Raw genomic sequence first — 144,179 nt, 5'->3', positions numbered from 1 at the left:
AAGCTTGACAGGGCCACTGTCAGCTATTTTGAACTAAAAACTATGTATACCGGTTGATAAGAAAACAATACAGGAGAAAGGTCGATAGTCTTCCTGTCAACAATTTTGGGGCAAGCGAGAAACAATGACATCTTCATTGTCAGCAATATCTAAACAGGTGGAAAAGTTGACCTCTCGGTTGTCAGCGAAAACTATGAACAAAAAACCAGTAACGCTGACATCTGCATTATCAACGTTTTTTCCAGCAGAACTGAAGGAAACCATGATGAACGAAGGAGAAATTTTGATAGAGTTTGCAGAGGGACCTGTTTCACCAGCAAGGAGGTTGAGCTACAGTTTAGGGACCTATTCTACTTTCAAGGGAGGCAATTGACTAGATATTTCATTTTTCCTAAACATTAGCATATTTTCCTATAGTTATTCTAGGAAAGACAAAATATTTAAGTTTATATTTTGCATACATGAACTTGAAAGATATTTAAAATATCTCAGTTTTTGTAATTATGTGGTGACTATTATTATGCAAGTTGTTATGTAAGCCTTATATAAACAATTTATGAATAATGAAACAATATTGGAATATTATTAGAAAAACAATTGTAGTCTAAATATATTTTAGCAATCTTGAATTTATTCACAGTGTTTAATGAGGAGTTAGCAGGAAATTCATGTGTTACTTCTCCCCATCAATATTTTTCTGTTATATAATTATTTTCTTAAATGTCTGAGAATTTTAGTTTATGAGATTGGATTTCATTGATGCCCCTCTCTTTAAATTATCAGTCATTAATATTTGTTATTTTAGTCATTTATAAACTATGTTTTCTTCCAGTGCTCCTTTCTTTTAAATCTCCCAAACATTCAAACGACTTGTGACTTTCATGCTTTGTACAACTCACTCATTAGATCTGTGATCCCATTTGTTTAATAGCCAAAATCCATTCCTAATGGTAGGTTTTGAAGATCACCCAACCAAATTATCCCTAAACCTAAATTTGGCCACCTGAACTCAATTGCACAAAACCTTCTGCTATAGTGAGCATAAGGTAGTTGAGTTTTATGGAGAGATCCCTCTACGGGTTGAAGGGAAAACTTCAACCTAAAAGAGGTTTTGAGGTTACCTTAGTGTTTTTCCTTGCAGCCAGGGTTTTCCCTGAGTGATAACATCATCTATCTAGCTCACACTTGCATATCAATCAATGTTCTATTTGTACCAAATTTGTGATAAGGGAACTAATGCTATTATGTTTTGTAGTAAAGGAAAAAGAGGGTTTGGAGTGGCCTAGGAGCTGCCCTTGATCATGGAGTCATAGCTAGGGGTCAACATCCTTCTAAACTAAGTCCAAATTGCAACAAAGGTCAAAACTGGTGAAGAAACATGCTGTTATAGGTGTGCTACATGAGGCTACTACAAGTGCCCTGTATTGCTACAGGAAGGCTTCCTAGAAGGTTTAGGAGGTGGAAATGATGGATCCAGGGTATGGAAAGGTGGATGAAGGTTGAGGTAAATGAATGAAGGGTGACCAAAGCCCCTAGCCAATCTCGAAGCCTTTTGAAGGCCTATTTTTCACTAAGAAAGGTGCTCACAGTGGTCTAGGAAAATGATCTCATGAACAAAACTTTTAGGATAGAATTTGGGATTCATAAGAGAAGCTGAGGAAGTCCAAGATGGAGGTGGTGAAGGTGCCCTTGCTTGTAGATCTAAACAGCTCTGCAAACATCGCATGCATGTACCCATTTATCATTGACAAAATGAAACAACTGGAAAAGACGAGTTGAATTTAAATGTTTTCTAATCTATGCCAAAACTCTGATCTAATCAATAAATCAACTCGTAAGCTACATCATGCACATGCAAACAATGTAACCAACATCAATCTTCTTCCAAGAAATCATAAACAAAATATTTTTTGGATTGTGGTTGTAAATCCTTCTATTCATGCTCCCATGAGAGAGATGAGGTAGAGGTTGCAATCACAAATTTTTGATGGATTATTCTCTAATGAAATCCAAGAAACTCATAAGCATTTGAACTAAAAAGAGATAGAAATACACAAGAGGGACCTAAGCCACCAGGGTTGGGCTCAAACGCAAGAGCCTCAACCCTCTGGGACTAACTCAGTAATGAACCAATAAGCAACTTCTGATTATCATTACAACAATGTCTAATACATCACATAACAGTAAAAAATAACTGTGCTAAGTACTTGAGCTCAATAGCTACCTAGATGAAAACAAAACTCAAATCCTAATGAGCTCTTTTACATGTTTATTTATACAAGAGGGTAGCTACTAGAAGTTCCCTAGAAAATAGGAATATTTGTCTCCCACAACTCGAAAATGGTGGATCTTGTTCCTCATTAATTGCACTTGCTTGGCTTCTAATGACCTCGTCTTGCTTGGTTGCCAATGACCTCATCTTGCTTGGATGCCAATGACCTCGAGTTGATGAGAGAGTGTTGTGATCTTGGGCTGATTGAAGGAGTTAAAGAGGTGGAAAACCCCCTAGAATCTCTCCCTGTTGTCTACTCCAAGCCCCTACATAGAAATCATCTAAAAAATGCTCCATTTCCTGCAATTAAACCATATTAGGCCACATGACATAGCAAACATCTTTTACCCTTCTTACTAAGCATAATATAACAAGAATTGTAAATAAATGTGAGAAAGTCATAGTTCTAAAGCTGGAGGATGGCATCATGACCCTTATAATATACATATTAATAAGCCTCATCATCACCCCCTACTGAAATTGTTGCTCATCCTATGAACAACTCAGTCATCTATGTGCATATCTTTCATGGCCTTGGTGGTATCCCTGACACCCCAAGGTTACTTAGATGGTTTGTTTTCTTGGGGATATAAACCTGCATTCTTTTCTATTTCTATCCCCTCATTCTTCTCTTCTACTTCATCTCTTCCTTCATGTAAGCCTAACAACAAAGGTGGACTGAGCCTGATTCCTATCCACTTAACTTTTAATATTTGCTTGATCCTCTTGTACAGGGGTGTCCTCTCCAAGGAATTCTTTAGCCTTTCAGGAGAGTGATATTCCCTGATCTAGAGGATGTGGGGTAAGTCATGCCATCTCCTCTTGCAGGTTTGCAGGATTTATGTTCCCAACAACTTAAATGTGTCTTCAAAATGTAAGATGGCTTGTTCCTGGTTGGCAAGGTATTTAGGTGCTAAGTCAACATCATTGGAGATAATTCTATGATTTCTAATGACAACCATTGGGCTCACTAGCTCTGCCCTGATATATAATGGTTCCTTTTCCTCCATTGCCATGACTCTCTTCACTTCCTTAGCTCTTGCCTCCTCATGAGTCATCCAGGATGCTAAGGCCATCAGTTGTGTATCCCCCAATCTTGCATTGGGATCCCAAAAATTCATATAAGTCAGAGTGAGGTTGTGTATGTAAAACTCAACCAATTTTTCTTTGTCCTCCATGCTAGCTTGGTTGCAAAATTCAATGAACTGTTTGTAATCCTGAAAGGGTGTAGATCCATGTTGTGCTAAGGTTTTGATTTGGAATTGCAGCCATTGTTACTTGAGAAAGAGTGCATATGACTTGTATGGTTATCTGCACTATAATGCCTCCATGGAGAGATTTTCCATAGTGGCAAGTTGGGTTTCTTTCTCCCGCAACTTCTCTTTGAACCATATATTTTCTACTTGTAGCTGCTCATTCATTGTGGACTCCCTCATTCTCAAATCAATTAATTATTTTCTCATTTCATTGACCTTTTCTTCCATGAGGCCCACATCCTCTAACTTCTTAGACTTAGCAATTTGCATCCACCTGTGGGTTCTTCCTCCTTTTATTTCTAGCTCATAGAAAAGTGGAACTACAATTTTTTGGGGAATAATCTTGCATCCTTCAATTGTGATGGGGACCTTTGCGGGAATTTCCGGCCTCCCTTTCTTGATCCGGGTGCTTTTCCTAGTCTTAAAATATAGGGGGTTTGCCTTTGTCTCTTCTTTTAGGTTTGCATGGGGTGCTTAAGGTAGCTAAAGTTGCAGCTACCTCCTATTCAGTGGTTCTTGGAGACAAACTTATTTGCTTTGGGGGTATCTCTGTTTCTATGAGCTTAATAGTCTTTATATGACTTGATTTTTCCTGTTTCTCCCTCCTGTTTCATCTTGTTCTCCTCCTACCTCTGCCTCTGGTTCTTCTTCCTCCTCTATTTTCATCTCTGCTTCTTCTACTATCCTTTTTGCTTCTGTTTCTCTTTCCTTTTCTTTTGACCTTGTTTCTTCTTCCTCTTCTATCCTTTCCCCTTCTTATTTTCCTTTGTTTTTCCCTCGCTTCCCCCATCACTAGAGGTTTGGGTCTCACTTGGTGTGAGGATCTATGTCTCAATGAAGGTTTCTATATCCATGTCTATGAATTTGAACCAAGGGACAGGGATTCTCAAATTGCTTAAGGCACCCACCACTATCAGTTTAATGAGGCCATGGTGGCCTAGGTGTTGGTGTTTTCCCTCTCACTTTTTGACTCACGTTCCCGATGGACTGCAGGAGGAAGTGTGGCACACTAAGTCTTTGAGCAAGATGCAATTCTGTCTAAAACCTGAGTTCACGAAGTAATCTAAAGTGGTAAGCATATACCACATTCATTCTTCCCTCACAAGATATGTATTTTAGAATATCATAGGCCACCTCATCCCAAGGATAAGGTAGGATTTCCATCCTAACTCCATTCTTGTCCTGAACACGCTTTTCATTGGCAGTGAAGAAGTTCTTTATAGTAGTGACACTAGTGGCTTTGTCTTGTCTACTCCACTTGATTCCTAGAGGTAGGGTTGTTACTCTGCTAGTTATTTCGGGGCTGAGAGAGATAGCCAACCCCCTCACCATAGTGGTGGCAGTGGCCTCTTTTTTTGAATTCGGATCCATGGAAAATTCAAAGGACGAGTCAACCTCATACCCTTTCAATAGCTAGAAGAATCCTAGCCACTGGTGTCTTCTAAAAATGTATACCATATGAGGGTGTAGGTGGATTCTCTTGGTATCTGAGGGCTCCTTTTTTTAAACTCTCCCCCACATCTCTTCTCTTTTCTCTCAATTAAGTGGGGGAGAGATACTTCTTCTATAGATTTAGTGTGTAATTTAGTGGCAGCAGTGAGTTAAAAAACATAGAGCTAGAGCTTTCCCATAAGCACCTGTAGGAGACAGGACAACAAGACTTATTCCTTGTTAATGACAATTGCCGACATTCCCATTACTCTACTACTCGAAAATACCTTTTAATTCACAATTAGACTACCATTTCCTGTAGATTTTGAAGTGAAAATTTCATGCAATCTGATGGATGGATGAAGGAGATGGTGGAAATTACTTTTTGTCAAGTATTCTAGGATGAAGGTGGTAATTCAGAGATCAATTTGAACCTCTGTGGCTTTCCTCCACCTTCTCAACCTTCCTGTAGCAGTCTCTCGGCGCTCCCGTAGCAGTTGCAGGCTTGCCTATAGAAATTGCAAAATGAGGTTCGAAATTCCTCGATGGCACCCCGAGCTTATCCTCTTCGTAACTAATTTTTAAATGAGCGATTATGCAAAAGAACTCGAGTCCATTTTTTTCAAATATTTGTTTTTCTACTAGCCTAGATAAAGTGCATACGATCACTCTTTGATTCTTTTCTTGCACACCATAGTTTAACCTTTGGAGGTTTCCCTTATGCTATAGGTTTTCTTTAGGCTAATAAGCACCGTTTATATTTGGATACATTGAGATAATTCAAAAGCCATTATAGAGATCAGTTTTCTTGGAGACAAACTTATTTCTTGGAGCATAATTCTGAGCACCTGATCACTCCTCCCCACTGGAATCCTTTTGGACCCCAAAAGGATCACTTTCAGTTATTGAATAGATGAGGGTACTGTTCCCTCACCTTAACCTCTTCAATCCATTTGGCCTTTGATGGATGTGTACCTTTGAGACCCACCTGAAGATAATCAATATTTCCTCTTTTAGTTGTCCCTGTCCTTCTGTCAAGTATAGTGTCTTGCTGAAGCATATCAAAGTATTATGGAGAAAAGTCTTCAATAGATGGAATTTGAACATTCTCTTCTTGATCTTCAATCAAAGGAGGTTCATACAATCTCAATTTTTCAACATTAAAAATGGAATATATTTGGATATATGAAGGAAAATCAAGCTTGAAAGCATTATTACCAATCTTTTCCAGAATTTTAAATGGACCATAACGAATTGGTTTCAGCTTTTTACCTTCACCTTGAAGCCTTTCCTTGCTAATGTATAGCCAAACTTCATCAACTGCTTGAAACTAATGATCCACACGATTCTTATCATGCCTTGCCTTATACTTGCCTTGACTCTTTTCTAGTTGTTCTTGAACTGTTTGATGGGTCAACTGAATTTTCTCAATGAAATTCTTTGCCCTATCTATGTCACTATGTCCATCTACAACTACATCTTTCTCAAAGATGAAATCCAAAGGCGTTTTAGGCAAATAACCAAGACATGCCTCAAAAGGCGAAGTTAGAGTAGAAGAGTGTTTTGCTCAGTTGTAAGCATGCTGAATATAATGCAATTGTTCATCCCACAACTTAGGATGTTTGCTGCAATATCCTCTTATAAAATGAATTATTTTCCTATTTACCACTTCAGTTTGACCATCTGTTTGCAGATGGAAGGCTATACTTTTCTTCAACTTGGTGTCCATCAAGTTCCATAAAATTGACCAAAAATTCCCAACAAATCGAGAATCATGATCACTTACAATAGAAGTAGGCAATCCAAAATGAACCCATACATTTTGAAAGAAAAGTTGAGCTATTTGTTCAACCGTAATTTGCTTTTTACAAGGAATTAATATGCACATCTTGCTGAACCTATCCACAATTACATACAAATAATCATGACCTTTCCTTAACAAAGGAAGACATCCTACAAAATCCATAGAAACACTTTCCCATGGCCTTGAAGGCACTGGAAGTGGTGTGTACAATCCTAGTTTCCTATTACTCGGCTTACTGACCGCACACAATGAACAACCTCTTGTAAAACGTGACACACTTTCAAGCATACGAGGCCAATAAAAATACCTCTAAAGATTTTCCATTGTTTTACTTACACCGAAATGTCCAACAATAAGATAAGTGTGTGCTTCCCTTGTGACATTTACTCTCTCTCCCTGTGGAACACAAAGTTTTCCCAAATGATACAACAGATTATCATGTACATGGTAGTCTAATTCCACAACTTGGTGGCCTTGACTCAAGTTTAAATATACCTCTTGAAATTCATCATCTTGTGCGTATTTTTCAGCATAGCTTTAAGGCAAAACATAATTATTCTTGAGTAAAATGGCTACATTTACAATCAATCTAGAAAGCATATCAACAACTTTGTTATATATACCTTTCTTGTACCTGATTACCAAGTGGAATTGCGGTAAAAATCCCATCCAATGAAAGTGCCTTGACTGCTGCAATTTGGTTTGAGATTGTAGATATTACAGAGGCTGATGATCGGAGTGAATAATGGTTTCTTTTCCCATCAAATAATGCTTCCATTTCTTCACACTTTGTACCAATGTGTAAAGCTCTTTATCATACGTAGGATATTTTATAAGAACACCATTAAAAATCTCATAATGAAATGAAATGGGCTTACCATGCTGTAAAAGAACTGCACCCATGGTGTAGTCACTTGCATCTGTATGTATTTCAAAGGGTTATTTCAAATCTGGCAATGCCAAAACTGGGGCTAAACTGATCTTTTGTTTCAAAGCATCAAATGCTTTTTGTTGTTTGCCTCCCCACTGGAAGATAAATTTCACGCTGGTCAACGCATGTAGTGGAGCTGCTATGGAGGAGAAATTGGAAATGAACTTCCTCCAGTACTGTGCTGCTCCTAAAAAACTCCTCACTTCTGTAACTGATTTGGGTATTGGCCGATTCACAATGACTGAAACTTTAGAGGGATCAATCTTCAACTCACCTCCTCCAACTATGCGGCCCAAATACACTAAGAAAATTTTCCCAAATTCACATTAAACATCTTCAGAAATAATTGTTCTTTCCTCAAGACATCCAACACTTTTCTAACATGATTGACATTCTCTTCTCGTGATTTGTTGAATATCAAAATATCATCTAAATAGACAATTACAAACTCATCTAGAAATGACCTTAAAACATCATTCATAACTCTCATGAATGTAGCTGGAGCATTACAAAGACCGAAAGGCATAACCAACCACTCAAACAATCCATGTTTGGTTTTAAAAGCAATCTTCCACATGTCGTCCTCATCTATTCTAACTTGATGATATCCACTTCTCAAGTCTAATTTAGTAAAATACTTTACATTTTTCAATTGATCTAGCAAATCATCTATTTTGGGCAGTGGGTATCGATTCTTTATTGTGATCTTATTTAAAGCTGGATAATCTACACACATGTGCCAGGTTCCATATTTCTTGGATACCAATACAATTGGTGAACCACATGGCGAAGTAGAAGGACAATTTACTCCTTTATCTAACAATTCCTAGACTTGTTCCTTAATTTCTAAGCTTTCCAGAATTAACATTCGATACATACCAATGTTTGGGAGTGGACAATCCTATTGTAGCTGAATTTCATGTTGAATTCCCCTTTGGTTCTTGAAACATGTCCCCATATTGATTGAACACATCAACCAATTCATCTTTCAACTTCACATCACAGCCTGCAAAGGATTCTTGCTCCATGTCATTCTTCTGCTTGATCATGAGGAGCACAAGACTCTTGCTGGAATTAACTAGTCGTTTCATTTCACCTGCACTTGCCAAAGACAGACTAAGCTTTCTGCGATGAGCTCTCACAATCTACTCCTCTGTCTTTGAACAAATGATATTTATTCTCAAATATATGGAAAACAACCTTCCTGTCATATAAATATGGACTTCCCAACACAATTCATGAGATATCCAATGGCACAACATCTAATTCAACTTCATCAATGAAATTGGCGGTGATTGCAAACCTGAAAACACATTTCTGTGTGACCTGCAAATTAACATCCATGGTTATCCAACCCAATGGATATGGTTTATGATGAGTCACGGTTTCCAGATTCAATTTCTTGACTAAATCCACAGAGATTAAGTTGGTCTGAGATCCACTGTCAAACAACATATCGATTTTGGTATGCTTGGAAATAACTCGGATATGGAACAACTTGATTCAATTTTCCTCATTTGAAATGTTGTGGGTATTATTTGTTGTGTTGGTACTTGCTACGACTGCCTCTTTGCTGACCTCTTTGCTTTATTTTGCCACGACTTTTCCTTTGGTGACTGTGGCTGTGATTTTTGTTTCATCCCCTGAGTCTGAACCCAAGTCTTGTTGTGCAACAACATTGGTCTTCTGTTTCCCTTTATTGTTGAATTTCTTCAGTCGTAATTCTGGATGAAGCTTCCAACAATGTGCTTCATCATGTCCTTCCTTGGAACAATTCTTGCACACGGGTCTCTCCCCTTCTTTCTTAACATAAGCATTTTTCTTCTGCTTTCCTTTAAACTTCTTCCCCTTTTCAACACTCTGAAATGGCTTCTTCTTACCTTCTTCCTGTATATTTTTCCCTCTTGCTTCGAGGTGTGTAGCTTGAACACAAACCTCATCAAGATTCGTGGGACTGAACATAAGAATGGTATGTCAAAGATAGCTATGCAACCCTCCTATGTATTGCAACAAGGTTTCTTGTGACTGTAAGTCTACTCCTAGCATAAGAGCTCTTTTCTTAAACTCTTGAGTATACTATTGCATAATTGGACCTTTCAACTGTCTGAAATTTTTACAATTCATATAATGGATTTTTGCATATGAGCTAAATTGTAGAACCGTCTTTTATAGCAACAATGAAATCAGACCAAGTAATAGAGTTCTTACCATGTTTCTTGATCTCGTCTTGAGTCCTTGCTTCCCACCATACAAGTGTTGCACCCTCCATTCTCAATGAAGCCAACTGAAGTTTGATATCATCCTCTTGAAGGTTTTGAATTCTACAATACACCTCCAACTGATGAATCTAATTATCCAGCTTCTCTGCATTAACTTCTCCATTGTACATAGGCAACTCGAATTTAACATCAAGCTTCAGAAAAGGTGATTTACCAACCCCTTTTGAAGAATGATGATGAGTATGAGTAACGGTGGTATTGGTGGAAGAGTTTGAAGATGATTTTGAAGAAGAAGATGAAGAAGATGGTGGAGATGGTGGAGGTTTTCCTCCATTCCCATTATTTCCTTTTCCTTTATCTTCTTTTCCATTACCTTCTCCTGAAGAGCCTTCTCCATTGGGAGGCTTGGAACTTTCTCCTTGTAGTCTGCTATTCCTCTCTTCATAGAGGACCTTAACCATCTCTATCATATCAAAGAAAGCCTTTCTGAAGGTCTTCTCATCTTCTGTCATGATAGGTTCTCCTTCATGAGACATGGTCTCTGAAGACTCAACTACAACTTGAGGCTGTACTAGTGTTGGAATCTCAACTGCAACTTGAGGCTGAACTGGTGTAGAAGACTTTGGCAACCTTTCTCTTCTCCCCTTTGACCCAATTTCAGGGCTTTCAACCAACTTTCCTTCACCGCTTTTGAGCTTTAACCTTGTGAGAAGACATAAACTTGCAAACAATTAAATCCTTCTTTCACAAAGAAAATATAGTAAGAAAAACCAGTGCTTTTATACCAACTTGATCTGAATTGGAGTAGATTAGTAATGTTGTGCTAATTCCCCATTCAAAAATAAACCCAAGATGCTTATCATTTGCTTTTCAAGTGCTTAAGGATTCAATTTTTTTTTGCAATTAACAGATTCCCATGAAAGTTTCTTATGTAAATGTTATAAACAATTTAACATAAAAACATATGTTGAACAACAACAATATAACAACAAAGAACATCAAAATATAACACACAACAAGCACATGATAAAGGAGTTCACCCCTCCTGGGCTATGTCTCCTTGGTCCAGCTTCCAATGGCTTGGGCCTCTCTATTATGATCAAATTACATCAAAATTATGTTCACAATGCTCAGATGCTTCTAAAACCTGTCTCAATGAGTTCAGAATACTCAAAACTACGAAAACTGACTATTTTTGCATCAAATTTGGATAAGAACTGAAGGAGTTATGACTTCTCCCAGTTCTCCCACCATTCTTTCCACAAAACTCTCCAAAATTGGCAGAAAAATACAAATTAGCCCCAAAATCCGCTACCCGGGCAATAATTTCGCCACACCGTGAGCCATATCCTATTAGCCTTATCACAGACCGCAATCGGCGGGTTTCGGCGGATGGAATGTCTTGTTTACCCGACGAAATGCTACGATTTCGATATTGCGAACCCGCTGGAGTTTTAAACTATGACGTATAATGCTATTGCGTCCAGGGTCTTTCGCATTCGAGACTTAACTTGCATCGGGGCCTATTCCTGTTACTTATGCGATATGCGATCGCATCGCTAACCTTGTCGGGGCCAATTTGTAGCACCAAAACACTTACTGCTGCGATATGTGATTTGCTAGGGCCAATGGAGGTTTACCACTTGGCACCTCCTTATTTGCTGAAGACTTGCCACATCATCCCAATCATGCCATGTAGGCAAGTCAAATTTGAACATTGACTTACTCTAACTTCTTCATACGAACTCGGATTTGAGTGTCGTTTGCACCATTGGATTCAAAATGACGAGGTCTTCAATTTGAAGCCAAGTTTGACAAGATTCAAACACTTTGATTTTTGAGCATAATTCTGAGCACCTGATCATTTATGGTACTAATGTTGCATCTTTTAAATTTATTGTGTTCAGAAGAGGATGGGACATATTCAGGGGGAGCATCTCATATGGCTCCAATATTTTAGTGATTCATTGTTGGCATTATGGTCCCTTGCTTGCAGAAAGGGAAAATACACTACTTGGATGAAATTGCTATATCTGACATTAGTTCAATGGAGGAATCTGTAGCTAATGCCTATATGTTGTTTTGGATTGTGTATAAGAGGGCGTTGATCTATGATGAACTCATGAGCTGCTGATCGTGCCTCATTGCGAAATCCCATATTGCTATTGTTGTATGGATCAATTTTCTTAATCTCTTCCTTGATGCTTCATTTATTTTTGGTTAACTGTTTCATTGATATGGAGGATATACATATTGTCGTCACTAGACCTGTGAGATGCTGCAAAAGGTCTTCATTGAGATTACATTGATATGTTAATAAGAGCTCCACATATGTCACTACTAGGATTCTTTTGTATGGTTTAGGTGCTAAAAGCAACTGTGTGCTATCATATACCATGTATTGTACTTCTATTGTTGTTATTACATAGAGCACAAGTCATTATTCATGGATGCCACATATTTGTCATATCTCATAGAGGAGGGTACAAGTGTGTGCTTTTGAATAGCCATGTAGCATCATTATCTCATATTTTTGGTGCATTGGTCATGAAGAAGCCCATAATGTATTATAAGCATTGTCAAATTATACTATGTATAAGATATTGGGGGTCAAAGTCATGTCTTGTCTTGTATATCATTGGGTAACCAGTTGACATGCTTATTATAACCATGTATTTTCTCCATGAAGCCTTGTACTTGTATTGCATATCATTAGGAGGTTTTTTGCAGAAGAAAAGTTTGGTAGTCCCAACATATGCCTAGGGGGAGCATGGTCTGTATAAGTAGCATATCGTGCAATCAATTTCTTTGTTTTACTTGCAAGAGAAAAATCAGAAGATCAATGAGAAATATGTTCATGAGCACTTCTCTCATCCTAGTATTTCCCTTTTCCCTTAATGTCAAAGGGGGAGAGAAGAACTTGGAGTTTGATTTGCAGGAGGTTGACATCAAGTCCAAAGGGGGACATTGTTGGCATTATGGCTTGATGTGTTGGCCTTGATGTCAATCTGCATTTGTCAACCTGGATCGTGGTGATTGAAATTATGGATTGAACAAATTCATGATGCTTTGATGTTCTGTGTTGTAGTAGTGATGAAGAGGTTGTTGAGGCTTGTACAAATATAGGATAAGTGTTGGAGAAGGCTTGAAGACGAGTGGGAGAGATCTAGGCAAGACAAGTTGAATTCTCCAAGTGGTACAAGATTGTGCTACCAAAATTCCATCAATAATTCACCAATGTTGGAAATGGTCCAATTTTTTTGAGACAATTAATAACTTGGTCCATAGATGAATGCATTGGCCATAAATCATTTTTAGTCTTAGTTGTTTACAAAGCATGCATGTGTTGATCGAATGGAAAATTAAACATGGTCAAAGCACTCTTTTAATCAATGGTCATAGTCAGAATGCATGTGTTGAGTTGATCACAAATACATGGAGGATGTAAAAGAATTGATTATCAGTTGTATATGGGTATGGTCCATGGAGTAGGCATTATAATTATAAATTATCTTATCATTAATCCATCAAAAGTTGATTTGGAAAATCAATCAAATTTTACAACTGATTTGCCCATGGAATTTGTGTGCGCAAGGTTGATTTAATGAGAAATTGAAACAATCAACAATCCAAAAAATGAACACCATAGATTTTCTTATGGTAATGATAAGGCACAAAGTCTATAAAAAGGGGATTGATCTTGATCATTTGTGTGTGTAATTTTTCAACAGTTAAGTTGTGTTCTGGGACAGGTATTTGTGCCAACTCACAATAAGATTTGAGTAATTTGAAGGGATAGAAATATAATGGTTTCATAAGAATCTCTTACATATATATGGGTTGAATAAAATATGTTAGAGCTCACCATACATCAGTAATGGAATCTGATTCTATTGTCACCAGGATGCAAGCATGCACATGTGTTATTGCAATTCATTATTCTTTGAAGAAATCACACTAAGTTGAAGGTCTAAATGAGTCTATTTTTTAGTATTGATTTACCTTGGTATTTTCAAATATCAATACTTTATTTGTCTACTAGCCTTGATTCAAGTGTGTATAATCACTCTTTGATTCTTCTCTTGCGCATCATAGTTTAACCTTTGCAGGTTTCTCTTATGGTGGAGGTTTTCTTTAGGCTCATTAGCATTGTTTATATTTGGATGCATTGAGATGAATTCAAAAGCCATTGTAGAGATCAATTCTTGGAAGTTTTGTCCTTCAAAAGTTATGATACACAAAGACTAGGACATGGACAATGGTTTACCATTGACTCAGAGATTAAGCTTGCAAGGAAAAGTTCTATATTTTATTGCAGTGATGTATCATTAATATATTGTAGATCTATCTTCTTGTTCTTGTGATAGATTTATTGGCATTGAACAATGCTTGTGGCAAAGATTTTTTATGTGACACAACTGCTTGCTATATCTGCAAAAATATTTAATGTCCACATTAGTAATTTTATGATATGTGATGAGTGTCTTAAGAGGACTTTAATAAAGACTAATAATTCGATGTGCTACATCGACAAGAGTTTGAATGATAGTTTCAAAGGATTGAATGATCTATTGACTTGTTGAGTACGTAGAGCACATGCCATTGTTTTTTTTGCAAAGATGCACAAATATTGTATGCTTCTTACAAGATTGAAACTAGAATGCATTAATGTTGTGGAGACATAGATCCCTAGATCTAATGTGTGCATTGGTGTCTTAAGGGGAGATTGTTGGAATTGAAAATTTTAATGACCAATAATTGAATTTTCTACACAGGGTTTTGATTATATGGTTGAATAATTGATATGGGCCTCCATTAGAAGAGGTTGAGTACACAGGGTAGAGCCTCACATACAACATTGCTTGGTCCATACTTGGATAGAGTATGTGTGATGCAGAGTTCAATGAACATAAGCTTATTTAACAGAGGTTTTTTTTTTCTTGATTTACTTTCATGTTTTAATGATCTTGTATCAAAAGGATTGAAGTGACAGAGGTTTGGAATTTCTTACATGTCAATGCAGTCTTAGATCAACATTTTGGTTAGAGGTGTTGTATGACAATGTTTAGTTATAGTTGCTTGCTACAATGATCAGTGTATTACTCATAAAGGGCATAGATCCATATGTTGAATATTTTGGATAGAAGATCATATGACCTTACTGCACAACGCCTGCATCATGCTTCTATTTTTTATTTGATGCTAAAACACATAATTTTGTTGTCTTCTTACAGTGAATAGAGTCTTGATTCAAGGGAACTTCATGACATTATTGACATTTTATGATAGCAAGTGCCTATGATGAAGATGAAAAAATTGGAAGTTTTACAAGATATCTTTGGTTGATTGATTCCTCATTAGTTGTTGGTTGTCATAAATGTATACATGTTATGTAAAGGACTATTGTAGGCATGATGAGTTGTGTACTTGTTTATTATGAGCTAATGTCTGTCTTTGTGCTGATGCATACAAATGTGTGGCAATGGGGTTTGACATCATTCTAGAAGGCATTGTATGGTCATATGTTGTTGATATATTATTGGAGGCAAATTATTTTGCAATGAGTTGATTTAGTTGGAGTATGAGCAATTTTGAGGTTGAGAACTGCCAAGGCTTGCTAGTGGATGCATATATTGAACATAAGAAGAGATTTTAAGATGCAATGTGAGTCATGCCATTAGGGTTTGGAATTGGCTAAGTAAGAGAGTGTTACTAATAGTTTAGCATGAGCTAGGGTTTTATTTTCTTAAAGGATGAGATTGGTTATTGAAGAGAGGTAATTTGGTCTTGTATTTAGGTTATTGAAAGTATTAATGAGCTAGGGTTTGACATTATTGAGAGTTGTTGGTTGTTGATTGTCAAGGATGTCTTGATCAGTATGTTATACATTGGGAATTTTGTTATCATTAAATATCATTGGTTAATGTTGATGGTTAAACTAACCCAATGAGGCTTGATTGGCTATGAGGGTTTGATCATGGTTTGCTATGGGATACAAAAGTTATTGAGATTGATAATGTATTGTTCCATCAACCAATTTTTATTGACATCTTGTTATTTATTTATTGAGCAGAGATTTATTGTAGAATAGTTTTGGTATTTGTTGAGCAAATTGATGTATGTGGGTCCAGTTTGAAAATTGGATGAAACATGGCCTACAAAATTTGTGGTTGAGTCAGGTGGATCTAGTGTGAAACATTTTGAAACATGGCCTAACTAGATCAATGTTGTCAAAAGTGATTCCAGTCTGAAAGATTGTGAAATGTGGATCACAAGAGGTTAGAGGGAGTGGTTGCTTCCTTCTAGTAGTAGCTAGAAAATCTAGTGAAGGTCAGAGCCTTGAGTAGGTAGGATCTTGCATGCTGGAAAAAGCCAGCACTAGTGAAATATGTAAAGACTTTTCTTTAATAATAATTGGAGACAAAGCAAACAACAAAAGCGGTGGTTTTTCCCAGTTGTGTTTTCCACCTAAAAATCAGGTGTCTCTATGTGTTGATGTGATGATGTGTTCTTATGGTTTACATTCTCTTATGTTTAATGTTGCTCATGATTTACTGTATATGCCTAAATCTACAACATACTATACTGCTAATAAAATGATGGTTTAGATAGATTTTAAAATAAAAGGAATAACAAAGTAAAATTTGATCTGGCATGAAATATGCTTCCAAGTCCCTCTTGTAGTCCTCTATGAGCCCTGGTGACCCTATAAAAAATAGACCATCCACATATAACACGAGAATGATAGGCTCACCTCCTACCATCAAATAGTATAGGTTTGAGTCCGCCTCACTCTTCATGAAGCTCATCTGCTACAAGTAATGGTCAATTTGACCATACCATGGTTTTGGAGCTTGCTTGAGTCCGTATAGTGCTCTCTTAAACCTGCATACATGGGCATCCCTCTCATGTGTCTCAAACCCCTATGGTTGTTCGATGCACAGCTCTTCTTCTATTACTTCATCAAAAAAAGTTGTCTTGACATCCATTTGATGAATCTTCCATCCCATTTGTGCTGCTAGATAGATCACGACCCTGATGGAAGTGTCTTTGGCCACTCAAATGAAATTATCCTCATATTATATGCCCTCCTTATGAGAAAAACCCTTGGCCATGAACCTAGCCTTGTACTTCTCCACACTGCCATTTGAAGCATGTTTGATCTTATAGATCCAACATGAACTAACCACTGCCCTATCCAATGGTATAGGTACAACCTCCCACACATCATTTAGTATGATGTAGTTTTACTACTCCACCATTGCATTCTACCATACCTAATGCTATGCAACCTCCTTATAACTAGAAGGCAAACTATCAATGAGCTCACTCATCAATGCCTTATACCCTAAATACCTTTTTGGTGGTATCCTATCCCTGGTGCTTGATCTAGGATCTCCCGCAATCTCTTGCACATCTCTCAACGTCTAAAGCACATCTTCATTCCTTATTCCATTGGTTGTGGGTGGAGATTCATGCTCCTCTACCTATTGGTGTTGCTCCAACTGTTGTGAACTGTCCTCTACATCTATACCTATGCCTATACTAGTAATTGTACTTGTACTAGTGCCCTAAGCCTAAGATCCCTATTCATCCCTTGGACCTTTTGTTGCCTAATTTTGATCATTTTTTGAAAACTCGTGAGATATCCTAAAGGCTTTCTCCTCCTGGAAATTCACATCCAATCTCGCGATAATCTTCTTACTACTTGGAATGTAGATCTTGTATGCCTTGGACATTTCGTTGTAGCCAAATGAATATCCCTTATATGTAGTCGAATCCAACTTGGTGCGCTTATCATCTGGAATGTGACATAAGATACACTGCCAAAAATCCTAAAGTGTCCTACTTCTGGCCTCTTTCTTGTAAATGCTTCCTTGGGTGTCATCTTCCCTAATGCCTTATGAGGCACCCTATTCTGAATGTATACTATTGTACTACATTCCTATGTCTAGATAAATCTAGGCATGTATTGGCTATATAACATTTTCATCACTGCTCCAACTATCGTCCTATTCTTCCTTTCTGCAACCCCATTCTACTGTGAGTTGTATGGAGTTGTCCACTCTTCCTTCACACAAAATTCCTTGAAGGATTTCTCAATGCACTTGCCTTCATTATCTGTATGAAGATCCTTTATGTTCCTCTGGGTCAAGTTCTCCACAAGAACCTTAAACTCTAGGAAGTGACTAAATACTTCGTCCCTTGTTTTCAAGAAGTATATCAAGGTCTTCCTGGAGTAGTCATCAATGAAGGTCATGAAATACTCATAACCCTCAAGATATTTTGTAGAAATTTTTTTACATATATCATAATGTATCATGTGTAATACACACTAGGCTCTACTATCACTCCTTCGAAATGTTGCTTCCACAAACTTCCCAAGCATGCACCCCCTGCACACATCATCATGTTTTGTGCTTATTTTTGGAACTCCTGTCATGGTCTCCCTAAGAAATTTGAGTGCTCCATTTTTGATATGTCCCATCCTCTTATGCCATCATTCTCTCATGTCTCTTCTACTACTGCTACTCACTAGTGCCTTTGGAGCATCCAACTATAACATGTATAAGTTGTTTCTTCTCACCCCAATTTGTTTCACTGAAATCTAATCCTAGTGCTTTACGTACACCTTTAACCCTTGAAAGTAGACATCATCTCCCTTATCTTGAAGAGATAAAATTGAAATCGGGTTCATTCCTAAACCGAGCACATGCAACACATTTTTAATATGAGTACTCTTGCCTGACTCCCTCTGAAAGGTAATTGCCCCCCTCCCAACTGGAGCGCACTTGGACTTATTTCCCATCTAAATATGGAATCCTATCTCTTCATCTTGGTAACTAAATAAATATTATCTAACCTCCATCATGTGACATGATGCTCCACAATCAATATACCAGACACATGTGGATGTAGAGCTAGAGAGGAAAGTTATGAGAGTGAACTCATCCTCTAGTCTCAAAGATAGCTCGTCAATATTCGTTGAAGTTTTTGTTTGCTGCTTCACTTTGCTCTTATCACCCTTCTTCCTGTTTAGACATTGATTGACATATTGTCCTCACTAACCACATCCAAATTACTTGATTTTATTGAAGTCCTTTTTCTTCTTCTCTCCCTTGAACCCTTTGCTAGAGCCCTTCTTGGATTTTCCCTTTCCTACTAGGGCTATGTTCTCATTGTCCTCATGTTTCTAGGTTTTACTGCTACTTCTGCCATTGAAAAGACTCACTTTAAGCTCCTCCTGAGTGAAATATCTCCACAATTGATCCCAACTCGGTAGTGTACCTTTCCAATTTATTGCCCGAATGAATACATCCCATTGCTTTGAGAACCAATTCAAGGTCATTCTCACGAGTTCCTCATCAATTAAATTGATCTCTGATAGTTGCCAACTCATCCTTGACAAGTCAAACTCTGGTGAGGTAACTAACAACACTTTTTCCAGGTATTTCTCATCTTCTCTTTGAGAATCAACTTCTTGTTAACGATAACATCCTGAAACTATTTTAGAATGGCATCCCACATCTTATTTGTTGTATCCAAACCCGAAACATGTGGAACTATATGATCTTTAACCCCATCTAGGATTATTCTCCTTGCCTTGGCATCTTCCTTTTTGTATGCTATGAGCTGTGCTAGATCTGTTGGTATGGCTATAACATTAGTCGCATATGCTTTGAGACCATTCTCCTTCAACAACAAAGAAATGCTAGCTTTCCAGACACCAAATTTAGAAGCTCCATCCAATCTATCCTGATCTCTTAATCCAACTAAAGCCATTTCTGAAAACCCTCAAGAATATATATATATATATATATATAATATAAAAATAAAATAAAATAAAATAAAATAAAAAAATAAAATAAAAATAAATAAAAATAAATAAATAAATAAATAAAATAAAAAAATAAAAAAATAGAAATATGAAGAAGTCAAATTGGGTTTTATACACCCTTTATTTCTCTTCCTATGTCCTGCATTGAGCCTCTTATGCCCTCAAATTTGCGCTTCATTGAATTGGTCTAATACTATGTGAAAATTATATTGCAGTTAGTGGTGTTTTTTCTTTTATCTTTTGAGATTATTTTTCTTTTGTAAATTACTTACACCAAATATTGCATAATAAAAACTACAATTTCAACAAAAATTAAACACAGGAACTGAGAAAATAACAAGCACATAAAAACTGGACACTGATATTTTTGGATAAAACAATCCCTGGAAAAACCCCAGTGTGGAGAAAACCAATTCTGTAGATGACGGTTTATTTTATTCTTCAACAATTTGAGAATCTACATAAACTGCTTGCCTAACATTGCCAAAGCTATGCCAATTTTCTCTTCACTTCAAATGACCAAATTACACTGTAAAATCAAAGATCTTCCTCTACAAATCAAATTGGACTCTACTGGGAAACTCACACTCCCTCTGCAAACTCACATTGCCCACTAGAAATTTGCACTTGTCCTCCCATAAATTCGCACCACCCCCAGGAAATATATCTCATGAGTTTTTTTTCCTCCAACATCTCAAATAGCCCATTTGCACTGCCCCCAAAAAAATGATCTACAAAATGGAAATCGAAACTATCCCTGGAAACTCACACAGGTAAAATGACAACTCACACTGGAAAATTTGGCCTCCCTTTGTCTCTCGTAAAATTGGAAGCATTGTGAAGAAATTACTCCGACAAATCTCACCTCAATTTCTCCTGCTAAAACCCTTGTTGTTGGTGTCTCCCATGCTATCATTGCACATCACTTCAACTTGAATAGTTCAAATGATCTCCAAAGGCCCCATCAATCTCCTCTTATAATCCCTTGTTGACGAATCAATGGCCACACTCTAACTCCAATTGATAGCTAAGATCATATTGACTTCCTCAAATAACTTTTGTAGAAGTCACTAGAGCAAAATCCACTAGTCTCTATTAATCCCAATATTTCCTTAAGTTAAACTTAGGAAAATAATTAAAACTGGTTCATCAAATCTAATTATGACTTTTCCCTTAGAAACTTTTTTTGGGTATTGGAGATAATTAATCCACCTATGTTCCTAGCCTCATAGACACCATTTTAGATTAGAACACTTGTCAAAGCTATGAAAACTACATCCACCAAGGACCAACCCCCCCCAAACACCAAAGACGCTATAACAGAAACTTAGACACCCTTTGCAATGACAAACAAACTGCTTATGGAACAACTACCAAATTGTAAAGTAACTTGCACCAATTTAAGAATATCTCCAAAATAACTTGGAAAGGCCTAACATAACTCAAATACTAAATTGACATGATGTTTATCTTAGAAGACTAGAGCATATAAACATGAAAAACATAAAAATGGGATAAAGGCTAGAGCACATCACCATTAAAAACACTATGTTTTATGGAAAGATGAATTTAGAAAAAAGAAGGAGATCCCAAACCTCCAAAAGGCTGATGTGTTGGGAGTAGAATTATTGCCTTACATTGGTTGATATGGATATTCTAGCATTTGCTTGATCATGCTTCAAATAATGTTTCCTAGTGGCAAAAATCAAGAAAAAAGTAATAAACAAAACACAAACAACCACCTTTACTTATGCTTGACATAGACTGGTTCCACTTGCACAGGTTTAGGCCATTATCAGATTTGAAGTGCCCCCATTCTACGGGGAGTACAAACCGAGTGCCACAAAGAAATCACTAGAAACAATCACTTCTAAAACTAAATTCATGCTCACTTACTACATTTGTTGCTACATGCTTGAAACCCAAAGAGAAGTTGCTGAAGAGAACCTTGACTGTAAATCCTTGATCTTAACCCACTTCTCCCATTAATATAGGGTCTCCTAAGTCATTTCCTTATTCCAATCTAGATCATCCTAGCACAAATCTATTGTAAGCCATCCTAGAGCCATAAAGATAACATGAGAGGGAGAATACGTTGATTGTCCTTCCACTCGAAATAATGAGGCTTCCACACTAACCATTAATCATGTTGCATATATGTCGTTGTTTAGAAGATGATTTGACATGACTAAAGGTTCAAATTTGCACTCACCTTCATGGTGATCCATTTATTGTTGATCATCATACCTATGACATTGACGACCAAGGTATTAATTAATATCATATCCAAGAAGACCAGGAAAGGAACCTTTGCATGAAGCCCATGTTGAAAAGTGTGCAACAAGAAATGCTTGTTGAGAGTGCAACAAGATGATGGAGCTTAGTGAAAAGAGTCGCCTTCACTAAGTGGGCCCGCAGGCTATTTTTGGCGCAAGTCTATTTTTAGACTATGTCTATTTTTAGACATATGGATCATGTCTATGGATTGCAGGTTGCTGTTTATGGATGATTGGTCAAGTTGGGAAAAATAGATGGATTTCTATTTTTGATGGAAGTGTGAGTGATCACAGTGTGAGTGATCAAAGTCTATTTTTAGACTGGCTGTCAAAAATAGAAAAGTCAAATATTATTGTCTCATAATAATATTTGGACTATAAACTTGATCTTATTCTCTTGGAGCACTTCAGGATGAGCTACGGATGTGGTACATGCAGATCCCAGAGGGAAATACGTGGTTACCTATGGGATGACTAATATTTGCATGCAGGACTTCAGTTAGAACTCAAGTGAGTTGAGTTTAGTGGCCTCGAGGTGCAGTTGATGGAGTTGTGTTCAGTTTAGCTTTGTTAAACTGGTTGTATTTAGTCTAACTGATCAATAGACTAGAGATGAGTTGGGTGAATTAGTTATTAATTAATTCACAAGTTATTAACTCATAATACAACTATAGAATACATCAGTTAACTCAGTTGCATGTCAGTGCATGTTCAGTTCAGCAGGGACAGGTGTTAGAGGATCAGATTGCTATCAGTTGTGTCTATAGTTGTGCACCAGATCTTGCACAATCAAGGGATTGAGTATGCCAATGAGTTTGCTCATGTATTTGCCCAGTATTGTAGCCTTTTCTCACTCCCAACAAAGTGTGAGTGATTATTTTGAGGTGAAATACGAGTTTGGGAAGCCATTCTCATCAATTCTTGAGCAGGTATTGAGCTGTGGAGGCAGGCAAGCAGCGGGGGAGATTTGGAGATCAGATCTTAGTTGTATTGTGTGTAACAGGTGGAGCTGGTATTGGATTGCTTGTGATAAGCATTGTACTTTGTAATGTTACATGATTCAATCAATATAATATACAGATAGTTGGGGTTTTTAGCGAGATGCTTTCCCCGGGATACATACTGTGTTAATGAGTTTGATTGATGCTTCTATGTGCGCCTGTGAATGTTTCTGCTTCTGTAAATTGATGATCAACGTAGAGGAGGTTATGTATTATGCATGTTCCGCTTATAAGTGTATAATCAGGATAATCTCTGTGAATATGTGTCATATTATTCAAAATTTCTACATGGTATCAGAGCTAGATAATTGTAGAAAAAGTTTCTACATGGTATCGGAGCTGCTTGATTTGTAGAAGAGATTTTTACAGGATATCAAGCGAGGATTGATCATCGGATCTATTATTGAGAAAGTGTTTACATTTTATTTCTTCAGGCAGAGTCTGTAATCGGGCCAGGTAGCCTCTGGATTCATCCTTCTTTTGGAAGGTGAGATATCCGGTGAATGCCCATACAGTCGATCTCTGTACAAGAAATATTATGTTCTCACGAATTCTAGAACGGAAGCAGTTGAGTTTTTGTGCTGGTGGAATTCGAATTTAATTCCAAAGCAAGAGATAAACTCAGAAACATTCAGTGTGAGAATGGAGATAGTATGCCCCAGTATCTCACGAAGTTCACCCAATGTCGGGATGAGCTGGGAAGTGTGGGGGTGACTGTCAGATGAGGATGGTGAGTCTAGCACTCCTTGACCTTCCTAAGAGTAGGCATTCCTATCAGGACTCTGTCAATGGTCGGGAGAAATTGCTAGGATGGGAAATACTGTGGTCAGATCTTGTGCAAGAGGAGATTAGACGGAGCACCAGAGACGGTTCTTCATCCATGCAGGATGAGGAGAACTGTGCCTTAGCAAGTAAGGCAAAGAAGGGGAAGGGGAAGGTTTCTCTTTCCGAATCCAGTTCTTCCAGTGGTGGGAAGAAGGTTGACAAATCGAAAGTGCGATACTTTCGTTGTCATGAGATTGGTTTACGAGTCAGGAACCTGTATGCTCTTGAGGTTCAAGATGCATGCAAATCCTTGAGCAGCGAGGCAATTGATGGAGACTTGGTGGTTGAGAGGGACCGTATATTACCTCTCAACATGCAGAGCCAGAAGAAGTCTCAGACGATTGTGGAGGAGCCACGATTGGTGCAGCAGCTTTAGGAGATTGTGGAGGAGCCACAACAGGGGAAGCTGAGAGGAGATCGAGTAGAGACATCTACTCATCCAGAGACCTCCAGTAGGGGGAAAATTCAAGCCAGGTGGGCTGAGGGATCGCATGCAGCCATACCTCCAGGTAGGAGGTGGGGTGATGTGGATTGATCATCCCAAGGAGGAGGGGTAAGATCCTTGAGGTTACCCAACCTCTTGGATGAGACCTTGCTACGGGAGCCCTAGATGTGTAGTAGCAGGAACTGACTGATTGGGTAGAGACATATGCGGATGGAGCGGCAGAGAGAGCGACAGTGCAGGGAATCCCAGGAAAGCGCATAGCTAGCAGGCTGTAGCAATGCGAGAGGCACAAGTGTTTTGCACAGTGCTAGGTGGCATAGAGAGGTGTGCAATGGTGCGAGATGCATGGAGATGTTGCCGTAGCGCAGATGTCAGAGAGGGAGCACTTGTCAGCAGCAGGTAGAGCTTCAGCATTAGAGGGTGTTTCTATCCCAACAGGGAGGTCAGTTGGGAGGTGCAGTGCGGATGCAATGCTGGGAGATAGAACCAGCAACAGCACGGATGCAGTCAGAGATCAAAGTGACAGAGGCTAGAGCAGTCAGATACTGAAGAGCACAGAGATGAAGAGTTTCAGTCGACAGAGGCAATAGCAGTCAGAGACTTTGATGACAGAGCAAGTGGACCGGCCAGATGTGTTGCATGGAGAACATTCCAGAGTTACAGGATCGGGTTTGAGAGGAAGCCTTTCTTGTTGAGAGGGAGTGTTGAAAAGTGTGCAACAAGAAATGCTTGTTGAGAGTGCAACAAGATGATGGAGCTTAGTGAAAAGAGTTGCCTTCACTAAGTGGGCCTGTAGGCTATTTTTGGCGCAAGTCTATTTTTAGACATATGGATCATGTCTATGGATTGCAGGTTGCTGTTTATGGATGATTGGTCAAGTTGGGAAAAATAGATGGATTTCTATTTTTGATGGAAGTGTGAGTGATCACAGTGTGAGTGATCAAAGTCTATTTTTAGACTGGCTGTCAAAAATAGAAAAGTCAAATATTATTGTCTCATAATAATATTTGGACTATAAACTTGATCTTATTCTCTTGGAGCACTTTAGGATGAGCTACGGATGTGGTACATGCAGATCCCAGAGGGAAATACGTGGTTACCTATGGGATGACTAATCTTTGCATGCAGGACTTCAGTTAGAACTCAAGTGAGTTGAGTTTAGTGGACTGGAGGTGCAGTTGATGGAGTTGTGTTCAGTTTAGCTTTGTTAAACTGGTTGTATTTAGTCTAACTGATCAATAGACTAGAGATGAGTTGGGTGAATTAGTTATTAATTAATTCACAAGTTATTAACTCATAATACAACTATAGAATACATCAGTTAACTCAGTTGCATGTCAGTGCATGTTCAGTTCAGCAGGGACAGGTGTTAGAGGATCAGATTGCTATCAGTTGTGACTATAGTTGTGCACCAGATCTTGCACAATCAAGGGATTGAGTATGCCAATGAGTTTTCTCATGTATTTGCCTAGTATTGTAGCCTTTGCTCACGCCCAACAAAGTGTGAGTGATTATTTTGAGGTGAAATACGAGTTTGGGAAGCCATTCTCATCAATGCTTGAGCAGGTATTGAGCTGTGGAGGCAGGCAAGCAGCGGGGGAGATCAGATCTTAGTTGTATTGTGTGTAACAGGTGGAGCTGGTACTGGATTGCTTGTGATAAGCATTGTACTTTGTAATGTTTCATGATTCAATCAATATAATATACAGATAGTTGGGGTTTTTAGCGAGATGCTTTCCCCGGGATACATACTGTGTTAAAGAGTTTGATTGATGCTTCTATGTGCGCCTGTGAATGTTTCTGCTTTTGTAAATTGATGATCAATGTAGAGGAGGTTATGTATTATGCATGTTCCGCTTATAAGTGTATAATCAGGATAATCTCTGTGAATATGTGTCATATTATTCAAAATTTATACAGCCCATTCCTAATAATATCCACATTTCCTAATTGGTGATTTAACGAATGGGACCTTAAGATACTTTGATTTTCGGATTTCACAAAAAATATAAGGAGGGTGGCATAAGGAGACATTCCCACTTATAGTCAATTAACTTGTTTTCATTTGCATCACTTTCTTCACTACTGCATCAACTTCTTGATTATTGACCCCGAAAACATGATAAAATTTTATGGAGATAAATAAAGGAATGATACCTTTGATATTTTTGATTATGTTCTTCAACCTTCTTTCATGAGGGAATCAACTATTATATGATAAATAATAAGCTTTCAATCTCCAATCGCAGTTAGTGAAGAGACATGTCGGTTTGTTGCTAGTATTAAGCCTTGAAGCATTGCATAAGCTTCCACCTGATTGTTTGAAATAGATCCCATACCCTAAGCATAAGACAATTCTACATTTTCTTTGAGACAAAAGATAAACCCCGTCTCGCTCTTGCCACCCTTGTTTTTTGAGTTAGAAATAAAAATAGAAAAGATTGTAATTTTACTATATGACAAAATATTAATAACAAAGATTTACTTTGGATTAAATGTATGCTTATTATTTTGTAATAAGAAAAGTAATGAAGACTTATTTATACACATAATTTATTAATGAAATTAGAAAAATGATTTTTTTTATTTGTTGACAAAAGAGATTGGAGTATATTCATAATTGATTGCACTATGCTTTACAATCCAATATAGAGGAGATGTTGTTGAATAACATTACATGAGAACAAAAATAAAAATAACTATATATATATATATATATATGTTCATGGCAACAAAAAGATAAACTAACTAACTAACTATACACACACACATGACAACATCTAAAAAAATAAGCGAGCCTAATCCACCATAAACCCAAATCAAATTATTTATGGTCTAATTTTTTTATCATTTAATATAAAAAATTAATACATGGCATGGAATTGAATGATAAAAAAAATTACATCTTAATAAATTTAATCTCTCTCAATACTTAATTTAAATTTAAAATGAATCTAGCCTAATCTATTTAGAATTTTCATACACACACACACACTTTATTCTTATTCTTATTATTATATATAACATTGTTGTTATTATTAAAACAAAGTGATTATTATTATTATTATTAAAGCAAAGTGAAATTTACCAATCAACCCCAACTAACCCCTTTTCAACTCCCTTATATCCCAAATTTACTCGATTCTCACTTCTATCAAGGACCAGACCTGCTTGAAACACCAAATATGTTATAACAGAATCCCAAACACCCTTTGTAACAACAAACAAACTACCCATGGGACAAGTACCAAAGTGTAACATATATTGCACCAATTTCAAAACATCTCCAAAATAACTTGGAAAGGACCAACTCCAATTTTGATACTAAATCGACATGATGCTTCTCCCTATAAGACCAGAGCATGTAAGCATGAAAAGCATAAACACAAGATAAAGACTAGAGCATATCACCATCAAAAACACTGTGTGTTATGGAAAGTTAAAATTCAAAAAAAAGAAAGAGATCCCAAACCTTCAAAAGGCCAATGTGATGGGAGTGGAAGTATTGCTTTACATTGGTTGAGATAAATATTTCATCTTTTGCTAGAACATGCTTGTCCAAAGAATGTTTCCCAACAACACAATTCAAGAAAAAAGGAATAAACAAAACACGAACAAGCACCCTTAATTATCCCTAGTTCCACCTGCACACACTTATATTGTTATTAGATTTGATGTGACTCCATTCTACGGGGGAGTATGAACCAAGTGCCACCAAGAATGTGCTAGAGACAATCACTTCCAAAACTAAATTTACTCTCCCTTACCACATTTTTTGCTACACACTTGAAACGTGAAGATAAGTTAATAAATAAAACCTTGACTGTAACTCCATGCTCTTAACCCACTTCTTCCCTTGATGCAGGGTATCCCAAGTCATTTCCTTATTCCAATCCACATCAACCTAGTACAAATCTATCGCAAGTCATCCTGGAGCCGCAAAAGAGAACATGGCAGGGGGGGGGGATATGGTGATTGTCCTTCCCCTCACCACAATCAGGCTTCCACATCAACCATGAATCATGTTACATATTTGTCCTTGCTCAGAAGAGGATTTTCCATGACCAAAGGTTCAAATTTTCACTCACCTTCATGATGATCCATTTACTATTGATCATCATATAACTAACATTGACGACCAAGGATTAGGTTAATATCATATCCAAGAAGACCAGGAAGGGCACATTATGCATGAATCTCGTTCCTAATAATAACCATGTTTCTAATTTGGTGATTTGACAAATGGGTCCTTAAGGGTCTTTAATTTTTGGATTTCATAGCAAAAGATAAGGAAGGTGGTACAAGGAGACATTCCCATTTACACTCAATTTACTTATTTTCATTTGCATCCCTTTATTTTCTGTTGCATCAAATTGACCATGAGAATATGATAGAATTTTATGGAGATAAATAAGGGGCCGATACCTTGATCTTTTTTTATTACATTCTTCAACTTGCGTTCATGAGGGAGGGGATCAACTATTATATGATGAATAATAAACTTTGAATCTCCAATCACAATTAGTGAAGAAATATGTCAATTTGTTGCTAGGATTATGCCTTGAAGCATTGCATAAGCTTCCACTTGATTGTTTGAAATAGATCCCATGCCCCAAGCAGAAGAAAATTCTACATTTCCCCCGAGGCAAAAGATAACTCTCACCCCACTTCTACCACCCTTGTTTTTTATTTAGAACTAAAAATAGAAAAGATTGTGATTTTAGTATATGACAAAATAATAATAACAAAAAATTACTTGTTATTAAATGTCCGTGGATTAGTTTGTAATAAGAAAAGGCAGTACTCTAACTTATAGAGAAATAACCTTTTTCACTCGAATAAAATGTGATTTTTTGTTGTTTAAAATACATTTTTGAATGCATAAATGGATTTAGCACCCTAAAAAACCCCTATGGCACTCGAATTCAAGTTTAATCTTTGCACGATTTTGGTTTAAACTAATTAGAAAATGTCCTTAAAAAACCATTTAGTCTATTAATTAGATTAGGTGATAAGGAAAGTAATGAAAACTTATGTATGCACATGATTTATTAATGAAATTAGAAAAAATATTATTTTTTATTCACTGATAACTAACAAAATAGATTAAACTATATTCATAATTGATTGCATTATGTTTTACAACAAGATATAGAGAAGATGTTGTCACATGCTATTACGTGACAAAAAAAAAACTAAGTATATATATGTTCATGACAAAAAAAAAGACTAACAAAATAAATAAATAAATAAATTAAGGTGTAATTATTTTTATTATTATTTAATATAAAAAATTAATAAATAACTTAGAATTGAATGATAAAAAAAGTTACACCTTAATAAATTTAATATCTCTCAATATTTGAATTAAATTTAAGAGCAATCTACACTAATTGTAATCTATGTAGAATTTTCAAGTTTATATATATATATATATATACACCAACCATTCAATCAATGCATTATTATTAAAACAAAATCAATATTTTTTTTTGTGAGCTAAAGTAGGACCTTTCTTTTTCTATTTATATCATAACCAGGTTGAAATAAGTACAAACATTTGGTAGCCTCAACCCACCCAGAGGAGAAACCAGGTCTGTTGGCCACCTTAAGTCTTTATAAGCCGACCAGTAGCAAAAAAGAATAAGTCTGCATATCCATGCTAGATAAACTTCGCTACCAAAATTACTAATCTGGTTTCCTATCGTCATTAAAAACTATAAACAGAAAGAGGAGAGATTGTTCTCAAAGAACTAACAAAGAAATCCATTGGAACAACTAGAAGGATTAATCTACCATGATTTGAGGTGGAGTGCCTTCGTCTCTTGTCGCTGGAACAAGCTTCTTCAGCTGTTGTTGGATTTCCTCCAACTTACTGTCCTGCATGAGCATAGTGATTTGGAGATTTTTCATTTATCGCCTTAAATTGGGTATGCCCTGAGCCATATCTGCCATTTCCACTGCAACTTGCTCCATTGCCTTTGCTAATAATCGCTTCAACACCCAAGATACATGTAGAGCCTACTTGTATAAGGACATGCGTCCCCTGGTATTGTCCGGGTCAGGGATAAGGTTACCCTAGTCTTCCATCTTTGGTTCTGTGTCTTCCTGCATTGCATTTGCTTCTAATTCTTGAATAAGCCTGCGGATATCTATGTCGGTTCCCTCGTTGTAAGCTTTCTCTGCCTCCTGCACCATATGTCTCATGGTTTTCCGGCCTCGTCTCTGACATACTGGAGAGGGGGGTCTTAATTCCTGTTTGTCGGATTGTCGAGTTCTTCCTCTGCCCCTACGCCCTCTTCCGCGACCTGGGCGAGCTGGTTTATTCTTGGCTGCTGACTGACTCCCCTGCCCAACAGCGAAAGATGCGTTCACTGTGAGTTCCTCGCTTCCAGGCTCCTTGGCTTTCTTTTCCAAATTCGTGTCCTCCCCTTGCTGCTCTTTTTCAGAAATTTTGACCTTCCCCGACCCTCCTTTCTTGGAATGAAATTAGTAAATGTTCTCGGGGGTCTTTTCTTCCTCCCAAACCATCTGTTTTTCCGTCTCCAACTGGCCCTGATCAATCTCTAACCTTGATCCTTGCATGCCTTTGTCCTGACCTGTCCGACTCCCTACCTTGCTAGATTCTACCCTCGCCTTTCTCATTCTCCCACCCTCTGTCTTCTGATTGGTAGTAACAGGGAAGAATTCCATGTCCCTTTCCCTTCGTTTACCTTTTGCAATGGCTAACCCTCTTCCCTTTTCCTTAATATTGTTGAAGATTGTAAAACAAGCAAGGAATGGTTTTATGAATACATACCCCTTTCTATGACGAGTTGCAGAGAATACCGGACGACCTCGAGCTCCCTTCGTCTCCTTCCTTTGCAGCCTGCTAACTTCGGTTCTGCCCTTTCCTGCCCTTATTGATCTTCTTCCACCTACCTGACGTCCCATCGCTTGTTCGCCACCGTTCCTTCCTCCTTCTTCCTTCACTTCTCTGTCGCCTTCGCTCCTCGGGATTTTACCTTGTCTGCAGGCCATCCCAACGTCTTGTGGAATTATTGTGTTGAGTGGTGTCCTGTATTGCCACCTTCCTTCCTTCATCATATTTTCACACGTCGCCACCTTGTCCACCCCGATCGGGAGAAAACAAAATCAATATTTACTAAACATATATAATTAACATTATTACTATTATTAAAACAAGAGAATATTATGATAATTATTATTTAAAGCAAAGTGAATATTTCCAATGGTTACAAAACATAATTTTATGTCCACTTTACACATCTACTCCTCCCCACCTTCTTTTTTGAGGGCACATTCATAGAAGTATACACATGCAAATGCTTAACACTTCGTGCATATGTAAATGGATGTGTTAGTAAATGATGTAGCTTTTTAAAGTCAGATATTTTATTTATAAATTAATAGTTAAGATAGTTATTATTCATTATTATTTAAGAATAATTATTATTGTTATTTAAAAAAATTATGTTATTTAAAATAATTTGTTAATATTAATTTATAAGAAATATTGAAATATTTTTAGATTTTGAATTATTTATTTATTCGTTATATTTAAATAACACAATTAAAAAAAATAAATTAAATTTTTAGTCATCTAAATATCAAAACTAAATTAACTAATTAAAATCATTAAGTGCAGTAAATTACACATAAAATCATGAAATTAAATTAATTTCCCAAAGTAACTAATTCTATAAATATTATAAAACTTGATTAAATAACCCTATTGAATTAGGATTCCATATCAACATTTTACAGTACTTTTCATGAGTAAGATATATTCATGTAAGCATTTCACTTAGGGATAGGTTCACCATCTTTATTTTTGCTAGTGATAAATTTTGGTATATCTTGCTTGTGGGTTTTTATATATATTTTTAGTGTTAGTGTTATAGCGTGATGGATTAGATATCATTTTTAGCTTGGTCTATAATTTATGGGTCTTTAAATATACTCTTAATGTTATAATATAATAATTTATGGGTCTTTAAATATACTTTTAGTGTTATAATATTTTTAGTTTAAGTTATATTTTTCAAAAATAAACCAATAATATAATTAGCTTGAGCTATATTTTTAAAAAATAAATAAATAAAAAATGGCGTAGAAGCTCACCGTACTTTCAATGCGTAAATGGATGGCGTATGTAAATAAAAAATGGCGTATGTAAATAATGCAATTTTTAGTTTACATGAAGCATTTCATTCATCCTTTAATACTTTTTTCAATGCAGAAAGACAAGTAACAATCCATTCTGGATCATGTTGGATAGAGCAGGGGATAAGCCAACGAGATGTGAGCCAGGAATGACTTCGGAATTATTATCTCTCTTGCATGCGGATGTGGGTGTGGCGAACATAAACACGAAGGGGGCTGTCAAACAGGTATTGACGTACACTGCTTACGCCATTATGTTACACAGTAACATTATCATTCAATACATTCAACATAATTTGTCTGCCTGCGAATTGCTGCATTCTCATTTTGTATTTGTCCAATTCAATCCCATTTATTGTCCGTCATGACAACACCTGTTACTCAGATTTTGTTAAAATATGATATCAAAGTATGGCATCAGTACATTTGAAGACATGGGATTCTGAATTGAAGCACCCATATATATGAGGTAATGGTAGGGGGTGGTTAGTGGAGGCAAATGTGACTGGCCAAGTCGCAAGGGGTCGTAAATTTCCATTTTTAGCTCTAGCACCACCGTGTTGACGTCGGTTTGTGGTAATGTTCATAGCCTTTCTGGTTGTAGGCTCCATTGCAGGTTGTCTTAGAGCTGCAAAATCAGGCTTGTGGCTTTGCAAAGTTTTGGTTTGCTTGCGGATGCAAATGTTCAAAGAATGGGTGGCTGAACAGAGGGTAGACGCAGAAGGTTAAGAAACTGCAAGAAGTTGAAGAGTCAGTCCCATTGTCTGTTCAGACGCCAAGAATAGTTATGTAACTCTATATGTAAATGTATAAATATCCGTTCTATACATAGTGTAAGAGAAGAGGGGTGTGATTGTACAGTTGATCTTCTGGTTAAACTAAAGCTAAGAAAATAGCAAAATTTTGGAAGGTTATCCTATCTAAAGAAGTGATTTCCTTGCCGGAGACCTTGAAAGTCTTCTGGTTAAGGATCCATATCCATGTGTAAGAGATTTTAAGTTTCAGGTTCTATGAATTGTTCTGTTTTGTTGTGGTTTAATTCTCTGCTATAATTTAAAAGAAGTGGTACTGGAATGCAATGTATAATTCTTAAAATGGTAATAAAGCCAAAGGTTTGAATTATTTGGAGGATGGAGCAAACTTTGCCGTCTTGAAGATAGCAGTAGAAAACTTTGTCATAGTTGGTGGTGGAAAGATTGGAACAGTTGTTGCAAGATTCCCAGAGGTTGGTAGAACCAGTTGATGGTACAGGACTCCACCTATGTAAACAGAGGATGAGGATGTTGTTGTTGGAAAGAACCTATTCATGAGTGTAGGAGGGGAAGTAACTAAGCTCCTCAAGGGCCAGGATGAAATTATTAAGTGAGAAAGTAAAGATGGTAAGGCTCTTGCATGCATGATTCTAAATGTAGTGATGATTTGTTTTTTCATGTAAGTGATGCCACAATTAAAGAAATGTGCCATCAATTGATAAGCATATACGAATCACAAGATGTTGATTCAAGAATTTATCTGAAAAGGAAAATTTATGAGACAAAGAAGTGAGTTGAAGAGTATGGAATCTTACATTAACCAGTTTACCAGTTTGCAGCATCCCTTTGTGAAAATTCCAGAACCGGAATCCCTACTGCAGCCACTGATGATATTACTCCTATTTGTTACATTCCTTTAAACAAATTAGTTGCAGTTTCCTACGGCAAATATCGTAATACATACACTGCAACCTTCACTTAATTAAATCTATCCGGAAACAAGAGACTGGGCAAGAAAGGAAATACAACACAAATGACACCGTTGTTTTTGGACAAATGTCCCTGGAAAAACCCGATGCGGGAAAACTCGTGCAGCAGCTTTGAGGGTTTTATATTTTTAAGCAGTAGTTTCTGAATACAACTCTGGATGCCCTCCCGACAATCCAGTTACAGAGAAATACAAATGGCAGAGAAGAATTGTGAGATTACCTCACTCTACTTGGTAAATCCCGGCTGTTCCAGCAGTGAAATCAACTGTTCCCGGCTACAACTATGCTGCCCCTGCGTAGTAACTGCGTGGGCCTGCGTGGAGCTCTTTGAGGCTTTGCATCAGCTCCACTCGGAAACGTCTTGCCTTTTGGAGCAGTTTCCAGCCCTCCCGGCTCAAAAATGTCAGCTCCTCTGCAAAACTCGGACTTCTGCATGGGTAATTGAGCTACCTTTGCGTGAGCCCTTCTGGCTTAGCATCAAGCTCTGCGTGGGCCCTTCTGCCTCAGTGTCAACCCCTCTGGTGTCTCTCTCTCTCTGCTGCGTATCTTGGGTTCTGGAGAAGATACTCCAACCCAACTATCCGTGCCCTTCAACTGCAAAAAATCTACTCGATCAGAATTTCCTCCTGAGAACTTCTCACTTCAGAAATTCGATCTCTTGATCTCTTGGTGTGTTTTCCAAATGACCCTCAAGCTCCCTTAAATAATCTTCTCGTTGACATTCAACGGCCCAAATTAAAAGCTAATCAATGGCTAAGATCATTTTAGCTTGATCCTCATCTTCTTTTAGAAGTTACACCCACAATTAGATTAATACCCATTTAATATTTTTAATTTCTAAAGTTTAGACTTAGGGTCCCATTAAAAAATATTAATTATTTTAATAAAATTGTTTCTGAGTGGAATTTCCCAAAATGCTTTCTGGGTTCTTTGGAATACATGTGCCCAAGCCTCCCTACAAAATTTGAGGCCTAGAGCACATCCGATGCTACCCCAAATCAACACTCCCTCTTAGCGAGGAATGTGCTCTAGCAATATACGCTCTACACACTGTTTTGACTCTGAAGCATCGTCCTCTACGTTGCTAATGTCTAACATGGTGTCCACCAACTACTGTGCTGCTGCTGCAATTGTACTGCTGCTGACACGGCCACTGTCAACTCTGCATTCGTACTACAACTTCTCAAGTGCTGCATCTGTGCTGCTGCTAGCACTGCCACTTCCAACTGCCACTGCACTGCAAACTGTTGCTGCTACTCTATCAACAATGGAAAAACATCCAAAATTATTGAACTAACTGTGTTCAGTATTTAACCATGTGAATGCTGAAGCCTGACTGCTGCTAGTCTCTACGCTGACCCTCTGAATCTACTACGCTGCTGCTGATCTCTGCTCTGCGTTGTTCAGTCTCTAGCGCTCCTAGCCACTGCAACTGTCTCCCTAACACTCCTCGGCACCATCTGACACTAGTCCATCCTGCTACCACAAAATTGGGCTCCCGTAGCAAGGTTTTGATCCAAGAGGTGGGCTCCTCTAGGATCCTGCCCATCTGTAGCTCCTTCGAACTACAACTATAAATCTCCCCACCTCCCTCCTGGAGATGTGGCTCCCATCTCTGCCAAACGAAAATGTCAAATAGCCTCCTCTCTCCTCTGTGCAACACTAGAGTGGCCTACGCACTCCTTGTTGAAGCTTGAAGATCTGCCCCTCTTCGCTGCTGCTCAACTAGTGAGAATTCAGACTCCTTGGTTGGAAGTCCTCTAAGGAAGAACTCTCTCTACCATGTTTCTCTTCTCTCTTTTGATGATTTTCTACCGAACAAACTGCCTGTAGAAAAAATCTGCGTCCCACCAACTCTCCTCACGTTGAGGCTTCAACGCTACTCCCTCTGCCCCGACAAAAAATTCAAACAGGGAATTCTTCTCTCCGTCGACTCACTCGGAGAGAGACCGCCTCAAAATTTCAGCCCTCTGGCTAAGAACTACGCAAACCCTCTGGGGTTTCGAACTGTTACCTCCTGCAGCGTTTCGATCTCCCTCTTTTGCCCAATGCTGGGTTCTCTGGCACTGCTCTTCTTGCTTCACCTGAAGCTCTGATGCCATGTGAAAATTCCAGAACCAGAATCCCTACTGCAGAAATTGATGATATTACTCCTATTTGTTAAATTCCTTTAAACAAATTACTTGCAGTTTCCTATGGCAAATATCGTAATACATACACTACAACCTTCACTTAATTAAATATATGTAGAAACAAGAGATTGAGCAAGAAAGAAAATACAACACAAATGACACCATTGTTTTCGGACAAATGTCCTTGGGAAAACCCAATGCGGGAAAACTGGTGCAACAACTCCGAGGGTTTTATATTATTAAGCATAGTTTCTGAACACAACTCTAGATGCCCTCTCGACAATCCAGTTACAGAGAAATACAACTAGCAGAGAAGAATTGTGAGATTACCTCACTCTACCCGGCAAATCCCGACTGTTCCGACAGCTAAATCAACTGTCCCCAACTACAACTATGCTACCCCTGCGCAGTAACTCGTGGGCCTGCGTGGAGCTCTCTAAGGCTCTGCGTCATCTCAACTGAGAAATGTCTTGCCTTCTGGAGCAGTTTCCAGTCCTCTCGGCTCAAAAATGTCAGCTCCTCTGCAAAACTTAGACTTTGCGTGGGTGATTGAGCTTCCTTTGCGTGAGCCCTTTTGGCTCAACGTCAAGCTCTGCGTGGGCCCTTCTGGCTCAGCGTCAACCCCTATGGTGTCTCTCTGCCTCTCTCTGCTGCGTATCCTGGGCTCTGGAGAAGATACTCCAACCCAACTATCCCTGCCCCTCAATTGCAAGAAATCTACTCGATCAGACTTTCCTCCTGAGAACTTCTCACTTCAAAAAATTGATCTCTTGATCTCTTGGTGTGTTTTCCAAATGACCCTCAAGCTCCCTTAAATAATCTTCTCATTGACATTCAACGAACCAGATTAAAAGCTAATCAATGGCTAAGATAATTTTAGCTTGATCCTCATCTTCTACTAGAAGTTACACCCATAATTAGATTAATACCCATTTAATATTTTTAATTTCCTAAGTTAAGACTTAGGGTCCCATTAAAAAATATTAATTATTTTAATAAAATTGTTTCTGGGTGGAATTTCCAAAAATGCTTTCTGGGTTATTTGGAATACATGTGCCCAAGTTTCCCTGCAAAATTTGAGGCCTAGAGCACATCTGATGCTACCCCAAATCAACACCCTCAACAATTGGTGAAATATGGATCAAAGATCACATATCAAGATGCTTTAATGACTCTTTTTGGAGGCTTGCATGAGTCTTAGAAAGGATTGATTTTAGCTTTGGGGATGCAATCTTGTCTGACAGTGTAGAAAATATGTTTTTTCCTACGGCAAGAAGAAGTCAAAAGAAAGGATACAATGTTGATTTCAGAGGCTTATACAACACTTTATTCATTAGGTGGTATTTGGGTAGAACAAAGAAGAAAACAAAAATCAGTCTGCTGCAACCATAAGAGAAGCCAAATTCATTAAAGAGAGATTGGGACACAAAAGGGAAGAGGAAGAAAGTGAAATGTTTTCACTACGATGATGAAGGGCATTACAAAAGAATCTGTTAAAAGTGGATTGTTGAGAAGAAGTAGCTAATGCTATTTCATGTAACAGTGCAATGTCACACCTCTTACCCCTATGGTTAATCATGGAATAAAACATGAAAGCATCACAATCATCTATATCATAACATTCACATATTGATTCACAAGGGTGGGAGGTGGGAAAATAAAATATCCATAGATCAGTTTTCTTACCATGAGAAGGAATAAAGGGTGAGAGGGGGAATCCAAATTTTGCCTACTCCAAATCCTTTCTTGCAACCTGAATATGGAGTAGTTGATGATCAATTTTAGGAACTCTTGCCCAATACCTATCTTAGGCATACAACTCTCATTGATGTCCTTAGGGACATGCTGGGAGTTGTATGATGAGGAAGATGGCCGGAGGACAAGATCTCGACAACTAGGCTGCTTGTCACAACAATCAAAATTCAAAAGGTTCAACCAATGCCGGCTCATCATGTTCAAAATTTATGCGACCTGAATATGACTGAGTGACCAGAACATGAAGATCTAAGGATGGCTCAAATACATAAATAATCATATCTTCCTGATTATATGAAGTGCAAGGTAGGACAAGGTCATTGTTAACATCATCATCAATATCATAAATCAGATCCTTGTCAAAATGATGGCTACTCATATCCCACTTCCCCTCTTTGATATGCAAAAAATCACTAATGTTAACCTCCAAGGAATTTATGGGATCACCCTTTTTAAGGTCTTCAAAAAGTGCATTATCAAACTTAACATCCATGAAAAGGGTGGAGCTCGCCTCAACTTCACTTGCCAAAGTGTCATCTTTAGCATGATCCTCACCATGCTCCCTTCCTGGATTATCTTCAAGGTCACTTTCAATGTGTTCATCTTGATGATCCAGAAAAGACTCCTCCTTTTGCTCATGGTATTTTTGTTCATCACAATTTGATTTCTTTCATCGGTAGAATGCTCAGGATTTTCTTCAGTATGATCTACTTGATAATCCGGGGTGATATTCTCTTTTGGATGGCAATGATCTTCTTCAACGTGATTAAGGAGGAATCTCTCTTGGAGGGCTATGGCTAAAGATTTAAGGATATCTTCAAAATGAAACCATGGCCCCCACTGTTTAAGAAACTTTTCAGTAAGTATCCTAATGGAAGGGATGCTTTTAGGCTTGCAAAAACATTTAAGCCACTCTCTTTGATCAACCCCAAGAGAATTAATGAACAACCACATGAGTGCATCCTATATTGATCCCTGAAGCATACTTAATGAGTTTTGCAATACGATGCGCAGTTGAAGAAGCATTACCATCAAATTTTGGGACATTTGTCATAGAATTTGTATTACAATGATTTGCATTTCGAGGAATTTCCTTAGCATCCAATCAGGGAACATCTCATGTAGATCGCAAGGAGGCCTTGAGTCTTGCATAATAACCAAAAGAGGAGTTGCCAAAGTGAATTCAAAATGCCTTAAGAGATGCTTGCTTCACCCTACAAGCATTGAAACTTTGAAACTCAATGAAGAACTAGGTCTTTGTTCTTTCAATGGAGTCGCTAGATGAACAGATTTATCCTTGTCTATGGGATAAGCTCAATCAAGGAAATGAAGCTTAGGCTTTAGATTTTGAGGAGGTTGACTCGAATCCTCCCTAGAAACGACGTCAAAAGCTGTTGCCTCAAAATCTAGTAGGTGGGAGCTCACAAGACAAAGGCTAGACCAAGTGACAACACTATGAGGTGTGGCCCATTGTCACCACAACCACTACCTCCTGTCTTTTAGTGGACTTTCACCACAAGGGAAGCTTCAATATGTTAGGTCACCTAAATGATATATCAAATCCAAAGGTTAAAGGTGACAAGGATAGGCCAAGGAGAGATACTCTACTTAAAGACAAGGCTTAGCTAGTATAATAAGGCAACACACATTCTCCAAGAGACCTAATTAGGGCACAAAGTGACCTAGGGTTTAAGAGTGAGCAAGGTCAACAGGTTTATCTAGGATTGCAAGGCCCAGAAAAGAGTTGGAATAGATGAGTATGATCAATTTGTGGCAACAAGCTCCAAGTTGAAGCCTAGGGTAAGATTAGGGCTTCACTAGGAAAATATACCTAGGGCGAAGGATGTCAACCATAAAATGAGAAATTAGCCACAGGAAGAGGTTGGTTTTGAAGCAATGATCTCACAATCAAGTGTTGAATCCCTCCACAAGGCAATGTAGTTAACCCTAGTTGAAACTTAATCCTAACCCTAACCTTTCCTTAAGACACCAAAAATTAGATTTGGGGGAGAAAAATATGATTAAAATCTAGGTGTTATCATCAATGTGAATAAGGCTAGTGCCTTGACCTCAGGTGATGGAGTTTAAGGGAGATCTACTTAGGAGAAAAGACTAAACCCTAGAAAGGAGCAAGGGAACATGAAACGATAGTTTCAAACTCGAGCTATCATATGAGGGAGAAAAGTCAACGAGGAGAGTTTATCATGAAGATTCACTCATGGGATTGTCACACAAATTCTACGAGAGTAATGCATACAATACCATTGCTAATATTCCATTGAAGTTTTTTCAATAATAAATGGCACATAGAAACTGTAGACAATAACCATTGCATGCAATAGTGTTAAACACACACATGGCAGAAAGAGTATGAAAGATAAAACATGAGAATACATTTATTATTAACAAAACATATACATTTATAGTACATGGTGTGACTGTTGGGTTCCACATCCCAAGGTCTCTTGGACTTCCTTTGTCTATTCGGTTTCCACACTAACCCTTAGGGGATTAGGTGTTCAACATTCCCCCCCCTCAATCCAAAGGGTTATGTATGAGTCCAAGAAGAGAGCTATAATACAAAATGTGCAAAAAATGCATGGCAACACTAGGCTAAATGTGCTCTCTGAAATGTTGGTATAAAGCACGGTGGTTTAAGGATGACCACTAACACTGGAATGCTTAGTGCAATTCGTAGAACTCTTCCAAAACTGGCAAGAAGCTGAAATCTTCTGCTAGAGGAAGTGCTCCTATTGTTTGGAAGAGGGAAACCTTCAACCATGAAAGGGAGGTCTCATTTCGCATAAAAGGGAGAACTTCAACCTGAAAAGGGAAGTCTCAACCTGTGATGGTTTAAGGATGACCAACAACTCTGGAATGCTTAATGCAATTCCTGGAACTCTTCCAAAATTGGCAAGAAGCTGAAGTCTTCTGCTAGAGGAAGTGTCCCCAATTCTTTGAAGAGGTGTCACAAAAGGAAGGCATGCTCATGGGCATCTTTGTCTCTGGCTACAACTCTGAATCTTGTATGGCAGGTTGTGGCTCAGGCTCGCTTGATGTGACTTTGAAGCTTGTAGATGACCATCATTTCCCCCCCTGTCAGATACAAGGTGAGATGATGGAGAAAACTCACCTGCAAGACTGTTTAATACTCTAGAACAAGTTCTGACATGTGACTGGAATATCTTCTTGGCTGTTGATGCCCATTGCCAAGAAGCGATCCATCCAAGACGAATCTTTGTTCTTGCAGGACGTTTGTTTCTGAAGCATCTGTGTGAAGAATGGGTGGTTTTATGACAGTGCTTACATGGATGAAGATTAAAACAGTGATCTTTCAAATGGCCAACTCGGTCACAGTGTTGGCATTTCACAATCTGTTGTGGTTGCTGTGGAAGAGAACCAGAATCTGAAAGAGCTGAAGGTGAACTGTCATGAGGAGCAGGTGAAGATAAACTGTCGTGAAGAAATCCAGCACTTTGAAATTGGATTGGTTTGGAGTAGTCTGGAATATGAAAGGACATGTCCTTGTCATATCCAAGACCAGTTTTGTGCTTGTTATGGACAAGCTCTTCCCAAGGTCTAATGACCGACTTGGGAAGCGTACGCCGAATTTCTGCACCTGCATGCAAATCTTCTTTTGAAATGAGCATTTGATCTGAATCAACCTTAACATTATTGATTTCATAACTTTCTCGCTGTTGATGGGTGTCTGTCTCAATGTCCTGAACAAAAATAGGTTCATAATGTTGTCTTTTCTGTAACTCATCTTGCTGAAGCTGAGATTCAAGCTGTAAAAAGTCAATTTTCTCTTGTGCATTTTGTAGACAAGTTCGAATATTAGAGAGACCATTTTTGCTAATTTTTACCATATCATGAACAATGGAATGAATGAGGTTATTCAACAACTCTAATGCATCATCAATTTTAGCGATTTTTCTCAACAAAGCAAACTTACACTTCCAACATTGGTCACAACTATGAACCAAGAATCAACACCCACTCACAATACAATGTCACTACAATTGGATTATACAACAACTTGCAATTGTCTTCTTAAACATACATATCTTTGTGAAGCAGAATATGCAACAACAATCCCTGCTAATATATAAATTATAGAAACCTCAATTAATATGTTGATTGGAAAGAATAGATCAAACCAAAAGTATTGGACTGCCATGGGCAGCCCCTGAATCTGGCACTTTTAGCAGAAGGGGTACTCTCCTTTTCCTTTCCCCATTGTCACCCAAGTGACTTTTCATTTAAAACTATTAAATATAGATTTGTGCAAAATTATCCTTACTGAACTTTTCAATTATGTGTACAAGCTGTCCTATTTTTGTTTGTATGAGTTTGGAAATATGGGTGGCTATAAATGACTGTTGCTGGTCCAAATCACACCCAAACTTAAACTAAAGTCGTGTTCCTCTATTCTCTGCCACTTTCCAGCTCTAAAACACAAGTATGAACCTCCCACAACAGGTACCTTAGTTTTGTTTGTAAACTGCCAGGAGTATGGGCTGATTTCACTCTATTTCAGATTGCCACGACCCTCCAAAACCTTCTCTAACCCTCAACTCATGGAATATTAATGATACCAGTTGGTGACCCCGTGTTGCTTCTTCAATGTGATCCTCTTTTTGTGCTAAGGGGACCCCTCTAACTGGCTGTTATTAATTAGGGACAACTACAGCTTGTAAGTGCTCCCTACCTTTGTAAAACCTCTGCAATGAATCGTGGATATTTCTTAGAGAATTGCACCCTCTAAGCCAAGGAGAATCTGCACAGTTTTGAACAACATCGACACATCAGCAGAATACATCAATGCATTCCATGCTCACTACCAAGTTTTGAACAACATGGTCAACTACGCTCAATGCGCATGCTAGGACTGCTTCAATGATGGTAGCAGGTCATCTTTACAAGTTAGTGATCAACCACAGTTCAGGACTAACGTTCATCACTGCGAGTAGCAAGGAGTATGATCGCCAACACACATGAAAGATCTGCAACACATAGAACTATTATACCCTACACTCTATTTCTGCGACCAATATCACATATTGAGATGCTCTTTGCTTCAATTATGACTTGAACATGCTCACTGGAGTCAAATTAACCTCAATAACTGATATACACGAAATTCCTCAGAACATAAAAGCTGAACAACAACTTTCGAACCTGTAGTTTTGAATTAAAAACTCCACAATTAACGTGATGACAAGTTGCGACTTGAAAATAATGTTTCAAATGCACTGGAGGTTGTTGAATTATGAGACTGTCAGTGTTATTCTTCACATGCATTAAACACACAGCACTGAATAAAAAGACAGGATCATATTCATGTGGCATTATTGCCAGTTTATTTCCAGCTGCCAACACTCTAAGCGATAACCCTTTAGTAGGCCAAAAGTGAGGTCTTGAGGTTGAGCATGGGGACGCTCTACTCGAGAAGAAATGACCTGGATGGCCCGGAGAGACAATGTTTAGGTGAAAAAGTCGGTGTATTTCATTGTTGTTATTACTATCACCGCCAGTTCTTGGATTCCTCTCCTTTCTTCCAACAGCCGCGTTAAACCAAAAATAGTTCCAATTACTTTCAAACATATGCACACCGTTTTTTTCTTCAGTTGCAAATAGTCATATGCATGATTTGTAGCAATGAGTTCATTCAAAGATGTGTATGTAATGCAGGTTTCGACAAACGCATACCAACATACGTTGTTACCAAACCAATGAACACACACTTAATTATTCTTCTCAGGCTTTTGTTCAGTGATTGTTGTGGACCATACACCCTCAATTTAGCCTCCAATAGCCCTTTCCACAATGCAATTCGACCCTTATTTCACCGCAGGACTTTCAGACACCAATAGAAGGAGAAGTGTGCCCCAATATATCTGGAACTTCACTCTTCAGATCTGCAATTACAAATTTATCTCATGGCATAATTATTTATGGAAAATTCAAGAGATTAGTACCTCAGTGAGTTGCAAATTCTCACAAATTTGCATCTATGTCAATTTTTTCTTCCACGGCAATGCACCCAATGGCTGAACCTGGATGATCCCGCTCTAATCTAGGAGTGATCAGACAGGAGGCTGCAAGATCGATTACAATGGCGGTGTGGTGCTCAACGTTGTCTTATCATATTAGCAATAGCACAGCCAGGAAGCAACCGCACCACAACACACCATTCGACATAGCAGAAATTGCCTCAATGCAACGAATCGATTCTTCAACAGTAGAGTAAAATGCACATAAGATGATGGCAGAGATGAGTAGATGACTAACCATAGCAGTGAAGACCGTTACCCTAAATCGCAGGTATGAGAGAGGAGCACTATTAGACTTTCAGAACTAGGAGGAGCAACGCTTTTATGAAAGGCAGAACATAGGCAGAATAGGCAGTTACAAATTAAAGAGGGAGGCCAAAAATGGCACTGGAGAAATGACAGAGGTTGCAGCTAGAATTTAGCTGAGAAAATATTCATGAAATGCAAAAGTGATGGTAGAAATGACCTGCACAGAAAGGCCATAAAATAAATAGTTCAAAGTAATTATGCAGGGCAGGAATACCCCTGCTTTGGTACCATGTTAAACACACACATGGCAGAAAGAGTATGAAAGATAAAACATGAGAGAACATTTATTATTAACAAAACATATACATTTATAGTACGTGGTGTGACCGTTGGGTTCCACATCCCAAGGTCTCTTGGACTTCCTTTGTCTATTTGGCTTCCACACTAACCCTTAGAGGATTAGGTGTCCAACAAATAGCCATAAAATAAATTCCAACATAAAGAGAACTTACAATATAGATGCATGGATCAATCCTTTATTGCTCCAAAATGACATCTCCAAAACAAAATAATAGCTCCATAAGAAAAAAAAACTCCACAATAGATCACATCTTAATAACCTACAAGACAAATTTCAGCTAGGTTGAAATCTCAAAGAGGGTCGAATTGATCCACAAGTGATGATCCAAATGAAATGAGAGTAACCTCTACTTATATGAGGTTTACCTCAAGTATTTTAGCCTAATGAAGCCCCTAATAACAAGTTTGACATTAAAAGAACTTGGGTTCCAAGCCAACCCATTAACTAAAGACAAATTAGACCATAACTGCCCACATGTGTGAGTCATAGCCTCTCTAAATGCTAATGTCATGCCCAACTATGGCTCCAAATGCCATGTTAAGGTGTGCTAAAGTGTCTAAATGTGTGAAGATGTCTGGATGATCCAAAATTTGAGGGATTGTCCTCAAATCCTCCTCTAGGGTCCCAAGTGCAACTGGGTGCCATCATGTGGTCTCCAATTGTCAAATAAGGCCTCCTCTCCAGTGTTAGGGCTTCCTTTGATGCAACAAGCCCTCCCTAGTCTCTCAATGGGAGACCATCCTCATTTGGGCTCTATATCAACTCCTTCCCAATAGATTGTGTCAAGGCCAACTTGGGGCCACACTGGGCTAGTTGTGTCATCATGAAGAATCCTCAAAGCGAGGTCAAAGTTGACCAATGTCCTGGGTTCTAGAGGTACTCTGGGACATGTAACATCTACTTATGCTGTCAGGAGGCTCCAATCTCTCAACATTGCATTTGCTTTGACCTTGTACTTTCTGTAAAAGGCTTGGGTACCTGTGGAGTGGGTGCCCTCAAAGCCTAGGTTGTTGTTGACCACCTGACAAAAACAACATGGACTCCAGAGAAAGCTACCATCCATCAGAGACTTAGATCAATAATGGATCTAAGTGGACCAAACTTGAATGTTAAGGGCATGTTAATACTTCAAATAAGGATCATCTTCCGATATCTAACTAGACGAAGTCCCCTAAAGGTGTTCCCTACCTTGGTAGAGGTAGTTAATAGCCAACCCTATTAGGTGCTTCCAACTCTCAAGGGGAAGTGACCGTTCCAAGGTCAACTCCCCAATCAATAGGTGTTGGTGTAAATAATATGGTAATGAAGGGGAAGAGGCTTCATGGCCAAGTGTCATGGTCAAGGGGACCAACTAATGGGGTGTCCACATCCTAAGTGTATGAATGTGAAGGATGGAGCAATCGCGGAGGCATGAGTCACCTGTTCAACCTGTTTTTTCCACCCCTCTAGTATGCCTTTTACTTCTTGATTATTCGTTGTATTGCCACATATAGCTCAAAGGGTTAGAGCCTACTCTTTATGATGTATCATTTTTATCACCCGTTAAAATGATTCAATTTATCGCTCATTGGGTTTGGGACATGCAAGGGTTCCGTTTGATGTGGAGGCATGAGTTACTTGCTCAACCTGTTTTTTCCACCCCTCTTATGTGCCTTTTACTTCTTGATTATTCGTTGTATTACCACATATAGCTCAAAAGGTTAGAGCTTACTCTTTATGATGTATCATTTTTATCACCCATTAAGATGATTCAATTTATCGCTCATTGGGTTTGGGACAAGCAAGGGTTCCGTTTGATGTGAAGGAGCATTGTGTGCTCAAGAACCGGGTGATGGCCATATGAGGAAGGTAGAGCTCATGCTAGGATTTTTCCCACATGCTAATCTTTATGTTCCAACCATCTTTTGTGTTTTGATCTTTCTTTTTTGTTTGATGTGGCCATGATATGCTTCTTATTTGTTTTTAGCTGCGTCAACCTCAAGGGAAATGTGTATCGGTCCTATTACCCACCACCTGTGGGTAGTATGCATAGGATAATTTTTTTCTCCTAAATGGTCCTCAGTTGACAGCCAACAACCCCTTGCAGCCACTAGATAGCTTGATGTGCCATTATCTCCGCCACATGAGCTAGCCATGTGGTCCCTCGCCCATTTGTTATGATTGTATGTTTGAAGGTGGGCCTCCCAACCTCGAAGGTATGGCTTTACAATGGTATAGTTGAGTAATTTTCCTTACTTTTTATGGACACTTTTGGGCTTGGATTGGTGGGGGGATTTCCCAGAAAAAGTGCGCTAGGTCTATGCTCTTGTCTCCTCTGCTCGATTTGGCGGTTAGCCTTCAATCCTAGTCTCGTGGGATCTCCTTTACTGGCCATTAGCTTCAGGGTTGGCACTACATCGGAATTATTGGTTTTGGTTGTGTGGTCCTGCTTCCCAACACCATATACATCACTCCCCTCCGCTCATTTTAGCCCCATTCATTGCTTTTCCCATTCGGGTCCACATGTGTCCACTGGGTCCACGTACGGTTAGCCTCCCTCTCCCCTTGTCCACACCTTGGGTCACGCCCGGGACGCTGTCTTGGAGGTTGATGCATCTAAAAAGAAAAGAAAAAGCATAATTTGGCCACTCTCAATAGGAAATGTACCACAAAATGAAAAGATGGTTGGGACATACAAATTTAGCACGTGGGCAAAAACCAAGCATGAGCTCTACCTCTCATTTATGGCCATCACCATGGTTCCTATGGGCCCTAGATGAACCCCCTCCACATTAAGGAACCCATGATTGTCCCAACCCCTAGTGGGCAATGAAATGCACCACCTTAGAATGGGGTACCTATTGCTATACCTTACACATCATGCTTGCATCCCGTGGAGCCTTGAGCAATTATGAAGAAAAATCAATCAAAGACAAAAGGAATATGAAGAAGGGTGGAAAAACAAAGGTCGGGGTAACTCATGTACCACGATTTGCTCCCTCCTACACTCATATACCCAAGTGTGGGCTTCCATTATTATAGCTACCCTTGTACCATGGCATGTGGCTTGGAGCATTCCCCTGATCCCCACTCCATTTTATCACTATATCATTTTCCACCTACCACCTGATGGATGTACCATGGACATGTCACCCCCTGTAAAGGTTGAAACCACTTAATAGGATCCTTGATTAACCCTTTATTTGAGCTTGGATACACTTGTACATGTCAAATCCCACTATGGAAGAGCATGCCACCATGAAGTGCCCCATTGGTGCCATGACTTGTAAGCTCTTTTACTTCACTATTTTGATGATTTTTTATATTGGAGGGCAAGGGGACACATTGGATCTTAAGCAGGATTGTAGGTGGTTCTCCATTTGGAGCTTGGTCTCCCTATATGGGGTCCTAGCTTTCCAGAGGGCCACATTGGCACTTGTAGGGTCAGGATGAGGATGATGAGGATGATGCGCCTGGTTCACCATGTGTTAAGTTATGGTATGTTCTATGCTTATAACAGTTTACTTCTTTTTCTTATTATATTCCACCGATTAGCAATCACATGTACATAAAGTAAAGTGCAGATAGAACATTAAACGATCGACAGAAAACAAGCCAAGACAAGAGACACAAGATGTGGCGGCTAGCCAGGGACAAACCCCACAATGTGTGGGGAAACCCTTTGATCAAATCTTCTTTTATCTTCAATAATTCAGCAGAGAGAAATAGTACAATAAATCTGATTCATATCAGCAGTAGCAGACCCTAGATCAGTAGCATCAGCATTAGCAACTTCATTATCAAACTAGGGCAGACCATATCTCACAAAGCGATAGTCGGATTGACTTCATTCCACCACCAAAAGTTTCGGCTTCCAGAGGAGGTTCAGATGAACCTACAACGCAGTTCAGATGAGGAGATCTTCTAGGCCACACAAGTCAATCTTTACTTCTGCAGTTACAGCTTCAGTTTCAGCAGTTTCCAGCTTCAAACTAGGGCAGTCGATATCTTGCAAACCGTTCGTCGGATTGACTTCATTCCACCACCAAAAGTTGCGGCTTTCAAAGGAGGTTCAGATGAACCTACAACGCAGTTCCAAAGAGGAGATATTCTAGCCCACGCAAGTCAATCTTTACTTCTGCAGTTACAACTTCAGTTTCAGCAGTTTCTGGCTTCAAACTAGGGCAGTCGATATCTTGCAAACCGTTCGTCGGATTGACTTCATTCCACCACCAAAAGTTGCGGCTTTCAAAGGAGGTTCAGATGAACCTACATCGCAGTTCCAAAGAGGAGATCTTCTAGGCCACGCAAGTCAATCTTTACTTCTGCAGTTGCAGCTTCAAATTCAACAGCTTCCGGCTTCACATGTGTGAGAGAGAGAGACCCATTTCAGCGCAGTAAAGAAGAGACTCATATCTGCGCAGTAGAGAGAGAGATGTGATGAGATGAGTGAGTCCAAATGAGGAAAAGTCCTCTTATATTTATACACAACGTTGGTGGGTGAATAGATGCGACTGTTGGGCTTCTGAGCCTACATGAGTTGTAGGTCGGCTTGATAATAATTCCATAATCAAAATAAATTCATATCTCCATGAATACTTATCGGAATTGGATGATCTTTATATCAATCCTACACCTCTCGACGAGAGGAATCTAATAAAAATATTATTAGCCATGAATAAGATGACCCACATGAAGTTTTGCCCTGGTTGCCAATTTTAACACTCCCTCTCAACCATGGAGAACTTCATCTACAATCTGTCTATCGGTCGTTACTATTCATCCATCAAATGCACTGCCTTGTACAGCCTGACCCTTGCCCTGCTCTGCTCTAATTTGCCTGTTCCGCTTTGTCTTGTTCTGCCCTACACTGATCTGTATTGTTTTGTTCTGCTCTGCTCTTGCATTGTTCTGTTCTACTCTGCTTTTGTCCGAATTATGAAGAAGAAGAAATGGTCGAGGATGTATCATACTGACTCAAAGTCAGTCTCAGAGTATGTACCACTGGTCCCAGACCAGTCTCAACCAACCCAAAGTCAGCGTCATAGTGAGTACAACTCCAATGGTCCCAGACCAATATCATCCTCCACTGACTCAAAGTCAGTCTCAGAGTATGTACCACTGATCCCAGACCAGTCTCAACCGACCCGAAGTCAGCGTCATAGTATGGTACAACTCCTACCACTGGTCCCAGACCAGTATCATTGATCCCAGATCAATGGAGGTCATCCTAGCGTAGGGAGTACGGTAGTTACAACGATGCGTCCATCGGTACTACTATGGTCCCTAACTTCATTTCCCTGCTCATTGATCAGATGAGAGGTACTTCCCATGAGTCCCAGACTGCATGGGTAGGATGCCTCGACAGGAGAACTAATCAATCCTGTCCTCACAGGAGAACACATCAATCCTGCTACAATTGTCATGGAGAACACATCAATACAGGCCTCACAGGAGAACACATCAATCCTGCTACAATTGCCATGGAGAACACATCAATCCAGGCTGCCATGGAGAACACATCAATCCAGGCCTCACAGGAGAACTAATCATCCTGCTACACAGGAGAGCGAATCATCCTGTTCCACAAGGGAGTGAATCATCTTGTCCCACAAGAGAGCGAATCATCTTGTTCCAGTGTGCACCACCAGGGGAGGGTGAGTCACCCTGTGGTCATATGTTGCTCCAGTAGGAACGGCAAGCCCTCAGAGCTCCCAGAGCTCAATGTATGCAACATGCAGGACCCTTGTACAAGAGTTTCTTGCCGACTCCAAGTCGTTTGGGAAAATCACAGATTAGATCTTTCCTCGGGGCTTTGACAAGGTGTATCAACCTGTACATCATCTTAATGTGATGGAGCTTCCTTGCTCATCGACTTACCATATCCCAGATGATGTCTATCTGCTGGAGCAATTGACGAATACGGGATTCCTCAATAATTGAATCCCACCTCTGGTTGTTACAGAGAATCACAGTGGTATCCAATGTAAATCCAAACAGCTCACTGAAGAGCTTTCGTAACCAGACTGCCTCACACGAGGTTATGCTAGCAACAATATATCCTGCTTCGGCGGTGCTCAAAGCCACCGACTTCTGCTTCCTGCTCATCCAGGATATCGAAGCAGATCCCAAGGTGAAACAGTACCCGGAAGTGCTCTTATGGTCCACCACACTACTTGCCCAATCAACATCAGTATATCCAAGTAGTCTCACATCTCCGGCAGTGTATCTTAATCCATGAGAGATTGTGTCCTGAAGACATCTCAGAAGATTCCTGGCATCAATCCAGTGAGGCTCAACCAAATATGAGCTCACAATGCTAACTGCAAAACATATGTTCGGACGGAGGTTCACCAAGAACATCAATGCGAATGAGTTTTTGAAACTAAGAGGCATTTCCCAAGTCTGGTCCGACATCGCTACCATATAACTTCTAAAAGTTAAGATCCTCGAGGTAGTCACAAGCTTGCAGTCCATCATACCGAATCTTTCCAATATATTTACCACATATTTTCCTTGAGATAGGAAAATTTCCTTTGGCTTCTGCCACACTTCAAGTCCTTGGTCCTTCATTTCAAATTCAGAAGCCATCTCCCTCTTACATTTGTGAATGAGAGGGCTTGCACCTGTTAGAAAGAGGTCATCCACATACAACACCAGTATGAGAGGCTTGTCATCTTCAACCTTAAAGTAAAGGTTAGGATCAACTTCACTCCTAGTGAATCCCAGCTTCATCAAGTAGCTATCGATCCTCTCATACCATGCTCGGGGTGCTTGCTTCAGCCCATAGAGAGCCTTCTTCAACCTGCATACATGAGATTTTCAATCATAAATCTCAAATCCTTCAGGTTGGTCCACATAGACCTCTTCTTTGATAGAACCATGCAAGAACGCGGTCTTAACATCCATCTGATGTAGGTTCCATCCTTGTGAAGCCACAAGGGCTATGATCAAGCGGATGGTCGTATATCTGGCAACAGGTGCAAATATCATAGTCTATACCTCCCTTCTGGGATAAACCACAAGCAACAAAATGAACCTTATATTTTTCCATACTTCCATTTGCTGTATGCTTTATCTTATAAAGCCATTTTAAAGTAACAATTGTCTTGTCCAGGGTCTGGGAACTACTTCCCAGACATCATTCTCCATAATAGACTCATATTCTATGGTCATAGCATCCTTCCATAGTTAATGCTAGATGACATCTGAAAATGATGAAGGTTCATTTTGTATGATTGTGCTCATGATGGTCAGGTATCCCTGATACCTGTTAAGTTTCTTACTTTCACAAAAGGTTCCTCGGGGTGCAGCATGTCCTTCAGCATCATCAACTAGGCCCCTAAGCCATGAAGGCCTCTTCCTAGAAGAGGAAGGCTCATGTGGAGGAGGATCAATCGGATCCATGGGTTCTTCTACATCAGGCATTGATTCATCAGCCTTTTCTTTCGGTTCCCTACTGTCGGCTTCTTGAGAGCTCCTCAAAGTCGGAAGATTGTTCACCTTGCTGAGAGCCATATCTTCGTCAAAGGTGACATCATGACTGATTATGACTTCCCTTTGACCGGCTACATAGATTCTATAGCCTTTAGTATTTTCACCATAGCCCACGAAAATTCCCTTCTTTCCAGATGCTCCCAATTTATTTCTTTTCTCTTTCGGCACATGAAAGTATACAGGGCTTCCAAAAATTTTAAAATGAGAAACATCAGGTTTCTTACCAGTGAACTTTTCTTCAGGAGTCTTGGAACCCAATGCTTGATGAGGGCATCGAATTTTGTACATATATGGCAGTGTTTGTAGTTTTAGCCCATAGAAACTTTGGAAGTCTTTAATCATGTAGCATGGCCCGGACAGCTTCCACAATCGTGCGGTTCTTCCTTCCCACCACACCATTCTGCTCAGGAGTATGTGGTGTAGTAGTCTCCCTCTTAATGCCAACCTCAGGTATGCCTGAGTGAACCAACTGTAATATATCGGAGGTCTTGCTTTGGCTTGAGGGGAATGGTCCCCTTTTGAGATTTCCTTTGGCACATCCCGGACATACACCTTCTTTCTCTACTTGGAATTCGGGCATCCCTGTTACCATCTATCTTACATCGGGTAGAGCTTTGTAATGAAGGTGTGAAAACCTTCGATGCCAAAGTTCGGACTAAAGAGTTGTGTCACAAGACATGACACCTAGCGGACTTCCATCGACCTAATATAATGAATCAACACTAAACCCAAGAGTAAAGGCATCTTTAACATTATTTTTCCATATACATACCTTGCCATTGCTGAAGGTTACCTTGTAGCCTCTGTCTTCCATTGAGGTTCCTTTTGAGGTCAGGTGCATTTAATACATCCTGGACTTTCTAGCCTTCTTGAATGGTTGTCCTCTTCCTCGATCTCTAGCTCTCCTCTTACCTTTGCTGTTGAATTTGTCATTCCTTTGATTTGCCATCAGAGGAATTTTGATCATCGTCCCGGTGTGAGTCCTTTCTTCTCTTTGCATGAGAAGAAAAGGCAGCAGGAGGACCTTTAGGCATGGGCATTTCTTGCACTTCTTCCCTTGTTTCTTCTTGAATGCATCTAGCCATTAATTCCTCGAAACCAGGAATTACATTGTAGTTCAGAAGAGTAGTCTTGAACACGTACCATTCGGATGGTAATCCTCCAAGAGTTGTGAGTGCCATTTCGCTGTCAGTAATAGTTTCCCCAATAGATAGGAGATCGTTCTTGATCTCGGTGATTCTTAAGAAGTATGCTTGCATACTTTCATCCTTACTCTTCTTAATTTACCTCAGCTTATTTCTAAGAAACAAAACTTGATTTGCATCATTAACTTTAAATAAACTCACCAGTCTATTGTAGATTTCCTTGGAGGTGTCCAGTTCAGAGATGTAGGCCACCAAGTGCTTGTTGATAGAGTCCCGGATGATCTTCTATTGTTTTGACTTCTCCATTTTTCCATTTGTTCCAGGCAGCAGCGGATGCATTTGATGGAGGCTCAACAATATTGCCTCTTACATGGTCCAGCACTCCTTGATCTTCAAGGGTTAGATCGATAGACATCTTCCATCCGTGATAGTCAGCTTTCTCACGGAGCTTGTCTTCGGCAGGAAAGAGTGTTGAGGACCCCATAGTTCTTTTAGGATAGCCTTGCCAATCTTCTCTTCAATGATTGCTCTTGCTCTTGCTCGGGCTTTGTCTTCACCTCTGCTCTGATACCATGTTAAGTTATGGTATGTTCTATGCTTATAACAATTTACTTCTTTTTCTTATTATATTCCACCGATTAGCAATCACATGTACATAAAGTAAAGTGCAGATAGAACATTAAACGATCGACAGAAAACAAGCCAAGACAAGAGACACAAGATGTGGCGGCTAGCCAGGGACAAACCCCACAATGTGTGGAGAAACCCTTTGATCAAATCTTCTTTTATCTTCAATAATTCAGCAGAGAGAAATAGTACAATAAATCTGATTCATATCAGCAGTAGCAAACCCTAGATCAGTAGCATCAGCATTAGCGGCTTCATTATCAAACTAGGGCAGACCATATCTCACAAAGCGATAGTCGGATTGACTTCATTCCACCACCAAAAGTTTCGGCTTCCAGAGGAGGTTCAGATGAACCTACAGCGCAGTTCAGATGAGGAGATCTTCTAGGCCACACAAGTCAATCTTTACTTCTGCAGTTACAGCTGCAGTTTCAGCAGTTTCCCGCTTCAAACTAGGGCAGTCGATATCTTGAAAACCGTTCGTCGAATTGACTTCATTCCACCACCAAAAGTTGCGGCTTTCAAAGGAGGTTCAGATGAACCTACAATGCAGTTCCAAAGAGGAGATCTTCTAGCCCACGCAAGTCAATCTTTACTTCTGCAGTTACAACTTCAGTTTCAGCGGTTTCCGGCTTCAAACTAGGGCAGTCGATATCTTGCAAACCGTTCGTCGGATTGACTTCATTCCACCACCAAAAGTTGCGGCTTTCAAAGGAGGTTCAGATGAACCTACATCGCAGTTCCAAAGAGGAGATCTTCTAGGCCACGCAAGTCAATATTTACTTCTGCAGTTGCAGCTTCAAATTCAACAGCTTCCGGCTTCACATGTGTGAGAGAGAGAGACCCATTTCAGCGCAGTAGAGAAGAGACTCATATCTGCGTAGTAGAGAGAGAGAGATGTGATGAGATGAGTGAGTCCAAATGAGGAAAAGTCCTCTTATATTTATACACAACGTTGGTGGGTGAATAGATGCGACTGTTGGGCTTCTAAGCCTACATGAGTTGTAGGTCGGCTTGATAATAATTCCATAATCAAAATAAATTCATATCTCCATGAATACTTATCGGAATTGGATGATCTTTATATCAATCCTACACCTCTCGACGAGAGGAATCTAATAAAAATATTATTAGCCATGAATAAGATGACCCACATGAAGTTTTGCCCTGGTTTCCAATTTTAACACCATGCCTAGCTGACTCCACACTTGCACCATACACTTGGCAGATGTTCTAGGGTCTAGATGAGGATGTGTATTACTGAAAGAGATAAAGGGAGAACTTATGTCATCATCTTAGCCCTTACATATGGTTTACAAGCATTTTCGATCCACTTGGAAATCCATGAGGATGTCCTTGTGCCCCCACACCCACTTGGGAGCACCACAGGGTCTTGCTTAGAAAACAAGGGGCCAACTCCTTGTCCACTATGTTTGGAGCTTTTTCACTCAACTTGGTACACTTTGGACTCCATCAAGCCTCCTTAATGGCCCAACGACTCATCATATTCATTATTTTTCCGTCTTGAGAGGTTATTCCTTGTATTATTCAGTTATCTTGGTGGGCTTGTCACCAAGTCATGTCATTATTGAGCATTATTTTATTATTTGGGGCTAAATAAGACAAATCAGGGTATTCGAATCTCCTATTGGATTGTATAAATAGATGAGAGGATGATTCATTTCTCTCATCATCACTTGGATTGGATTGGTATCTCTTGAGAAATTTTCGCACTTTTTGCTGGGATAACTTTTTGGAGTTTCTTGATGCACTATGATGTTTGGATTTTCACTATTGTCTTTGGAGCTTCTTTCTAATGCAAAGTGGATGAATGGATATACTCTCTCTCTCATGTAAGTCGAATTTTTGATGCTATTCTTGTTATCTTACTTGTCAAATGCATGTATATTGTTATCATTATTCTTGTATGGGTTAATGTAATGTGAAATTCTTTTGGGACCTTGAATAAGTGATTTAATGCATGCGTTTCTCTTTGAGGGATTGGGTGAATGTTCCTAGAGGCACCTCTTAGGTTGAAAGACCTCGAAACTTCATCTCTTTGGCAAATTTGAAGTATAAATCCCTATTGACCTAGTTGCTGCCCTTGGAGAGGCTAGCAAAGATCAATTAGGGCTCCTTAGCTCACGAAAATTCTCGAACTCCATTAAGCCCAAGCAATAAGGCACTGATCCTCGTATCCCTTTGGTGGTCAAATTTACCTCTCTTTCTTCACTTTTCCAAATTCTAGGCCTAAGCCTAGAGGGTCACCTAGGGAATCAAGAGAAATCCTGTATAGCCATCCAGACACCTTGAAAATGGGTCCACATATGTGCTGGGGTCTTCTCAAGGGGACCTCCAAATTTGACCACAATCCGACGGTGGAATCCTAAGATACCGCAATGCCTAGCTTGAGGATCATTTCTCTCCCTAGGCTAATTTGGGTTAGTGTCATCATTTGGATCATTGCATTCAAATTTCAAAGAAAATTAGTCCTTTGATCCTATTCTCTTCCCTAATTAGGTCAAGCCCCTCTTTGGTTGATCAACTCCATACCCTTGACCTAGTTTGGGTCCACATGGGTTCTCTGTTGTCCCACAATTTTATAACTCAAATTCCATAAGGATTACATACAATCTATTTCTCCATAAGGATTCATCCAGGAAGCCCTTTGTCAAGGCCTATCCTCCAAACCTAGGCTCAAGTGTCCTTTTAGCCCTTCCTAGAGAGCCTATAACCTTGCTTCTCAAGCAAGTAAGATATTTAATTGAGTCTCTCTTGTGAATAGGTTTTAGGAATCACCCCTCATCCCACCATTGATACTTTCATCTCCATGATTCCTCTTATAATGAGTCCCCTCTCATTGGTGAAAGTCCATAAAGAGAAGGGAGCTTTAGCTAAGGTGACAGTGGGCTATTGCTCCATTGTTGACCCTTGACCTAGTAGTTTCTTTGTCGGATCCTCTCCCAGGACCCTTGCTAGTTTGAGCGGTAACAAGTCCTACTCAAGGTATGTGAACATATGAGTGCCGAATCCCAAAGAACCAATGACAATTTGGACCCAAAGAATGGAGGTGAGATATGGGGCTTGTAATGTAAGGTGGAAAATGTTAAGTATGATATAGGGTATAGTGTACATGCTATCTCAATCATGGTCTTCCAAGTAGTGCCCCTCCTATAACCCTAAGGGGCCCTAAGTGAGGTGCCACTAGACTAGGGATAAAGAATAACCCCCTTGGTAAGGTGAGAGAACAAAATTACAGTCAAGATTGGCCAATCTTCCAGATCATCCCTTTATCCATAGTGAATGCCCAAAACAAACAAGTATAAGCACCTGATTGCAAAATGCTCAAAGCACCTTTTGAAAAGCACCCCACCTTCATCCAAGTGTTGATGTCAAATGGTGAGAGGCACATGGTTTTGTGCAAATGGAAAAGGTACATGGCATATCATCATCAAATAGTGGTTGTAACATGTCAGGGGTCGCTGGCTAGTTCGCCATCCAACCAGCGATCAAATGTAGGATAAAAGTTTTCTTCTATGGGGTTACCCATTTTGGTGGGTAACATCTAGCTCCAACTCAGGGACATGAGCTCACCATAGAGTGCATGATCCATATGCTCGAACGGGGAGTTCATGAGAACTCCAACAATCCCTGGGCTCGCAGACCTATAACCTGCACATCCAAGTCAACTTGTTTGGGAGCATGTGCACTGGGTGTAGGTTATCACCCATGTTTTATGTGATGATAAAAAAACCCATACATAAAATAAAATCTATCTAAATGCAATCTGATCTATAATGAAACACAATATTATGGGAATGTAGGATATGGAATGCTCACACAATATGCAATGCAACTACCCTAACCTATGCTAGCATACAATGCATGACCTAAATATAGCCATATAACCAATGTGGCCAGCATATCATTAGATCAATATCACACCTCTTACCCCTATGGTTAATCAAGGAATAAAACATGAAATCATCACAATAATCTATGATTCTATATCATAACACTCACATATTGATTCACAATGGTGGGAGGTGGGAAAATGAAATATCCATAGATAAGTTTTGCTACCATGCGAAGTAATAGAGGGTGAGGAGGGGAATCCAAATTTTTCCCACTCCTAATCCTTTCTTGCAACCTGAACATGGAGTAGTTGACGATCAATTTCAGGAACTCTTACCTAGTACATATCTCAGGCATACAACTCTCATTGATTTCCTTAGGGACATGTTGGGAGTGGCATGATGAGGAAGATGGCTGGAGGACAAGATCTCGACAACCAGGCTACTTGTCACAACTATCAAATTCAAAAGGGTCAACCAACGCTTGTTCATAATGTTAAAAAATTATGTGACTTGAATATGATCGAGGGACTGTTACCGCTCAAACTAGCAAGGGTCCTAGGAGGAGTTCCGATAGAGAAACTACTAGGTCAAGGGGCAACAATGGAGCAATAGCCCACTATCACCTCAGCTAAATCTACCTACTCTTTACGAACTTTCACCGATGGGAGGAGTCCCGGTATGAGAGGAATCACAAGAATAGATGGATCAATGATAAGATATGGGGTGATTCCTAAAGCCTATTCACAAGAGAGACTCAATTGAATAGCTTACTTGCTTGAGAAGCAAGGTGATAGGCTCTCTAGGAAGGGCTAAGAGGATGCTTGAGCCTAGGTTTAGAGGATATGCCTTGACAAGGGGCTTCCTAGACTTAAGGATCCTTATGGAGAAATGGATTCTATGTAATCCTTGTGGAATTTGAGTTGTAGAGTTGCGGGACCACAAAGAACCCAAGTGGACCCAGACTAGGTCAAGGGTATGGAGTTGATCAATCACGGAGGGGCTTGACCTAATTAGGGAAGAGAAAAGGATCAAAGGACCAATTTTCTTTTGAAATTTGAGTGCATTGATCCAAATGAGGACAATAACCCAAATCATCTTAGGGAGAGAAATGATCCTCAAGCTAGGGCTTGCGATATCTTGGGATTCCACAAATTATGCTAAAATTTGGAGGACCCCTTGAGAAGACCCTAGCTCAATTGTGGACTAATTTTCAAGATATTTGGATGGCGAAAAAAAATTTACTTGATGCCCTAGGTGACCTTCTAGGGTTAGGCCTAGAATTGGGAGAGGTGAAGAAAAGAAAGATGAATTTGACCACCAAGAGGATACGAGGATCAATGCCTTGCTTTTGGGGCTTAATGGAGTCAAGATACACCTAGATTGAGAAATTTCGAGAGCTAAGGAGCCCTAATTAACCTTCGCTAGCCTATTCAAGGGCAACAACTAGGTAATTAGAGATTTACACTTCAAATTTGCCAAAGAGATGAAGTTTCGAGGCTTAAAACCTATTAGGTGCCTCTAGGAACATTCACCCACTCTCTTCAAGTACAACACATGCATTAAATCACTTATTCAAGGTTCCTAGAAGAATTTCGCATTTACTTTAATCCATACAAGAATAATGATAACCATAACATGCAGTAAACCAGTAAAATAACAAGAATAACATCAAAATTCGAATTACATGAGATAGAGAGTATATCCATTCATCAACTTTGCATTAGAAAGAAGCTCCAAAGACAATAGCGAAAATCCAAACATCATAGTGCATCAAGAAAGCTCCAAAAAGTTTACCCAACAAAAAGTGCGAAAATCTCTCAAGAGATACTAATCCAATCCAAGTGATGATGAGAGAAATGAATCATCCTATCATCTATTTATACAATCCAATAGGGGATTCAAATAGCCTAATTTTCCTTATTTAGCCCCAAATAATAAAATAATGCTCAATAATGACATGACTTGGTGACAAACCCACCAAAATAGCTTAATAATACAAAGAATAGCCTCTCAAGAGGAAAAAATATTGAATATGATGAGTCATTGGCCATTAAGGAGGCCTAATGAAGTCCGAAGTGTGCCATGGTGAGAGAATGGACTCCAAACATAGTAGACAAGGAGTTGGCCCCTTGACATCCAAGAAAGTCACATGCGGTGCCCCAAGTGGGTGTGGGGGCAACATGACATCCTCATGGGTCTCCAAGTGGATCGATAATGCATGTATACCATCTGTAAGGGGTAGGATGATGACATAAGCCCTCCCTTTGTCTCTTGCAGTGAGACACATCCTAATCTGGACCCTGGAACCTCTGCCATGTGTCTGGTACAAGTGTGGAGTTGGGTCGGCATGGTGGTCCAGGTTCATCATCCTCATCCAAAAGGTGGAACGCGAGCAATTACTAAATGGTGTTGGGGATCCATGAAGTATTCTCTGCTATGGTAGAGGCCCATGGCTCTCAACACTCACCCTACAAGTGCCAATGTAGCCCTTTGGAGGGCTTGGACCCCGTATAGGGAGACCAATCCTCAAATAGAGACCCACCTGTAATCTTGCATAAGATCCAATTCATCCCTTTTCCCTCCAATACAACAAATCATTAGAATAGTCAAGTAAAAGAACTTACATATCATGGAATCAATGAGGCACTTCATGGTGGCATGCCCTTCCATAGTGGGCTTTGGCATGTACAAGTGTCTCCAGGTTCAATAAGGGGTTAATCAAGGATCCTATTAGGTGGTTTCAACCTTTAAAGGGGGAACATGTCCATGGTACATCCATCGGGTGGTAGGTGGCAAATGATATATTGATGGAACAAAGTGGGGATCAGGGGAATGCTCCAAGCCACATGCCATGGTACAAGGGTAGCTATAATAAGGGAAGCCCACACCTGGGTATATGAGTGTAGGAGGGAGCAAATCGTGGTACATGAGTTACCCTGGCCTTTCTTTTTCCACCCTTATTCATATGCCTTTTGCCTTTGATTGGTTTTTCTTCATAACTGCTCGGCGCTCTAGGGGATGAGAGCATGATGTGTAGGATATAGCAGTAAGATACCCCCTTAAAGTGGGGCAATACATTGACCACCAAGGGTTGGTACAACCATGGGTTCCTTAATGATAGAGGGGGCTCATCTAGGGCCCATAGGAACCAGGGTGATGGCCATGAATGAGGAGTAGAGCTCATGTTTGGCTTTTTCCCACATGCTAAATTTGTATGTCCCGACCATCTTTTGCATTTTGTTGTACATTTCTTGTTAAGAGTGGCCAAATTATGCTTTTTCTTTTCTTTTTAGCTACGTCAACCTCTTGGCATCGTTCCAGGCCTGACCCAAGGTGTGGACAAGGGGAGGGGGAGGCCAACCCTATGTGGACTCGGATGGGAAAAATGATGAATGGGGTTAAATTGACCCAAAGGGAGCGATGTATATGGTGTCAGGAAGCGGGACCACGCAACCAAAATTGGGATTTTCCATGTAGTGCTAAACCTAAAGCTAGTGACCATTAAAGAAAATCCCACGAAACTAGGATACAAGGCTAAACACCAAATCCGGAAGAGGAGACAAGGGTACAAACCTAGCCCACTCTTTTTGCCGAATTCCCCCTACCAATCCATGCCAAAAAGTGTCTATGATAAGTAAGGAAAATTACTTAACTATACCAATGAAAAGCCATACCTTCAGGGTTGGGAGGCCCACCTTCAAACATACGAACATAACAGATGTGCGAGGGACCACATGGCTGCCTCAGGTGGCGGAGATAATGGCACATCGAGCTATCTGGTGGTTGCAAGGGTCTGCTGGTTCCCGACTGAGGACCATCTAGGAGAAAAAAATTATGCACACTACCCATAGGATGGTTCAAAAACATAAATAATCATATCTTCCTAATTATATGAAGTGCAAGGTAGGACAAGGTCATTGTTAGCATCATCATCAGTATCATAAATTGAATCCTTATCAAAATGATAACTACTTAGGTCCCACTTCCCCTCTTTGATATGCAGAAAATCACCAACGTTAACCTCCAAAGAATTTATGGGATCACCCTTTTCAAGGTCTTCAGAAAGTGCATCATCAAACTTAACATACATGAAAGGGGTGGAGCTCGCCTCAACTTCACTTGCCAAAGTGTCATCTTCAACATGATCCTCACCATGCTGCCTTCCTGGATCATCTTCAATGTCACTTTCAATGTGTTCATCTCGATGATTCGGAAAGGACTCCTCCTTTTTCTCATGGTATTCTTCTTCATCACAACCCTGATTTCTTTCATCAATAGAATGATCAAGATTTTTTTCAATATGATCTACTTAATAATCAGGTTGATGTTCTCTTTTGGATGGCAATGATCTTCTTCAACGTGATTAAGGAGGCACCTCTCTTGGAGGGCTATGTCTAAATGTTTAAGGATTTTTTCAAAATGACACCATTTCCCCACTATTTAAGAAAATTTTCAATAAGTATCCTAATGGAAGGGATGCCTTTAGGCTTACAAAAACATTTAAGCCACTCCCTTTGATCAGCCCCAAGAGACTTAATGAACAACCTCATGAGGGCATCCTCATGAACCATATTGATCCCTGAAGCATACTTGATGAATTTTGCAACATGATGCACAACTAAAGAAGAATCACCATCGAGTTTCGGGATATTTGTCATAGAATTTGTATCATAATGATTTTGATATCAAGAAATTTCCTTGACATCCGAACCAAGGAACATCTCATGCAAATCTTAAGGAGCCATTGCCTTGAGTATTGCATAACAACCAAATGGGGAGTCACCATGGTCAATTCAAAATGCCTTAAGAGATGCTTGCTTCACCCTACAAGCATTGAAATTTTGAAGCTCAATGAAGAACTAGGTCTTTGTTCTTTCAATGGATTTCCATATGAGCAGATTTATCCTTGTCTATGGGATAAGCTCAATCAAGGAAATGAAGCTTAGACTCAGATTTCGAGGAAGGTGACTCAAATTCTCCCTAGCAATGGCACCAGAAGATGTTACTTCAAAATCTAGTGGGCCTTGTGAGGGGAGCTCACAAGACAAAGGCTGGACCAAGTAACAACACTATGAGGTATGGCCCATTGTCACAACAACACTACCTCCTCTTTAGTGGACTTTCACCACAAGGGAGACTTCCCTATTTAGGTCACCCAAAAGATATATCAAATCCAAGGGTTAGAGGTGACAAGGATACGCCAAGGAGAGATACTCTACTTAAGGACAAGACTTAGCTAGCTTAATAAGGCAATGCACATTTTCCAAGAGGCCTAATTAGGGCACAAAGTGACCTAGGATTTAAGAGTAGGCTAGGTCAACGGGCTTATCTAGGATCACAAGGCCGAGAAAAGGCTTGGAATAGATGAGTATGATTAATTTGTGGCACATCAAGCCTTCAACAAGCCCCAAGTTGAAGCCTAGGGCAAGACTAGGGCTTTGCTAGGGCAAAATTTACCTAAGGCAAAGGATGTCAACACTAAAATGGAGAAATTAGCCACATGAAGAGGTTGGTTTTGAAATAATGATCTCACAACCAATTGTTGAATCCATCCATCAGGCAACGCAATCAACCTTAGTTGAAATTTAACCTTAACCTTAGCATAACAGCTTTCATTAAGAGGCTGAAAATCAGATTTGGAAGGGAAAAATATGATTAAAATTTAGGTCTGATCAACAATGTGAATAAGGCCAGTGCCTTGACCTTGGGTGATGGAGTCTAAGGGAGATCTACTTAGGAGAAAAGACTAAACCCTAGCAAGAAGTAAGGGAATAAGAAATCCTAGTTTCAAAGCAGCGATCATTTTATGAGGGAGAAAAGTCAATGAGAGCTTATCGTGAAGATTCACTCATGGGATTGTCACACAAATTCTACAAGGGTAATGCATACAATACCATTGCTAAGATTCCATAGAAAAAATTTCAATAATAACTAGCACATAGAAACCCTAGACAATAACCATTCCATGCAATAGCTGTAACGACCCATCTAAACTAATCCACTAATATAAAGTTTTAAACTTTATATTAAAACAGATATGATAAACTTTAAAACAAATATGAGTTAAACTTTAAAATAAATATGATTAAACTTTATAAATATAAATTTTAAACCTTATAAAATATATAAATTAAACTTTATAATAAAAATAAAATAAAAAAGAAACACCCTTATATAAAAGGGGACGCATAAACCAACGGGATATATATAACAAAGTACATATGACAGCAGAGGAGAAATATCTAAGGGCCGCAGAATGCATGGAAGGCGTGTCGGGAGGAGGGAAGGCAGTGTCTGCGGTAGGAGGGCGGCCGCCGCCAAGCCCGTGGTTAAAAACCGGAGGTCTGAACCGAGAGGGGGGGCTGGAACAACGGAGTTAGAAACCAGGAGGAGGAATTCAGCAGTGAGAGAGGTCTGCCATTGGAAGAGCTTTAATCCGTCTGAGGTTCTGGGCACGGGGGACAGTGAGCTTCTGTGAGAAGCTTACTGGATTGAGCAGCCAGTCTCTGCTCAGTCTGGCTGGGTGGAATTGGTCTCCCTGGGTAATTGGAGCAAAGCAGCAGCAGCATCATCAACTTCACCGGATCAGATAGCAGTTCAGGTAAGTACAAAATCAAAATTTTTACGGTTCCTGTTTTCCAGTTTTGATTACTACAATAGCCATAAAATAAATTCCAATACAAAGAGAACTTATGAGATAGATGCATGAATCATTCCTATATATTGCTCCAAACTAACATGTCCAAAACCAAATAATAGCTCCATAAGCAAAAAACGCTGCATAATTGATCACATCTCAACAAGCTATATGACAAATTTCAGCTAAGCCAAAATCTCTAAGAGGGCCAAATTGATCGACAAGTGATGATACAAATGAAATGAGAGTAACCTCTACTTATATGGGGTTTACCTCAATCATTTTAGCCTAATGAAACCCCTAATAACAAGTTTGACACTAAAAGAACTTGGGTTACAAGTCAACCCACTAGCTAATGACAAAATAGACCATAATTTCCCACATGTGTGAGTCATAACCTCTCTAAATGTTGACGTTATGCCCAACTAGGGTCCAAATGCCATGCCAAAGTGTGTTGAGGTGTCTAAATGTGTGAATATCCCTGGATGATCCAAAATTTGAGGGTTTGTCCTCAAATCATCCTCTGGGGTCCCAAGTGCAATTGGGGTGCCATCATGTGGTCTCCATGGGTCTCCAACTGTCAAATAAGGCCTCCTCTCCAGCGATAGGGCTTCCTCTAGTGCAACAAGCACCCCCTAGTCTGTTAATTGGACACCATCCTCATCTGGGCTCCGAAGCAATTCCTTCCCATCAGGTCGTGTCAAGGCTAGCCTAGGGGCATAATGGGTCTAGTGGTGTCATCATGAAGAATCCTTAATGCTAGGTCAATGTTAACCAATGCCCTGGGTCCTGGAGGTACTTTGGGACATGTAACATCAATTTATGTTGTCAAAAGGCTCCAATCTCAATGTTGCATTTGCTTTGGCCATGTACTTTCTCTGAAAGGCCCAGGTACCTATGGAGTGGATGCCCTAAAATCCTGAGTTGTTGTGGACCACCTGATAAAAACATGATCTTCAGTGAAAGAAACCATCCATCAAAGACAATCAATAAAGCATCTAAGTGGATTAAACTTGAGAATTAACTAGACCAAGTACCATAAAGGTGTTCCCTATCTTGGTAGAGGTGGCTAATAGCCAACCCTATTAGATGCTTCCAACCCTCAAGGGGGAAGTGAAAGTTCCAAGGCCAACACCTCAATCAACAAGTGTTGGTGTAAATAATGTGGTAATGAAGGGGAAGAGGCTTCATGGCTAAGTGTCATTGTCAGGGGGACCCGTTGATGGGGTGTCCACATCCTGAGTGTATGAATGTAAAGGAGGGAATAATCATGAAGGCATGAGTTACCTGATCGGCCTAATTTGTCCACCCCTCTTGTGCGCCTTTTACTTCTTCTTGATTATTCTTTGTATTACCTCACATAGCTCAAGGGTTAGAGTTTGCTCTCTTTATGATGTAGAAGTTTTATTACCCCTTAAGTTGAGTCAATTTATTACTCATCAAGGTTGGGACATGCAAGGGTTCCTTTTGATATGAAGGAGCATCATGTGCTCAGGAATTGGGTGATGGCCATCTGAGGAAGGTAGAGCTCATGCTAGGCTTTTGCCCATGTGCTAATCTTTATGTCCCGACAGTCTTTTGCATTTTGATTTTCTTTCTTTTGTTTTTTTGTAACTATGATATACATTTTCTTTTCTTTTAGTTGCATCAACTTTTAAGGCAAAGTTTCCCAACCTACTCAAGGTATGTGAACATATGAGTGCCAAATCCCGAAGAACCAATGACAAGTTGGACCCAAAGAATGGAGGTGAGATATGGGGCTTGTAATGTGACGTGGAAAATGTTAAGTATGGTATAGGGGATAATAAGCATGCTATCTCAATCATGGTCTTCCAAGTAGTACCTCTCCTATAACCCTAAGGGGCCCTAAGGGAGGTCCCACTAGAATAGGGCTAAAGATTAACCCCCCTGGTAAGGTGAGAGAACAAAATTATCGTCAAGATCGGTCAATCTTTTGAATCACCCATTTATCCATACTAAATGCCCAAAACAAACAAGCATAAACACACTATTGCAAAATTATCAAAGCACCTTTTGAAAAGCATCCCACCTTCATCCAAGCGTGGATGCCAAATGGTGAGAGGCATATCGTTGGTGAAAATTGCGGAGGTACATGGCATATCATCATAAAATAGTGGTTGTCAGGGGCCGCTGGCTGGCTAGTTGTTTGGCTAGCTGTCAAATGTAGGAGAACAATTTTCTCCTATGGGGTTACCCATTTTGGTGGGTAAGAATGTGTTGAATCTTTTATGGCTTTAACATAGCTTCCTGTTGATTTGGGGTAGCATCAGATGTGCTCTAGCCATGAAAATTGGTGGAGAGGCTAAAGCACATGAGATCTCCAAGACCCAAAAATGGTTTGGATAGATTGTACCTGGTTTGGGAGATATTAAAATAATTAATATTTTTAATGGAGTTCCTAAGTCTAAACTTAGGAAAAATAAAATATTAATGGGTCTTAATATAAAATTGGGTTAGAAGGTTCCAAAAGTCATGGATCAAGCCAAATCTAATCTTAGCCGTTGATTAGAGATTTAATCTCGGCCGTTGAAGGAACAACGAGAAAAGTATAAGAGGAGGCTTGAGGGTCAGTTGGAGAATACACGAGAGTGATTAGTTATTCGATTTGCTAGAGCGGGGTTGCTAAGTAAAGTCGAATTAGTGATCAGCGGCAAGGGGCAGTGAGTACGGGATAGAGAGGCAGAGACAGTGCTGAGAGACCAGCGTAGAGGCAGAGACAGTGCTGAGAGACCAGCGTCGAGGCAGAGAGCGAGAAGCAGTAGCCAGAGTAGGCCATGCAGAGCCCATCAGAGACAACGCAGAGCCCAGAGGGACTGTGTCATCCACGCAGAGAGAAGCTGGAGCGACGTAGAGGGTCCCAGAGGCTGCGCAGTGCCTAAGAGGGTTGCGTAGTGCCTCAGCGGGCTGACGCAGTGGGGTTTGGGGTTGATGTAGAGGCCAGAAGGGCCAGCACAGTGCTTCAGAGTCGCTGGAGAGGGTTTCGTGGGACAGGTTTTCTGAATACCTATTAGTTATTTTTCTCTGTCGGGTGAGCCAGTTTGGCACCCAGTTGTACTCAAGGAAATACTGCATAATAATAAACCCTTAGAATAGCTGCACCGGTTTTCCTGCATTGGGTTTTTCCGAGGACATTTGTCCAAAAATAACGGTGTCACTTGTGTGTTTGTTTTCTTTCAGCTATTGATATGTAGATGTTGAGATTATATTGTGTTTATTTGTTATTTATGTGTTTTAAATAACTTGTTCAGAATTAACAAGTAGAAGAAATAAACTAGAAGAATATAGATTAAATTTCTAATGGATAGACTTAGAAATTTCAACACTTCCTTGCCATTTTATTTCCAATTGATTGTAATTCACTAGGATTTTGATGGGGAGAAATTTTTTCTTGACTCTTGTTCCATCAGTCCTCTACCATAGACCTCAACGTTGACTCCATATGCCTAGGATTGAGGAAACCACACGACTATTAATGTGTCAATCCTATAAGATTAAAACCCTAGATTTTATTCTTTTATGTTTTCTAAAGTAAATTAGGGTTAGGTTATGGAAAAACCTACATTTAATAGCATAAAATATTTTGGACACCATAATCCTAGGATTAGGCTTTTCATATACTAATGGAAAATAAAAAATATCATTTTTATGCATTTATCAATGACTTTTTAGGGCTACTGTCTAGGCTTTTATGACTATTTTATGTGATTGCAGCCATTGAAAATTTGTTGCATCCTATTTCCTAGTTTACTCATTAAATGGCCTTTGTTTATTTCCTGCATATCATCAATTTTATCCTATTTTGTTATTGCTGTCATAAATTCTCTGTGTTGTAAATTGTGCTACTTAGAAACCTTAATTTATAACAACAATTGGTAATTTAAAGGTAGCATGTGTTTGGGAACCTATTTGAGCCTGTCCAGGACTAATTAACCCTTCTAGATTTAGATTTAGGGTTCTTTCAACTTGCTACTTTGGCATTACATCTCTAATCACCCAAAGCTTTGCTATATTGCACATTATCCTTGGGTGTTTTATTTAGCAGAACCCTTGGAAGGTATTTCACCTGGGAGTACTTGGGTTATATAATATTTGAGATTCATTTCCAAGCCTTCCTTATGGGGATAGTATCTGACCATAAAATAGGAGGAGAGTAGTGGCTAAGGTGACAGTGGCAACTAATTGTATTGTTTCCCTTAATCTAGAGTGCTTAGTGAGGTTTGCACTAAGTTGCTAGATTTCACGGTAACAAGTTGAAGTCATGATCAAAGAATCATGCAAGTAACTTGTGAAGCAAGATGGTCTCACAAGTATCAATACTATCTACCATGTATTCTAGTTTTGTTGAATTAAGTACCATGAAATTCTACTTCCTACTAAACCAAGATATCATTACAAAATCCAAACTAAAGCAAGACCCTGAGGTGCTTTTCCTGTATACTACACTACCTACCCAAGTTGAGTTTGAGTACACCTACCACTTTGCTTCACCATCTCCAAGATGTCTCAAACCATACTCGACTATGCCTCTCAAGTATCTAAGCACATGTTTTGCTACTACCCAATGCCCCTGTCTAGCCTCCACCATGAACTGTATCAAGGTGTTAATTTTAAAATATATATTTGGTCTCATGTTGACCAAATACTTGAAGGAACCTATCAACCGCCTATACAATGTGGTATTCAACAACTTTAAATCTGAAATTGTCACCTTCTTTAGATTATTGATCATGGATATGGCCAAAGGTTTACATTCCTCCATCTAAAACCTCATAAGGATCTCAACTACATACTTATCTTGCCCGAGGAAAATCTCCCCTGGTCTTTGCCAAATGTTAAAATATGCAACTACGGCCAAATTCCAAATTGGACAACTCATATGATGGAGATGATGATGGCATTGAATTCCTCTTTTAGAGAGGAGCAAAATTGACCTAAAGATGATCTCGTTTGGACAAGCAGAAGTTGGATTTTGAATTATGTATCCACACATGCACATTTGGACAAGTCGGCCTCAACATCAAATGGACATTGTTGGACACCCATGGAAGCCTATAAATACAAGAGACCTAGAGCTCATTTGAACATCACCAACCAAGCATCTTCTTCTCTTCTCATTGATTGGTTCGCACAGGTCTAAGGTAAGGTTGGCAAAGGAAGTTTGCAAAGGTCCGAGATTTCAGGGTCCAAGGCTTGCAACTGATCTAAGGTTTTTGGGCTATAGCCTCAGGCTTGTCATTGAGCAATTTCGACTATAGTCGCTGGCACACAAGCATCAAGGGAGCGACTAGGATCCTATAGTCGCTCTCATAGCCCCTCATGCATGCCACTGGAGGTTTGACTACAGTTGACCATTGATTGAAGCTATCTACAGTTGATCGAAGACTGGAGAAGTTGTCTTTGATATAATCTGACACTAGAAACTTGTTTCTGAATGTTATTGGGTTGTATTGTTGATGATATTGTATTGGGCTCATTTTACTCTCTGTTGAACATTTTATGACAATCTAATAGAAGAAGAATTTCAAAGGGTTTTCCCCCTAGTGGGGTTTTTCCCTAGTCTTTGACCAAATCTGGTGTCTCTTGTTGATGTGTTGATTGTCTCCTTTGTCATTGCATTTATTGTTCTATCTTCAATTACTGTTGAAGAATGGAAAGGCTAATTGTAATTGGAAACATTGCTAATTGAAGTGTGGAATTGGGCTAAAGTAAGTGATACAACATAGAACAATCTGAAAAATTAACACCAAACCCCCAAATCCAAGAAGTAATGCATCATGTCAATGTCTTTCATCTCAAATTTAACTACCATGTCTGCTTTGTACTTAGAAATGAGCTTCTCTACACCTGTAAGAAACAAGTCATCTACATACAATGTTGTTTTCGCAAGGCATTGGAGAATCTAGGTTAGGGTCTTAGAATCTCTGACACAACCAACTCAAATGCCACAACAAACTACTTTGCACAACGGAATAAACACAACAGTAAATCAACTAGTGCACAAATAGACAAATTTTTACAATTTTCAACAACCCAACTTTGTTATATTATCAATCTATAATACAACAGTCTAGGGCTCTCATACCAGGGATCATGGCCCTCATACAATCACTGATACAAGAATACAAACTAGGGTTTGGTGTCAGTCCTTTGACAACCAATCTACCTTGAACAAGACAACACTTGACCTACTTGCTGATGTGGCACCCTGTAACCCTTTCAGTCCACGTGTCTTGAACACATTTGTTGGTCCTTTGGCTCTGAATCTGTAGCAACACCAATCTGCCTCTATCAATGAATCCTGCTCCTTTAGGTCACTGAACACAACTCACCAATATGCCCTCTAGCTGATCATTAGTCCATCAACGAATCAACACATAGGGTCTTCTTGTGAGTTGTTCACAACTCCATTTGTGAACAACTCCTAGACTACCCATTGCTGCTCCTCAACACTTTGGGACTTCTTCTCTCTATTGTCTTCCTGTGCTGCTCCAATGAAGACAAACTTAGGGCATGGAGGGCTGCCCTCTATCACTGCAAGATGTCCTTCTCTTCAGTAAACTTGGGCTCAACAAATGGTCCACTTGGCTTCCTTCTTTTGTCCTTCAAAGAGTCAACCCTTGACCTCTCTTCTTCTGCCCTTCTAATAATTTCTCTTTGTCCTTCAAGAGGTTGTACTTAGGGCTTGGAGAAAGCCACTACAACCCTCCCAAAACTATTCCTTTTGGCTGCTCCAAATATTGTCCTAAACTAGGACCATCACCCTACCAAATTCATCAACTTAAAGAGACAACTTACCTCTACAAGATACCTTCTTCATGTTGTCTGAAGTACCTCGGCTTGTGCTCTCTTCTTTTGCAACTTCGGCGCTTTGGTTAGGGCACTCTGAGACAACTTCAAAACTTCTCTTCCTGGCCAAACAATCCTTCTAAGCCTATGGTTATCCTCCTCCTATGCTCTCCTACCCCTGCGCTGATGTTGTGTTTGAATGTAGCCTAGAAGAGACTCCTTTTAGGCCCTCTCAGCCCTCCTAAATAGAGAGTCGTCCAATTGCAACTTCAACATAGATTCTTGACTTGCATAACAAAGAGAAATTCGCCACAAAACCACGCACAAGTCTGCCTTTTATACTTCCTGCAATCTGCCCTTAACTCGAATTTGTCCAGACTTCAAAAGAAACCTTCTTGCTCCTTCATTCCACCTGAACTTAGCTCCTTAGGAGCTTGCGACTACCTCAGACATATGCCTCTTTTCTATGATAAATAAGCTCTTTTGGTGATGTATGAATGAGGCTTCTCCTCATCTCCTTTTATACCTTTCCTTAGGCTAATGTCCAACCTTTCCAAAGGGTCTCCACAAGTGGATTCGACTTGCTTTTGTAGGACAATTAGCCCACTTGAATACAGCAAAATTAATATCTCAACTTCTAGACCTCCTCTCTTGGTGCTTGAATCTGCCCCTTTGCTTCTCTAAGGTATTTATTTCTGGTAGCATTGGATGTACTCTGAGGCTCAAAATTTGCAGGGAGGCTTGGACACATGTATTCCACAATACCCAGAATCGTTTTGAGAAATTCCACCCGGAGACAGTTTTATTAAATAATTAACTATTTTTAATGGGTGCCTGTCTAAACTTAGGAAATTAAAATAATTAAAGGGTATTAAACAAACTGTGGGTGAAACTTCTAGAAGAAGATGAGGATCAAGCCAAAATGATTTGAGCCATTGATTAGAATCTAATTTGGGCCGTTGGTTCTCAACTGGAGGATTATAAGAAGAGGCTTGATGGGTATTTGGAAAATACATCGAGTGAGAGATCAAAAGATCGATTTCTGAAGAGAGCAGCGCAACAGTTGCTGTAGAAGTGACTGAGGTGATTTCTTGCAGTGAGGGGCAAGGATAGTTTATGGAGGAAGATTTCCTGATCCGGGGATACATTGCAAACGAGGCAAAGAGAGATCCAGAAGAGGTAGCGTAGAGCCACATTGGGCAGTGTAGGGCCACGCTGAGGCAGCACAGAGCCTGAAAGGAGATCCGAAATTTGCTTGAGAATTGAGCTTCAGAGCCAGAAGTTGGGGTGTGAGATCGGAAGGGCAGAAAGTCAGAGTTCCAGAGGCAAATCGATTAGACAAAGGAGTGATGCAGTCCCCGGAAGCTGTGACACAGAGCAAAGCAGTGATTGCGCAGAGGCAGCTAGGGGCTAGCCATTCAGTGGCTGGATCAGTACTGGATCGCTAGTGATAGTGTGAGGTATATCTCACTCATCTCTTTGTCAGTGATATTCTCTGAATTGGATAACTAGTAAGGCATCCAAAGATTGTATTCAGAAACTACTGCATAATAATACAAACCCTCAACTGCTGGACCGGTTTTCCTGCATTGGGTTTTTCAGGGGACATTGGTCCAAAAATAACAGTGTCACTTATGTGTCTTATTTCTTTCTTGCTTAGATTCTTGTTTCCGCATATTATTTAAAGTTGTGAAGGCTGAAATTGTATTTACTTCGATATTTACAGTAGAACACTGTATATAACTTGCATGGATTAACAAGTAGGAGAAGTAATATCAGTTTGTTATAGTAGTGATTCGGGGCTTCTCAAATTTTCACATAAGGGTGCTCTTCCATCTCCAAGGGTCAAATCATCAAATCTCTTCTTGGATTTGGGCCCACTCCTTTGGGTGCAAAACCCTCACGCTTGGGTTCTTAGCCCACAAGTGACTTTGTCGTGCCAATTCCTCCACAACCCTGTACCCCAAGGTTTGGAGTACCTCCCGAGCTACCAATCTCAACATACAACACCAAAAAAATAGACCAGATCCAACAAACATATAATATAAATTAGGATCTGCTTTGCTTTTGATGAAGCCCATACTTTGTAAATATTCATCAATCTTGGAATACCATGTTCTTGATTCCTACTTGAGTCCATACAAGGCTTTCTTAAGCCTACAAACATGGGAATCTTTGCAATTTCTCAAATCCTTGAGGTTGCTTTATGTATGCCTCTTCCTTAATGATCCCATTAAGGAGAGTTATTTCCACATCCATTTGATCTATCCTCAATCCCATAAATGAAAATAAGGAGATAACTACTCTAATGGAAGTGTACCTAGTGACGAGAGCAAATGTCTCATGGTAGTCCACTCGCTACAAATTTCGACTCAAACTTCTCAATGCTTCCATTTTTTGTTGCTTGATCTTCTAGAGCTACTTGGAATTCACTATTAACTTCACCTCTGATCAAGGCACGTTGTCCAAATAATTATTCTTCATGATGGATGTGTACTCATCCACCATGGCATCTTGCCATACTTGTTGATCTGCTACCTCCTCAAAGTCAAAAGGCTCTGAATCTATTACGTTGTTCTTCAATGCCATGTAATTTGGAAACTTCTTCAGAAGTTTGCTCTCTAAATGTGCTCCTAGGAGCCTCAATATACTCCAGAGCATCCCACAATCTCTAAGTGAACCATCGAAGTCTCTTAATAGAAGTGGAAGGGGCTAGTGTCTCCTCTTCACTTGAAGGCTTTTGTATTGCTCTGGAAGTCACTAGTGACCCTAGCTCAACCTCTAGAGCTTCTAGCTCTTCATCCTTTACACTAGAATAGGCTCATGAGACTTCCTGGATGCAAAGTCTTACTCAAAATTTACATCCCTACTTGTTGATTTTTGATGATCCTCTAGTCTAATAATTACTTCCAATGATATCTTAATTAATTCTTCTTGTGTCACATTCATCATTAAGCAATTACACATAGAAAATCTGAACAGGAAAAAATATAACAGTAAGATCATGAAGAGAACCAAACACAATGTTGAAAATTTGGCAGCGTAGGAATGAATTTCTAAAAATAGAAAGTCTAAAAATAGAAACTTTAAAAATATAGTCTCAAGTATGACTTTCCAAAAATAGTAAATCACCTTGCATCAATTGGTAAACAAGTATTGTTGATGGAAAATCCCTTCCGATTATCAATCAATCCTAATAGTTCAATTTCGACTTAATCATCATCATCATCATCATCATCATTATTATTATTAATATTAAAAATAAATTCAAGTCACTCAATCATGACTCTCAATAATGTTCTCTTACACATTATTGGCATGGCATATTCCTCTTACACTTTCATTAATGCTCTTACACTCTCTTACACTCATTAAAGCACGTCATAAAATATTTTCTCACACTCTCTTACACTCAATAAAAGCATGTCATAAAAGATTCATCTTACGCACTCTTTAATGCATATGTTACACTCTCTTAAAAGCATAAGTTACAAAGGCATGTGTACCTCCGTAATGGCATGAATTACATTTCCTAGATGGGCATGGTTTACACTCCTCAAGGCATGCGATTTACTCCGTTATGGCATAGATTCGTTGCTCCTTCTATATATATGTGCCTTATTCTTTCTCCCTCACTATTTGTGCATTGCGAAAGGAGAGTACAAACTTGAGAAAGAGAGTTAGAGCCTAGAGAAGAATTGCATGAGAGAGAGAGACAAACATTCTTGAAGAGTAAGAGCAGAACTTTGTGAGCCAAGGTTGATTTGGTGCTTCAGTGTTTTAGTGTTGATTCAATTGAAGGGAAGGTTGATTTAGTGTTGATTTAGTGTGTGCATTTGTAGCTGCTACTAGTGATTTTCATGCTACAACTTGTCCAAATTTGGGTGAACTTACTCATTCTCTTGATCTCTCATTGTACTTTGTATCTCTGCTGAACAATTGATTTCTAATAGAATAAGAATCTGGTTGGGTTTTCCCCTTGTGGACTTTGCCCTAGACATTGGACCTAAATTCTCTGCGTTTTATTGTATTCTTGGTTGTCTTTTATTGTGCATTTGATTTATGTTTTATCTACAATTGCTTATTTAATATTGCAGCATATAGAAGTTTTGTAATAAGTGATTGTTACAACATAGAACATCAAAATTTTAACATGGTATCATAGCTTTGGTGAATACAAGCTCAAGAAGACAAACTCCATTTGTAGCTCTCTATCTGCTGAAATATCTCTCGCTGTCCGCTCCATTTGCAACTCTCTTTTTGTTGGAATATCTTTTGTTGTCCACTCCATTTCCTACTCTTTTTCTGCTGAAATATTTCTTGTTGTCCACTCCATTTGCAACCAATTTTCCAATAAAATATCTCTTGCTATCCACTTTATTTGCAGCCCATTTTCTGCTGAATTTTTACTGCTGAAATTTTTCTACTATTGTTATTCCAAGATTTCAAGGAATCCAAGATATGATAATAATTTTGTAGATAGTAATTAAGTTGTTGCATGTGTTTAATAGTTGTGGTTTTGGTACTTGTTCATGAATGCAAAAGTAAAGAGTAGTTTTACCTATGTTTATGCATGTGCCAAAAAAAATGTTGTCTTGAAAAGAAGTATAATGCATAGAAGGTTATGAAAAAATAACTAATAGAAATTGAATGCTGAAGATAGAGGGATTTTGACTCTCTCACATTATATGGGAAATGTCATAATCTTATGGGTTTTGGTAATTTTGATATTAGATTTTACTAACAATAGTGGTTGTAAGTAAGAATCATGACTTTTGCAAAAGATAAAATGATAGTTTTCTAAACTAACCTCTTTTGCAACGATCAAAGATGGATTATAAATAATATCATTGCAGACAATGAAGTCAAAATGTATAATTATTATTACATGCCTTCACTCTGTGATCAAGATTTGAAGTTATTCATAAAATCAATGGAAGACTTATGAATGCATTGATTCATGATAAGTAATCATCAATAGAAACTGTGGCACCGAAAGTTCACCCATCTTCACTATAAAGAATTACCTCACCTGAGAGAAATGATTTTCGAAATGCCTGAGCTTAGAGTGGATTAAGATGGAGTTTGCCAAGTGGTGTTCAAGAAGATGCATTTTTTTTGCCAATGACATATGATTGATGGATAGTGGTAACTTATAGAGGTTGGATCAAGAGGGAGCTAACAACTTCCTTCAATCCCCATTAAAAAATAAGTATTTTCAAGTCTTATGTTGTTTCTTTGTGTCACTACTCTTGTTTAGATTTATCTTTATAGATCATTGGTTATTCTTCTTGCATGAGTATTTGAATGATTCTTTCACTAACTTCTTGATGAGGATGCGATTAAGAAAAACAGATCCTGAAAATCATCAGGGTGCAGAATAGTGCAGGAAGAGTAAACTCTGTGAAAATTCTACACTGCAACAACTGATTTATTTTACCTACTTATTTTCCAATAAGTTATTTATGAAAACCCTTCAAGAAATATTAAAATAAATTCTGCTGTAGATATCACACCATAATACAGAAACAAATACATGTGCAAGAATCAAACACATCAACATAGATATTTTGGACAATTGTCCCCGGAAAAACCGGTGCAGCAGAGGAGGATTTTATTATTAAACATCTTTTCTGAGTACACAGGGTGTCAAACTGGCTCACCCGACTGAGATAAATTCTCCGGCACCTCTCCTAGGCTCAGTGTCATACCAACTAGCCTCTGTGCAGCTCCTAGACCCTCTGCGTCAACGCTTTGCCTCTTTGCGTCAACACTGGGCCTCTTTGCATCACCCACGCTGGCCCTCCAGTGACTGTGCAGTCTTGTTGCCTCTGCGCCTCCTTGAGTGGCTTTGCTTCTGCCTTTCTGACCTCTGTGATGATCCTCTGGCACTGCCCCTGCCTCTCAACTCCGTACTCACTACCTCTTGCCGCAATCCAAACCTCTAGTTCGAATTTCTCAGCAAATGCCGCTCCAGAAATCGAACTGACTGGTCTCCCTTAGTGTATTTCCAACTGACCCTCAAGCCTTCTCTTATACTTTTCCTGTTGATGAATCAACGACCGAGACTAAGTCTCTAATCAATGGCTAAGATTAAAACAGACTTGATCTTCGTCTCTTAGAAGCTTCTCATCCTTATCTTTATTAATACGCATTAATATTTTTGTTTTCCTAAGTTTAGACTTAAGACCTCATTAAAAATATTAATTATTTTAATAACTTTTCATCTGGATGGAATTTTCCAAAACGATTTTTGGGTCTTGGAGATCTCATGCTCTTTAGTCTCCCCACCATTTTTCATGGCTATAGCACATTTGATGCTACCTCAAATCAACACTCCCTCTTAGTGAGGAATGTGCTCTAGCAATACTCCACATTGAGCATCACTCCAATTATACGGCACCGGTACCTGTGCTGATGCTAGGCCTCCTCGCCCAACATCCTCTGCACTGCTGCATCCTGTACTGTTGCCTATGGCTCTATCACTGCCATTGCTACATCTGTATTGCAGCTCCCTCTGCATCTGTGTTGCTGCTCGTCCTTCTTCCCAACACTGCATCTGCACTGTAACTCCCTCTGCATCCGTGCTGCCGCTGGTCCTTTTTCCCAACACTGCATTTGCACTGCAACATCATACCCATTTTTGTTACTGAAATGGATTCTTTATCATCCCCATCTTCTCCTTGAAATAATCAAACTTGGTTCTTCCAAGGGCCATGGTAAGGATGTCTGCCACCTGTAGCTCAACTGTACAGCTCCTCATTGGACACAGTGTTTGACAAAGTGACACCGAATATCAATGTGCTTTGACTGATTGTGAAATACTGGATTCTCAGAGAGCTTGATGCAACTCTGATTATCACACATGATCTTGGTCGCCTCCATCTTTCTTCTGAATAGGTTCACAAGCAGTTTTCTAAGCCATATGGCTTCGCACGAAGTTGTGCTTGCAGCCATATATTCTGCTTCAGCTGAGCTCAGAGCTACGGATTTCTATTTCCTACTACACTAGGAGGTCATTCTCGATCCAATGTTGAAACAGTACCCAGAGGTACTTTTTCGATCCACTGAACTTCCAACCCAATTTGCATCAGTAAATCCACTCAATTTGATATCCTTACTCCTGGTGTACAAGAGTCCATAATTGACTGTTCCCTGTATATATCTGAGAACATGTTTGGCTGCTGCCCAGTGCGCCCTCTTCGGTTCCACCATGAACTGACTGAGGGTGTTGACAATGTAACAAATGTTTGGCCTGGTATTGACTAGATACATCAGGGACCCTATGAGTTTCCTGTATAAGGTGGGATCAACATCCTTGTCTTCTGATGCATCAATTTTCTTCCAATTGGTGATCATTGGAGTAGCCATGGGTCTACAATCCTACATCTTGAATCTCTTCAGAATTTCTGTAGCATATCTCCCTTGTCCAAGGAAGATCTCCCCCTTTTGCTGCCAAACTTCCAACCCCAGGAAATAATGCATCTGTCCCAAATCCTTCATGTCGAATTTTGTGGCTAGATTCTTCTTGCAATCCCTGATGAGCCCGGATGATCCCGTCAGGAAGAGATCATCCACATAGAATACTAGGATTAGAGGCTCATTCTCTACAACCAGATAGTAGAGATTTGGATCTGCATCACTCTTGACAAACCACATCTTCTGCAAGTAGCCATCAATTTGACCATACCACGCTCTAGGTGCATGTTTCAGCCCATACAAGGCTTTCTTCAATCTGCATGCATGAGACTTCCTCTCATGTGTCTCAAAGCCTTCTGGCTGTTCAATGTATACCTCCTCTTCTATTACCCCGTTCAGGAATGCCATTTTGACATCCATCTGATGAATCTCCCATCCCATCTGTGTTGCAAGAGATATCATGGTTCTAATAGATGTATACCTGGCTACTGGGGCGAAGGTCTCTTCGTAGTCAATTCCTTCCTTCTGAGCATACCCCTTAGCCACAAACCTAGCTTTGTATTTTTCCACACTACCATCTACAATGTATTTAATCTTGTAGATCCATCTCGAACCTACCACCGATCTGTCTTGAGGCCTAGGCACTACCTCCCAGACATTGTTCACCATTATAGAGTTGTATTCTTCTACCATCGCATCCAACCAAACCTGATGTTGAGAAACCTCTTGACTGGAAGGCTCCCCATCCTGAGCTACTAATGCTTGATATCTATCTGGCTGTTTTCGCTCCCTTTTATTGTTTCTTGGTGCACCGATGAAATCTTCTGCATCTCGCAGAATCTGACGAAGTTCCCTGCTCGTTCTTCCTCTGGTAGAAGGTGCTTCTGTTAGCTCCTTCTTCCCTTATGATTCTTCTTGTTCCGAGGAAGAATTCTTGACTTCCATTGGTTGAAGTGGTTTGACCAACGACTCATCTTTTGACTGCTCCTCGGAAGGCATTTCTCGAGATTTTCTGAAGGCCCTATCTTCCATGAACTTCACATCTCGTCGAACTACTACCTTCCTGCTCCCTGGAAGATAGATTCTATATGCCTTAGCGTTCTCGCTATATCCCACTAGATATCCTTTCTCTGCAGTTTGATCTAACTTCTTCCTTTTCTCCTCGGGTATACGACAATATGCTAAGCTCCCAAATATCCTGAAATGGCCGACTTCAGGAGTCTTTCCGATGAAGACTTTCTCTGGAGTAATCTTGCCCAATGCCCTATGAGGAGTTCTATTCTGGACATAGACTACCATGTTGTATACTTCTGCCCACAGGAACTTTGGCATATCTTGATCGTACATCATGGCCCTAGCTGCTTCCATGATAGCCTTGTTCTTCCTTTCTACTACTCCATTCTGCTCTGGATTGTAAGGAGTTGTCCACTCCCTTCTGATGCCCTCCTTAGCGCAAAAATCAGTGAAATCCTTGTCGACATACTCTCCACCATTATCTGAGCACAAAACTTTTATTTTCTTCCCTGTTAGGTTCTCCACCAGAGCCTTGAACTCTTTGAATTGACATAAAACCTCGTCCTTGGTTTTCAGAAAATAAATTCAGGTTTTCCTTGAGTGGCCATCAATGAAGGTGACGAAGTATTCAACACCACTAAGAGCTTTAGTGGACATAGGTCCGCAAATATCTAAGTGTATCAATCCTAGTACACTCTTGGCCCCGCTTTTACTTTTAAGAAATGTCGCTTTGGCATACTTGCCCAGAGCACATCCTCTGCATACATCATCTCGTTCTGTATTAAGATCCGAAACTCTTGTTACAGTTTTCCTGAGAATTTTCATAGCCCCATGGTGCAAATGTCCCATTCTTGTGTGCCATAGTTCGTTCAAATCCTTGTCTCCATTACTGCCTATCAGTGCCATTGGTGATTCTAGTTGTAATCTGTACAACCTGTTACTTCTAATTCCGATCTACATTTTCTTTTTCCAGCTCGGGTGTTTGACGTATACTTTCTCCTTGATGAAGAAAATGTCATAGCCCTTGCCTTGAATTTGCGATACGGAAAGTAAGTTCATCCCCAGTCCTGGTACATGCAACACATTGGTAGCACTGAATCGCTCTCCCCTTTCTGTTTGAAAAACTATGGTACCCTTCCCTACTGGAGTACACTTTGCCTTATTCCCCATGGTGGTCTGAATATTCATCTTTTCCTCCTGATAATATGAGAAACATTCCCGGATTCCGGTCATATGCCTATATACCATACCTCTGATGATGCAGGGCTTGTCACACAAGCAACTTCTTCTTCCAATCTGGAAGCCAACATAGAGAAATCGAAATTACTATCTCTTGTGCAATTTTCTGAAAATCTGCTTGATACCATGCTTTGATACCATGTGAAAATTCTATACTGCAACAACTGATTTATTTTACCTACTTATTTTCCAATAAGTTATTTACGAAAACCCTTCAGTAAATATTAAAATAAATTTTGCTGCAGATATCACACCATAAGATAGAAACAAATACATGCACAAGAATCAAACACATCAACACAGATATTTTGGACAATTGTCCCCATAAAAACCCAATGCGGGAAAACTGGTGCAGCAGAGGAGGATTTTATTATTAAACAACTTTTTTGAGTACGCAAGGTGCCACACTAGCTCACCCGACTGAGATAAATTCTCCGGCACCTCTCGTAGGCTCAGCATCAGACCAGCTAGCCTCTGTGCAACTCCCAGACCCTTTGCGTCAGCACTTTGCCTCTCTATGTCACCCACGCAGGCCGTCCAATGACCGCGCATTCCTGTTGCCTCTGCGTCTCCTTAAGTGGCTTTGCTTCTGCCTTTTTGACCTCTGCGCTGATCCTCTGGCACTGCCCCTGCCTCTCAGCTCTGTACTCGCTACCTCTTGTTGCAATCCTAACCTCTAATTCGAATTTATCAGCAAACCCTGCTCCAGCAATCGAATTGACTGGTGTCCCTCAATATATTTCCAACTGACCCTCAAGCCTTCTCTTATACTTTTCCTGTTGATGAATCAACGACTGACATTAAGTGCCTAATCAACGCCTAAGATTAAAATAGACTTTATCTTCATCTCTTAGAAGCTTCTTATCCTTATCTTTATTAATACCCGTTAATATTTTTATTTTCCTAAGTTTAGACTTAGGACCTCATTAAAAATATTAATTATTTTAAAAACTTTTCATCCGGATGAAATTTTCCAAAACGATTTCTGGGTCTTGGATATGTCATGCTCTTTAGTCTCTCCACCAATTTTCATGGCTAGAGCACATCCGATGCTACCTCAAATCAACAAAATCCAAGAGGAAGATGATGCAAGGATAATGAAGGAGCCACTCTCATCTCTAGAAAAGAAAGAAAGACCTCCCTCATCAGCAGGTATACTTTCATTATGTTTATTTACTTTGCTACTATTGCTCTTGCTCTTGTTCTGGATCAACAGGTAAATTTGATGAATGTGAGAACCAAGTCCTTTATATCGAGATTGAGGAAGATGTCGAGCCATGAGATAACTTGAGTGGACATGAAATAGAAAAGATCTCAAGGCTTCTGCAAGGAAGCTGGAATCAAGAAAGAGACCACCATACCATATAACCCATAACAAAATGGGCACTTACAGATATTTGACTGCCATGTCTACTTTCATGTGCCAAAGCAAAAGAGTGCCGAGCTGGAAGTTTCAGGTAAGAAATGTATGATTATAGGTTATTGTAAAAATTCTAAAACTTATAGAATATGTGTCTGGTAAAAGAAATATAGAGTTTAGTAGAGATATAACATTCGATGAAGATGCAACCCTTTGAAAAGTCATAGACACTCCTCCTTCTAATGTTGAAAGATAGGATGATGCCTTGGGTGCACAAGAAGATCCCAAGCATGAGCCTGATTTTGCTGATACACCCATGGATCTTGTTACCCACCATTTTGTGGGTAATATCCCTAGGAGAATTTTTTTCTCCAAGATGGCCCTCAGCCGGCAGTTAGCAATCCCTTGCAGCCACCAACTAGCTCATTGTGCCATTTCTCCGCCACTTGAGCCAACTATGTGGTCCCTCGCCCATCTGCCATGATCGTATGTTTGAAGGCAGGCCGCTGAACCTAAAGGTATGCCTTGTCATTTGGAAATCAAGTATTGTAGTTTGCTTATCATGGACACTTCTGGGCATGGATTAATGGGGGGATTCGGCGGAAAGAATGGGCTAGGTCTGTGCTCTTGTCCCCTAGACCCCATTTAGGTTTTAACTGGGATTCTAGTCCTGTGGGATCTCTTTTATTGACCATTTGGCTCTAGGGATGGTATTTCATGGGAAACCCTGATTTTGGTTGTGTGGTCCCGCTCCCTTATCCGCTTACATTACCCTCTTTCCATTCATTATTACTGCATTCATCATTTCTGCGACTTGGGTTCACATTCCTCCACTGGGTCCACATAGGGTTAGCATGCCCCTTCCCTTTGCCCACACCTTTGGTCATGGCCTGGAATGAAGCTCGGAGGTTGATGCATCTGAAAAGAAAGATAAAAGCATATATTGACACATTCAACGGGAAAATGTACCACAAAATGCAAAAGATGGCTGAGACAAACACATTTAGCACGTGGGCAAAACCCAATACATGAGGTCTACCCCATCATCATGGCCATCACCCTGGTTCCTACAGGTTCTATGAGCCTCCTTCATCATATAGGAACCCATGATTGTCCCAACCCCTGGTGGCCAATGAACCGCCCCACCTTAAAAGGGGTGTTCACTACTATATCTTATACATCATGCTCTTACCCCTTGAGCCCAGAGCAGTTAATCAAATAAAATCATAAAAAAACAAAAGGAATAAAGGGAAGGGTAGAAAAATCAAGGTTGGGGCACCTCATGTACCGTGATTGCTCCCTCCTACACATTATAAACCCAAGCGTGGGATTCCCTCTTATTAGCTACCCTTATACCCCAACATGTGGCCCAGGGATGCCCCTTCTCATTCCCTGCTTCATTCACCTATCTGTCACATCCCACCACCTTTTGAAAGATGTACCTTGACTATATTATTCCCTTTAGAAGTAGAAACTACCTACTAGGATTATTGGTTAACCCCATTTGGAGTTTAGGAGACATTGTCATATCCCGAAGGCCATTATGGAAGGGCAGACCATTATGAAGTCCCTAGCTGTGGTCCATGATTAGGTAAGCTCATTTACTCGATTTCTCTAATGACTTGTTGTACTAGAAGGTTAGGGGACGCATTGGATCTTATGCAGGATTGCAGATGGTTTCCATCTTGGGTTTGGTCTCCCTATACGGGGTCCTAATCCTCCAGAGGGCTACATTGGCACATGTAGGGTGAGCGTTGAGAGCCATGGGTCTCCACAACAACAGATTGCACTCCATGGATCCCCACAACCATTTAGAGATTGCTCGTGGTTCACTTATTGGACGAGGAAGATGCACTTGATCCATCATGCCCAGCTGGCCCTAGATCTACACCATACACTTGGAAGATGATCCAAGACTTGCACGATGATGTGGCACCACCTACACCATCATCCTAGCCCTTGCAGGTGATCTACATGCATCTTCAATTTGTTTGGTGACCCATGATGACACTTGTGTGCCCCCACATGTCATTTGGAGCACCACAGATTATTGCAAGGGGCCAACCCCTTGTCCACTGCTTTTGAGGGTCCTACTCTTCATTGTGGCATCCATGGACCTCATTAGGCCTCTTAGAGGGCCCTACAACATGCATAGATTATTATTTGACCTCATGAGAGGCTCACTTTTTCATTTATGAGCTAGTTTGGTGGAACTGTCACCAAAAGTTGAATTATTTGAACATTATTTTATTTTTGGGGCTTGTGTAGGCCAAGGAGGCTAATTCGAACTCCTAAGTTGTGTATAAATACAAGTGAGGTGAATTCATTTTTCATCATCACTTTGGTTTGGATCTCTTATCTCTTTAGATTTTCGCACTTTTCTAGAGGATGAATTGGAGCTTTATGGATGAATTTTGATGTGTGGATATTGGTCTATCTTTTCTTGGAGCTTCTCTCTTGTCAATTGTGAATGGTTGGATATACTTGTTACATGTAAGTACATGCCGTTTAATGTTATTCTTGTTTACTTTGTCATATACGTTGGAATGGGATTTTCGTTGTTCTAGGGCTAATTGTTTCATGCATTTATTGCTTAAAATTGTAGAATTTGTCTCTATTATAACATCTCTCAATGTATGGGCCATGTAATATGAGCGAAATCTCCTAGGGGTAATTCTATCAAAGAATTTGACCTTGATAAGCCATTCCTTTTGCACATCGAAGTATAAAAGCTGCAAGGTTGCTTCTTCTTGACCTAGAAGGCAAGCGAAGTGATCTTGAGGCCTCCTTGATTGGGAACCAAGAAATCCTACTCATATTCATCATAGACTCCATTCTCCCAAAGATTAAGGCACTGATCTACCAAGGGTGGTCACTAAAACTCATATTCTTTCACCTCCTTCCAGGTCTAGCCAAGTTGGGGTACCTAGGGCATCAATTTCTCGACAAGCTAGCCATAAAAAAAATTCGATCTTCTAGGGTCTCCTGCGCTAGCCTTTCCTCTAGCTCTCCTCCAATTTTGAAGCCTTTCTGACGATGGAGTTGGGAGAAAAACCAATCCCTAGCTTCAAGATCAAAACTTACCCTGCCATCCCCAAGGCTAGTACCTCATAGGGTCGAAACAACATCTTCAAGTGAAATTTTCTTTGATCCTTTCCCCCACCTTGTCTAAGGTAAGAATATCATTGGTTGCTACATACTTTTTTCATACCCTAGACTGGGTCCACTTGGCCCTGTGTGGTCTCTGTTAGGCCCCTATACTACTAGTGTAACCCCTTATTGTTATTAGTGCAACCCACTTATTATATTGATGTACCCATGTAGTGCCCATATTGTTACTATTGTGCCCCATAGAAGCCCACTATTGTTATTATTGTGCCCTTACATTATTATAGTTATGTCGGCTCTGATTATGTTATGACCCCTTAGACTCCTATATATAGAAAGGAGGTCTTTTCATTTGTATCATCCAAAAATTGTTCATTTATGTAATGTAAAGGAGGTTCTGGTTGCCCCCTCGAAGAGGCTGAATTATAAGGCGTTGATCTATCTTTTCTATCTTTTCTTGAGCTGGTTTCATAACATTTGGTATCAGAGCTTTGGATTCTAGGGTTTCGCTGCTCCAAACAGGTCATCGTGGCATTTTCGCTATAACTTTTTTTCTGTGACGTTTCAGAAGTCGCAAAAAAAACCCATTTGAGAAGAAATCGCACTGAACCTTGGGTCCGAATTTCAAAGCTTGTCGCGCGATATTTGCGGAAATATGATCTAAGGAAGTTGGTCTTTTTGCAGACTCCTGAATTACATTCAAAACAGGTGACCTGGGGAAAATCATCATAACTTTCTCTCTGGGGATCGGATTGAAATTTTGTAAGAAGGTACAGAAAGAGGACACACTGTAGTTTATTGTATGCATTTTCAGATCCAAAGGTCGAAACAATGACACGTGGCACTTCATACAAGTTCGCTCTTCTGGAAAGGTCTATAATCAGGTCACCTTGGGAGATTGTGCATAACTCTTTTTTGGAGAATCCAATTTGGATCAGACTGGTGGCATTGGAAAGAGGACACAGAGGGCTACTACAGGTAGCAATTTCATAACTTAAATATCCGCAAGTACAAAGTTACAGCCGTTTCAAGATCGAGGTCCTAAAATTAAGAAAAAGCAAGATGAGGAAGTTTGATGGCAAGGATCCGGTAAATTGGATACTTCAGATGGAGCAATATTTTGATCTACATGGTGTACCACTGTTACAAAAGGTATGTATTGCATCTTCATATTTAGAACCGGATCAATTTTTATGGTATAAAGGGATTTGTTCTCATAAACAACTTGTTACATGGTCAATTCTCATGGAGGAAATGATAGCACATTATGAGGATACAAAGAGCAACACCTTCTTTAGAGCAACACCATACCAATTGGAAAGAGTAAAAGGGCTTTGTGACATATTTGAAAGTAAAATTATGGCAACAAGGAAGTCTACCCCGCACAACTTTAAAGATGGAAGTGTTGTTTCTCCTAACCTTCCACAACCTACAAGGGTTACACCACAACAATACCACAACAATTGGAAGAAAAAAGAGAAAAAGGGCTTTGTTACAATTGTGATAGCAAATGCACTAAAGGTCATAAGTGTGCTGAGAAGAAATTATTTTACATAGAATTTGAAGAGAAGGAAGAAAAGGATCAAGAAACATCAAAAGAAGAAGATATATGCCAGGACCCCACCCCAGAGAAAGAAGAAATAAATCAGACCATGTCTTGTAAAGCATTGGCAAGAATTACCACTCCTCAAACTCTCAAGATAGAAGGACATATCAAGAAGAAAAAGGTGCAAGAAGTGAAATATCACATCGAGAAAGAAGAAATGAATCCAACCATATCTTGTAATTCATTGTTTGAAATTACCACTCCTCAAACTATCAAGATAGAAGGACATATCAAGAAGAAAAATGTTCAAGAAGTGAAAGATCACATCGAGCATCAAGAAATGAATCCGACCATATCTTGTAAACGATTGGAAGAAATTACCACTCCTCAAACTCTAGAGATAGAAGGACATATCAAGAAGAAAAAGGTTCAAGCAGTGAAAGATCACATCGAGCATCAACAACAAGTTCTCCAACTTTTAAAGGATAACGCCACTTCGGTGCAAAATCAAACGAAACAACAGGTAGATCAACATCGTAGTGAAAAATGTTTTGATGTAGGTGATTGGGTATTTTTATTGCTACATCTCAAGCAAGCTATTTATGAGAAGGAAATGTTGGCAATACTACATGCACTTAAAAAATGGCGACCTTACCGAATGGGAAGACTCTTCAAGGATGAGGATGTGGAAGCATTGTTTTGTGCCATTTCTATTATCCAACCAGATTGGATAAACGAAGCAAGGGATGAATGGAAGAAGGACGAAGAAGTATGGCCACTTATTCAAAAGTTGCAAAAGATCCCAATTCAAACAATATTGCCAAAAATTGAAGAGGAAGGAAAAATAATATTGGAACCTGGAGCAATCACAGAAATAAGAACCCGACAGCTACGAAATCGATCAATTTCAGAGTATCTCATCAAGTGGAAGAACTTACCCGCTGAAGATTCCACATGGGAGGACAAGAATTTTATACAGAAGCATCAAGAACTACTCAAGCGTTGAGGACAATGCTTTTTGAAGGAGAGGGGCATGTTAGGCCCCTATACTACTAGTGTAACCCCTTATTGTTATTAGTGCAACCCACTTATTATATTGATGTACCCATGTAGTGCCCATATTGTTACTATTGTGCCCCATAGAAGCCCACTATTGTTATTATTGTGCCCTTACATTATTATTGTTATGTCGGCTCTGATTATGTTATGACCCCTTAGACTCCTATATATAGAAAGGAGGTCTTTTCATTTGTATCATCCAAAAATTGTTCATTTATGTAATGTAAAGGAGGTTGCCCCCTCGAAGAGGCTGAATTCTAAGGCGTTGATCTATCTTTTCTATCTTTTCTTGAGCTGGTTTCATAACAGTCTCACTCCTTTGAAAGATCATTCTTTAAGAACCATCCGGGATACCAATTCTAACAAGGATTTTAGGGATCAGGGAACTCCTTCCCAAGTCTTATCCTATAAACCTAACCCTCAAAGCCTCTCTTACTTCCCTTGGAATGCATAATACCTTGCTTAGAAAGAAAGCAAGTTCCATCCTTCAAACTCTTCTGGGAAAGGGTTTATTTGGGTCACTCATGTCCATTGACTCATCCTTATTTGGTGACTCCATACATACCGGGTCTCCTCTAATCGCTGAAAGTTTGTAAATAGAAGTTAGCCTTAGCTGAGGTGACAGTGGGCTAAGTCTCTGTTTTTTGCCCTTAGCCTAGCATTTTCCTTTTATGGATTCCCCTTAGGTCCCCTGCTAGTTTGAGTGGTAACATTTTGGCGCCATTGCTGGGGACACAAAACGTGTGTTTTGTTCCCTATACGACATATTGACATATCATTCTTGGTGACTCCATTGGAAGAACGAAGCCCTAGTTTTTCATTGAACTTTAAAGTCAATGCTTGTAGGGTGAAGCAAGCATTTTTCTAGGCTTTTTTAATTTCACCCTGGCGACTCCTACATATGTTTCATGGATACCTCAAATAGGTTGTCATTCTTTCGTAAATTTCCCGCTTTGGACATTGCTAGCATCCCTAGACATCCAAATCATGTTGTAGGAAGGGTGGTATGTGGGGTGCCCGTGTTTGATGTTGATCCACTCTCCGCAATTGACCACGTAGAAAGATTTAATGCACATGCTTCAAGATAGAAGGTTGTCCACCAAGATGTCCTCATGTTGTTGTTCATGGGGTCACTCGGTGGTCATAATTCATGGTTGCATGATCAAGAACCTAGGAGCATTTCATCTATTGAAGAGTTCGTTGGGGGCTTTCTTAGACATTTTCAAGTACACCCTGCATTAAGCATCCAAGAAGACGCTTTCATCGAGCATCATCAAGACATTATGAATCTAGGTAATGAGCAAGAATATGAGTCCTCCTTGGGTCCACATGATGAAAATGATGATTTTGAGGACACATATGCTGGGAAGGATGAATTTATGGAAAGTGAAATTGAGACAAACCCTACATTTCTCAAGGAAATTACTCCCGATGAATCCTCTTTTGAAAACCTTGAGAGAGATGATCCAATTAGCCCCTTGAAAGATGACATTGAAGATTATTTCCACATTTTAAAGGAGAAATGGGAAATTGTTGGTCCTCAATTTGATTGTACTCCCATTTATGACATCAACAAGGAGGATGAGGATGAGATTGGTCTTCTTTTCCCCTCAGACACTATTTATGATGACATACCCATTGACACCCTTGGGAAGGAGAATCTTCATTTTCCTTTGCATAAAGAGGGGCAGTTGGAAGTGATCATCTTTCCTTTTAAGAGAGACCCAATCTTTGGTACTAAGGGAATTGATAAGGATCCCACTTCTCCTCAGTATGATCTATGTTCAAATCACTTGAGCCTTTAGATTATGACTTTGGGGAAGCGCAACTCGTTGAATTCAATATTTCTTTCTCCCTTTTTCCTATTGGTCATCATATTGAGTCTTCGTCAAGTGATTCCCTCACCCCTCGTCATATAATGTCAAGTAGCTATGAGCACTTCCCCCCGCTCGAGTATAGTGTCAAGGAAAAGCCCTTCATCGATTAACTTTTCCTCCTTGGACACACCCTTAGGGTTTTGATCACTCCATAGCCTCCCTTCTCCAGTGTAATCATCATGTGCAACCTACTTGTGTTTCTCCATTTTGTCGGCCTCCCTTTCCCACTAATCATAATCCAATGAAGGCCATAAGACATGATGTAAACAATAAGGACAATGGTGGAAGTGATATGCCAGAGGTTGTCATCCATCAAAAGTTTATGAGCTTGGTTGTTGACATCTCTATATTTTGGTTGCAAGAGAAGATCTCACAGACTAGATTACATCCTTTTCTCACCTCTTCTCACATAATTATCCAAGTGTGGCCATCATATTTTACCACCTCCCGCCCACATCATCCTCCATGTGTTTGGATTTACATTCACTTTGGGATTTGCTACATGAGTAATCATTTGCTTTGGGATTTGATACGATGATGTGTTGGTTGCACTAGCTTTATGATTGCACTTAGCATTAGCATTATCACATGCATGTTAGGGTAGGATGCATTACATGTTGATTTTTGCATTAGAACTAATGTCATATGATATTTCTCATGATAGATGGATGCATATTTGCCCATTTTATTTTCTGTTGATTTTATGGCCTAACAATTAGCATGTGCGATCATGAGACGCCGCGAAAGCATGTTTCCCCATGTTGTTCCACCTATTATATGTGCAGGGGACAAGTCTATAGTAACCAAGAGATTGCTGGGGTTCTCGTGACCTCACGTTTGAGTAGCTTCGCCCTCTTCTTCGAGAGATCACGTCCCAGTTGGAGCCAGATGTTACCCACCATTTTGTGGGTAATATCCCTAGGAGAAATGTTTTCACCAAGATAGCCCTCAGCCGGCAGCTAACAACCCGTTGCAGCCACCAACTAGCTCATTGTGCCATTTCTTCACCACCTGAGCCAGCCATGTGGTCCCTCGCCCATCTGCCATGATCGTATGTTTGAAGGTGGGCCTCCTGAACCTAAAGGTATGCCTTGTCATTTGGAAATTGAGTATTGTAGTTTGCTTATCATGGACACTTCTGGGCATGGATTAATGGGGGGATTCGACAGAAAGAATGGGCTAGGTCTGTGCTCTTGTCCCCTAGACCCCTTTTAGGTATTAACCTTGGATTCTAGTCCCGTGGGATCTCTTTTATTGACCATTTGGCTCTAGGGATGGTATTTCATGGGAAACCTCGATTTTGGTTGCGTGGTCCCACTCCCTTATCCGCTTACATTAACCTTTTTTCATTCATTATTACCCCATTCATCATTTCTGTGACTGGGGTCCACATTCTTCCACTGGGTCCACATAGGGTTAGCATGCCCCTTCCAATTGCCCACACCTTGGGTCATGACCTAGAATGAAGCCCGGAGGTTGATGCAACTGAAAAGAAAGATAAAAGCATATATGGACACATTCAACAGGAAAATGTACCACAAAATGCAAAAGATGGCTGAGACAAACACATTTAGCACATGGGCAAAAGCCAATACATGATTTCTACCCCATCATCATGGCCATCACCCTGGTTCCTACAAGTTCTATGAGCCTCCTTTATCATATAGGAACCCATGATTGTCCCAATCCCTGGTGGCCAATGAACCGCCCCACCTTAAAAGGGGTATTCACTGCTATATCTTATACATCAAGCTCTTACCCCTTGAGCCTCGAGCAGTTAATCAAAGAAAATCATTAAAAAGCAAAAGGAATAAAGGGAAGGGTGGGAAAATCAAAGTCGGGGCACCTCATGTACCGCGATTGCTCCCTCCTACACATTATAACCCAAGCGTGGGCTTCCCTCTTATTAGTTACCCTTGTACCCCAACATGTGACCCATGGCTGCCCCTTCTCATTCCCTGCTTCATTCACCTATCTGTCACATCCCACCACCTTTTGAAGGATGTACCTTGACTATATTATCTCCTTTAGAAGTAGAAACCACCTAACAGGATTATTGGTTAACCCCATTTGGAGTTTAGGAGACATTGGCATATCTCGAAGGCCATTATGGAAGGGCAAGCCATTATGAAGTCCCTAGCTGTGGTCCTTGATTAGGTAAGCTCATTTACTCGATTTCTTTAATGACTTGTTGTACTAGAAGGCCAGGGTACGCATTGGATCTTATGTAGGATTGCAGATGGTTTCCATCTTGGGTTTGGTCTCCCTATACGGGGTCCTAATCCTCCATAGGGCTACATTAGCACATGTAGGGTGAGTGTTGAGAGCCATGGGCCTCCACAACAACACTTTGCACTCCATGGATCCCCACAACCATTTAGAGATTGCTCATGGTTCACTTATTGGACGAGGAAGATGCACTTGATCCATCATGCCCAGCTGGCCCCAGATCTACACCTTACACTTGGAAGATGATCCAAGACTTGCACGATGATGTGGCACCACCTACACCATCATCCTAGCCCTTGCATCCGATTTACAGATATCTTCAATTTGTTTGGAGACCCATGAGGACACTTGTGTTCCCCTACATGTCATTTGGAGCACCACAGGTTATTACAAGGGGCCAACCCCTTGTCCACTGCTTTTGAGGGTTCTATTCTTCATTGTGGCACCCATGGACCTCATTAGGCGTCTTAGAGGGCCCTACGACATGCATAGATTATTATTTGACCTCTTGAGAGGATTACTTATTCATTTATGAGCCAGTTTGGTGGGCTTGTCACCAAAAGTTGAATTATTACATTATTTTATTTTTGGGGCTTGTGTAGGCCAAGGAGGCTACTTCGAACTCCTAAGTTGTGTATAAATACAAGTGAGATGCTATATCTTATTCATCCTCAAGAAAGTGTGGAATTTTGAGGTGTGGAATGGATATTGGTCTATCTTTTCTTGGAGCTTCTCTCTTGTCAATTGTGAATGGTTGGATATACTTTGTTACATGTCAGTGCATGCCGTTTAATGTTATTCTTTTTTACTTTGTCATATACGTTGGAATGGAATTTTCGTTGTTCTAGGGCTAATTTCTACATGTATTTATTGCTTAAAATTGTAGAATTTGTCTCTATTATAGTATTTCTCAATGTATGGGCCATTTAATATGAGCAAAATCTCCTAGGGGTAATTCTATCAAAGAATTTGACCTTGATAAGCCATTCCTCTTGCACATCGAAGTATAAAAGCTGCAAGGTTGCTTCTTCTTGACCTAGAAGGCAAACGAAGTGATCTTGAGGCCTCCTTGATTGAGAACCATTAAATCCTACTCATATTCATCATAGACTCCATTATCCCAAAGATTAACACACTGATCTACCAAGGGCGGTCACTAAAACTCATATTCTTTCACCTCCTTCCAGGTCTAGCCAAGTTGGGTTACCTAGGGCATCAATTTCTCGACAAGCTAGCGATAAAAAAAATTCGATCTTCTAGGGTCTCTTGCGCTAGAATTTCCTCTAGCTCTCCTCCAATTTTGAAGCCATTCTGACGATGGAGTTGGGAGAAAAGCCAATCCCTAGCTTCGGGATCAAAACTTTCCCTGCCATCCCCAAGGCTAGTACCTCATAGGGTCAAAACAACATCTTCAAGTGAAATTCTTTCTTTGATCCTTTCCCCCACCTTGTCTAAGGTAAGAATATCATTGGTTGCTACATACTTTCCTCATACCCTAGACCGGGTCCACTTGGCCCTGTGTGGTCCCACTCCTTTGAAAGATCATTCTTCAAGAACCATCCGGGATACCAATTCTAACAAGGATTTTAGGGATTGGGGAACTCCTTCACAAGTCTTATCCCATAAACCTAACCCTCAAATCCTCTCTTCCTTTCCCTAGAATACATAGTACCTTGCTTAGAAAGCAAGCAAGTTCTATCCTTCAAACTCTTCTGGGAAAGGGTTTATTTGGGTCACTCATATCCATTGACTCATTCTTCATTGGTGACTCCGTACATATCGGGTCTCCTCCCATTGCTGAAAGTCCATAAATAGAAAGGAGCCTTAGCTGAGGTGACAGTGGGCTAAGTCTCCTTTTGTTGCCCTTAGCCTAGTATTTGCCTTTTAGGCATCCCCGTCAGGTCCCCTGCTAGTTTGAGCAGTAACAGATCCCATGGATACCTTGGATCCTTCTCCATGTGCTAGAAAGAAACGATTATGGATTAATGACACTTTACAGGACACTGATAGATATGCTGCTCCCCGAGGAACCTTCAGAGTAGGCAAGAAACCATGTCAGTTCCAGGGATATGTTGTAGCAGTGAGCAACATTATTCAAGCTGAACCATGCACTTTTGAAGAAGTTGTGAAGGCTCAAGTGTGGAAAGATGCAATGGCTGAAGAATATGAGTCCATCATTCATAATGATGTATGGGAACTGGTTCCAAGACCCCAAGGTAAATTTGTTTTGTCTTCTAAATGGCTGTATAAAATTAAACATGGTGTTGATGACAGTATTGGAAAATATAAAGCTAGAACTGTGGCCAGAGGGTTATCTTATAAAGAGGGTGTTGACCACTACTGGTCAACTTCCCATGCAGTACACCCTCTTTTCTTGGCAGAAAGGGGTAGCACCTGAACGACGTGTCCGTGCCAGCCTACAGTCATCAACAGCTTGAGGATTTCAATTGTAAACCCAGTCTGCATATATGAATTGTAAATAATCTAAGCAGACAAGAGTCAATGTATGTAATTTGCCTAGGTGGACCTAACTTTCTGTTGATAATCTACGTCCCGGAAGGTTTTTTGTCTCACCGATCCACGGATCGGCAGAGTTTTCCTTCAAACCTGACCCCAAAGCCGGGATGGATTTCGTCATCAGAACTTTGGGAGAGTCTTATATGTTAGTCTGCTAGATTATAGTTGTGTCGCAGAACTGGGTGTTCTATGAGGGTCTGTGTTAAGTGGGTTCATCCCTTTGAGATGTAAATTGTAAAAAATCATGATGTAATGTGTCCTGAGGGTTGAGAAATGTTTTAAATCCCCTCGTGAGTCCTAAGTCCTAGGTCCTAGGTGATGTTTCCAATGGCTTAGTTCGATGATCCATTTAAAAAATGAAATAAAATAATAAAAATTCAAAAATTCAAAAAATAATAATAAAAAATAATTTAAAAATTTAAAAAATAATAATAAAAAATTAATTGAATAAATCGACGGATGAGATCAAGAGATGTCTTGATCCTCATCAACGGTCGAGATCATTTTTACATGGATCAATCGAACTAGCCGTTGGAGCATTTCCTTTAAATAGGGTGCTAGGAGTCATTTTCAATTCATTCGATCTGTGAGTCAGTACTGAAAAAGCTCTCGTGTAATCTGATTTTCTGGTTAATAAAAGAAGACTTTGGGGTCCAAATTGTGCTGGTGTTACTCTCTGGAATTGCTGTGAGATCTTAAAATTTTCTGCATTATTTCAGTTTTCAGCCATTAATCATAGCTTGTTTTTTGAGTAGTGTGAGCACAGGTATCTTGTTCACCTGCTAGGGTTTGAAGGCTGCTAGGGTTTCTGAAATAATGGCAGGTATCTCCATTATTTTCTGAGATCTAGCAGTTTTCCTTCTCTCTGTGCTGATGGTTGCTTGAGATGTGCAGGAAAACCTGTTGATAGAGAATATTGGTGGGCGTTTGGGGAAGTTCTAGGCTGAACCAGCCGACTCCCACAGGCTTTTCTGTGCAGAGCCTAGCTGATTTTGGCCCTGGGTTTATCATTTAAAATTTCTTTTCTGGTTTACATGAGAGATTTCTGAAGCATTATCTGATACACTGAAATATTTCTGTGCCCATTGTTTAAATCAGGCTTTTAAGGGGCCATATCTGTAATTCTTTTGCTGGATCTAGGGTTTTCATTTTATTTTTATTCTTATTTTTATTTGTGACTTTAGGTTTTACTTTAAAATTTTGTGCATCTGCCAGGTCTTGTTTTTCTTCTTGCAGGATGCAGATCTGAGGTAAGACCTGGAAGAAAACTCAAGATTTGAAGGTTCCCTGTTTTGCATTTCAGGTGTTTAAAATTTTTCAGATCTGGGAATATATTGCCGAGGGTTCCATATGCAAAAGTCAAATCAGTTGCTGCCTCAGCAAAATTTTTAACTTCAAACAAAACTCTGCCATTCAAGCGCTCTATACAGGCCATTCTCTGCATCACGTGATCCTGTCAGAGGCTGCGACTTTCTTTTTTGCTGCGTCCAAATGCATGGTTATAGCAGCATAAATACGCCACCCTCCCACCTGCGTTTCCATCACGCATCAAACTACCAAATAGCAGTAATCAAAGCAGCGTTCACTTTCGGAAAACGTCTGATCACCTGCCATATTCACCACCGTGTCATCACCTGTGTGCTATAAGCTCTATTGTTCAGCATTTCTTGGGCCGCCGACAAAGTTCTCTGCATAACCAAAGACAGAGAGCAAATACGACGCAGAGATCAGAGTGTTTTTTGGGACGGTTGACGAGTATTTGCAGACACTGGAGCTCTAAAAACGATTTTCGATCAGAGGCATCAAACATTATTCGTGCCGGCAGCATCAGGGCGTGCGTTTTCATCCTGCGGGTGTGGTTCTAACTGGTATTACCTCCATCGAAAAACTTTGCAAAACGATTTCTGTCACGTGGTCGATTGTGCATCCATCACTATACACGCCATCAACGCATCCTGCCCATCGATTTACGCTCAGCGAATTACATTCCACGATTTTTTTTGTATCCTCAGTAGCGGGCCAATCTCCCATTGAATCTTTCACGCAGACGGAGCAGGCATAAGCTGTCCACCGTGGTTTCACTCGACATTTGCTGCGCCATACTCGAAATCTGCAGGTGATCTCTTCCCCGGTTACGCATAAGGTAAATCGATTATCAAGGTTTGTGGTTAACGGATAGGGTTCTTAAGATTTTTCGTGGGTTTCGTTGTTTTATAGCAGGCGTAACCTTGAAAGGGTCATGCGTATTTCCCTTTTGTCACCATAGTCTATAGTTTAGATTTTGTTAGGGTATAGCCTTTTATTTTAATTTTATTTCTTTGTTAAATTTTAAAAGGAAAAGGGTTAGCGTAGGTCTAGGCTTGGGTTAGAAATTAAATTTTAGATTTTAAATTTTAGATTAACATTAGATTTTAATTCATTTAGTTTAGTTTAGATTTACTTTGTTAGTTTTAATATTTTAGCTTTAGTTTTGTTTTTTTTATCTTAAAGAGTTTAGATTCAAGTTTATTTTTTTTTAGATTTAAATAATAAAAATAAAAAATAAAAAAGGATTTTTGGGTTGATTTTTTTTTATAGCTTAGTTTTAGCATAGATTTTAAGTTAGATTTTTTTTAAAAGTTTCATTTTTATAATATAAAAAATAAAAAAGGGATTTTTGGGTTTAGTTTAATTTTTTTTATTTTTTTTAATAGATTTTAGATTTAGGTTTTAGGAAAGTTAAATTTTTTTTAATTTAGGAATTAACTTTTTTTTGTTTAAAAAAAAAAAAAAAAAAAAAATTTTGAAAAATTTTGAATTTTTTGTGGAAAATCAATTTTGCCAATTTCAGTGGTTTCTCATGTTATATCTTTCATGCTGAATTTTCAAGTCGAGATGCGAAGTTAACATATGATTACTGTTCATGGTTCATGTTTCTATATCATTTAACCAGTAATCGTTTTTATAATCATCCCTTAAGGCACTGGTCTGCTCAATTAATCAAATCACTTTAGTGCTTCTCTTGCTCGTGTCTCGTGTCTCCCAACCAACTGGTCGACAGTTGGTCTCATCATCTCATAGGGACTACCCCCCTTAGCCGCGGGAGACAGGCTTAAACGGAGGGATCGGGGATCGGAGTGACAGCCCCCGGTCTGAGCGTTGTCGTGCCAATCCGCGCGACAACAGAGGGAATAGGCTATGATGAAATCTTTGCCCATGTTGCCCGTTATACAACCATCTAATCTATTGTCGCTTTAGCTGCTAGCCAAGGATGGTCCCTTCACCAAATGGATGTGAAGATTGTTTTTTTGCATGGTTTCCTCAAGGAAGAATTATTTGTGGAGCAACCACAAGGCTTTGAAGTACATGTCCGGAAAACTCATGTGCGTAGACCAAAGAAAGCCCTCTATGGTTTGAAGCAAGCTCCAAGAGCTTGGTATGCCTGCATTGGTAGCTTCTTGATGAAGCTTAGTTTTACCAGAAGTAATGTTGATCCAAATCTTTACTTCAAGATAGTCCAAGGTATGCCTTTGATTTTAGTATTATATGTTGATGATTTATTTTTGATCGGTAGTGAACCTCTTATCCTCCAGTGTAAGAGGGAGTTAGCTTTTGAATTTGAAATGAAAGATCTTCACTTAATGCACTACTTTCTGGGTCTTGAAGTATGGCAGAAACCTGGTGAGATTTTCCTTTCTTAAGGGAAATATGTTGTCAAGCTGCTTGGAATATTTGGTATTACAAATGTAAATCCATGAATACTCTAATGGAGATGAACTTCAAGAAGCTATGTGGTGAAGCTGTAGGTATTGATTTGACAAATCCTCCTGAGTATTGTCAACTAACTGGGGCACTGATGTTCTTAGTGAACACTAGGTCGGACATATGTTTTGTGGTCACTACTCTAAGCCAATATATGATTAAACCATCTCATGCACACTGGATTGCTGCAAAGCATGTGTTGAGATACCTACATGGGATCATCAATCTGAGATTGAAATATACTATCGGTGATATAAGACTACATGGATACTCAGATGCTGATTGGGTTGGTAACTCTACTGATAGAAAAAACACATATGGGTGATGCTTTAACTTAGGATTTGCCATGATATCCTGGATGAGCAAGAAGCAAAATTTTGTAGCCCTCAGCACGGCTGATGCTGAGTACATTTCTGCTAGCATGGCTAGCTGTGAGGCAGTATGGCTGAGGAAGCTCTTTGGAGAGTTGTTTGAGCATGTTTTGGACACAACAATAATTTACTGTGACAATAAGAGTGGGATTCAACTTGCATAAAATTTGTGTTTCATGACAAGTCCAAGCATATTGAGATCAAATATCACTATATTTGGGATATGGCACTGAGAAGAGTAGTAAGACTTCATCATATAGCGACTAATGAACAGGTTGTTGACATTCTTACCAAGTGTTTATCGAAAGGAAAGTTCTTGGTTTTTAGAGAGCAACTTGGATTGACAGATGTGACCCTTCCTAGAGAGGGTGGTCATGGATGATAAGCCTTGGATGTGCGAGATCCTTTTCATATGTTGACAAGTGGATCCCCCAAGAATCGATAAGCCTTGGATGTGTGAGATCCTTGTCATGTGTTGACAAGTGGACCCCCCTAAGTAGAGATGAGACTTGGTTGTGCGAGATCCTTGTCATGTGTTGACAAGTGGATCCCCCCAAGTAGTGATGAGCCTTGGATGTGCGAGATCCTTGTCATGTGTTGACAAGTGGATCCCCCCAAGCAGTGATGAGCCTTGGATGTGCGAGATCCTTGTCATGTGTTAACAAGTGGATCCCCCCAAGCTATGTCACATGGTTCGAGTTCGAATTCGAGTTCGACAACGATTAAGTTCGATTTGAATTTGAATTTTCCGATCAGGTTCGAATGAGGTTCGGCATTAGGTTCGACTATACATATTTTTCAATATATATATATATATATATGACCTCAGTCTAATGGAGCAAGAATAGCCTTGTATAATGGACGTTGCAAAGATTGAAGGATTAGACATTCTCGACATATCTGTTTTAGCATACAAATCTACCTAGACATATCACAATTGCACAGCGAGTGATCTCGACATACCTGTGAGGATCTCAGCTGAATGGAGTAGCAAAGATCTAGGACAAAGGCATAGTGTCAATGGATCTCGCATAACAGTCTTGGCATCAAGGCCTCGGTGATACTCTTGTAGAAGTCTAGACTCTAGACAAAGAACAACAGTGATAGAACCTCTCTCGGCCTAATAAGATTGATGTTAGACGTTGTCTCAATCACATATACATATATATATATATATATATACTACAATTGTGGCACAATAACAAAGCCGCAGAAATGATCATTCTCGGAGGATACAAATTTATGTTGCCTGTGACTCCCTTTTGTCCACTATAAACATAGAAAGACTCGTGAAGAAAATGCTTTGATCTTGCTATCCTCCATAAATGCTAAACAATGTTGCAACAGGAATATTGCGTGGGTTAGCTAGAGATGTATTTTCCTATTTATCTGCACTGAACAAAATGTTAATGTACATCGACAATAATGTTCCATCGTTAGAGGAGCTTAGAGTATTCACTGAATGGAGGAATTTTCCTCAAAGGAATTTAGAAAGTATTATTAAGTTAGAAATGTCTTCCATAGTAGAATAATCATTAGTGTATTAGCCACTGAGGACACACGGTACAATCCCTGCATAACAAAGAGCCACAGTAACCATTACAGTCTCGGAATAAATGAGACAGTAAGGACCTCAGTGTAGTGAGGAATAGTATCTCATCTCGGTGGATCTATTTCTTAACAGTCAATGTATATATATATGTAATGGAAAGATCTTCGGATCCCTCACTATCTTTACATGATCTCACTATCTCGGTGTAAGAAAGATCACAACGATCCTACAGTCATGGAATAAACTCTCGCATGATCACAGTCAACATGATGGTCTAGAGTACAATGATGAAGGTAGGATAAAACAACTATCATGGCTGTCATAATGAAGTTCTCAGTGCATCATTAAAAAAAATCGAACCTTAAAAAATTCTTTAAAATTCGCCTTCAGGTTCGTTGAGGTTCGTTCAGGTTCGTTCAAGTTCGTTCAGGTTCGTTTAGGTTCGAGTTCGTTCAGGTTCGACTTGAGGTTCGAATTTCAGGTTCGGCGAACCTGAACGAATTTCAAATTTTTTTTTCAGGTTCGCTGAATTTCGAACCTGAACCTTCAGGTTCGTCGAACCCTGTGACATAGCCCCCAAGCAGTGATGAGACTTGGTTGTGCGAGATCCTTATCATGTGTTGACAAGTGGATCCCCCCAAGGAGTGATGAGACTTGGGTGTGTGAGATCCTTATCATGTGTTGACAAGAGGATCCCCCCAAGCAGAGATGAGACTTGGTTGTCTGAGATCCTTGTAAAGTGGGTTATTCTCCAAGCAAAGATGTGACTTGGTTGTGTGAGATCCTTGACAAGTGGGTTATCCCCCCAAGCAGAGATTTGTCTTGGTTGTGAGAGATCCTTGACAAGTGGGTTATCCCCCCAAGTAGAAATGAGACTTGGTTGTGTGAGATCCTTGTCAATTGGATTATCTCCCCAAGTAGAGATGAGACTTAGTTGTGCGAGATCCTTGTCATATGTTGGCAGGTGGAAATCACCCAAGTGAATATAGGGTGGTAGCTGAAGATCCCCTATGATGTTTCTTCTTCATTAGAGTGAGACATCATTGTTCTAGATGATACAAAGCAAAGATGAACAAACATGAGCAAAGAAAGCGAAGTTCTTTTGTTGCAGAAAGAAATTCCTCCTTAGCTGAGAGGGAGTGTTGAAAATTTGGTAGCTCAGGGACAAATTTCTAAAAGTAGAAAGTCTAAAAATATGAAGTCTCAAGTATGACTTTCCAAAAATAGTAAATCACCTTACATTAATTGGTAATCAAGTATTGTTGATGGAAAATCCCTTCTGATCATCAATCAATCCTATTTCAATTTTTACTCAATCATCAATATTATCATTAATATTATTATTGTTATTACGATACTATTATATTATTATTAAAAAGAAATTCAAGTCATTCAATCATGGCTCTCATTGATGTTCTCTTACACTCATTATTGGCATGGCATATTCCTCTTACACTCTCATTAATGCTCTTACACTCTCTTACACTCATCAAAGCACGTCATAAAAGATTCTCTTACACTCTTATACTCAATAAAAACATGTCATAAAAGATTCTTCTTACGCACCCTTTAATGCATATGTTACACTCTCTTAAAAGCATAAGTTACAAAGGCATGTGTACCTCCTTGATGGCATGAGTTACATTTCCTAAATGGACACGAGTTACACTCCTCAAGGCATGCGAGTTACTCCTATATGGCATGGATTCATTGCTCCTCCTATATATATGTGCCTCATTCTTTCTCCCCTCACTACTTGCGCATTGTGAAAGGAGAGTACGAACTTGAGAAAGAGAGAGTTAGAGAGTCTAGAGAAGAATTGTGTGTGTGTGTGTGAGAGAGAGAGAGAGAGTATTGAAGAGTAAGAGCAGAACTTGGTGAGCCAAGGTTGATTCAGTGCTTCAATGTTTCAGTGTTGATTCAATTGAAGGGAAGGTTGATTTAGTGTGTGCATATGCTGCTGCTACCAGTGATCTTCATGCTACAACTTGTTCAGATTTGGGTGAACTTACTCATTCTCTTGATCTCTCATTGTACTTTGTATCGCTGCTGAATGATTGATTTCTAATAGAAGAAGAATCTGGTTGGGTTTTGCCTTTGTCATTGGACCTAAATTCTCTGTGTCTCATTGTATTCTTGGTTGTCTTCTATTATGCATTCGATTTATGTTATATATACAATTGCTTATCTAGTATTGCAACATAAAGAAGTTTTTTAATAAGTGATTGTTACAACATAGAATATCATAATTTCAACACACAAAAGAAACAAATTTTCTCTGGGAAAACCCTAACTAGGGATAAAAACCCAACAACATTTTCTTAGAGAAATTGTCCAATTCAACAAGAGATACAATATGATTTTACTAGTCAAACTAGGTCAAACAAGACCACAAACTTCAATAAGTCAAACCTGGTCAAACATACCACCTTTCCAACCTTTTGTAATGTGGTTAAGGTCTAGTCAAACACACTAAATTTCTTCCTCCTATAATTAGGTCAGCTTGCGGTCAACACTATGCCTAGAATTCAGTTAACACAGGTCAAGGAGACTTAGTCGAATCTGTTTTCAACTGCCCATAAAAGCTCGATCAACTACTTAAGAGATTTTTCCAAGAAAAGATCGGTCAATAGGTTAGGAAATTTAGTCAAAACTCTTCAAAAGAACTTGGTGGTAGCCGGTCAAAGAAAGTCAAACTTTAGAATACTTCTCCTCTCCTTCACATGTCTGAACAAAACCTCATAAGAGATGATCTGAATTGTTGCCAATGGAGGAGGACAAACGACAATATGAATGAGCCCGAATAGATGTGCCTGTAGGGTATTCTGACTTGAAATTCTTGGAGGGTCGACTTGACTTTTTGGAGGAAAATTTTGAAATTCAAAATTTGACTTTTTCTCTCTTTTATTTGGAGCCAACTTAAAATCAATTTTTTTATTCTTATTCTCTTTTAATTTTGTGGGCTTATACAACAAATGAATACCGGCTGCAACTACCAAAATTCAACACTGCCTCTTAGCTAAGGAGGTATTCACTTTGACTTCTTCAAATGTATCTATTTGTTGAAATGATTTCTCCATCCTAAAAAAAGGTTGAATGAGCTAACTACATGTGGAAAGCATCATGCAAAGGAATACATCCACTACATGTGGAAAGCATCCCGCACCAGCATCATGCAAAGGAATCTAGTCACCCACTAGACACATTCCCTTTGCAAATGGATCTAGTCACCCAAAAGCCAATCACCCATTGGTTGGTCAGGTACCCCCTTACACAAGACTAGTTCTTGTTTCACCAACCCACCAAGTCGTCACTTGGAACCTGGGCCCATTTACCATCCCCACATGTTGTCAGATGCTATTGAATGGTAAAAGTACTTGTCCAATGCTATGAGGCAGTCACTCAACTCAGTAGCCAAGTAACCCTTAGTCATATGGTCAGGTAACCCCTGATCGCGGGAGCACTTCGGGACTTGATGCTCATTGGGCATATCTTCGAAGCCCCTTTACATGGCTCCCGGTAATTACCTATGACCTGGTCAATACCCTTGACCTAGGAAGAATCTCCTCCCCTTGATGCTATAACATCAACACTCCCTTTAACCAAGGGAAGCATTCTCAACCACTACAAGCTTGTCCTTGAAGTATACAAACTTCATCCTAGGACAAAAGCTTTGTGAGAATGTCAACAAATTTCTCATTTTTAGAAATGCATTGGAGCCTCACTGCTCCCATTTGTACCATGTCCCGGTTCTTGATCTCAATGTGCTTCGACCTATCATCACAATCGTCTGTAGCATCTAATCAAATAATCCTGCGAATAGATTTTGAAGCCACACTACTTCCCAACTTTCCAAACAAGCTGCAATATACTCTGCTTCAATAATGTGGTCAACTTCCTGCATATCATAGCAGACCCCAAGTTGAATCATCATCCTGATGTGCTTTACTCGTATTTTGCACTTTCTACCCAACTTGAACCTGTATATCCCTACAGTTGTACTCAATGTTGCACGAAGTGCGGACGAAGCGGGGATGTTTTTTGGAAGCGGGGACGTGGAAGCATCATTTTCCAAAAATCTAGGAAGTGAAATGTCTGCGGAAGCATCTGCTCTATATATATATATATATTTGCATTTATACTCAAAACAAACATCCCAAATACCAAATTAGTTGTAGAAGACATGAAAACATGCATATTTTTGCATAAATCCTAAGTCACCTGACACGGGGATTCGGGATTGGTAGGATTCAGGATTCGTGGTGTCGGATTCGGACACATTGACCCCCCGAAATAGGACACGTAGGATTCGTTATATATTATTTTATTAAATATATATATATATATATATATATATATATATATATATATATATATATTAAAAATTAGATATTTCTTACACAAATTTTAATTAATGATACAAATTTATTGATTTCAAACATAGATCTTCATCTATAGCTATTAGCATGCATAGTACATACAAAATTCAAATACATGTCAGTGGCACTGGTGACATAAATCATGATTCATAATTCACAACTGAAAGACAACTTATAACTACAAGATAGTAAGATAAACACACTGACAACTGTAGTTTTCTCATTAAGTCATCAAATCAAAATGTGTTACATAGGTAGTGCTGGTGCAATGCCAATGGAAAATAGAAATAGAAAATATAAAACAACTACAGGTATATAAGCCTCAAGGCATCAATCAGTATCAGAATCAGCATCAATGTCCTCATCATCATGGTCCCGACTCCCCACTGCTCTCCTCTGCATCCTCCTCCTCCCCTGTATCCATAGTCGCCTCTGCATCTACTGGTGTGGAGGATGACCCCTCTAAGTCATCAAATCTAACAGGCTCTAGCACTGGATAATTGAGATCCATGTTGGCCACTGCCAACTCAACACTGGTGTCTAGACCCATATCATCAGGAACAATGTTACTTGGGAGCGGGAACGACATTTTAAGAAGCTCCTGGTTTGGTGCTCTTAATTAAATACGAGTTCCATACCCTCATACATGACAAAATTCAATGGAAACATTGCAATCCCCCAATCCTAAAATCCTAAAAAACTGATAAGTCTGCTGGATTTTGAATGAAATCTAAAATTCTACTTTCTCCATATGAAATCCAATGAGGCCGGAACCACTCTCAAACATCTTGAGTCATTTCATGGTAATGTTAAAAATTTAAGTAAAAGGATGAAAATGAAGATTAAGGAGAATGTCACTTTTACTTTAAGAATTTAACATTACCATGAATAGCATATCAATACTAGGGCCTAGACTTGATCATGAAGCTGCCAAAACGCTTGCCAAATGAAAATATGCGTCACTGTAATGACCAAATGCGGCCTTTTCATACCCGTGCAGGTCACTTTTTGAGCCTAGTGAGTCTTGGAAAACAGGACACGATTCCCAAAATCTTGACACGCAGTCGGATTCGACGTGTCAAAAAAGGACACGACGTGTCATGAATTTTGGACACGAATTTGGAGAGAATCGCGTCGGTGGATTCGGGATTCGTGGGGCCTATAGGACGAATCCGGTTACTTAGCATAAATCAAGATAGATATGGCATCCATGATTCCATTGTAGTTACTAGTATGTACATCAATGATTAATTATTCAAACATCAACCATCTATATTCTAGCAATTATAAGCATACATCAAATTTTTAAGCATATTATAAAACATAAAACATTTAAGCATATTATAAAACATAAAACATAGAGCATATTATGATTTATCTAGCAAGTGAGCAACTGTCAACATTTGTCATGTCCAAAATTCAAATAATAATGTTTACAAAATATGTCACTTGGTCACTGCCAAGACAAAAAGGTTCAAATTCACAAGCCTACAAGTCTAATGATTAATCTATGACAAGAGTAGTAAATTGTGAATATATCTACTAATCTCTCCTCCTTCCACTACGAAGAGAACGTGGTAGTGGGCCTCCACGTGGTGGTAATGAAGAAGATGGTTCCTGTGGAAGTTGTGGCACTGAAACTGATGAAGACGAACCCCCTGCTGTTGGTGTTGAACCATGGAACCTAGGAACCAAGGGACCAGATGGGGGTATCATCTCAACACGATCATCATCATCCTGGAATCGTTCAAAAAATTCATACAAAAAAAACACTAGTTAACAAAAAAAATTAAAAACGTGAATTAGAGAAATGCTTTATAAGGAATATTCATACCACAATGGACATACCTAGATAAGAGCATCCTCTAATCGCTCTAATCGCAACACTCCATCCTCCAAATTGGGCTCTTTTGGATTCCTGTTCCAAATCTTAATGTCTTTATTAGTCTTTGCATCATCACAGTAATGGGACAACAATTGCAAGTTGTAATGAACATAAACTAAGCTCTCTACTCGGTCTAAACTCAACCTATTCCTTTTAACACTGTGGATGAAAGAAGAAGAGCTCCAACACCTCTCTGCAGAAGAAGTGTTTACCACCTGTGATAGCACCCGCAATGGCAAAGTCTGTAGAAGTGGAGTAGCCCCTCCATGCATGGTCCACCACTCAAGAGAAGAAAAAGTCTCTCGATCTCTAATTGCATGCATGCTCCCAAATGGATCAGTGTTAAGCGTATAGTTGCTCAATTGTCTCCGTACCATGGCACCCTCCTCCTCATTAGGGACTAATTTACTCAATGAAATCATATATTTTTTGTGAACCTCTTGATCTTGGTGTGGTTTTCTCCTGCTTCCCCCCCCGGTGCTGGTGTTGAAAGCCATGATGGATGATAGTATTTAGGTGTCAAAACATATGCTAATGCATACAATGGAACATTTAGCATTTCCCATTGGTTTTCCACCTCTGCACGAATATAATTGTACAAGGTGATATCTCTAGGCTCAACAATGTCTTTAATCTGCCCCAACATGCTATCCATTTGCTCATACACCTCCCCAATTATTGGTCGATCTAAATCTCCGAACTTGATCATGTAATAAATTGGTTTGGTGAATTGCAAAACATATTTAACATGTGACCAAAAGTACATGTCAAGAGTAGTGTCCTTGGCTGCATTAGCACCATCTCTATCAGTGTTAATTTCATCCCATGTTTCAGCACACACCATATTAGTTAAAGATTGTCTCACCTTCCCTAGCCGCCTAAAGGTGAGGTAATAATTGGCAAATCTTGTCTTTGCAAGTTTAAGCAACTGCAACTTGGAGTAAGTGCCATAGAAGTAGTTTACCCTTGTATGCCCTGTGATGAATTTAATGAGTTGCTTCCCTCTCCTGTAAAGCTCATTAATCCACCCACATTCTTTATGCTTCACAATATCATGCATCAAAAGGTTCAATGTGTGAACCAGGCACCCAGACCAAAAGATGTGTGGATGAGTATGCTCAATAATTTTTCCTGCTGCCTTACAATTTGCTACATTATCTGTGATCACTTGAACCACATTATTCGGACCAACATCTTTGATTGATTGCAATAGGAGATCTGCAATGTTTTGGGAAGATGCACTAATGGAGGAGGAGTCATGACATGTAATAAATACTGCACCACTAGCAGAAACACCAAGAACATTTATCAAATGTTGGTTTCTAATATTTGTCCACCCATTTGATACAATGGATACCCCACAATCTACCCACTCATTTGTAAAACGTGTCAAAGCTCTTTGAACCTTTGCTTTTTCTCTTTCTAATAACACTGTTCTAGCTTTCTCATAGTTGGGGGACTTGTATCCTTTTGGGGCTTCATTGATGGCCTTTACCATTTCATGCCAATAGGGAGAGCGAAGCACATTGAATGGTGCACCACAAACACAAAGAAATCAGACTATCTTTCCATCCACATCATCCCTCCTAGCAACATTAAGGAAATCCCCTATTGTTCTTTTACCTCCAGAGCTTCCAGAAGTACCACGAGGAAATGAGCTACCAAATCTAGAGGTTGCACTTGCTTCAAACTGAGTTTTTTGTTTCTTGCTTTTTTGTTGTGCAGCCTCCTCTATTTGGATGTATTTTCTTCTTTGTTCCGATGAAATGTTTGGGCAAATTTGTATCCCCACAACACCCTTTTTATCATCATTGCCCATCACCCCACAAAGATGCCTCCTCACATGGGTATATGAACCACTAAATGGTTTTCATCCATGACAACCATGAGGGCACAAAAATTTGTAGCTTCCACCACCCTTCCCCCTTCAAGTTTGGTCACATAGTTCCACAAGGGTGTTAATGCAGCTTTCCCCTCTAGTGTTTCAGTTTCCCCTTCAGGTTCAACTTCATCCCCTTCCTCTTCAAACCCTTCCTCCTCATCATACATTGGGTCACTCATATTGGGACCATTGTCCTCTTGTGCTTCTTCCTTTCTATTCCTACTCCCCCTTGCCATCATTAAAACCAAAAGTGGAATGATACATAGAAGCCAAAAGAACACCATCTTGGAATATGGATATAGGTGGTGGACAACTTGCAATTAAATGAGCAAGTAGAAACAATGGGAAAGAGTAAGAGAGAGAGGAGAAAAATACAAAAAAAATGTCAAAAAAATAATGGAGTTTGGGGTTTGCACTTACCTCTTTAGCTCTTGTAGATGGAAGTCCTCCAAGCTCCTTCTCCTAGCTCCTCCTCCTTCACTCCTCCAAGCTCTCCTCTCTTCTCCTCTCTTCTCTTCTCCAACCCTCATAAACTCAAAGTGAGAAAATGAGAGATGAATGGAGGCTTAAATCCCTTCATTCCTCTCCCTAACCCAAGGGGGACCCACCTCCAACAAGTCAAAATGCCAAAAAATAAAAATAAAAATAAAAAAACAACGTTTTTTTGGCCGTGCGACGGAAATGGAGGAAGCGTTTATGGAATCGCTCGTGATCTGTACGCTTCGTACTCCAAAGCGCGGCGCTTCGTACAGCTAAAGCGCTGTACGAAGCGCGTTTCAGAAAAACCGAAACGCGTTTCGGTCACACGCTTTCGGAATTTCCAGGAAGCATGTTTATTAGTTCGAAACACGTTTCGTACGACGCTTCCCCCATGCATCCGTACAGATCGCGGATCGGGGTTTAGATCCAGGGGGGGGGGGACATTTCCTGCAACACTGGTTGTACTTCATCATTTGAGACATATCTCAGGCCATATCCAACAGTACCATGCTAGTACCTCAACACATGTTGTGCTACAACTACTTTCCAGTCACTTTGACTAGGTGCTCCCTCTAACACTGAAACAGATCCTGTTGTGGAAATCCTGGCTACTCCCTCTACCACTCAACTTCTTCAGATTGGTAACCATGGGAATGGCCATGGACTTGTTGTCCATCATCCCAAATCTCTGAAGAATCATAATAATATACTTCCTTTGACCAAGGAAGATCTCACTTGGCTTCTGCCATACTTCTAGTTCCAAGAAGTATTATATCAAATCTAGATTCTTCATCTCAAACTCATAGGTCAACTCCCTTTGTCATTGAAGCAGGGCTTGACTGCTCCTATCACAGAAGCAAATTGTCTTGCCATTGCTGCTCCTATCACATGAGCCCTTCTTCTCCTGTAAAAAATAAGTCATATAATAATAAGATCAATCAAGACTCATCAGATATCCATCAATCTAAGAATATCATGCTCGAGGTCCATACAAAGCTTTCTTCAGTCTGCAAACATGAGATTCCATCTCATGTACCTCAAAGCCCTGAGTTAGCTCTATGTACACTTCTTCCTCAATTACTCCATCGAGGACAATGGTATTTACATCCATTTGATGTAATTTCCAACCCATAATAGAGGCAGCTAAAATAATAATTCTAATAGAAGTGTACTTGACAACTGCATCAAACGACTCTTCATACTCCTCTCTCTTTCTGGGAAAATCCCATAAATCTCGCTTTGTAATTCTCTATGTTGCCATTTACCGCATTCTTGATCTCACTGAGTTCTCTTCAACACAATTTCCTCCCTTATAACATCCTTCAAACTTGTTGGCCTGCCTGCTCCCTTTGAACTAGGATCTCTTCCTATCATCAAGTGCGGTTTTAATTTCTCCCTCTTGAACACAAATCACTTTGGGAGAGTCCTCTTGTCACAAGCTTTCCTTCGTTCTTCCCAATGCTTTCATCTGTTGCCAGAGCCTTGGCAGGCTTTACTATGTACCTACAACCCTCACTAGGAGGCCATGGAAGAACGATTATTACCCAACAAAAGAAACTAATACAAGAGGTTAACTAATAATAAGGCAATAATAATCAAGGAAGAGAGAGGTATAAAGTACTTATCTTTTGTTCTGAGCATTGGAGGGAATTATCAACTCCCTCTTGATCCTTGCCTTCTTGCGGAAATCATTGAAATCCATCTGCAATCTCATCAAACTAGAAATGTTCATCCTCATCCTCGTCATCAGCTACTAATGCATTTAACTTTTCTTTCCTTCCTTGCATGGGCTAGGGTTTCTACATTCATTGAATTCATTGGTTTTAACACTCTAGGTCTAGCTCTAGGGTTTTATCCACAAACCCTAAGGCTTTCATATTCAAGTCATAACCTTTAGGTCCTCTACGATTCACAAACCCTAGATCTTGCAAATTATCTTGTTGTAGTCAATATAGGTGGGACAATTCCTCAAATCCATATGCAATTGTATTTAACATAACTGAGTGTCCAAAACCATAAGTGAAAAGAATTTTCCATAGAGTCCCCATGCCACTGCATATGTGATGAATTTGTCAACAAGGTGATTGCCCCTTCAACTGTAATGTTAGAATACTTCATGAAAGTAAGATGTCTTCATGGCATTCCAACAAACTCGCTCCATCAATGGATCCTCAATAATGGTGAAGTGTTAAGTGTGCTCTCTTCATAATACATTAATGATAGTATCCCACTCTTCATTTTATTTTTGATTGCCTTGATGTGCAAATAATACTCTAACATTTTGGGTTGGGCATCCACTTATCTAAGTGAATGGAATATGCAAACATGTCATAGTCACAAAAAAGGCCCTATCCTTAACCATTTACAACACCCAAATACCCCAACATTGTAGTATGCTTGGATTGCTAGGATAAAGTAACCGTTTGCATGTTGTGGAAACCTAATGTAACAAGGTTCTTTGTTTACATCAACAAAATTGTTGTTTGTTACTGTGAATGGACTTTCAAACTTTGAACCATACAATATACATTGTTAATGCATTATATCAAACCTTTGAAGATCATTGATCATGGGTGAATCTCATCATTGGGATTTTATTGCTTTACACAAATAAGTGAAGGGGCCCCCTTTGGCTTTGCAGGAACTTCCAACTTTACATTGCATACAATTTCAAGCTATCCTCTAATATTTATTCAAAGGTTTCTTTTACAAATGCTTGTCAAGGATCATACAAGGTTCATGACAATGTACAACTTCTGCTTCTGTAATACAAGACAACAACTCTAAAGAAAACTTTGATACAAGCCTCAACACAGTTCTTTCAGGCCTACAATTTTGTTTACTTTCTTGAGCAATAGTTTCTAGGACTCCTCGTTGACCTTTTTGCAACACAGAGACACCTTGAACTTGTTTCCTAAGTCTCTGAGTCCTCTCAGCTCCCTTTATAGGTCTGCGACCTAACCTCAGCCTATGGCCTTAGCATAAAATTATTGCTGCTCCCTTTTTTATGCCTATTTAAGGTCTCGGTCCCTTTTGATCACAAGGTTGTGACTTGTGACTTCTTTTAGGGCTTCGACCAACACCTTCCTCTAACTCGACAACCTTATCTAACATACAAAACTTGACCCTAATCACCTTTCTTAGCAGCTCTGTTCCAGCCTTGCCTCAGGTCTCCTTTTGCTGCTAGATCTCAAGCTTATGAGGCTCAGACTTAACGCTTGTTGTGGCCTAGAATACACATAGTTCATCATAGCCTTTGTTTATGACCTACACAGCCTCGGCTCCTGCCTATAGCCTATACAAACCTTAGTCAGCCTGATCAGTTTTATTCTTGAGGCCTTTCGGCCTTCCTAGGCTGGTCACTTATGGCCGAGTTTGTGACTCAAATATTAACCCTGATCCTTGCTCTTTATACAACAATCCATAGAAAGTTCATCTAGACTAAATCAAAACCATCCTTGACTTGACTAGGACTGCACTTTTAATGGCTGCTCATTGACCTTGCTCTGATACCATGTTGATTTTTCATGATCTTCTAGTTTGATAACTACTTCCAATGATATCTTAATTAATTCTTCTTGCGTCACATTCATCATTAAGCGATTATTGATAGAAAATCTCAACAAAAAAATAATAATGACAGTAGGATCATGAAGAGACATCCAAACACAAGACACAATTTTTTACCCTAGGAAAATCCCTAACAAGAGGAAAAAAACCAACAACCTTTTCTTAGAGAAATTTGTCCATTTCAACAAGAGATACAATCTGATTTTTCCAGTCAAATAAGACCACAAACTTCAATAAGTCAAACCTAGTCAAACTGACCACCATTTTAGCCTTTTGCAACCTACTCAAGGTTTGGTCAAAGAGACCGAATTTCGTCCTCCTATAATTAGGTCATGTTGCAGTCAAAACTATGGGCAAAATGCAGTCAATGCAAGTTAAGGAGACACAGTCAAATCTGTGGTCAACTACCCATAAAATCTCAGTCAACTACTTAGAGATTTTGCCTAAAAAAGCTCGGTCAAAATCTCAGGAAATTTGGTCATTAATTCTTAGTCATTTCAAATGTTTGACCTTTTTGAATTTTGTCCAATCAAAATTTTTAAATATCTTAATTTTATTATTTTTAATCTTATTGATTTATTTCTATATATTTATTTTTTCTTTTTTCATTCTAATAACTTTAATATAACTAACATTTTTTATTGGATAATTCCAATAATAATCATATTAAATTATTAAATAATTTTAATTTCAATTTTTAGTTCTTTTTCTATAGTTATAGTCAAATTTACCATTTATGCAACGTTCCCTTTAATTTCACTTTCTCTATTGGTTATTTTCCCCCCATTCTCTATATATCTTGGTCAAGCACTCTTCCTATCATTAGTTAAGCTTCTTGTCCCTGAAGATGGGTGAATTGTTCACCCGAAACGTCGTGCTCTCCAATCAAAATACATAGGTTCCCAAAAGTTTTCAACAACAATTTGGTCAAATCTGCTTCAGAAGAACTGGGTGGTAGCTGGTCAAAGTGAGTCAAACTTCATAATACTTCTCTCCTTCACACGTGTGAACATAACCTCAAAAGAGATGATCTGAATTGTTGCCAATGGAGGAGGATGAATGAGCTCGAATAGGTGTCTTTTAAGGCTGGCTGACTTGAACTTCTTGGAGGACCAACTTGACTTTTTGGAGACAAAATTTGAAATTCAAAATCTGACTTTTTCCCTCTTTTAGTTATAGCCAACTTAAAATCAATTATATATTTTTATTCTCTTTTAATTTTGTGGGCTTATACAAGAAATGAATATCGACTGCAACTACCAAAATTCAACACTACTCACTACTATCTTCCTCTGCTTTAGAATAAAAACCTTGTATGCCTTACTTTCACTATAATCAAAATAAACCCTTCCTAGAGGAAGGCTCTAGTCCGGTCCTCTTCTCTACCAATACATGGATATAAACTATATAGACGAAAATGTGGATTTGACTCAACTCTAACTTTATACCAATGAATGCCTCCTCTAATGTACTGTCCTCCAAGATCCTGTGAGGACACCAGTTCTCAATATAGATTGCTATGTTGCTTCCCTCTACCCAAAGAAACATTGACAAGTCTTGGTTATGAATCATGGCCTTAGTATCCCCTATGATGGATTGATTCTTTTGCTCTACAACTCCATTCTTTTGTGGGTTGTAAAAAATAGTTAGCTCCCCTCTTGATTCCTACCTCCAAGTAGAAAACCTCAAACTCCTGGGAGGATACTCACCCCCACTATCTGATCTCAAGACTTTGATCTTCTTCCCCATCTAGTTCTCAACTAGATCTTTGAACTCCTAAAACCTTCGAAAGACCTCAACCTTGGTCTTTAGGAAGTAGATCCAAGTTTTGCAAGAGAAGTCATCAATGAAGGAAACATTGTACTTGCTTCCTAAAATTGATGCTACTAACATTGGTTCTCAAACATCAAAATGCACTAGGTCTAGAATCTTCTTAGACTTACGTTTGTTGCTCAGGAAAGTAGCCCTAGCATGCTTAACAGGCATGCACCCTTTATGATTTGAAATGGATTTGAGCAAGTGAATGGTTGCATGACTCGGTTAAGTCACATGGTTCGGGTTCAAATTCGAGATTGGCAATGATTAAGTTTAGTCGAATTTGAATACTTTGATGAAGTTTGGATAAGGCGGAATATCACATAAAATTGTAAGATATCAACATCAATAAACATAAAAAAATGCTATCATGGAGTTGGAAACTACAAGGATAGATTACAAGCTTGAGTTGTGACATAAAGTTATGAGTTTTGAGCTATGGACTTTATCAATGGCTATGAGGTTTGCCAAACCTCAAAAATTGTTTTAGGTTTGCCAAATCTTGAACCTCAAGGTTGAAGTTCGACGAACCTTGTGCAATAGTGACTCAGTACTTGCAAGTGTAATTACACAATTAATGAAGCTTAGATAAATTATTAAGACAATGCAAATGTATAACTAAATGAGACAAAAGAGAGAAAAAAAGAGTAAAAAATGGAAAAAAAATAAAGTAGGAGAGAAGAGACTTAGAAATGGGAAATAAAGATTAGGCTTGCTGGACTTCCCATTTCCGAAACTCTTTCTATTTCTTATGTTAGTTTCACTCTCAAAGGGTGATTTGGGACCTACTTTTACTGGGAATGCCCCCTAGGGCTCTCTCTCTCCCCCTATCGGAATCATGCTTTAAGAAGGAGCATCTAGGGAGCGCACCTTGGAGAGTGCTCCCAAAATTCGAGTGTGGTCCAAACAAATTTGAGACGCTTCCTACCCTTTTGGGAGCATGATGCACCTTAATATGCTCCTGGAGCTAGGGTGTGCACTCCCAAGGCTTTGCCTAATGGTAATGTTAAATTCCTGAAGTAAAAGTTGACATTTCCTTTATCTTTCCTTTTTATTCTCTTACATAAATTTTTAAAACATTACCATTAATTGTTTTATTATGTTTGAGATTGGTTCCAACCTCATCAAACTTCATGTGGAGAAAGTAGAATTTCATATCTCATTCAAAATTTAGAAAACTTAATATTTTTTAGGATTTCAAGATTGGTGGTGTTGATTGTTGAACTCCTTTGACATGGTCTTAACACAAATGTACCCTTCGCTCAAACCAAAATCATTGATCAGGCATGTTAAGCTTTTTCTACCATATTTTAAGGTTTAAACTTTAGATTATGTAGTTTCATCAAAATTTGGTGGTGTCAATTGTCCCTAGAGGATCAATGTTGAGACAACGGCTAGACAAAAGATGATACTAATGATGAGGATCCTGATATAAGCGATAGTGGAACATGCATGGCGGTGCTACCCCACAACTACAACATTTGGCAACATGGTTCCTTACACAATTGGTGAACACTTCTTTTGTAGGGAGGTAGCTTAGTTTATTGTTTTGGACCTTTCGGTCTTCATGCTTCCGTGTGCAGATGGCCGATTTTGTAAACATAATTAATTGGTCATGTTATTGATGGCAGTTGCTAGGTAACATGCTTTATTCCATAAGTTAATAGTCTACTTTCTGTTATATGACTTAAAAATTGGTATATTTGTTTGTAATTGCTAGAATCTAGATTCTAGATGGTTGATGCCCAAATGATTAATCATTAGTGTACTATGGATGCCATTTCTACTTTCATTAATGTACAAATATGTATGTTCATATATTTTGCAACTAATTTGGCACTTTGCATTTTTTTAATATAATGCAATATGTGTGTGTAGATGCTCCACTCCAAGGTTTTTTGAAAAATTTCGTGCCCACTCTACTTTGCACTTTGGCAACTATGAGTGAGCATGTTGTTATGGGCTGCTAACCAGAGAAACACTAAAATTTTATGCAATTGCCCATTTGACCATACCATTTTCCAAATTTTATTTTTCTCTTCTACATCTTCCTCCTCTGCCAGCAAGTTGTAAGATTATTTAACCAAGATAGTGCAATGCCCTTTCCTACACCCAATGTTGGCTATCTTCTTACTATCTAAAGCATAGTTTCTTGATTGCAACCCAGAGGTTTTCTTTTGCATTTGGATTAACCTCTTATGGCTAGAGTGAGAGGTTTTCTAGAGTTCGGTCAATTAGAGTTCTTCCTCTCAATATTTTGGTGAGCCCTCAACAAAATACCTCACCTCTATCCATCTTGTATTGAAAAGGAGAGATTTTATTTATGGTAGGATGTAATCTTCAATCACTAGATCACGTTGATGCCCTGAATTCTCCCAAAATAAGGCTAGGCAACTTCCTTATTTCCACAAGAGGGAAAGTATCATACTACCATAAGGTCTTGTTGACATTGTTCCATGGAGGACATGGAGGGGAGGTTAGAAATGTAAATTACACCATCACAATTTAGGCCTCCTGCATATTTCTCCTTCCACAGCCCACATGGAGTCCCTTTCAAAGACCCATTTCCAATTTATTTTAATTAGAGCTTTGCTAAAATTCTTCAAGTGTCTTATCCCCATAGCTTCTTTGTTTATGGTTTAACATGCTTTATTTGAAGCTGCCAAACGCCATTTTTTTGCTTGCTAAGGATCTCCCAAGAGGAATTTATTTATTTATTTTGGCATCCTTACTATTTCCTTATTGACTTTATCAAAACTGTGAAGCTGAGAATCTATAAACATGGTTTGTCTGTTGAACCTCTTTATTACTAATATCTTGCTTGCCAAACATAAATTCTTCAATAGCCAACTTCCAAATTTGGATATTATTTTGTCTACTATGTCCTCGGATCCTCCTAAGAAGGTGAGCATCTTAAGTTTGAAACTAATAAGACTCCCATGTATTTGGCAAGGAGTGAGGCTCATTTAAAATGTAAAAGTTTTCTAAGATTCATCGACACTTTGATTTGTCATCATTTACTTTTCATTAAGTATTTTAGATACAATTTACATATGTTTAATATATTTTTCCTTTGTTAGATCTAAGACTTTTGTGATCCATAATGTAGATATCAGTCTTTTGGATTAATCACATCGTTAGGATTGGGTTGACGTTTTGAACCAACTAATGTGGTTCATCCTTAGGACAAGGTATATTTTTCCTGTCACAAAAGATTGTCTAAGAGTAGCGTATTATCAACAAATTGTAAATGAGAGAGGCTTTGTACTAGTAACGACTTCAATAAGGAAGAAAGAAAATTAAACAACAAAGGAGTGCTCATCTTTTGAACAGTGATGTCTCTCATTAGGCTATAAAACAAGGTCAGTAGTCCCGACTCCCAATTAGGATCCACTGTAGCCACATGTCCCATTGTTAAGACCCACTATAGAAAAGCTTGGCTAAATCTTAGGTATGTTGGGCTAGAAAAGTCGAAAATGTGCTTACCCCCAAATCCTCATCATTCGTTCATTATTTTATTACCATTCATCATTAGCTCTTCATATCTATGCATATCTTTACAATAATGGGGTTGAAATGAACTGTTTTTGCATCAATATAGAAAGCATCTTGGATGAGAAGTACAATGCTTCATTTGTGAGGTTTTATATTGTCAACTTTCAATAAAAAATAGTTGTTTTCCTCATTAGAAGAAAATCACAACATATATTTCTGCAATAATCTAGTGTATGGATGAAGTCTGGATTTTGAAGATGGTTGGATACATCATTTCACATGTTATGAGCACACTCTAGTAAGGAGAACCAACAACTTGCTTTAAAATAGGAAAATACGAAGCGACCTACACTAAACAGAAAATTTCTGAAAACTTGCTAGGGTTTTCATCTCACAAATTTAATGATCATACTTTCTTGATTGTTTTTTAAAGTATATTGATCCAAGCACTTCCTCATCGTTGACAACTACTTCATCAAATGTGCTTTCATCAAAATCAACAACCATTGCTTGCTTCATCGACAACACTCTTTTTGACAACTTGCATGTCAACAACCCTCTACTTGGAAGCTTGCTTGTCAACGATATTTTAGTTGACAACTCTCTTTTTTACAGCACAATATTGACAGCTCTCTTGTCAACAATACTCGTCAATAGCTTGTTGGTCAATGACACTCTTGTCGACAACCTACTTGTCAATGGCTGTCTTATCAGCAACTTGCTTGTCAACAAGCAGCTTGTTGAGGATTCAATTGTCAACAATCCTATTGCTTTGACGATAGTGGTCCCCCATTGATAATGTTGTTCCATTAGTCTTTCCCATATAGACTACTTCAACACCCCACAATTATGTGCATCAACCCAAGATTGGGGCACATGCCACCCCTCTATGAGTTCCATGGAACGTTACATGTAGAGCCTCCACATCAGTGGGTGCATCAAGCTTCCATTATTCACTCACACTTCAGCAGTCCATGCATGCCAAAAATTCCAACAGTCATCGAGACCGTTACACCTAAATGCCAACAACAACACATATTGCATTGGGGGACAAACAGTTACTGACAGGCACAAAACTGAACCACCTTTGGACGCAGAATGGATATTTTGTAAATTTTATGTGATTGTGTGGAAGTATAATAGGCAGATAGCAGAGCTTTTCTTCCCTTCTCATGCGCTCTCTCACAGAGAATTGTAGATACCCTCTTACTGAGTTATACACAGATTGTTTGTTCCGTTTTTTTTGTGTCCATTTTGTGCCAGTTTTTATTAACACTTCTGCTGCTATAACTCAACCAGTTCATTACTGTTAACTTGTCCAATTGTATCCTGGAATTGGGATCACATCTGATATTTGTATGTTTTGCAAGCTGACATGTATGACGGCATTGCTATTACATGAAGTTTCACACCTCTAGCCGAGTTAGCTAAGAGGACCTAATCTTTGATAGCCATATACTAAGTAAGAAGGCATAAGAAGGAATTCACTGAAGAGGTAGAAGAAAATATAACTGTTCTATATGAGTTTTATTAAAAAGGGTGCCTCTGAAAACTCAAAGTGATGAACATGGCCATGTCTAGTATGTTTGCTCCATTCACTCATTATTATTGTGCATTTTCTGTGTAGTATGTAATATCATTAACAATCTCTAGATATTTCAGCCAAAGGCATAAAACATGTAGCATTGAAGAAAACAAAGCTCTTTTGATATGTAAGGCCAAAGGAATCGAATCGTACACATGAACAATCTCTAAGTAGGATAATCATACATTTCTTTAGGGAGTCCTAGGGATGAAATGTTAAAATGGTGATCTAGTACCTAAAGAAGATGAATTTCACAGCTCTCAAAATGGCTTCTTTTGGATATCTATCTATTAGAATTTAAAGAAAACTTTAATCATTAAAAAAAACAACTGGCTGAACCAAACCATTAGCTGAAGCATGACATGCCAAGAGGATCAACAACTTCAACTCATGGCCATGCTTCAAGGGTGAAGCATTTCAAATATTGAATGTCATGATCCTAAGTCATAATTATAGGTAGGGTAAGCTTAGCTTACGGGGGTAAACATAGTTAGAACTTAGAATAGTGTTTCTATATCATTGGTTAACTTTGTAATCTCAGTTAAGCTTGAGTGTGTAGAATACGAGATGTGTTAGCTGGTTTAAGAAATCATGTCATCTGAGAATCTTCTGAATACTCTTGTAAGAGTTTCATTGTGTATTTGTTTTCATTTTTGGTATATATTATTTCAATCTGGAGATTCCAACTTTTGAATCTCATCGTGGAAAGAAGTGCATGCTTGGATTTCTTGGATGAGAGGTATTTTTTGATCACTTTGAATTTTTCTGTTGACATAGTGTAATGCTTAATTTTTGGGATATTGGAGACTTGGATAATATTACTACAGAGGTTTTCTAAGAGTCATTATAGCTGTAATGGTCTTGACAATAAGCAGACGATCAACTTTGCAAGGATGATTTGACTTCCACAGTTTTGTGTGAGAGGATCTTAATGGCTAAGAAGACAAAACAAGATTATGAAGAAATCTGTCTTGTATAAGCATTGTTGCAAACACTCTGGGATCCACAAGCATGCGGATGGCATGTTTGCAAAAGTTGCAAGGTCCACCTTTGTATAATTATCAGATTCCTTTAGTTCAAAAGATTTAAAAAGAATTAAAGATATGACATGCCTGAATAATATTATGTTATAGTATATGACTTAGAGGGCACAAATGGCAGTTCGTGGAAATGGGCCTTTTTTCCATTGCTAAAATGGTAATACTAAATAAAAATGATCCACTGAATTTGACAATTACGGTTTTGACTTAGCTTATATATTTGATATTATCCACAACCAATAAAATTATAAATTTGATAACTACAGCTTTGATTAAAGATCTTAGTGTTACCATTTTGAATTATCTGCAACCTTATCATTATTGGATGCCAAGACAGCAATTACAATCAATTGAATCATAATCTATAAGTCTGTTATTAGGTTCCGAATTAATAACTCCATTTGTGTAGTAGTTTGTAGACACCAATATACTTGTGTAGTGTGTAGTTGTGCAAGCAATATTAGTTTGAGAAATTGTTCATCATGACAAACCTAACAACTAAAGAATTGTTCGGAATTGGAAACATTGTATTACAGGCATATTAAAGCATTGATGCAGTCAGATTAATAGCAGATTAAGACCAGCAGCTTGGGTAAAACTTAGAAGAACCTGGCCATGTTTCATGTAAGTATTGTTTGAATTTCGTTACATAGCTGGAAGGATAATTTTGTTGTTACATTTATATGAGGAACATTGGAGTAGAATTCATCATCTCAGTTACTTTCTTATACAGTTTCAGGTTTTTCTGGAGCTAAGTCGCTTGTATAACTTGTCCATGCTTTCCATCGGTCATTGACTTGGGATACACTGCAGTTGTTATTTGAATAGTTTAGCAGGTATGACCAAATAATTTTTCTTGGTAATTATATGATTATTGAATCAATTTTGCCTTTTTTTTGTAATGGTGGTTATCCTTAATTAGTAGTAATAAACCCACATAACTCTCTTTTATCTCTGTTGTTTTAAAGTCCCTCAGGACATTTTTCACATCCAAGGAGGTCAAAGCATCTCCCTCGCATATAATTTCCTCCTTCTGTTTTGGGTCAAGTTTGATTTGGTGGCTTGATTGAACTCTAAAAACTTTTATTGGTATATCCTGAATCCTGATCAATGTTTGTGATTAATGGAATGCAGAGACAATGGTTGCTGCACAGGCTTTGTGGCAACTTCCATGGGTAAAATCAGATGTTACCTGTCTCAGGAAAATCCCAGCAATATCAAGGTTCTCGTCAAGCACCTGCAGCTGTAGTGGTGATTCAACAGCTTTGACAATTACACATAAAGAGTCATCCCAACAACCTCTAACTACATTTCCTCGCAGAATTCTTCTCTATTCTACATTATCCACTGCATTTGCATCCCATGTTGCAATTAATGAGCTAGCTTTAGCAAAGCCTGCTTTTCGTTACAAGGAATACTTTGATAAATTTGATGGATACACTTTCAAGTATCCTCAGAACTGGATTCAAGTTAGAGGTGCTAACGCAGACATCTTCTTTAGGGATCCTATAAATCTTGACGAGAATGTGTCTGTGGAAATTACTTCCCCATCATCTTCAAAATTTAACAGTGTCAAAGATTTAGGCCCTCCTGAAGCAGCAGGGAAAAAAGTCCTCCAACAATATCTCACAGAGTTCATGTCTACTAGGATTGGAGTTCGAAGAGAATCCAGTATTCTCTCCACATCCTCCAGAGTTGCTGACGATGGAAAGATGTACTATGATATCCAGGTATCCTTTCTTTTATTTTAAATGCACCTTAGATCACTCCAAATAAACACCAGAGATACAACAGATAGACATTAGAGTCACATTAAGATCCTCGTCCTATGAAAGCTAGAAGGCTCACACATGGGTCTGTGCCCCAAGGGGCAAAGATTCTACATCTTTTTGTCCTCCATTTTAATGCATCTTATATTTGATTACAAAATTTAAAAGTATGTCAAGTGCTACTTACATCATAGAGACAGCCAAAATGCTATCACATAGAGATCCCTTTCCTACATAAGCGAGGAGAGCTAGCATCTCTGCTTTTGCTCTGACATTAGGAGATTCTACTTCTTGGTGAATGTTCAGGGCATCGATTTTTCCAATTATGTTGAATGAGCCTATATTTAATGGGTGGCTATTTTGAACCAATGGTTACCATTTGAAATCTTGTGTGGTTTTTCAAATTCGCATACTCACAAAATAAGCTGTCTGTAAGGTGGGTGACTCGTGAAGACGAAGCTGAGGCCTGTAACACCTTTTCCAGATTTATTTTTGGTTCTATTTATGCCTTTACCATGTCATGCAAATGCAATAAATAGGTTACAGTTCATTACCTGCACTAGAATGATCATTTATTTAATGTGTCTTTGGCTTGTTTTTATGTAGGTTAATGTTAAGTCCTTTGCAAGTTCCAACGAGATGGCTGTCATGCCACAAGATAGGATTCAACAATTGGAGTGGGATAGGCGCTACCTCTCTGTGCTTGGTGTGGAGAACAATTGTTTATATGAGTTGAGACTGCAAACCCCAGAGAAAGTATTTGCACAAGAAGAAGACGATCTGCGTCAAGTAATGGATTCTTTCCGGGTTGTTGAAGTTTCAAATTGATTTGATGTCATGGCATACCATTTTAAAAGGTTGTTGAAGTTTGATTGATTTGTTAGCAAGATCAATTTTCCAATCCTAGCAGCTACATAAACCACAACCTTTATAAAAGGATGCATATTTTATAATTTATAAATTATAACATAAAGAAGATTGTTTTCCTGTAAAACAAAATGTAAATTGTAAATAATTGATTGTTATATTGGAAATTGCAAAATTGTCAAATGCTAAAAACTTAACTAAATGCTATTGAAGTAGAATGCTAAAAAACATACTATCCTTTTTTTTCGTGAAGTAGAGAGCAACAGACCATACCCAGCATCTATGCTTATGCACATGTATTGTACAATGTGCCTTTTGGTAACAGTGAATGACCAAAAGACAACAAGGCTTTCTTTGAACGTTCTTCACACAATATTTATTGGAAAGGACTGGGATACATAAAATGTTATTTTCGTTGTGAATAATGAGTGATAAAAGGAAAATGGCTCTAATCTATAAAGTGCTGAAGTAACCAATGGAATATTCAAACCTTTCCTTGTTCCTTTAGTTTGTAAGTTAATGGTTTTGCATCAATTTCAATGGAGGATTTGACCTAAGTTTAAGGTAATTTTTATTCTTATGGTCACATGATTTCCATTGGATGTAAATTTCATTTCATATTCTTCATCTTTTATTTCTCCACACCAAAGCGATGCTTTCATCTTTTTCTTCTTATTTTATTTTCATTCCAAAGTGCTTCAAGGAGCATGCTTTGAGGAGTTGCATTGCACAAAGTGTGTTTACTTTGGTTGAGGTGTTAGGTATTAAGGATATCTTCTCTGCCCAAGATTTGCATCTGATCTCATCCCCTTGAAGCGTCTATTATGTGGTTCGGCAAACCACAACTTAATACTCTATCAACCTCATCAATGAACCAACGTTGAGATGGGTGCTTTCATATCATCTCCTTTCCTTCATTGTCACCGTGGAATTAATATGTATAGAGTTACCATTTTCTTACATCAAGTATATGGATTTAATCACTTTTTATATATCTTATGCTTGATCCATGCGTCAATGTACTTCTAGCCCTTAGTAGGTAGCCCTTCTTAACATTTAGAGCAACAAATTTTCTTCAAGGCTCATTACACTTGATAACTCAAGTGCAACTATTGCTTGTTGCTAGACTTGGTGTTGTATGGATCAAACATTGGTGTGGGCTCACACTCATGACTTGTGCTCAATCTACTACACGTTGTTAGTCTTGCAACATTGTTTGATACACATAATGTTAGCTCTAGTGATATCCAATCATGTATGCCACTCCAACTCCAAATTGCAATTTGGAAAATTGGCACACATGTGAAAATTCTATCACTGCAACAATTGATTTATTTTACCTACTTATTGTCCCAATAAGTTATTTATGAAAATCCTTCAGTAAACATTAAAATAAATTCTGCTACAGATATCACACCATAATACAGAAATAAACACATGCATAAGAATTAACACATCGACACAGATATTTTGGACAATAGTCCCCAGAAAAATCCAATGTGGGAAAACCGGTGCAGCAAGGGAGGATTTTATTATTCAGCAATTCTTCAGTATAATTGGGTGCCAAACTGGCTTACCCAATAGAGAGAAACTTCTTCAGCACTTCTCACAGTCTCAGCGTTAGCCTGGCTGACCTCATCGTAGCTCCCAGACCCTCTATGTCAGCTCCTGCCTCTCTGCGTCAACACTGGGCCTCTCTGCATCACCCACGCAGGCCCTCCAGTGACTGCACAGTCTGCTGCCTCTGCGTTTGCCTGAGAGGCTCTGCGTCTGCCTCTCCAACCTCTGCGCTGATCTTCTGGTGCTGTTCCCGACTCTCTGTTCCGTACTTGCTGCCTCCTGTTGCTCTCCAGACCACTAGTTTGAATTTCTCAGCTAACCCCGCTCCAAAAATCGAACTGACTGGTCTCCCTCAGTGTGTTCTCCAACTGACCCTCAAACCTCTTCTTATACTTTTCCTGTTGGTCCTTCAACGGCCGAGATTAAATCTCTAATCAACAGCTAAGATTAGATTTGGCTTGATTCATGACTTTTGGAACCTTCTAACCTAGCTTTATATTAATACCCATTAATATTTTATTTTTCCTAAGTTTAGACTTAGGAACTCCATTAAAAATATTAATTATTTTAATATCTCCCAAACCGGTTAGAATCTGCCCAAACCATTTCTGGGTCTTGGAGATCTCATGTGCTTTAGCCTCTCCATCAATTTTCATGGCTAGAACACATCCGATGCTACCCCAAATCAACACTCCCTGTTAGCGAGGATTGTGCTCTAATAATACTCCACACTTAGCATTACTCTGATCATACAACATCAGTACCTGTGTTGATGCTAAGCCTCCCTGCCCAACATCCTATGCACTGCTACATTCTGTACTGCTGCCCATGGCTCTATCACTGCCATTGCTACATTTGTACTGCAGCTCCCTCTGCATCCGTGTTGCTGCTGGTCCATCTTCCCAACACTGCATCTGCACTACAACTCCCTCTGCATCCGTGCTTCTGCTGGTCCTTCTTCCCAACGCTGCATCTGCATTGCAAACTCCTCATCATGTTGCATCGTGCTATTGCTACTGCATTGCAACATCATACCCATTTCTACTACTGAAATGATTCTTTATCATCCCCATCTTTTCCCTGAAATAATCAAACTTAGTTCTTCCAAGGGCCTTGGTAAGGATGTTTGCCATCTGTTCTCCTGTAGGAGTGTAGCTCAACTGTACAACTTCTCGTTGGACACAGTCTCTGACAAAGTGACACCGGATATCAATATGCTTTGACCGATCGTGAAACAATGGATTCTTAGATAGCTTGGTGAAACTCTCATTATCGCACATGATCCTGGTCGCCTCCATATTTCTTCTGAATAGGTTCACAAGCAGTTTTCTAAGCCATATGGCCTCGCACGAAGTTGTGCTTGCAACTATATATTCTGCCTCTGTTGAGATCAGAGCCACAGATTTCTGTTTCCTATTGCACCGGGAGGTCATTCTTGATCTAATGTTGAAACAGTACCCAAATGTACTTTTCCGATCCACTGAACTTCTTGTCCAATTTGCATCAATAAACCCACTCAATATGATATCCTTACCCCTGGTGTACAAGTGTCCATAATCGACTGTTCCTTGTAAATACCCGAGAACATGTTTGGCTGCTGCCCAGTGCGCCCTCTTCGGATCCACCATGAACTAACTGAGGGTGTTGACAGCATAGCAAATGTCTGGCTTGGTATTGACCAGATACATCAGGGACCCTATGAGCTTCCTATATAAGGTGGGATCAACACCTTTGTCTTCTGATGCATCAATCTTCTTCCAGTTGGTTATCATTAGAGTAGCCATGGGTCTACAGTCCTCCATCCTAAATCTCTTCAGGATTTTTGTAGCATATCTCCCTTGCCTAAGGAAGATCTCCCCCTTTTGCTACCAAACTTCCAACCCTAGGAAATAATGCATTCGTCCCAAATCCTTCATGTCAAATTCCATGGTTAGTTTCTTCTTGCAATCCCCTATGAGCTTAGATGATCCTGTCAGGAATAGATCATCCACATATAATACTAAGATTAGATTCTCATTCTTTACAACTAGATAATAGAGATTTGGATCTGCCCCACTCTTGACAAATCTCATTTTCTGCAAGTAGCCATCGATTCAACCATACCATGCTCTAGGTGCATGTTTCAGCCCATACAAGGCTTTCTTCAATCTGCATACATGATATTTCTTCTCATGTATCTCAAAGCCCTATGGTTGTTCAATGTATACCTCTTCTTCTATCACTTCGTTCATAAATGCCGTTTTGACATCCATCTGATGAATCTCCCACCCCATCTGTGCTGCAAGAGATATCATGGTTCTAATAGATGTATACCTAGCTACTGGGGTGAAGGCCTCTTCGTAGTCAATTCCTTCCTTCTGAGCATATCCCTTAGCCACAAACCTGGCTTTGTATTTCTCAAAACTGCCGCCTACAACGTATTTAATCTTGTAGATCCATCTCGAACCTACCACTAATCTGTCTTGAGGCCTTGGCACTACCTCCCATACATCGTTCACCATTATGGAGTTGTACTCCTCTACTATCGCATCCAGCCAAACCTGATGCTGAGCTGCCTCCTGAAAATTGGCAGGGTCCCCATCCTCAGCTACTAATGCCTGATATCTATCTGGCTATTTTCGCTCCCTCTTATTGTTTCTTGGTGTACCAATGAATTCCTCTGCATCTCGTAGAATCTGACGAAGTTCCCTGCTCATTCTTCCTCTGCCAGCGGGTGCTTTTGTTAGCACCTCCTCATCCTATGATTCTTCCTGACCCGAGGAAGAATTATTTTCTTCCGTTGGTTGAAGAGGTTTGACCAACAGTTCCTCTTTTGACTGCTCTTCAGAAGGCATTTCTTGAGATTTGCTGAAAGCCTTTTCCTCCATAAACTTCACATCTCGTCGAACTACTACCTTCCTGCTCCCTAGAAGATTGATTCTGTATGCCTTAGCGTTCTTGCTATATCCCACTAGATATCCTTTCTATGCAGTTTGATCCAGCTACTTCCTCTTTTCCCTGGGTATGCGACAATATGCTAAGCTCCTAAATATCTTGAAATGATTGACTTCAAGCGTCTTCCCTATGAAGACTTTCTTTGGAGTAATTTTGCCTAATGCCCGATGAGGAGTTCTATTTTGAACATATACTGCTGTTTTGCATGCTTCTGCCCACAAGAATTTTGGCATATCCTGATCATACATCATGGCCCTAGCTGCTTCTACAATAGCCCTGTTCTTTTTTTCTGCTACTCCATTCTGCTCCGGATTGTAAGGAGTTGTCCACTCTCTTTTGATGCCTTCCTTAGCGCAAAAATCCGTGATGTCCTTATCGACATACTCTCCACCATTAGCTGAGCGCAAAACTTTTATTTTCTTCCCAATCAGATTCTCCACTAGAGCCTTGAACTCTTTGAATCGACAGAAAACCTCATCCTTGGTTTTTAGAAAATAAATTCAAGTTTTCCTTGAGTGGTCATCAATGCAGGTGAGGAAGTACTCGACGCCACTAAGAGTTTTAGTGGACATGGGTCCGCAGATATCTGAGTGTATCAATCCTAGTACACCCTTGGCCCTGTTTTTACTTCTGGGAAATGTTGCTTTGACATGCTTTCCTAGATCACATCCTCTGCATACATCATCTCGTTCTGTACTAAGATCCGGAGCTCCTGTTACAGTGCTCCTGAGAATTCCCAGAGCCCCATGGTGCAAATGTCCCATTCTTCTGTGCCATAGTTCGTTCAAATCCTTGTCTCCATGACTGCCTATTAGTGCCATTGGTGATTCTAGTTGTAGTCTGTACAACTTGTTACTTTTGATCCCGATCTGCACTTTCTTTTTCCAGCTCAGGTGCTTGACGTATACTTTCTCCTTGATGAAGAAAACGTCATAGCCTTTACCTTGAAGTTGCGACACAAAAAGTAAATTCATCCCCAATCCTGGTACATGAAGCACACTGGTAGCACGGAATCGCTCTCCCGTTTCTGTTTGAAAAACTATGGTACCCCTCCCTACTGTAGTACACTTTGCCTTGTTCCCCATGGTGATCTAAAAGTTCATCTTCTCCTCCCGATAATCCTAGAAACATTCTCGGATTCCCGTCGTATGCCAAGAGGCTCCACTGTCTATATACCACACCTATGATGATGCAGAGCTAGTCACACAAACCACTTCTTCTTCCAGCCTAGAAGCCAACATAGAGAAATCAAAATTACTTTCTCTTGTGCAATTTTCTGAAAATCTGTGAGACTCTCCTGACGTAGATGCCTCTACATCATGGTCTCGACCCATAATTGATTTGCCCTTCTTGTCTCTGATTGCTTGCTCTGATACCATGTGAGAATTCTATCACTGCAACAACTGATTTATTTTACCTACTTATTGTCCCAATAATTTATTTATGAAAACCCTTCAATAAACATTAAAATAAATTCTGTTGCAGATAGCACACCATAATACAGAAACAAACACATGCACAAGAATTAACACATCAACACAGATATTTTGGATAACAGTGCTGGAAAAACCCAATGTGGGAAAATCGGTGTAGCAAGGGAGGATTTTATTATTCAACAATTCTTTAGTACAACTAGGTGCCAAACTGTCTTACCCAAAAGAGAGAAAATTCTTAAGCACTTCTCACAGTGTCAGTGTCAGCCTGGCTGACCTCTGCGTAGCTCCCAGACCCTCTACGTCAGCCCCTGCCTCTCTGCATCAGCACTGGGCCTCTCTGCGTCACCCACGCAGGCCCTCCAGTGACTGCGCAGTCTGCTGCCTTTGCGTCTGCCTCTCCAACCTCTGCGTTAATCTTCTGGTGCTGTTCTCGACTCTCTGTTCCGTACTTGTTGCCTCCTGTTGCTCTCCAAAACACTAGTTTGAATTTCTCAGCTAACCCTGCTCTAGAAATCGAACTAACTGGTCTCCCTCAGTGTGTTCTCCAACTGACGCTCAAGCCTCTTCTTATACTTTTCATATTGGTCCTTCAACGACCGAGATTAAATCTATAATCAATGGCTAAGATTAGATTTGGCTTGATCCATGATGTTTGGAACCTTCTAACCTAGTTTTATATTAATACCCATTAATATTTTATTTTTCCTAAGTTTAGACTTAGGAAATCCATTAAAAATATTAATTATTTTAATATCTCCCAAACCGTTAGAATTTGCCCAGACCATTTCTGGGTCTTGGAGATCTCATGTGCTTTAGCCTCTCCACTAATTTTCATGGCTAGAGCACATCTGATGCTACCCCAAATTAACAACACACACCTTTCTCAATGATGACAAAGACCACACACACCTCAATGACCCTAATTTCAAGGACTAATCCAAGGGTCAGAGTACTTGAAGCCATTGATTAGGGATTGCCTTGATCACTTGATCAATCCTTTTCTATAAATTGTAACAATAGCAATTGCAAAATCATCATACCCATTTGCATCCATGCAAGCGAGCAAGTTATGGAGTAGCATACAACTTAAGAAATCTTAGGCACATAGATATGCACATAAGTTAGGTTCTCCTTTTATCTCTCCCTTGGATAGTAATCTTTGAGAGGTCAAAGTCACTTTTTCTCTTACAATACTAAATTCACAATTATCATTCACATTGCTTCAATCCTTACCAATTTTGTAGCTCATTTTTTCATTCGCAATAATATGTATAGTTGAACAATATTGGATGTCATGGTTTGCTTTCTAAGTTCAAATAGTCCATTGTCTTATGGTTCATTACTTATTCCACACAAATAATTTCTACATATGTTCCTTTCACATTAAGAGTTATACTTAAAGTCATGAGTTTTTATTTGTGCATTATGTTATTATTCCCATCATTGTGTACCATGCTCTACAAGCACACTAGTTATCTATATTTTGCACACACACTTCATGAGTTCATTCTCCTCCTCACTTGAAGATTCATTCATAAATCACTTATGTGTTTCGTCATTGGATAAATCATTGTTGTGATGTCTATTCTTCAATCATATTAAGCTTCAACCTTTTTCAATTATTGTTCATAGAGTTGTGCATGTATCATGTTTCACCATTGCAACCCTCTTGGTTTCCTTCGCACATCTTGACCAGTTATGCGATTCAACTAGTTTAGCCACAAACTAAAGAACAATTCTAGTTAGGGACCTAATCCTACCCTAGCTTAGCTCATCTCTAATATAAGCATTGAAATGGATGCCTCTTTTATAATTAGTGTCCAAGCTTTACTTAGGATTTTGAACTTTGTGAGCAAAGGGTGTAATTTAAACAAAGAAAAGGTCTCCATTTATTGTTCTAAGAGGTTAAAAAATATTGGAAACAAGAAAACTTTGTGCATTATAGGGAACTCTATATTTTTGCTAGTGGGGGAAATTGAAATCTTGAAAGTCTTCACCATGTAGTTGTTATTTTCCCATGGATTGAAAATGTTGACATTGCCTTTGTTTTTTAGACTTTGTCTTGCCTTCGAAGCCATCTTTTGAACCTAAATCTAGGTTATTAACTTGTATGATGATAACAATAACATCCCAAATTTCATTGAGCTTGATTTTTTATTATAAATTAGTGTTGAAATAATTTTGTCTTAAGCATTAGGACCAACTTGGTCTCATGTGTCAATGTCATCAACAGGTTATTGTGCATGTGAATAATTTAGGATAACCATGTGCACCTTCTTCAATAAGGTAACTCGTAACATTTTAGTTGCATGTTTACATGCATTCAAGTGAAAGCACAGACCTTCACTTGTATCTCCTTGCATTAAATACAATGCCATCTTGAAATTCCCATAAATAAGCCATGCATATAACCATTTTGTTCAACATAAGGTGAAAGGGAGGTAGATCGATATACTTGTGTTCATTTGGTTCTCTTTTGGGTATCTAGTATTTTTAAATATTGATGTTGATTTGTTATAAGCATTTTTCAAATAAAAAAGTGACAAATGGAGCATTTCATTTAGTCATGAATTCCTTTAGTCATTTCATAAATCCTAACATAAAAGAAAAGCCTTAAAATTGTACTTTTTACTATGTAAGTGACAATTAATATAAGGTTCTTTTTTAAGAACACCAATTAATATAAGGTTCTTTTTAAGAACACCAAAACAGCCTCGCTTCATTTAATGGACCCAAAGGTAATTATATAGTTCTTAACAACATATGATTGTTCAACAAAAGATTGAAAATATATGAATTCATGATCAGTGTATATAATTTCTTGGAAAGTTTCCATTATTAAATTCTTTTTATAGTGAAATATTCAAACCACTAGTTCCATAGTGTTTGATCCCAACTACACCTCCAAAAATATGTTAAACGTAATTTCTATGATCCCCATACACAATCAAAACTACTTATGGAGCCTCTATCATTTGGTTGTATCTAAACAAAAGAAAGCTTTGTAGGCCAACCGCTATGACGTATATATTCATTGGCCCAAGCATATTTCCACTAGCTTTGTTTCCATTCATGGACAAGTAAGGAGCTTTTAGCTAGAGCACAATGTAGATGTCTTTGTACTATTCACATGTGGAGAAGGTGGTATGATGATCCATATATTATTGACCCTATTGTGTGCATAAGGAGGATCTTGTTCCTAGGGTATGCAACACCTCCCACCCCTTAAACCATCTCAAGATGTGGGAGTGCTACCCTTTTGGCCCAATCTACAAGGTTTGTTATGAGGATGGGGTTACAAAAACACATTTTCCTCAAAGTAGTCAAATTCTAAAACCGATGCCACCATATTGCTCAACTTGTTAAGAGCTTTCTGGTGATATAAAATTTATCTCATTCTAAGTCACGAGTATAAAGTTATGCCCCTTAGAATTTTATTCCATTAAGGAGGTCATGTCATCACGATAAATTTACATGGCACCCACATGGTGCCACACCACCGCGACGATGTGTTCCACATGGCACACCCACCATAATGGTACCCACACATGTTGTTAATCCCTAAGTATTGTGGTTTCTTGGCACTGTGTTTCCCCAGGCTAGTATCACTTCCTCGATATTATGTTCCCTGGGTTGGTTTCACTTCCCCCCAGGTACCATATTCCTTGGGTTCACCCCGCCCCCCCATGTTCCCTGAGATTACATACCTTGATACTACCTCTCCCCGGATCGATATTTCCCCAAGTTGGTCGTTGTTATTTTCCCCAGGATCATGTTCATCGGGTCGGCATTCCTTACCTTCCCCGGTACCACACTCCCCTGGCGAGTAGGATTAAATCATTTATTAAACATTGATTAGTGTCTTAATTAAAAGGATTATTAATTAATCCCACACTTATTGTTCATAGATTTCATGTAGAAAACATGTTAGTTCAAGGAATCTAGTCATTTCATCAGTTCAAAAAAACATTTAATAAACTATCGCCACTTCCACTGTGCAACTTGCAATCTGGGTAAACTTGTTTAGAGGGCGATGCATAACAATTAACTAAGAATGAACACACATGTTTGCATAACTATACAATAAGAGTTGTAGTTTTTGCATCATGCATTACTAATCCTCTAAACAAGCTAAGCTAATATATTCATAATCCATTGTTGTCAAATAAGAGAGCATAAACATATAATTTCTCACATCAATCATGTTGAAATATGATTATACTGTAGGGGGGGGGGGGGAGAGAATCAATATAGTGGCCAATTTTAACCAATTAAAACAATTCAATACATAGACAATGTCAATCACATCAACTGATGTGGTTGAAACTTCTTTCATCATAAAGGATCTTTGTAGGCACTTACCTACTATTACATTGATTTATTAGCACCAACTAGAAGGAGACACCAATCCCCTGAAATGTTTTACTAGCACCAACCAAAAGGAGACACCAATCCCCTAAATTGCTTTACTGGAACCAACTAGAAGGAGACATTAATCCCCTAAATTGCTTTACTAGCACCAACTAGAAGGAGACAACAATTCCTTGAAATTTGCAGGAACCAACCTACCATGCCTATCATATCTCTTTTTCATACATTCTCAAAATCAGATCCACAGGCTTTTCAAATTATACAAATTGATTGATTTCTAATTTAGTGTATTTCCTCAAAGTCTCTTATACTTCTGCATATCACTCCTTGCTCTATATCTTCAGCTCATTTTCATCCAAAGTCCTTATATGTTGCTCCTATGTTCTGCATGTCACTTCTTGCTTTGTACCTGCATAGAGTATTTGCTTGTTTGTTCATATTTCATTCTCGAATTCTTCCTTGATCACACATATTCCATAGATATCTTTCTCATGATTCTTCTCCCATTCAATGACATAGAACTCCATTCAAACTTTCTATCTTTCTCACTCTTCATACACTAGAACCACAATTGTATCCATGACAACAACCAGGAAATCCCTTCTTGACACTTTCAAACTTCTTTGGCTTATTTATACTTGGCTAAGTCAACAAATTCATGGCAGAGCCGACACTCCACGGAAAACCAATCCAAAAAACATGTATTATTATTTTATTTTTACTACTAGAATTTTGGTTCGAATAACCCTGATAAGTCTTACTTCCGTGGCTCCTTGACTCCCCGAGGGATTAAATTTAGACTTACAAAACCTTATGACCATATGTCGGGACAACAATCCAAAACATATATCTTTTTAATTCTTCATGGAACTGAGTGCTTACCATTCTACTCCTCACAACCTAGGGTTGGGACCACATGCTTAAACCCCCAAATGCTCAGTGCACTCCCCTAATGCTCAATGCCTTGGTACCTTAGGATCTATCAACTGCTAACTTTGCTAATTAACTAAAATTTCCATATTACCCTAGCCAACACATGTCTCACTTCTTTGTATTTGTTCTGATCTTCCAGTGCCCAGTAGCCCAATATGGGCCCATAAGGGCTAATGCTATTATGGCATAAAATTTTATTTTTTTAGTCATTTTGGCCAAAACAATATATGCATAAAACATTGCCAAACCAATCCCTAGCACAAATCTCGAGCCTCCTAGGTTTTCCACTTGATCAACCCACGATGGACCAACCACAAGCCACCATGTGGTCTTCCTTTCCATCACATCACTCCCATGTGTACTCTCTACCACATCATATTAGCTCGACCTTCACTTTCAGAACCAAACTGCACTCTAGTTCCTAGTGCTTCGGTATCTTGGTGAGAGACCTGCCACTACCACGTCACCTGTCGCATCATGCCAACGTGAACCAATCAGGACTAGCCACGTGGTGCCCTTTCCAACTCAATTTCCAAGTTACCATCATGTCATGTCGACTATTGAGTAGTGTCGAGAGAGACATGTTACTCATGTATCCCATGCTCGATACCCCAGTGCCGCGACATGGGACGCACGTGCCACATCATCTGCCACTTTTCATCCACGTCATTATTTGCACCCAATCAGAGTTTTTCATGTGTCCAATTGTTGATGTGTTCTTGCTATGTGTCACTCGACAATTGTCCATTTTACTAGTCAAAAGTTCCATTTTTTCTTACCATGTCACACCTTGAGGTTGCCACATCATCACTTGAGCCATTTCACTACCACTTTATCATCCACATGGACTTGCCACATCATACTAGTGCCATGTCATATAGGGCCGGGGGATTTGGTACCCCGGTATAAATTAAGATTCCTTAATCCTCTCCGATAGTTGTCTAATTGGGTTTAATTAACAATAATCATGAATTAGTGGTCATGATTAAGGTGATTCATGTTAGAAAATTATGTATTACAGAGCAATGGAACGCATAAAATATTGTAGAAATATAAACACAGAAAACACATAAAACAAGAGAGACACAGATATACGTGGTTCACCCAGTTTGGGCTACATCCACGGAGAAACAACCAATCTTTCTTTATTATATTATCCAACAAACTGAAGAGATACAACCTACAACAGATCCGCTGTAACACCCTCTTCCCTCTCAATCTCCTCTCTCTTCCTCACTAAGAATACATATGTGCATAGACGCAATAAAATTCCCTCATATATAGTGAGGGGTTGCCTTCTAGGGCAAAAAAACCCTAAATTAAACATAACTTCTACCATCATATCATCCGCCTAATGAACGGCCCAGATTGACTAGAAATTACTAGACTTTTACAAGGCAATTTTACATCTATTTTTAGCTTTGGGGGCACTGCCCTGAACCCCCACTGGGGGACCGCTGGCCCCTGGACCCCCCATCGGGGGGGATTAGCCCCCCCGCACCCCCCCGTGTGGAGGGGTGTACAGTCTTCCTGGGGTATACATTCGGTTGAGACATTTGAATACAGAAGATAACTAGGCTCCACACCCAACAATTCAGGTTCATGGTAAAACGTGATTTTCCAGTTATATCGAAAAATGACCCTTTTTGAATTTTCACATATCGAAAAAAGTTGTGCGCCTTTCTACCAGTCCTCGGCTCACTGGGCATGTTCATACCAACCTACGTTTGTGGCCTCTTCTACTAGGTCGAGCTCATACTAGTCCCTGACCTACTAGGCTATTCCATACTAGCCCACACTCCACACATACTGAATCAGGCTCATACCAGTCCCCTCTTCCCAAGGAAGTATATCAACCCCCGACCTCATACCGATCCCTACTTCTTGAGGAAGTCTATCTGACCTTGGTCTCATACTGGTCCCCACTCCCCGAGGAAATATATACCGGCCCCCAACCTAACAATCTATTGCATACCAACCTAGGCTCCAATCTACCATACATAACTTTAACCAAGTTAGAACTTTACTTGATCTACCTCACTTCAAACACACTTTTCTCCTCATTCCTTTGGAGTTAGAAGAAGTTTTGTATATTGTTGGAAAAGTGTTTAAGTAGGATAGGAAACTGTACACTTTTTAATCTCATTTGGCCCAAGAAACTGAAGAAGAAATTCCTTCAAATATAGGCTACACAAATTGCAACTTCATTCAATCTCTCATGTAGCTTTTGCCTCTTTAACTTGGTTTGGCTCCCCCTAAGATTTATTTGTTTAATTTTGTAGCTATGGTCGGTCTTCATAATTAATATTGTAGCCCTTGAAATATATATAATTAAAAATGTAAGAAATGTTCTTCATGTCATTTTATTTTAGTCCTTGAAGCGAATTAAATATAAGACATTTTTTCATGTTGGGTTTAAAAGTGAAAATTTCGACTTTTGAATTTTGAATTTTTGGCTCCAAACTTGTCATTTCAGCCCCAATGAAGAGACACCTATTCACACCAACAAGAACACTATATATAAGGCACTCAACCTCCCCCTCCATTCATAATTCAATCTCTCACAAGACAAAACATCTTATGGGAATCCATGAAAGGAAAAGAAGAAGGATGAAGACATATCAAGTATCTTTTCTATCTCTCCTTGACTTCACACGTGTGGTTATCTCTCCTGTAGTTTCGCATGTGCGAGTTTTTAGACATATTTTGTTCGAAAATGTAACTAGTTTTGGTCTTCATAATTGTCATTGTACTCATGTCATTATGTATATCTTATGTAACAAGAAAAATAAGAAAGAAAAATATTATTTTCAAGAATGGGTTTCATGCTCCATTTGATTGGTCAATTAGGCCAAGCATATATTTTATGCTTTTAGGGGTTTTCAAGTCAAAAGCATATTTGTCATGAGTTAAGAGAATCATTATCATTTGTATAAGACCCATTTGGGAAAGTTGTAACATGTAAAAGATATTACTTTTGTCTAGATAGTCATTTGTAACATATTATAAAACAATTAACGGAGTAATGAAACACATACAATATTGCGGAAACACAAATAAATAAACATATTAAACAAGAGAGACACAGATATACATGGTTCACCCAATTTGGGCTACGTTCACAGAGAAACAACCAGTCCTTCCTTTTATATTATCCAACAAAATGAAGAGATACAACTTACATCAGATCCACTGTAATTTTCTCTTCGTTCTAACACAATATCCTCTCCCTTTCTTGCTCAAGATACTAATACCAAACCACAATACAATTTCCTCATATAAACCTAGGGTTTCCTTCTAGGGAAAAAATCCTAAATTAACATAACTTCTACCATCAAATCATCTGCCTAATGAACAACCCAGATTGACTATGAAATTACAATATTTTACAAGGACCCCCTGGACCCCCCTGACGACAATCATACGGACAGTGTTGCCACCCCATTAGGAACAAGGATCCAACATGGTTGAAACAAAAAACCTTTGAACAATTAGGAAGATAATCAGGCTCCACACCCAACATTCTCCCACTTGGAGACTGATTATATAAACTCCATTTTTGCTTCACTCGCTGGAAAATGAATCCACTTGGACCTAGTTGTTTCTCATCTTGATGCAGGGTTGCCCTTGCTTTTACCCACATAATGCATAAAAATGCACAAACACAACTGTCCCAGGAATTTAACTATCACTGGCAGTTAAAACTTCAACCTTTATATGATTAAGGCCCCTTTTAGCCATAGTTCCTTTGTCATTAGAACCAATCACCCCGCCAAATCTCTCTATCGGGACTTAAATCGCCCCTCAACCTTCACTTTATTAAAGGCTCCCTCTTAAATCCTTCTATTGGGACTTTAAACAGTCCTCAAGCCTTTGTAAAACCCATATATATAACCACCCCTCATAACCTTGGATAATACATATTAACACACAATTTACATATCGGCGCTAAATCCCTTTAAATCCATTTACAAAGGGAAACATATGCAAATCATACCTTTTCGCCTACTGTATAGCCTTGTCATGGTTTCCGAGGCTAAACCTCATCGCAATCGCTATCGGTTCCATAGGTCTTTAACATGCATATGCCTCGTTAACCCTCCAACTCCGATCTCCCGACTATCAGAATCGTTATCTCCATGTTTAAGCCTTAAAAGACTTTCCGCCATTCTTTAACATAATACAAAGGAAATACATGGAATTTCCACTCTGGATCATATACATGGAACTCAAATGTTATCTACCTGCATTTATATATGTCGTCGGGTCTGGCTTATCGCTGGACTCTCCGCCGCGTTACTCCTCCGATCTTTGAAACTCTCTACGCCCAATCGCTGATAAATCCTAAACGCCGATCACCAATTATCGCAAACGCCGATCACCGAATATCGCTGTCGCGATATCGCAACATTCATAAACCACTGACCTTTGGCACCTCCAATGGCCAAAATGCGATTTAAGTCATGAGCATTGATCTGGCCACGATCCAACAGTCCACGATTAATCGCTACTTGCTCTTCGCAAATCTCCAAGCCTCGGTTCCAATAGCTCTTAAAAGGGTTGCTGCTGATGCGACTAAATCTCAGCCGTTGATCGATGAGATCTAATGGTTGCGAAGTGTTGAACTTCACTTCTTATGTTCTTCCTTTTACTTAGAAATTTTCTGCGTTTCCTCCAGTTTCTTCTTTGTAGTTCGGGTTTCTTCCGAACTCTGATCTCTCAGTGTTTTAACTGCGCACTCCCTCCTAAGCTTGGATTTAATCATGGTAATGGATTCGAGACTCCACTATGGTCCTCCTTTTCATATATTTCTCTGTGTGTTTGCCTTGACTCCGCCTGCATATATTTATATTATGCAACTCTGACAAACTTAAATTATCATTCAACACTTCAATCACACATTTTACAACTTGGAATTATATCTCTGCGCATATATAAATCCACAAATAATTACAAAATAGGACTCTGTCCGTCAGGCCTGATTTCTCTTTACAATGGCCTTTGGTTTACAAATCTGTGCGTAGGCTCAAAACCACACTTTTCTATCTATCTAGCCTAACTTATCTCAACATCTAACCCCTGTCTCTGCCATTTAGGCTTACATTTATACTGAGGGATTTTAAAACCAATTCTGGTTTAGATCCATGAATTTCTTAACAAGATTCCTAAATCTCTTCCTCATTCCTAAAACTTCTCTCTAATCCCTAGATTCATGAACTGACTCCTAATCTAAGATTTACAATTAATTTTTAATCCTTCAATCCTTCAACTATCCTAAATCTCTCATGTTCTCCTATATTCGAGAACATTTAAAAATATGCCTCACATTATTTAATTAATTCCCTATTCTAGCTTCTCTCATTAAAATCACTAAAAACATTAATAATTACACTTAATTCACACTTAGGAAACCAACTTCCTTGAAAACACAATACCCCTATGTCTACTAGAATAAAATGAGTTTTCTTGGGCTGAATGCTCATGCATCAGACTCCCAAAGTAGAAAATTTCCATCATCTCCTAATCATGTATCTTCATAAGTTGATTGATAAAAATCCTCCAGGGTCCCAAACTTTGGTTTATAGCTGTCCAAATGCTCTGCTCCTTTACTGCTGCTATATGTCTGTTGTTTTCTGCTCTATCTTCCTCTCCTTGTCAATCAGGTTCATACTCTGATTGATCATCCTTCCTGCTGCTATCATTTTCCTCCCTATGGCCAGTTTCATCATCAGCTGCCACATTTATTCAATTTCTGTGTCCAACACATCCTTGGATTGGCTCATACTTTGCCACTTACTGCTATTTATTTCCTTCTGCTTCAGGTTGTTGCTGTTGTCCATCAATTTTTCAAACTGTTGTTGGTTTTCTTTTTCTTCTTCATTTGCTCTTGTTCCAATTGCTTTACTTGCTCCAACTTCTGCTTTGCTTGCTTTGCTGACTCTTCTTTTACTTGCTCCAACCTTTTGTTTGTTTTCTCTGCTTGCTTTGTTTGCTGCCTCCCTATCATCCTTACCCTCTCTCATGACTGAATCATGACTGTTCAGCATTTCCTCCAGCAAATTAACATCTCTGTTCCATGGATTGAATTCTTCCATGGAGTCTTCTTCCTTCATTTGGCTGCTCATCTGTGCCAAGTTTTCTCCAGCATCTGCAACTAAACCTGCACTCATAAAACAATTGTTAAAATAAAAATCATAAGGCTTCTGTGCCTTATCTCCCTCTGGCAACACATCAATATGCTGCTATGATTTTTCCTCCTTTATTACCACATTAGTATGCTGATTTGAATTCCCCACAGAATTCACGAGACTGTCAACTAGTCTCTCCTCCATACCATCTGCTTCTATGATGTCTATCTGCTCTTTTCCACTACAATGAACTCCTTCCTTTGCAATCACACTGTCATACTCTGACTTACCCAACAAATACTCCAGCAATTCGAGTTCTCTGTGACACTTCATAAGTACTTCATCATTACTTATGTTTCTTGCATTTATATACAAATTATCAATCTGAAATTTACAAGGTTCAACAATCTCAATTGTTGCTTTACATATCAATTCTCCAGACTGAATTTCATCTCCTTCTTTCACAAGAAATTGTTCCTGTGTTGTCACAATTTCAAACATCAACACATTATTAAGTTCTTTTTGCTCCAATAAATCACTGCTTTTCTCATTTAAGAGATATTCTCCATCCTCCTTTACTTCAGAATTTTTATTTTCTGAAAGATACTCTCCCATACTTCTAATAGCTTCTAGAGATTTCTCATCCTCTACAGAACCTGTAATTACATCAAAATTATTAGGTTCATCAATACAAGGTTTTACCTGTTCCTGTTGGTCTGCATTTGTCTAACAGTTTAGAAAGTCATCAATAATTCCTTCTTCTTCACCCAGAACTTCACCCTACTCTGGTTCACAAATGGATACTTCCATTCCCATTTCAGTTTCTCTGAGTTCTTCAAATTTCCGTTGAACATCCAGTACCTGTTCAAGCTTCATTATCTCTTCTGCTAATTGCATATTCAACTGCTGACTTCTCTTCTCTTGTAACCTTCTCTGTAATTTATACAATTTATACCACCTCACTGGCTTCCTCTTTAAGACCCACCCTTGTCTTTGGTTCTCTTCTGGAAACATTACTAACACCTCGATTTGTCCTCTTATCTTAGCCATTTCCTTATCAATATCTGCTTGACTCATCCATTCCCTATGGATTGTTAGAGCATCCTTTTCCTTCATCTTGTAGCTTTTTTTATGAACCTTCCATATGACTTTCCACAACCATCTTTTCTTCAGTGTGAGCTTCTACACCTACAACTAATCAACTTCCTCCTAAGTTGATCCCTCACCAAGCTTCTCCTCTACCTGGTTTCCAAGTCCTCTTCCCTTAGAACTTGCACTGAGCAATCTTGCTCTCTCTCTCTCTGGTTGCTCCACTGACTACTCTTAGGGACTCCTTTGTCCTTATCTATTCCAAGCCTCAGCTGGAATAAGGTTCTGCTACAATTCTAAGAACTTCCAAAAGTTCTTCCTACAGTCTCACTATTGTAGTCCTGTGCCAAACTTTCATTCTATTCAACTGTTGCTACTTTCATACCTCTTTTTACTTAAGCCAAAGATCATTCCCAGGCTTTCAAACACTTAATTCTCAATTTCCTTTTGAGAATACTCTTATCCTCTTTGTCCAACCTTCAACTGGATTCTTTAGGTTCATTGTTGCTGCATGGCTTCACAAGAAGTCTCCATCCATTCTTCACATTCGAGTGAATTTTCATCCTCCTCAAGAAAACAAACATCATTGTGTTTTCTTTATGCTGCTACCTATGCATTAGTTTAAAAAAACACATTCTCCAATCTTCAATCAAATTAAAACAAATATGTCATCTCACCTTCAAGATCTTATGCATGATCTTGTTCCACCATTTTCTACCCTTTGAACGGATTGTCCTCTGTCTTTTGCATCTGCAAATTCTACTATACACCATCTCTGTGCGCTTACTGTCTGTCAGATTAAAATCTGATCCCCCTTACCTGCATGCACGACTTTCCACATATCTCTATTCTGAGTTTTTCAAAGAAACTTTCACACATATTTGCTTTCTTCTGCCTGATACTAAATGTTTCATTTATGATCAGCTCTAATACCAAAATTGACGTAGGGTTTCCCCTACTTTTACCCACAGAATGCATAAAAATGCACAAACACAACTGTCCCAGGAATTTAACTATCACTGGTAGTTAAAACTTCAACCTTTATATGATTAAGTCCCCTTTTAGCCTTAGTTCCTTTGTCATCAGAACCAATCACCCCGCCAAATCTCTCTATTGAGACTTGAATCGCCCCTCAACCTTTAAGTCCTTACTTTATTAAAGGTTCCCTCTTAAATCTTTTTATCGGGACTTTAAACAGTCCTCAAGCCTTTGTAAAACCCATATATATAACCACCCCTCATAACCTTGGTTAATACATATTAACACACAATTTACATATCGGCGCTAAATCCCTTTAAATCCATTTACAAAGGGAAACGTATGCAGATCATAACTTTCCGCCTACTGTACAACCTTGTCATAGTTTCTGAGGCTAAACCTCATCGCAATCGCTATCAGCTCCTTTCATAGGTCCTTAACATGCATATGCCTCGTTAACCCTCCAACTCCGATCTCCCGACTATCAGAATCGTTATCTCCATGTTTAAGCCTTAAAAGACTTGCCACCATTCTTTAACATAATACAAAGGAAATACATGGAATTTCCACTCCGAATCATATGTGCAGAACTCAAATTTTATCTACTTGCATTTATATATGTCGTCGGGTCCGGCTTATCGCTGGACTCTCTGTCGCGTTACTCATCCGATCTCCGAAACTCCCGACACCCGATCGCTGATAAATCCCAAACGCCAATCACTGAATATCGTTTTCGCAATATCGCAACATTCATAAACCACTGACCTTTGGCACCTCCGATCGCCGATATGTGATTTAAATCATGACCGTTGATCTGGCCACGATCCAACGGTCCACGATTAATCGCTACTCGCTCTTCGCAAATCTCCAAGCCTCGGTTCCGATAGCTCTAAAAGGGTTGCTGCTGATGCGACTAAATCTCAGCCGTTGATCTATGAGATCTAACGGTTGCTGAGCGTCGAACTTCACTTCTTCTGTTCTTCCTTTTACTTAGAAATTTTCCGCGTTTTCTCCAGTTTCTTCTTTGTAGTTCGGGTTTCTTCCAAACTCTGATCTCTCGGTGTTTTAACTGTGCACTCCCTCCTAAGCTTGGATTTAATCATGGTAATGGATTCGAGACTCCATTATGGTCTGCCTTTTCATATATTTCTCTGTGTGTTTTCCTCGACTCCGCCTGCATATATTTATATTATGCAACTCTGATAAACTTAAATTATCATTCAACACTTCAATCACGCATTTTACAACTTGGAATTAAATCTTTGCGCATATATAAATCCACACATAATTACAAAATAAGACTTTGTCCCTCAGGCCTGATTTCTCTTTACAGTGGCCTTTGATTTACAAATCTACGGGTAGGCTCAAAACCACACTTTTTCTATCTAGCTAGCCTAACTTATCTCAACATCTAACCCCTGTCTCTGCCTTTTAGGCTTAAATTTATACTCAAGGATTCTAAAACCAATTTTGGTTTAGATCCATGAATTTCTTAACAAAATTCCTAAATCTCTTCCTCATTCCTAAAACTTCTCTCTAATCCCTAAATTCATGAACTGACTCCTAATATAAGAATTACAATTAATTCTCAATCCTTCAATATGTCAACTATCCTAAATCTCTCATGTTCTCCTATATTCGAGA

The 144,179-nt window shown here is 39.2% G+C and overlaps 1 protein-coding gene across 1 annotated transcript; it reads left to right on the top strand.

The window, feature by feature from the left end:
- Positions 1-32,464: 32,464 nt before the first annotated feature.
- PPD1 (Photosystem II reaction center PsbP family protein) lies at positions 32,465-123,273 on the top strand. The gene is made up of 5 exons (XM_089449534.1): positions 32,465-32,691; positions 121,007-121,094; positions 121,204-121,306; positions 121,605-122,200; positions 122,846-123,273. The coding sequence occupies exons 4-5, from the start codon at positions 121,610-121,612 to the stop codon at positions 123,065-123,067; spliced, it is 813 nt and encodes a 270-aa protein (XP_089305660.1). The 5' UTR covers positions 32,465-32,691; positions 121,007-121,094; positions 121,204-121,306; positions 121,605-121,609; the 3' UTR covers positions 123,068-123,273.
- The last annotated feature ends 20,906 nt before the right edge of the window (positions 123,274-144,179 follow it).

Source organism: Pinus tabuliformis, chromosome X (assembly GCF_031772625.1).
Source record: "Pinus tabuliformis cultivar Carrire ecotype Pingquan chromosome X, CPIR1, whole genome shotgun sequence".
Classification (NCBI taxonomy): Eukaryota; Viridiplantae; Streptophyta; class Pinopsida; order Pinales; family Pinaceae; genus Pinus; species Pinus tabuliformis.
This window is presented reverse-complemented; position numbering and strand designations above follow the sequence as displayed.

Bases quoted from the DNA above. Each gene is read 5' to 3' on its own strand.
- PPD1 (XM_089449534.1), top strand. From the start codon at position 121,610: ATGGTTGCTGCACAGGCTTTGTGGCAACTTCCATGGGTAAAATCAGAT. The intron at 122,201-122,845 runs GTATCCTTTCTT...GTTTTTATGTAG, and splicing joins AGATGTACTATGATATCCAG to GTTAATGTTAAGTCCTTTGC.